Here is a 144,179-nt window from a genome sequence, read left to right as displayed (position 1 = left end):
TGTACGTACCTATAGTCTTGTGTTGTACTCTTCGTATTGTGTATTCCTCAAAGTCAAGGAAATGTTACCTCTTTCTATGGTTTTTGTCTTTGCTGGTAGCCTTTCATTTGTTTTATTTTGTTGCTATTTGGAACACTTGCTGTATTTGAACATATGCAGGCTATTTCTCCTGGGGTGGGCAGTAATACTCATATTTTTTTATATGCTCTGGTCTCCCTTCAAATCCGCGTATTGATCTTTCGCCTTTGGGCCAGGATCTTTCGCGGTGGAGGGAGGCGAAAGGGAGCCGGTCCTTCATTTTTGGAGAAGGGCCCCTTGATAACGCTGTCCGCCCCTGGGTGGGCCGTGTCTTTGAACGCGCGGCCGATAACGAGGTCGTCGGGGCAGTACCGCTTGCGGTGCTGTTCCGGGAAGATCTTTTCCTGATCTTTATTTCTCCTGTTCGTTGCCACAATTATCTGCTTTGAATCAGAAGTACTGAATAAAAACACTGATCAGGAGAAAAGCTCAGTAGATTATTTGTTGTAGTACACCGTACAGTTGTTCAAAACTATTAGTTACGTAAGGATAATGCAGTGTCTCCACTTATCACTACAGGTTTTCCCGTCCATTTTAGTACCAGCGCCATCTGAATTAGTCCAGGTGTCATCTGAAAAAATCCAGATGCTATTCAATTTAATCCGGGTGCCATCTGAATTAATTCATGGTGTTCTTAAGCACTATAGCCATGTGTTCACACGAGGGACGTCTTTGTAGAGTATTTTAGTGGAAGAAAAAGTAAAAAAAAAACTACTAATGGAAGTGAAGTTGTGCCGTGTCTTATGTGGAACATTCGCAAGACGCTGATATATTGGGAGTTGGAGCGGAAGTATAGCAAACGATGGCACTGGTGCTGTCGTCTGCTACAGAATATCTTCTGACGGAACTGTTGGATATTCCACACAGTTAGAAGAGCGCCAAAAAGCCTTAACTCACATAGCAGACGGCACAACTGGTGCTGTCGTCTGCTACAGAATATCTTCTTTCTGGACTGCAGGATATTCCACACGGTTAGAAGAACACGAAAACCACCACTCACATAGCAGACGACACCATTGGTGCTGTCGTCTGCTACAGAATATCTTCTGACCGAACTGCAGGATATTCCGCGAAGTTAGAAGAGCGCGAAAAGGCGTCACTCGCATAGCAGACGACACTACTGGTGCTGTCGCCTGCTACAGAATGTCTTCTGACTGAACTGCAGCATATTCCGTGCGGTTAGCAGAACGCGAAAAGGCATGACGATCATAGCAGACGACACCAGTGTTCCTGTCGTCTGCGAAGGAATAGCTTGTGACTGTGCCGCATGATATTCTCTGCGGTTTGAAGAGCACGGAAAGACATCCCGCAGCTTAGTCACAAGATATTCCGTAGCAGACGACAGGACCAATGGTGTCGCCTGCTATGTGAGTCATGCATTTCGTGCTCTTCTAACCACGTGGAATATCCTGCAGCTCAGTGGGAAGACCGTCTGTAGCAGACGACAGCACCAGTGATGTCGTCTGCTATGGGAGTCATGCCTTTTCGTGCTCTTCTAACCGCGTGGAATATCCTGCAGGTCAGTCAGAAGATATTCTGTAGCAGACGACATGACCAATGGTGTCGTCAGATAAGCTTCCGCTTTAACTCTCGATATCTCGGCGCCGTGCGAATGCTCAACATAAGACGCGGCAGAATTTAAGTCCCATCAGCAGCGTTTTACTTTTCCTTCCACTACATGTCTGTAGAATATTCTGCGGGGATGTCCCTCGTGTGAGTACACGGTTATAGTGTTTAAAAACACCATGGATTAATTCAGATGGCATCCGGATTAAATTAAATAGCATCTGATTTTTTTCAGGTGGCGCCCGGATTAAATTGAATGGCGCTCGGATTATTTCAGGTGGCACCTGGACTAATTCAGATGGCACTTGGACTAAAATGAACGGGAAAACCCGTAGAGTACATGATTTTTATGTCAACATGAAAGAGGCAAACAAGTATCAGCAAAGAAGCCTAAGCAGAAAGAAAATGATATCATCTGAATGTATTAACAGGACTCCACTTCACAGCGAATTATAAGTTGGAAAATACAACCCGAATCGTACATCCCCCGAACTCGAAAAGTTAGGACGCACAGGTGTCCATACACACAGAAGTGTTATCTTTTGTGCACGTACTATGTACAGACTTCAGTACATACAGTACGTCTTGCTGTTTTTGCAGATGCGCCATGACGATGTCATAATTAGACGACGGTTTATTTCTTTAATGACTTAAGTAGTAATCACCCAAGTATTATGGCTACCAAGGATACTGATAACCATCGCTATCCTCCTCGTCTGATATCGGAGGGTATTTGGAGCAGGATACTTTGCGGCAAGGAGGAGCGCGCGCGAAGACCGCACCGCGCGTTTCGTGGCCGCGCGTCGCGTAGAGAGGGGTTTCCTTCTCGCGTTTGAACATGCATCAACATGCAAAATACATCTTGTTCCCTTTCCACATCTTTTATTACATCCTCGAGTGGGGAGTTTCAATCGTCATTTACCAACGATCAACTCATCTATCAAATTTCTACACAAAATGGGAGCTGCATGGAAGCTTTTGACTCGATGTTTTGGAAAGGAATATGCTGAGAGGGAGACGGCGGACGAGGAAAAATGGTGACTTAAAGGTGGTGTCCGCGAAAAAACAAGTTTCTCGGACTTGGTGTCACATTGAATTCAGGAAGCCTTCCATCACGATAAAACAGCAAAAGTTTCGCGAAATACGTTCATGTTTCGTTGCAAAACACGAAAAACGCCACTTCTGAAAGTAGACGTCTACTTCCTGTTCAAACGGCGCTCCCTCGCTTCGCCTTGCTCCTGTCTTCCGGTGACGTCACTGGCTTCTCGTCCGTGGTGGGTGGTGTCGCATTGTGTCACTGGTTCAGCTGCGATCGCGCTGCATCCGAAACTGTCTAAAGCTATGCCGACGGACGTTTCTGTAGGGATTTCATCCAGTCATTGCGAGTTCGATGAGGATGAAATTATTATTTCTCACGGAGAATCGCCGTTTGTGACCGACCCTTTGCCTTTGCCACGCGACGTGAGCGTCAGCGACGCGTCGAGCGACGAATGCGCAGAGGACGCTTCACAGGGCTCCACAGATGGGTAAGAGACGTTTCCAGCTTCCCCTACCCTTTCTGTGCAGTTTAGGCCGTAATAAAGTTTATCACTAGGTGCCTGTGTGGTCGCTGCCGAATGGTCGAAGCAGACGAGTGGCTGTGTTGCCGCTACATTGACCAAACGGCAGTTGTGTGTGACGAAGAAGGCGTCGACTGCGTCATGGACCATTCGCTGTTCGAGCCGATGTGTATGGATAGGCGGCAGCTACAAGTGCATTCGAGGATGCAGAGGTTTTATTGTCCAACATATATGGGAGAATGCAGCGACGAAAACAGGTGCGTACTCGTAGAATGTAGTGAGCGTTACAGATTGCGTTTTCAAATCGTTCCTTGGTTATTTTTCGAACTGGTTCCTTTTTATTCCCTGTATGTACAGTTCACTCAGGTACACAGCCTATAGGATTTTTGTCTGGTGGGTGTGGGGTCACCTTGGACGTGGCAACCGCCAAAACATCCCGGGGTGTGTCCTGCGCAGAATTAGGGACGCCTTCCCATCGCAAAGTTATCGGCTTCATAGAAACAGCTAAGTATGGTTATTATTTTGCCCTATAGAACTTGTCAGCAAGGCAGTGTACTATTGGATTTTGTACCAGATGTTATGAAAAGCTTGGAAAAATTTTACATGAAGAAATACACCCTCCAACAGCATGACAATGTTGCAATGGCTCAGCTGCATTTTGCTTCATTGAAATCTTGTATGCAGAACATTATCAAAAGGGCTTGTGCAAAGAGTCATTCACGGTAAGCAAGTATATGTGATGATGATGATCAATTTTAGAAAGAAGCGTCTCCCGTGCGATATCCCCCAGTTGTACAAAAATATTAAAGTAAGGTAAGCTGGAGTACAAAGTATTGCAGAAACCAGGCTGATGAGTAGCACCACTGCTAGCTTCCAAATGCGGTGCTGGGAAGGGATGCCTATGACATGTTCGTTATAATCTAGTAGGCCGTGGATCAGGCATAAAGTAGTACTATGTATGCTGCAATGAACAGTAATTTCTGCTAGGAAATGCTGTGTAGCACATGCACACATAAGAAAGGGATGATGATGGAAAGATGTAGCGCAACACATTTATTGATGTGTGTATTCAGGATTTTGGATTCAAAGGGGTACAATGTCCCAGTCTTGTACACACAGTCTTCTTTCTGTACAGGTGAACACGCAGCTTCATCTCCGCCATGGTGGTCAAGGCCTACAGTTCCAGCAAGCATTAAAAATAGCACAATGATCTGAAAAGTGGTGTGCTTCACTCACCTGGGGTACCATCCTGCATAGTCAGGCATCCATAATTGATTTATCCACGAGCACACACTGCCTATAGTCGTCACTGTCACCAAGCCGCATTCTTCACAATGTGCCATTTTCTCTTTGTCTGTGATAATGTATAACCATATCAATCTTAGCCTTTGTAATATCTTATAAGGAAGTGTCTAAAGGTCCGTCGGACGGACACGATTGTTTATACATCGGGGTCCATCGGCTCAACATTATGTCGTGTTAGGTTAGTTTATTCTAGTCAGGTTAGTACAAGTTAGCTTCGTGCAGCTCTAGGTTAGGTTAGGAAACAGTCTAGGTCCTCATACCACAGACGATCCGACGGACCCAATTGTTTATACATCTGAGGTTGTCGGGGCAGACCGCTTTCAACATTGTCGTGTTAGATGAAGTTGTTTTAGGTTAGGTTAGTTTGTTCTAGTCAGGTTAGTGCAAGTTAGCTTCGTGCAGCTCTTCCTTACAGACTGCCACAGCATTACTTCTTCTGAAGCTACAAAGTTACACCAGTGTGTTCATCTAGCTTTTCAAGCTGTTCTAAAATATACTTGATGTCAATTCACAATTTGCAACAGTTCAAAAATTAGTCTGCTAATTTCTCTGGAATTCCTCAAGGTGCTCAAACCTTGTGAAGCAGCAGGTTAATTGCGAACCTTATGTCCATAAAAGTGACGTCACTAATAATATGTTGAAAATTTCATGATGTGTGCAAATGTGATACTTATCTTGTGTGGGAAGAAATCCATATTTCATGGAACAGAAGTTCATTCCACTCTTGTCATTCTTTGCATAGATGTGCCATTCTTGCTTCATCTGTGATCACATCCAACTATATCCATGTTTGCTCAGTTTGCCTTCATAATGTACCTGCAACAGATAATTATACCAATGTCACACTGTGTTGTTTCTCAAGTCATTGTAACCTACTATATTTTATATGTTAGGTTGTATATAAGTGTAACACTTATCTTAGGTGAGAAGGCAGCCATAACCAAACAGCACAGGCCATTCTTCGCATTTCACCATTTTGCCTTCTTCTGTGATAACGCATTTTATCAATGTTTGCTCAGTTTGCTTACATAATATATTCAGTGTTATATCGCGTACCAGCGTCCCAAAAGTATCCTACATGGCAACTGCAATCACCTGTTCTCAAGGTGCTACCTTCAGCCATACCTGCAACAGATAATTATACCAATGTCACACTGTGTTGTTTCTCAAGTCATTGTAACCTACTATATTTTATATGTATAAGATTGTATGTACGTGCAATACTTATCTTCAGTGAGAAGGCAGCCACAATTAAAAACAGACCATTCTTCGCATTGCACCATTTTGTCGTCATCTGTGATAATGAATTATACTGACGTTTCCTCAGTTTGCCTACATAACATATGCAATGACATATCACATACTGGCTTCCCAGTGGTATGCTACCTGGCAATCACGGTCATAATTTTCATCTGTTGCCCGTTTTCATCTGTTGTCGTGGTGTGCATGAGCTGTCATATCCCACTTGTCTTGTATCTTGTTACATGCATGTAGGATTAAGGTTCACGTAAGAGGAGATTTTCTAGAAACATCCTATACATGCATATAATTTTGCAGATTACAATGCCTACAATCGAATAAAACCTAACCTGTAGTCCACATTTTGTCACGAGTTTGTCAAGGTCAGTTCAGGAGCACAGACACTACCATCATCACTACAGCTGATCCAGCTCACCTGCTCCAAGCAACCTACAATTATGCGAGTGTCACACATCACAATATAAATGCTAGCTAGTGCGTAAATTAGGGCCTTGTGCTGGGTGTTAGACTTATGAAAATCAGGGTGAAAATTGCATTGATTGCATTATTTTTGTTTCTCTCAGTGCTTTACGTCTAAAAGAGGCACCTTTACCTTTTGTGTGAAGTGTGATACACATCCAAAGCATCAGCTACAAGGGCATTCCTTTCATTCTTCTCTGTGTGCAGTCTCCCTTCAACTGTGATAATGCATGGTCATATCGAATCGCATTACAAGCAACCAGTGATTGCACCAGCGGCCTACCTTGCATACGGATGTATCTATCTTTGGAATCTACTCCAATGATTCTGCCTAACTTCTTCGATGCTTGGCTTCTCTCCATAGGAGCTGCACAGTGTTGGCCGCTGCACACGTGGATTTGCCCTCTCGGCACTTTCATATGTTGGCCACTTGCTCAAACATCTGAAGAGCTCTGCGAATAGCTTGTCCACGTAGCCTGAAATGTATAGTATTTTTTTTTAAACTGTGTGTAGCATGTGACACATACAACATGAAGTGTTTATAAGTGTACTTACCATATGACACATTTTCCTTCAGTGGAATGACAACCCACTGTTTCTTTGGTTTAGACCCTTTCAGGACATACTTGTCAGTTCCGTCGTCATTTTTGAGCACTATCCTGGCACTGTTGAAGTTATAGTGCAGTGCAGCAATCTGGGTCCTAGAGAATATATGTCACCTTCATTATTGTTCAAGGTATACATGCAGTTAGAGGAACATCACTACTCCTGTGAACTCATGAACTGAGCTGATAAAATGAATGAACTCATTAAAGCTGAAATGCTGTAAGATGTCAGAGATTTGCAGCACACGTCAAAGGAACCCCAGATGGTCGAAATTATCCATAGTCCTACACTGCAGCATGTGCAGCATGTCGTCACACATATAGGCTGGCTCACCTTATGTGTAAACCTAATCCCTATTTGAATTTCTTTTTCAATGTTGTAAACTAAGCAGTACCTTGCCAGCATGCCTTCATATGTGTAGCTGTGCGACTTTGGTGCAAAATGGATGAGGAGGCTATGGTAGGCTTCAAGTCCATAGGTCTGGTCGCGTGGAGACAGCTTCGGGATGTCAACTAACAGGTACTTTGACATGAGAATGCTGTGAAGCTTCATGAATGGTTCTGTGCCTACAAAGCATACATAAGAACTCGTCATACCAATGTTTAGTATGTCAGTCATTCACTAATTTGGCAACAAGGAAAACCTGGAATATACTTATGACACCAACAAGGGAAGGCTCGTACACAATTTGCACTGCACTCACCTTCGAGAAGCCACAGCCTTTCTCCGGGGTCATCATGAAAGCATCTTGGGTGCAATGCATTGGGGTGCGTGTGGACATTGATGACATGACGCATGACAGAAGTCCACTTGGCCAGTAGCTCCTCTCCATTGTCGGAACTTGTTTTTGCACACCAGTACAAGTGCCTTATGATGCTCTCACACCACAGGCCTAGTACTTGGTGTGCCTTTGTTTGTGCTGCTGCAGCAATTTTCTTCTTGATGCCTTGAAGTAGAGGGTTCATATATTTAAACTTGGTGTGCGTTACGAAGAAAACATTACAGAATGCCAAATTCTACACTGATGAGGGGATTTCATTGTATTACTTCAATGGCCTTGTTCGCAAACTTGCCTTTAGCTACATGCCACACATCAAAGCGATGTTTAATGGGCTTGGTCTTCATGAGTGCTTTAATCCCAGTATGCCTGTCAGTGATCAGCATGTCAACCGTCATTTCTTGTTGTTCGAGGTGGCCCAAGACCCGCTCAAGGCCAACCTTTTCCATTTGGTTGCTGGAGGATACCTCTGGTGACTGTAATATATGAAACACAGAAGCAAAGTTCATCGCACACATAATTAATCTCTGATGCACTGAATTACCATAATCTGCTCAAAGTGAAGAATCTTATTGACTGATGTCTCCAGGACTGTGTATGTCCCCATTAGTGCGCAATGTCCCGGAGAATCACACCTGGCGTCGCCTGCAAGTGTTAGAGGCGTTTCCTTGAGGGCGCACACCAAGGCTTCTTCCTCCAACTTCCATGCCTTGGAAGAGCAAATTTTTAAAAAATTAGATAAAGGGAGTCCATCATGCTTTCTGTAAATAGAAAATGACTTGTGCTTTACCTCCTTGACTGCGGGAAAAAGGTAGCAATGCTGCATTCTGAAGTACTGGGTCTTCTTTACGCTGGCAAGCTTCATGAACTGGAATAGTCGCAACACCTTTGTAGGGCTACATCCCGAAAAAAGTATGGCGGCGCTCATTATGATGTTTCCAACTGGCTTTCCACCAAGCGAAGGCTGACTGTACCAAACCCTGGTGTGATTGTTTTGGCATGTCACAGTTACACGTAGGCACGAGCCCTTGCAGTTGAGTTCTGTCACAGTTTTTGTCGTCAAACATTCTGGGCAAGTCTTGAGCAGCTGAAGAAGGCAGGTTTCCGAAACCATGTACATTGGCTCTCGGTGTTGGTGAGTGTCGCTGGTTTCGTGCCTGAAATAAGGGATACCAATAACCATAACGTAGCATGACAGAACTGGAAGAAAACAAGAAAGACAAGCACAGAGGGGCAAGATACAAGTGCTGAGTGTTCGTGATGATTCGATACAGCGCTTGTATCGTGTCACTCTGTCCTCTTCTTCTTGCACTGTTTTCTTCCGGTTATTTTGTACCAGCTACCCTATCTCTACACCAGTATCAAGTAGTAGGAGAGCTTCTGAACATAGGTGTACCCGTCATCTTTAGTAGAGTGCTCAGTAACGCTGCTACTTTCTGTGTGGCTGTTGGCGGTATCACAGTGGTCGATGAATGACCTTTCACAGAGGGAGGTATCCTGCGTCCTATTATAAGGATGTGAACAGTGATAAGCTCCTATGCAGGAGCAATACAAAATGAACTGGAGATTAACATACAAGTTTAGGTCACTTTGGTTGGGGTCATACGTAGTGTCGTGAGGATCACGTATCCTGAAATGAACATTGACAACCTCTTAGTGTCCGCAGCAAATAGATGAGCACGTGAAGAATTTTTCTGCTCAGGCGATCATAAACACTCACTCTGTTTCACTGTCACTTTCACTCCACACTTGTGATTCATTTGTTGGTACTGGAGTTGAAGAACGGGGTGCAGGTTCAGATGGAATATACCATGTCTGCGTACCCTTCTGATGTGTGCGCATCTTAGTTTGAACACCTGAAACGTAATCATGAACAAATAATAAAATTAGGTACAACCAAAATATACATCTGCTTGACAGGGGCATACCTGGGAAGAGGAACAATAGTGTGACTACAAATTTAGTAATGTTTAAAGTTGAACACTCACCTGTGCTTCTCTTCTTGGAATCTGTCTGAGTTCCTTTGTCACATCTGTGTACGGGAGATGGTGCTTGTGGGGACTGAGGCATCTGAGGGGATAGACATGTTACTCAACAGAACTCCAAGCAAAACAACGTGACATGTGAAGCATGTTGTGACTGACCTCCGTAAACTGTTCTTGCCAGCTTAGGTCAACAGGCATTGTCACAGAGCAGGATGGCAAAGCTGTCTCACTATCTGTAGAAACGGAGATGTGAAGTGCCTGTGGCTGGATAGCTTCTGTAGGAACATGCAGAAACATATTGGAAACTGCATAATATCGAGCAAATGTTGGGATGCACGCACTAAAAGCAAAAAGCACACGTACTAAACACAAATAGCGTACGTTCGCTTTGTTCGTGCGTTTTTAGCTAAACGACTCAGTCACGGGTCACATATGAAAAATAGTGTAAAAAACGAAATGCATGAAAAATGTTGGGTTCCCTGGAATTCCACGAAGCTATGGAACATTACCTGTTTGAACACACTCTTCGGACATTTCCATGTCAGCGCTGTGCAACTCATACTCCCTCACAGCGTCTTCAACGATCTGCAAACACAGCTGTTGCAGTTTACCAATAAAGAGATATATAATCCTGAAATTACCTCCTTTCGTCGTCGTTTCGTGAGCTCCGCGCATTCGTCTGCTGGCGATAGCTCGTCACAGCCAAGAGGAACAGCCCCACGCTTCAAAGTCCTCCGAGATTTCGCCAGACCGAACTCCAACTTGAAGCGATCAGTTATCTCAAAGCTACAGCTCGAGAAATGCGCGGAACAAACTCTGGCCGCTTTCGCCGGCTTCCAGCCCGGTGGTTTGCCCAAGGCGTCTATCCATGCCTTCCGTAATTCCGGCTCTCCCGGAAAACGAAAAAACGAGAGCGTCGGATCTTTCACTGAAGTCCGCGTACAGTAGTCCGAAGCACAACTCATACCAACCATGATGTAGATCAAAGTGGATGACAACGGATAACGCAGGATAGCTATACGGTCACAATCGTCACGCCAACGTGATCAACAGCAAACTGACATTCCGTCCATGTGCGCGATCATGTGACCAAAACAGACGCCAGTGACGTTGTTACGCACATTGTTGCCCGAGTCCATGGTGCTGCTGGGAGCAGACGGCGCTTTTCTGTTAAATTAAGTTTGCAAATGTTTTTCAGCGTTTCTGAAGAAAATTTTTCGGTGACATTCATTTTAAGCTACCGCGATTCCACACACACCACCAGCTCAACTATGTTTTTGTTCCGGACACCACCTTTAAACAAGAAATATATGAAGCAAAAGCAGAAGCTGTGAGGAGGTTCCTCGCACACGAGCGTCTTATAGAAATGAAGCGTCATTCCGCAAAAAGTCAAGACGATCAAATTGATGGGTATTGGTGAGATGTACAATAAATCCATTTCTCACACCATCACTTATTAATTGTCTCGTTTACTTTTGCATCGTGATGTCTGACGCAGGTCGGTTTGCTTTTATCCACCCTGCAAGGGTTATTATTTGCGGTCCTTCCATGTCGGGTAAAACCTATCTCGTTCGTAACATTCTAAGAAATCTTACAGTATTCACTGTAGTCCCAGAGCAAATCTTTTACGTTAGCAAATATGATGCGACCTGGCAAAATGAATTCGCAACTGAGGTTACATTCCAGAAAGACCTACCAAAGACATGGGATGAGAGCGTGCCTGCTTTGATTATAGTCGACGATCTCATGACTGAAAAGAATGTGATGCAAGAAATGGTTCATCTCTATATGAGAGCATCACATCATAAGAACGCATCCATTATTTTTTTTTTGTCAGTACTTTTTTCACAACGACATCAACTATAGAACATTATCTCACAATAGCACATATATAATATTATTTAATAATTTGAGGTCATGCACGCAACTGGAACTTTTAGGACGCCAGATCTTCGGCAAAGCTCAATTACCGTACTTTATCAGTGCATTTGAGCAGGCAACAGAGAAACCATTTGGTTATCTAGTGATTGACCTACACCCTCTGACGCTGTCTCAATTTCGACTGCGAACAGGCATTACTGGAAACGTTCGCCAGTTTGTTTTCTTGCCAAAATGAAAAGTCTGCGTCATCATTTAACTTTTCTAAAAGTCCTTGCAACGTGCACTCCTAAAGAGCGCGATGAGATTTTAAAGGAGGCGCCACCTCATAGCATAGAAGCTCTTTTTGAAGTCTGTAAGAATATATTGAATGGTAATATTAAGCTACCACCCAGATTGTTCAAAGAGCTGGAAATGTATAAACGATACATTGCATATAATTGCATATAATTGCATGATTCGATACATTGCATATAAAACGCTGCACACACACAAATCACATCACACAAATCACCAAAAAGACTAAGATCCTTCCTCTGTCGTCAGAGGGGAGGATTAGTGCCACTGATCCCCTTATTAATAACTCACGGGATTAACCAGTGTGCTCGGTGGTGTCGCAGGTCGTGCTCTAGCAAAAACGGTAGGTGTCTAAAAAATGGCTACAAAGGTCGAGGTATTGATTCCTATCGAATCAATTCTGGAATCAAACGAAAGCGATGATATTAAAGTAAAACGAATGTTAACTGCTATGTACTACATCAGAAACCGCCTAATGAAACAGAGCCAGCACCCACAGTACAGGAAGAAAAAAAAACATGAGTCACTTCCAATGGGACACTCATTTGATTACAATTCGCTTCCTACTAATGTCAACATTAAAAAAGTAAGACGCATAGTCTCAGTGCTACCTAGGCGCTCGACTTGGAATGATAAGGGATAAATCATTCATAACAACCAAACAATCGCTGGTTCTAATATAAAAGAATTGGTGTTGCATCTGTCCGGACACAAGAAAGGGAAGCCTGCTTGGTACCGAAAAGTGGCAAAGGTCTTGCACCCACACCAAATACATCAGAAGAGGAAAACAAGGGGGGGGGGGGATATGTTTAATGCAAAGTAAGAAGAAGGAAAGGGAAAGGTTAGCCACGGTGTGGGCTTGCTATTTCCTAATGCTTTCAAGCAAACAGAAGAAAACAGCTGGGATACAGAAAATTATCAAAAAATACAGAAGAAACAGCTCCTTCACTAATCGTTGCGCATCAGAGAATGCCCAGGAGTTTAGATTCCCGAAGGAATCGTGTCAGCGCAGACGTGACTTCAGCGTGCTGGGTAGGGCCAAGTAGCACCGCGAGGGAAAGCTCTCGGTAGCCTAGATGAGCAAGGCGGCGCCGGAGACTCGATCGGTGGTCTTCGTACCGCTGGCAGGCAATGAGAATGTGTGGCACATCGGCTTCTACGTTGCACGTTGGGCAAAGAGGTGATGGGTGCTGATTCATCTTAAATAGGAGGAGAGGAGTTCGGGCCACATTCAGCCGCAGCCGATGAAGCAGCGATTCCTCGATGCGCGGGATGCGGCCAGGCACAGCATATGTCATTAAAGGGTCAATGGATTTAAGGAAGGCATTGGTTCGTATAGCTTCTTGCTGAAAGAGCTGTGTGCGGTTGGCAGTGAAGCGGGGGATTTCCAGCTGGCACATAGAGTGCGCAAGGGGAAAGACAGTTGGTTGCTCAGCGTCGTGGGCTTGCCGAGCAAGAGCGTCAGCACGATCATTGCCTGAAATTCCGACATGGCTCGGAATCCATTGGAACACCACTTCGTGTCCCAGTGATACAAGTTCAGAGTGCAGGGCGATGATCGTGGTGTAGGTGTCACTGATGACTGCGGCAGAGTAAGAGGCCAGCGCCTCCAGAGCTACTTTACTGTCGGTGAGGACCGACCAGGCCCTGGGCGCACACGAGGAGACATGTCTCAAAGCGGCCAGTAGTGCGAATGCCTCGGCCTCAGCAGATGACATAAGAGGGAGCTTGAAGCCGTGCTCAGCTCCATCCTCTGGGATGCAGAAGGCAGCAGACGACCCAACTAGAGAGACTGAAGCATCGGTGTATATTTAGGTTCGATGCCGGTGGTGACTGTAGATGTGGAACAAGGTCAGTTGGCAGGCCACAACTGTTGGCACAACCTTCTTTTTCCTAAGGCCCGGAATTGACGTTTGTACAGTGGGGTAGTGAAGTGTCCACATGGGTGGCGCAAAGGAGGTCCGGGCGGAAGTTGAGGGGATGTTGCTTCGTAAACGGCAAATAGCTTGACCGAATGCAGATGCGGGATAACGTTGCGCAATATCACAGAGGTAATGGACTGGATGGCGGACAAGATAACGTGTGTACGCGTGTAAGGCGACACTATCGCGAATAATAAGCACCGATGGCTCGCGTGCCTCCGCCAAAACAGAGAAGGTTTCGGTTGTCTTTGGCACTCCCAAACAGAGACGGAGACTTCTGGCTTGAATATTGAGCAGCTCCTGCTCGTGAGTGTTGGAGAGCCCATAAAGGACAGGCAGGCTATAGCGCATAACGCCAAGCAACAGGGAGCAGTGCACACGATGGAGGTCAGCACAGGACGGGCCCCATGTGGATCCACAGAGGTGCCGGAGCACATTACAGTAGATGCGGGCGCTAGCAGAAAGGGAGTTGATCTGCCGCGACTATGTCAGTCCCCTATCAATGATGATGCCTAGATACCGATAATGCGAGACGTAGTTCAGTCTAGAGCCAGCTAGCAGTAGGGGGTACTTGGTGAAGGAGCGCCGCGTGAATGCCATAGCTACTGTCTTGGCCGGCGAGACCGACAACCCACGGTCAGCAAGATGCGCCACAAGAAGGTCTAAGGCACGTTGCAGACGACGCTGAATGGCGTCACGGCGCGCTGCAGAGGTCCATATGCAAATGTCATCGGCATAGATCGTGATATTGGTATGCTTGGGCAGAAGAGAAGGGAGATGTGCCAGGATGACATTGAACAGAAGCGGGCTGAGGACGCTCCCCTGTGGAACTCCACGATGCACAAAGTAGTTGGCACTGTCACCATCTGCTGTGCGTACAAACAGAGACCTGTCAGAGAGGAAGGCTTGCAACCAGGTAAGGGTACAGCCACCCACACCAGCTTCTTGAAGCGACGCGACTACAACATTATGGAGAACACTGTCGTATGCTTTCGCTACATCCAGGAAGACAGCGGCCGTTAGGAGCCCATCAGACTTTGCTTGCTGGATGGAGGAGACGAGATCGATGACATTGTCAATCGCGGACCGCGCTTGCCGGAAACCAGCCATAGCTTCAGGAAAGAATCGGGTGGTCTCAAAATACCAGTTCAATCGTGCGGATACCATCCGTTCCATAACCTTCCCGACACAGCTGGTGAGGGCAATTGGGCGGAAGGCATCAATGGCGTGTGGAGACTTGCCTGGCTTCAGGAGCGGCACTATCATTGCATTCTTCCATTCTGCTGGGAAAACACCATCCCGCCAACAATTATTGTAGAGCTTAAGGAGTGCGTGTCGGCCATGGAGGGGTAGATTTTGGAGGGTCTTGTACGTAATACAGTCAGGCCCAGGAGAGGTGTGAGGGGGTGATTTCCTTAGGGCAGCCTCCAACTCCATGAAGGAGAACGGGACATCCAGACATTGCTACTGCGAGGATTCCAGGACGACCGGGATGGCACGAGCTGACGATCCCTGCGACATCGAAGCTGACGTTAGACGGGCACAGTATTCATTTGAAACGTCGATTTCCGAGCGTGAGGTTGCTAGCGCGAGTGCTTGAAAAGGGCGCCATTGAGCAACAGGAGTAGAGAGTGCCCTGAGTATGCTCCATATTCTGGAAAGTGGCGTCCGCGGAGACAAAGAGCTCGCAAAGCGCCGCCAGCGGTTTCTTGCAAGGGTGGCCAGGTGTATCTGTATGGCCTTCTGAATGCGTCGTGCTTCAGCGATGTGACACGGGAGACCGGAACGACGAGCCTTCCGTTCAGCCCGACGACGAATAGCACGCAACCGTTCATACTCTGCATCAATAACTGAGAAGGCGATGGGGACACGGCGCGCCGTTGTAGTGTGAGTCACCGCGTCGGTTACGACTTCAGCAAAGGAGGAAGAAGTCAGATGCTCTAGCTGCTGGTCTCTGAAGGCCCACTCAAGGGTGGACCGAAAGGCATTCAAGTCGGAGCTCTTGATGCAGCGTGTAAGTGGGGAGCGCTGCGCACCACGAATGTTAATCAGCACAGGGAGGTGATCGCTGCCAAGGAGTTCTGCACCAACTTGCCACGAGAAGCGCCGCGCTATAGATGAAGACACTGCCGTAAGGTCCAAGCACGAAGACAGGCGCATTGCCTGAATGAATGTTGGTGACACATCATTGAGGAGGCGCAGATCCAAACGCGTAAACAGAGACGCTAACTGCCGGCCCCTCGCATCAGAGCGCGTACTTCCCCAGATAACGTTGTGGGCATTAAAGTCCCCGCAGAGCACGTAGGGAGGAGGAAGAGAGTGAAGTAGTTCTTCGAGACTGTCTGCGTTGAAGGCTGACGCCGGCGGCAAGTAAAGAGACAGAACAGTGACGTCCATAGAGCCCAAACGGACTGTGCAGCTGACGCACTCTCCTCTGCCATTCGTTTGCAAGGGTCTATGTATGACGGGTATGTCAGAGCGAACGAAAAGGGCTGCAGAGCTTTGACCTTCACCAGGCTTGGAGACGTACGTTGTACAGCCAGATAAGCGAAAAGACTCGGATATCCTGCATTCGGAGATGCATATCAAGGGGAACTTGTGCCGCCACACGAACTGGCGGAAATCGGGGAGCTTAGACGGCAAACTCCTCGAATTCCACTGAAAGATGGTAGTTGACTTGTACTCCACTGCAGCTAAGCTAGCAAGGAAAACAAGGAAACGTATACATCGCCCCAAAGAACAAAGCTGCTTTCATCATCATCATCAGATGAATATATCACAGAAGAAGAATGAATTATAGGGATCCAAACGCTGGTTTGGGAGGGGTTGCCCGATACTGCAGAGGCCGAAACATCCCTAAGAAACGGGCAATCGAAGAACTACAGCGAGATGATGTCTACACACTTTACAAAGAAGGAAGATGTAGGTTTAAGAGAAGAAAGACCATCTCACTGCACATTGACGATCTTCATCAAGCAGACCTGATTTCATTCCTGGAGTACACGAAACAAAATACAGGATTTTCCTTCATACTTATTGTGATAGACTGCTTATCAAGACGACTCATGGCTACACCCATTAAGACCAAGCGTGGTGAAGATGTGAAGAAAGGATTGATCAAGTTGTACAGCCAAAAAAGCTATCCCCATCACTTGCAGGTGGATGAAGGGAGAGAGTTCTACAACAAACATGTGAAAACATGGTGTAAACGTCACTTAATACACATGTATAGCTCTAGATCTATTTACAAATGTTCTTTAATCAAACGCGCGTTTAGGACTATTAAAGCTAGACTTTATCGTTATTTCGCCAGTAGAGGTCATCACAAGTACATTGCCATTCCCCCAAAGATCATCGCCAACTACACTTCGTCATATCACTCAACTATCAAGATAGCCCCGAACAACGTCGATAAAAATAACGAGATTGAACTATTCAATAGACTTCACAGTAAAAATGACAACAAACCAAAAAAGCTACTATTGAAAATTGGTGACCAGCTGCGTGTTCTCGTCAATAGATCAATTTTTGACAAGGGGTACATTGGGCACTGGTCCTTAGTTGTCTACACGATCACGCGATAGAAGAACTCGGATCCACCAGTGTTTTACATAGCTGGTCCAGACGGGGTCGAAGACGATACAACTGTGGGGGCCGGGGCTAATGGTTACCCGACATTCTAGCCCCACGTTGGGCGCCAAATTGTGTGAGAGCCTTCGTTCACCACGACCGGAGCCCCAGACTCGCTCGCATCAACCGCGCATGGGAAAAGCCACAAAGGAGGTTTACTTAAGTCAGACCTGATTTATTCCCTGCCATCCTGCAGGCCACGCTCCCAAAGCACACACCGCCAGCATCAAGCCCGCCCCCTTAAATGCTAGCGTGCCAGAACAGCCAGCGCCCCCCACTGGGGCTACAATGTCGGGTAACCATTAGCGCCCCCACACAACTTACTACGCCAATGAATTGCAGCGCGTTGTGAAATCGCAGGACGACCCAATTGAACGCATAGTAAGTCGAAAGAAAATAAACGGTGTCACACATTATAAAGTGAAATAGCTAGGTTATGATGACTCATTTAATTCCTAGGTTCCAGTCCAAGATGTCACGAAGTTCTGATTTTTACATCTATCTCCTATCCAATGATTGCATGGATATGCACCCGAACAACAGCCTCAATGACTTTACAATTTCTCTGAGTGCACCACTACAACTGAATGAAGAATATGAAGTCGGCCTGCATGAACTTTCCATATCTAATGTATTCTACAACGTTCCACGGACTATGCCACTATACATATTACTTCCAGAAGCATATTATTGAGCTGCGTAAGGAAGTTGTTGTGATATCGACTTTGGAATACGCGCTGCAAGATTTTTTAAAAGAATTCAACATCGCATTTGGTTATGTTGATGGAAGGTACACATTCCAACTACCTCAAATAATTCATTTTCTTAAGTTTTTGGACGAAGAACTGCAACAAGCCATGGGTGTGTCCACTATTCAGGGTTTGAAAGTTGTAGGCGCTAAAGTTCCACGTCAGAACACGTACATGGGCGAGGAAGCTATCTCAAGGATGCTTTTAAAGGTGACTATCATTACACAATATGCTCCAATCATATTTACACCAGGTCGCTCTATCAGTGTCACACTAAATCGCTTCTTTAATAGGTATGAAATTGATGCAAAGATACTATTCCAAAACAATACCTACACATTATTGGTCCCACGTCTCTTTGTTATCCCTGAACAACTCAAGAGACTTCTCAAATTAAACTCCAGTACACTTTTAGAAAATACAACACAATACATTGGAGATCCATTTACATTCAGTTTTGGTGTCGTTCTAGAAAAAGTAATACTTGCAACAGAAGAAGTCCAAGTTCCAGCAAATTATTACGAGGCACCGCGTTCGGTTCTACAAGCTATCAGAGATGTGATAGGTAGCAACGCTATACTAACGTACAATGAAGATACACAGCTGTTTACTTTGACGTGAACGGGAACGCATTCCGAAAAAATGTAGTCAGCGGGGGGGTTAGAGGAGTGGATCGGCTGGTGGTTAGCAAGACGGACCATGGTCGCCTTTCACAATGTGGACAATGCTTCGAATCGTGAACGGGATCGCATTCTGAAAACAGCTGGTCAGTGGGGGGTTAGAGGAGTGGATCGGCTTGCAGTTAGCAAAATGGACCATGGTCGCATTTCACTTGGTGGACAATGCTTCGAATCGCGATCGGCGTCGCATTCCGAAAAACAGGTGGCCCAGGTAGGGTTGGGTTGTGAGGACAATGTCAAAGGGTAAGGGGATTGGAGGACAATAATTCCAATCGTGAACGGGATCGCATTCCAAAAAATTTGGTCAGTGGGGGGGGGGTTAAAAATGTGCAGCAGCGTCCAAGCGGGTTAGCGAGACGGGCCATGGTCGCCTTTCACTTGTAGAAAGTGTGGTGGACAATGCTTCGAATCGCGATCGGGCGTCGCATTCCGAAAAACAGGTGGCCCAGGTAGGGTTGTGAGGACAATGTCAAAAGGTAGGTGGGTTGGAAGAAAAAAAGAGTCTTTTTGCTCGGGTAAGGTGCTAACAAATAAAGCTATGAGGAAAGCATTGTGCCTTTTCGTTTGCAAAGATGTCGCAGGTCAACGTTGTACACGCACAGTCCCAGCTGTCTTTGAAGGGGGAGTGTCAGTTATTCAACATACCTCCTACCCAAGTTTCAATAGAATCATGCGAGACGAAAGTTTATTATCCAGTTTCTACAATCAGCGAAGGAGAATCGACTATCGAATGGAACATAACAAATCTCTCAGACTTGTATCTCGATTTATCATCACTGTATTTTAATATAACTATGCAGATATTGAGGTCGGATGGGAGTGAACCAATTACCCGAAGAGCAGACGGTATCACTGAGGACACTGTATTCCCAGTCAACAACTTGGGTGCCGCTTTATTTAAATATGTAACCATTCACTTGAATCAACGTCTTGCGAGCAGTAACTGTTTGAACTCCTATCGATGTATGATTGATACCCTACTTCATACGAATACTCATCTGCAGAAGACTTTAGATGATTGCGCAATGTATACATATGACACCAGGAGAGCATTCAGATCCACTCTCTCGGGATGCAAAGTTGCGCATTGCTAGGACAAGTGGGGGAAAACTATTTGAAATTGTCATGAAAGTTAACAGCAACCTCACAAACCAAGGGAAGGTTTTGTTACCTGGTGAGGGGGTTCGAGTGACTGCTCTAGATAATACGGATAGCTTTAGATTGCTAACTGGCACCAATGAAACTCATAAGCATCAATTGAAAATCCACAGTGCGGCACTTGTAGCACGCAGAGTCAAAGTTAGCAACTCAAGTATTATTGCACACCAGAAAGCCCTTAGATCATCCCCTGCATGTTACATCATGCGTGGACTCAGTCTGCTCGCTTTCGCCGGGCCTTCATGATGCAATCTTTGAAAACTTATTCTCGGATAGAATTCCTGATCAACTTACTGTATGTCTAGTTCGCACCGAGGCTTATCAGGGTGATTACAAGTCGAGCCCCTATTGTTTCGAGCATTTTAACGTTAGTTCTGTAACATATCAGTTGATGGATACAGGAAACAACTATCCTATGACTGGGAAAATGATCTGGCTAGAGCAACCCGTACGAAAATACCGGAATCAAATTGGAATCCGGCCCTGATCCCGGATGGCTGATCCGGTTTGATTCCTAAATTGGGCAGGATCACTGATCAGCATATGATAAAATTTTGATAAAGCTTTATTCAAAATGTTATCAAATGCGGATCAAAATTGTACCGCCTCCTGACTAACCTCTGATCAAGACTTGATTCAGATCACTGATCAGAAACTGATCGGCTCTCAATAAAATTTTGGCACAGATTCATTCAAACTTTGATCATATCTGGATTAGAGGTGTCACAACCCAGATCAAACTTGTATTTTCCCCTGAATAGCTTTTGATCAAAACGTGACCTATTCCTGATCCTTCCGTGTACAGATCCGGACCGATACCGGATAATAACCTGACTCAGTTCGTTTAAACCCCAGCCTCAACCCCAGGGTCAGATCCGTACGCCCAACGTACGTTTCAAAAGAAGTAACAAATGTGCGAGTATATGACATGCATTTATTGAAAACCAGCAGTAAATTCATTTACATTTGTCGGAAACAGCTTCATTCACCATTTCTCTCTGAGCTCACGGAGCCGCGTGCCCGTTGTCTTCACAAGGTGTGGCAATCCTTCCCAGGCGTACGCCAGAAATTTCGCAATGTGGCACTAACATGCTTGACCCAGTGATGAGCTCAGCGACCTGCATGGACGCATGGAAACATTTTGTAGACCAAAATTTTCGTGCCACAATGAATGTGCACATGAATGTGCCGGAATCTGACACGATGAACTGAAAATCCGGTTACAAATAACAGGTACGTACGTCTTCCCGGGTGCCGGCGTACTTGAGTTGTCGTTTGTCAGGCGACATGTTGCACCCACCAGAGCATGATGCGTGTCGGACCGCCATTGCCAATGAGGTAGCCGTCATATCCTGGAAGTCTGCATTCAACCCAGGCAATTTTTGTAGCTTCCGCGCCAGTCTCCTGGCATGGCTCAGCAGATGATCTAGTTCTGTGAACATGTTTTGTACAGAAGAAACACAGGTAGAAATAAATAAAATAAGAGTACTTGTTGAAGGAAGAAAGGAAAAATCGCGGCGCATACTCACTTCTATATGTTTGTGACTTCGAGAACCTTTTTCTTAGTGCGCTGATTTCCTCACGGAGTGCCGTAACTCGGTCGATCAGCTTAATTTCTCCCAGCATCTGACGGGCCTGGTGGGGTTACGTAGCTCGCCTTATCGCACCTTTGCTGTTGAAAAAAAAAAAAAAAAAAGACAGAAAAAAAGGATGAACTTCCAGGATGATTTTCGTTTACAGTTCCAGATAGTATGCGTCTGCGAGCACAGCAATTTTTTCAGCAAAGTACAGTGAGCTAAACAGCTATCGCAACGCAATATACCAAAGCTAGTGAAAACAACAAACCTGTGACGCTTGACCAGGAGGAATCCAAATACCATGGTGAATCGCGCCAAAGCTTGACGTCCTCTTCACGTGGAGCCCGCGGCAGAATGGAAAATCCCGGGCGGGGTGAAACGAAAGTTTTCTAGGTCACCGCGGAGGATAGAGGCTAGAGAATTTGCTAGCCAATGGTCGCACTTCTGTCCGTCATTGTTCACGTTCTGCCAGTGTGACTGAGGATTCTTTTTGGAAAAGCTTGGAGGCTTCTTGAGCAAATGGTTCCAAATGCGATTTCATATGACTTAGGATTGTCGATGTCTGATGCGACATAACGGTGTGACACGTTGTTTTATTATTATTATTGCTGAGCCGAGGAATGTAGGAATGTTTCCGAAGTCGGAACGTCACGGAGGCATTTACGTGAACCACACGCGAATGCGGCGGAATCACCGGAAATACTCAAACGTAGCAGTGCGTGAATATTAATTGATTAACGAAGATGTATGAATTAACAAAATGTTCCTGTGGCAGGCTACCACACGCGCTGCCGGAAACACAAGAAAGAGGTAGAGTGCAGAAACAGTACGGCGTACAAATTCTAAAATGCGTACTGAAATATATGCAGCTTCGAGAAAAGTGAGAGCGCGCACAACATAAAGGGTATTTAATTTCGTGCCTCTGATTTTCGACAAATCGGGCACAAGGCATGGTGTTCAGATTTCACAGTATATGCTGAGTGCACCGTGCAGTTGGAAAAAGGCAAAGTTTCAAAGCAAAGTGCTTCTTTAGTGCAATGTTTTCATTTACTCAAATCTGGTTTTCAAAACTCCATTCAAAACAGGGAGCACATACAATGGGTTCCAAAACAGAATGCCATTAAGTTCCCCAAAAAATAGTTCTTACTTAAGAGAATTATCCGGCTACTTGGAATGCACTCATACAAACTTTTGCCACTGATTAGGGCCGTTTGCATTCGTGTCACACATTAATTAGGCTAATTTTGTTAATTGAACTAGCCCAGCAAACGAAGCATTTTTCTGCATTAATCTGGAAGCGCATCCCACTAGCACAAAAATGCATTCAAAATCGCGCGATTTTTCACAAGGTTTCTACAGAAATTTGGCAGCCACAAATTCGCTATTGGATGAAGGCCGATCGCTGGTATTTACGTTTGCCGAATTGTTGGCTCTGGCTCCGTTCAAATACCCTTCCTCCTGTGCGAAAAAAAAAAAAAAGAAACCACTCCATAATCGCACGTATACCCTTGTCAATGTGTCTGTCCTCAGCCACTAGCCACTAACAATGACGGTGACGAGACCCCCGATCGGAATAAAACTTGTCGCTCTTTCCACTTTGTCGCGATAAAGGGGGAGCCGAGAGTTCCGCAACCACAAATTTCACCGACCATACTTCGCAAAGCAACGTATCTTTGACTGGCAAAGTTCTGTACGAATCTTGTGAAAAGCCCATTGAGTTTGACCGGGATAGTGTGCTGTGGCGACAGGCTTCCAAATCCATGCAGGAAAATGCTACCTTTCCCAGACTAATTCGCGAGTTCAATTAACAAAGTTAGATTAGTTAACGCATGACACGAATTCAAAGAACCTCATTCTGAGGCAAAAGTCTGTATGAATGTATTTCAAGTACTATTTTTGCTTTTATTTTTTGGGTCGGCGCAACCGAAAAACCGAACGGTTAAATGCAGTTAATTCCCAGTGTTGCGTAACAACCACAGAAACCAATAGTGGCACGTTACGAATTTCGAGTTCACGCAAACATTATAGACCCAACATTAGAAAATTTCGGACTGTCGGCAGATAACTCCTTTAATAGGTTTTAAACAGAAAAAAAAAAAGAACGGCCCAAACCCAAGCCACAACCCGGGTCCGGTAGGCCTGGTGTTAACCCGACCCACATCGACCAATGCCAGCTTCGCTTTTGGTCCGCGAACTAAACTTGACTAGCTTGTACTGTCCTGATCAAAATCTGGGTGTTCCGGAATCCGGGACATTCCGGTTTTCTTCAGGCAGGATAAAGGCAGATCCAGCCCGGAACCAACTGGAAGAGACCTGAACAACTCCGGATTTCTCTTGATCCGGCCTGATTAAAACCAGATCCGGGCTGATCAAGTTTGATCCGGAATTTTCGTACGGGAAGCTACTATGAATGAAAAACATGTTGAGTTAAGTTATGAAAAATATAAAACAATCCTTTATCATGCATTGGAACTTGAGTGCTGAGGAAAGTTTTGGTTCCTGCCAGGGTGTCGAACCGCAAAAAATACGGGTTCGGTTCGGGTTCGCGTTGTTTTGATTTCGTTCCGGTTCAGTTCCGGTTCGGCCACGCCAAAAACCGAACCGGTTCGCAAACCGGTTCGCAGCCCCGAACCGGTTCGCGAACCGGTTCAACGCTTCCGTTTTTTATGTTCCCTAAAACTGCTTTTATCAGGAAATGCGTGGCTAATGGCTTACTGCTGTTGTCTGCATTGACGTCTTTAGCGAGAGAAATAAGAAATGGATGAACACTTATTGCAAATAAAGTCCACGCTGATGAAAGTAGCGGGAAGTAGCGGGACAACACCGCAAGTGTTGTCCCGCTATTTTCTGTTCCCAAAATCTCCTTTTCACACGCACAGTGCCAGCAAGATAAACTTAAAGGAAGCCTAATAAGATGGACAGCGTAAGATAGACGACAGTACTTGCCGGCACACTGCCTTCGCAGCGTGAATCGATCTGAAACCGTACTGAAGCATGTCGAAAATAAGCCTGCCAGCCTTACTCTGTCCGAGCTCACAGCAGTGTACTAGTTAATCCACCTCACAAAGGCAATGTATCACGACACAACTGCACTACCAATAAGCAGAACCACATTTACTTTTCAAACCACGACCAATCAAACAGGCACCGTTCTGCGTACGCTCCTTCTCCACTTCTCATGTTTCTGACTTGTTTAATTTTTACTGCTCACGTGTAAAAAGAAATCTTGGGCGCTTATTTGATCACATATTCGTCGTGTAGAGCTACATAACTGGCCTACTCCATTCCTGTTGCATTCGTCCGCGTGGCACCCCGTCTCTGAAGAGTAGACGCCGCATCACCGCATGCGTGGGGCGCCAGCCGCGGCGCTCACAAAGACAACTGCGCTTCAACATGTTAAAAAGATGCTCAAAGTATACTTACTATACGTCGTCGTCTGACTGCTAGGTGAAAATTTCTGAAATCCATGATATAGGCGCGTGATGATCATACCGATGTGTCTTCGTTCGGGGATAGAGAGGAACTCTTGTGCTGACTTTTATGTCCGAACCGTTTTGTTGCGAACTGGTTACCGCTATTATTTTTTATGGTTCTGCTCCGGTTCGGGTTCAGCAGTGTTCTGAAAATTTCGGTTCGGGTTCGGGTTCGGTTCCGGCAAAAATAACGGTTCGGGTACGGTTTTCGGTTCGGGTTCGGGTTCGGTTCGACACCCTGGTTCCTGCATTAATCCATTGCACAAGGGCAGTTTCAGGATTGAAATGGAGTTTGCTAAGCCATTACCTTGCGCAGTGTCGCTTATACTTATTAGTGAAGCACCCAAGATTTTATCAGTCGATGGTGATCTTGTTTTTTGAGTGGACTAAGTATGAATGTGTTTGATCTGGAATTATTGTTTTCTCTGAATCATGAAACTTTGAATCTGTATCGCGGGACCTTCGCAATTGATATGGTACCAAGTTTAACGACAGAAGGGCTTATAGTTATCAATACACACCCACACGATGGTCCCGGAGAACACTGGCTATTGTACATGAGAGACAGGAATGACAAGTACATCTATGTGAACAGCTTTGGTCTACCACCGATTGAAGAAGAGCTGCTAGATCTGCCTGTTGATCAGTATTGTGAGAAATGCATTCAAAGCATTTACAGCTCACACTGTGGACTTTTTGTTTGTTTCTTTGCTTCCCGCCTTTGTAAGAATTACCAACTCAGGAGCATTGTGTCCTTATTTGACAATAACCTTGTACACAATGACCTCAAGATAATAGAAATGATTGAAAGGGAATACCGCATTTAAAGAAAAATGTCTCATTTTATTTCGTCAATGTACAGACCTCTTGAAGATTGTCCTCCAGACTCGACACCTTGCGACAACCATCTTTCTTGTGACCTACGATGTATTCCGAGTGTTGGATGTAAAAGTTTCGAATTATTGGTCGGCATTAAATTGGTCGGCCGAATTAAATTATTGGCCGGCATTAAGTATGGCTGGAGAGATATTGTCACCCTGACAATGCCATCGCAACAAGTCACACTTGATGGCGACTAACCGTTGGAGCCTCCGACTAATCTTTCCTCATTTCGTCCGCATCGGAAACGGGAGAATTTGCATAATGAGACGAAAATCAGCCTCTGGCCCGTTGCAGTTCAGATAGGAGTTTAATTTCATCAAATCATTGTACATCAGCCATTGTACCGTGAAAGCAAATCGTTCAGTGGGCTTCATGGTTGGTCCGAGTTTGGATGGCAACCGAGATAAGGTCGGATGTTATTGAGGTAACTACCACCAAATTAAAAAAATAAAGCGTCGTTGTGGAGAAGAAGAAGAACTTTGCTCCGAACAGCATCTTGACTATCACCTACGCCGATGATGTCACCTTTTTTACCTCGGCACACTCCTTGCACACGCTCTACACTAAGCTCCAGGGACATGTTGATCGTATACTAGCGTGGACTCGTGAAGTCCACCTCTCTCTCAAAGTCCCAAAGTGTGCGGTGCTCCTGATCCCTCCTCCTGGCCATCGCGGCGCGACGCCCCACATTGAGCTGATGATCGGCAACCAGAGCATCGACCAGACTACCACACTACTTAGGTGTATGGTACGACGACCGTTTGACCTGGGGACACCACGTTGATTACATCAGTAAGAGGGCCTCTGTTGCCTTAGGCTGTCTTCAACGGTGCGCTAGCGTCCGTGTGGGTATGCGTCGGAATGCGTTGCTCTATGTATACAAATGTTACGTTCGCCCTATGCTGGAGTATGGATGTGTCATCTTCTCCCATCTTCCCGACTACCGGCTGAGGAAATTGTTTATCTTAGAGAGGAAGGTGATACGCTTATGCTTGGGCCTTCCTAGGTTCACTTCCAACGATGCTCCGTATCTTGAGTCCCATGACCTGCCGCTGAAGGATCGCTTCCGCCTGCTAACCGTGAACACTCTCATTGTTGCAGAATCCCCTTGCTTTAGAGCGTAATGACTCTCTCAAATATATGCGATCCCGGATGTGTAGACGATGGCGGAAATCAAACATCCCTCAACTCCTTGCTCAGCTTCTGCTGACTCCGTTGGACGTCCCGCTTGCAGACATTGCCCCACCTATGCCCCCGCCAGTGCCAATTTCCGTCCAGGTTCTCGATATATTTCGTCCCGGCGCGAAGCACACCTCCTTGAATCATCTGCAGACTGTGTTGAATTGTCATTTTTCTCGGTTCTCCGATCACCTCATCATCGCAACTGATGCATCTGTCTCGGACGAGCGGGCCGGTGTGGGCATTGTCATCCCACAACTTGACGCCCGTTTTCCTATCCGCTTGCCCGACTATACACCTGTTTACGAGAGCGAGTTCCTGGCAATGGTCCTCGCACTACTCAAAGTGCCCCCGCTTTTCTGTAAGGCACTTCTCATATCCGACTCCTCATCTGTGGTGTCGGCCTTGGACTGTCGCGATCGCTCGTTGTTCCCAGTCCTGGCCTCACTCGCCCCCTCTCACATATCACACCTCATTGTAATCTGGGTTCCAGGCCATTGTGGGCTCCCGCTCAACGAGGCTGCTGACACCCTGGCGAAGATGGCCCTGTCCGGCCCCGTGCTTCTTATCCTCCCGCCGGTTGCTGTTGCCCGCGCCCGTTACAGACGCTATCTATCCCTTGCTCGGCCTCCTCCCCGCCTCGGCTATGAACACTTTTCTTTCGCTTGGAACCCGAGCTATTGCCGCTCTCGACGTGCAGAAGTCTGTCTGACACGACTTCGGTGTCTTGCCCTCCCGCTTAACTTTTACCTTCATCGCAGTGGGGTGCAACCTTCCCCATGGTGTCCTGAATGCGGTCACGACGAAACCCTCCAACATTTTGTTATCGACTGTGGTACCTACCGCCGCCTTCGCCTACAGTCCCTCACCCTTCCACTGCTAAGGTTCAGCGTGCCTCTCTGATTATGCGCATTACTCTCGTTCGGTGCGTCCCATACCGGAAAATGGAATCCCGTCATCGCAGATAATCTCATTTCATTCGTTGCTGGCTCCAAACGGTTCTAGCCCTTAGTGTCACTTGTGTCCCGTCAGCCACCCATGCACTGGACCATGTACAGTCACTCTAAAACCGCCCTCCAAGCTCTGCAGTGCACCATGAGCTCGAGCTCCCTCGTTCCACTGGTGTGTGACGTCCTCAGGGAGTATTCGTGTGCTGTCACACAGACACATAACATCACCTTGCGGAGGATCCCAGGTCATTGTGACGTCCCTGGGAATGAGGCTGCCGACCTACTTGCGAGACGGGCTCATGTGGCACGTGGTGTACCGACGCACCCTACGTATTTCACCCAAGCGGACGCGAAACAAGCAATTGCTACTCTTATGAAATGGAACACCACCCAAACTTATTGCAACAAGTAGTGAAAAAATGTGGAACTTTGAGTATGGTAATCTCATTTTCCGTGACACTACTCAATATTTGAATCAATCACTGTCCTGTCTTGTTGACAGTTTAATGGTTTCTGAGGATGTTCAGGCATTCAAGTGTCTGAAGCAGGTACATGGCGAAGATTTTCTTCGTCTGACTCGGAAAGGTGTCTTTCCTCCTACATTAAGAGACACTACTTTCTCCTACATTAAGAGCTTTGATGTGTACAAATAAGAAAGTCTCCCACCCAAGGAAGCTTTTTTAATTATCTAACTAGGACACCTGTGAGCGACGATGACTATGCCTATGTACAGGGTATATTTAATCACTTTTCTTGCAGGACCCTCGACGATTACAACAAGCACATTGTTGTTGATGGATGAAATGCAGCATTTTAGGTTTCTATCCTTGAAGACGTATGGGTTCGAAGTGCTTCGCTTTGTGAGTTTCCCAGGTTTCAGCTGGCAAGCTGCTCTGAAGCACACTTCAGCGGAAATTGAGCTCTTCACTGATGAAGAAATGTACCGTACGATTGAGGGCTCTATTCGTGGAGGTATTTGTCAGCAATCGTAAACGTTATGCTCGAGCTAACAATAGGGAATGCCCTGATTACGATGAAGAAAGACCATCGAGCTATTCGGCCTACTATGATGCCAATTCTTTGTATGGTGGTTGTCTCACAAAGTGCCTTCCAGTTGGAGGGTTCGAATGGGTGAATGAAGAAAAGTTGTCAAGTATCGATGTTGTTAATCCCCCAGGATGCAGCTATCGGTTATATATATGTATGCGATCTAGTATACTCTCCAGAGTTGCATGAGAAGACACGGTATTTCCCGCTGGCGCCGCTCAAGCAGAAGGTGGACTCAAGTTGGCTGTCAACGTACCAACATCAACTAATTGAGCAGCTTAATTACAGGACATCCATCCAGGAGAAGTTGCTTCTCACATGTATGGACAAAACATGGTATGTTGTGCACTATCGCTTGCTGGGGTTGTACTATAGATTGGGCATGAAAGTGAGCAAGATCCCATAAAATACTACAATTCAAGCAGAGCAAGATATTTGAACCATATATCATGATGAACATTGAGCGTCGTAGAGCAGCACAAACAGAGTTTGAGAAGAGCTTGATGAAGCTCTCTATAAATAGTATCTTTGGAAGAAGTCTTCTTAATCCTTCTCGTTTCAGGAACATTAAGGTAGCCTTTAGTCTAGAGGAAGCTGAGCGGTATAGCAGTTCAAATGACTGTGTTCATTTCGAAATTCTCTCTGAGAATTGTGTGCTGTACAAGTTGAAAAAAAGAACTATCAAATGTAACTTCCCTTTGCAGATTGGATTCACTCGATTCACTCAGCACTCGAAGTATGTCATGTATGAGCTCCTCTATTGTACTCTACAGTGCAAGCTCTCCTGTACAGTCATTCTCATGTACACGGACACTGATAGTTTTATTCTAGAGTTGATGACTGACGATTATGAGGGTGAACTGAAGAAAATTGCAGATGAACATCTGGACCTGTCATCATATCCTAGAGATCATGCATTGTACAGTGACAAAAATAAGGGTAAGTTGTTTAGATCAAGTGTGAGACTGGTGGTCGTATAATTGAGGAGGTGATTGTCCTAAAGGCTAAAACGTATTTGATAAAGTTGGTTGGTGACGATCAAATAGCTAGAACAAAAGCATCTTGATTGGTGCCGACCAAATGTGGCAGGTGCTGACTGGAGAAGTTCTAAGGAAGAAGGGTTCAAGAAATCTCGTGGCGTTAAACTCTTTGTTGGGCTGGACAATTCAAGGACCGACCAAGGTTTCATCTGCTGTAGAGTTTCGCCAGGGAACAGTCCTACCTTCACCGTACCTTCAACAGTCAGCAGTAGCGTGTGTCCTACGAGTTCACTCATCGGTGGAGTACGCGATATCGGGAGAAGATGAAACTTCATGGGAGCCAACTCTTGGGTCGTTCTGGGAGATTGACTCCATGGGTATTCTACCAGAAACCGGCATTACCGACACCTCGGCGGTAATGGAGAACTTTTCTAAAATGGTAAAGAAGACAGAGGACAGATATGAAGTGGCTCTACCATGGAAGATTGATCCTGCAGTTGTGTTGAATGACAACTACGACGTCGCTGTCACCCGCCTTAAAAAGCTTGTAGCACGGCTTAGGAGAACGGATGGTATGTTACTTCGGTATGACGGTGTCATCAGAGATTATTTGAATCTAGGTCATGCTGAAGTCGTCGATGAGAGCATAGAACCAAAGAACTTGGTATATTATATGCCTCATTCAGCCGTGATACGAGAAGACCGAGCGACAACTAAAGTACGCGTCGTCTTCGACGCCTCTTCTCATGCGCCAGACAGCATATCTCTAAATCAGTGCCTGGATAAGGGTATCAATTTGAATCCCGATATTTTGCAGCTACTTCTACGATTCAGGAGTTACAAGGTTGCCCTTACCGCTGATATAGAAAAGGCGTTTCTCCAGGTTTTGATTCGGGAAGAGGACCGAGACGTTTTTCGATATCTTTGGTTTCAACATCAACCTGACCAAAAGGCTTCTCATAATGATCTGGATGGGGTACAGGTTCTGCGTATGACGAGAGTTCCGTTTGGAGCGACCTCGAGTCCCTTCCTGCTATCAGCTACCATCCAGCACTATCTTGCTACCATTACCGGCGACCAAGAAACAACAGCAAGAAAATTGAGCCGTTCGTTTTACGTTGACGATTTGGTTACTGGCGCAGACTCAGAGGAAGAGGCCGAAAAGCTCTACCGTGAAGCTCTAGAAATCATGAACACAGCGGGAATGAACCTTCGAAAGTGGACAACCAGTAACGATCGACTACAAGCTTTATTTGATGGACGTGAAAGTCCCGAACACGGAACCAAGGAAAAGCAGCAGTTGTTAAGCCCGCAGAAGATACTGGGAGTGTCATGGGACACAGAGCAGGATAAACTGCAGGTGACGATGAGATCCCTATTCACGTTTCTTTTGGAAACTGCGGATACGAAGCGTTACGTGTTACAAGCCGCTTAGAGAATTTTCGATCCACTTGGAATACTAAGTCCTTTCACCATTCGAGTGAAGAAACTGTTCCAACAACTTTGGATTCATGGAGTAAAGTGGGATGACAAGCTTCCGGAAGAGGCCTTAACCGAGTGGAAGTCTTGGTGCGCAGAGCTTCTAACTTTGCGTCTAGTAAAAGTGTGTCGATACTTCGGACCACTGGATTCCACTACAGGCAGGCATCTAATCCTATATGCCTTTTCCGATGCTAGCATGCATGCTTACGGAGCAGTAGTATACGTCAAGGTGGCAGGTCAAGCAACAACGCACTCGAACATTCGTCTTCTAGTCTCAAAAACAAGGGTGTCTCCACTTAAGTCTAAGCTAACTCTTCCAAGATTGGAACTAATGGGAGCTCTTGTCGCTGCAAGGCTAGTACACTACGTCAGAACAGCCCTATATGACTGTACAGTGGACAGCCACTTCTGGGCAGACTCGACCATAGCTCTTGGATGGATTCGGCAGGACCCATCTCGGTGGAGCACATTCGTAGCAAACAGGGTTGCTGAAATTCGGTCTCTAACCGACCCTGACTTGTGGAGACACTGCACCGGAGACTCTAACCCAGCAGACTTACTGACCAGAGGTGTTTCAGCGCTACGTCTAGTGGCGGAAGAATTGTGGTGGCATGGTCTGCCGTGGCTTAAAAGCGACCCTTCTGAATGGCCAATAGATGCTTGAAGCGGGCAAGACGTCGAAGACGTGGTCCGAAAAGCTCCACCAAAAGGCCAAACAAGTGTCCAGTTGCTTACAAAATCAGCGGAAGACATCATTGATCTTCCGAAGTACAGTTCGTTGGACAAACTTTTGGATGTGACGTCATATATCCTATGGTTTGTCAACAATGTTAAGAACCCAAGACAGAGGATCGCTGGAGCGCTCTCCGCCAGTGAGATACAGGTTGCGAAGTTAAAATGGATACGTAGAGTGCAAGGAGAAGTTTATCAGATCAAAATCGAAAATGGGCACACTACATCCCCGATGCTGAAAGATCTTCAGTCTTTCATCGACGATGAAGGAATTCTCCGAGCGAAAGGTCGTCATCAGCATATAAATGACGAAGAGCGTATCAAGCATCCCATCATCTTACCCAGTGATCATCATTTCACAACGCTCGTAGTAATGAAAGCTCATGACAGGGTTTTACATGGAGGAGTGCTGAGCACTCTCGCTGAACTGCGTGAGGAATTCTGGGTGCAAAGCGGTCGCCAAACAGTGAAGCGCGTTATAAGCAGGTGTGCTCTGTGCGCCAGATACAGAGCTAAGTCAGTCCAGGCTCCTACAGCTCCTCTGCCTGAATTTAGAGTAGCAAAAGGCGATCCCTTTCAGGCTGTTGGAGTGGACTTCGCAGGGCCACTGTATGGAAGAGGCAGGGGCACAATGTACTATATAGTACTCTTCACCTGTGCAACAACGCGTGCTATACATCTTGAGGTCGCCTCAGCGACAACTGCGGACGCCTTCCTAATGTGTTTTAGGAGGTTTGTTGCCAGAAGAGGTGTACCGCCGCTCATATGCTCAGATAACGCGAGAACCTTCAAGAGAGCGGAAAAGGAGTTGCGAGGTCTTTGGCAGTCAACAAGAACATCTGAAGTCAGCAGGTACCTTGGTCATCACAATATCACGTGGAGATACATCGTTCCTGGTGCTCCCTGGTGGGGAGGATGGTGGGAGAGGCTCGTAAGAACCGTCAAATCCTCCCTCCGGAAGGTTCTTGGCAAGGCTTGTTTGGAGATCAAGGCGCTTGAGACCCTGGTTACCGAAGTAGAATCTGTCGTCAACTCTACACTCTTAAACCCGTACCTTTTATTGTAACTTTTAGAAACATGTAACTTCTATATAGACGTAGATTTCGAGATTTCTTATAGGTTACACCACTGTAACGTATATTTAGAGGTTAAAAGCGACCAAGGTCATGTCTTTACAACACGAATAGAAGTTACATCTCGGAAAAAACAAAAACAGCTTGTTGTAACTTATAAATGTACCCTCTACTCCGACACTGTAACTTCTAAGCGAAATCTCCAACGATAATCTCTGTGTTAGTTTCTTATCGTTTCTTTTCCTTTTGTTTTTCAGCATAATGCCGCGTTTCAGTCTCCCATTCGAGACGACAGTTGCGAATCTACGCTGTTATTTTTTATCTGTTTCAGCGTCACCTATACGTCAACTACATGTTATCAATGCTGTATGAACACAGATTATATGTTCGCAGTCTGAAATACTGATAGTATGTTTCTTTCTAAAGGGTGGAAAACAATTGTCAATGCCGCAACCACCAAGATTTCCGATTTCGCTGCGTAGCCGAGCCTGGTCTAGGTGTATCCACACTGAGAGCGGTTTCCTTGAAACGCTTAACGCTCGTCGTCCGTCCGTTAACAAGTGTAATCTGTTTTAATCAGTGGTTTTCCTCGCGTTTGTCATAGTATCGTCAGGAACAACGGAAAAGCTAGATGTCGCTAGCAAACAAGTATATTTTCGGTGTTCTCAGGGGAAAGTGTAGTGAGTGCGAAGATTGCAAAGAATATATAACCGAAAACGAACGTCACCACCGCAGCCCTAATTCACACACTTCATACACTGGGTAAGTGTACATTTTGTGCTAGGTACGTGCGTTATTTTGATAGCAAGAGCTCTTAGCGCAGGTTTGTTGTGATTATGGCAAGCGTTTTGCGGTCCTGCATATGAACGCCACTTACGCTTGCTACTTTTCTGCTCTTACTTGGTCGCCAAGTCAATACACCGGCGTGCATTTTGCGAGCTGCGGATATATGCATCGAGATATATATAATTCGCAGCTTCCTACTTGTTGTATTCTTACGATATTCTAAGACTCAATCGCGGAGTGAACGCCTTCCCGCATTTATGCTGATTTGTACCTTGTGCTTTGTACGGATTTGAATGGTTCCGTAAATGTTACTCTCATTGCCCAAACTTTTGTTCCCAGGATCCCACATGCAGGTTCACATACCGTCACCAGCGCAATGCAGTACCTCACAAACTCGTCCCAGAGCGCCTCCAACGCTGATAACGCAGTAATGTAGTGTCTCCTGCGTTACTGTACACTCATATTCCTCAAGGTTGTGTGCGTTTTATGTAATACTGTATTGCCATTTGCGCTCGCCTCTGCAACACGAATGTGGAATAAAATTTTTTTCTGCTGCAGTTCTCCATTTCGTTGGGTGTGTTCAGCTTAGCAAACATAGGTCAGTTGTTCTGACTCGCTAGCTTCCTCGCACTTTTATGCATTGCTTCTCACTTAGAAGATAGTTCTTTTTTCCACATACATGGTAAAGCGACCATGGTTTCCCCTCACACCAGAATCGCACTTGTGCACAATGTGTCACCTCTCGACAGACTTCTGTTTTTGTAATATACATATGTTCAAGATCTCCTTTTCTGCTGGTTCATTTTGGTACCTTGGTGTGTTCTGTAAATGTCTGTCCATATCCCACGCACAGGGTGTTTGTTTTTATTCGCATCACACCAGCGCTCATTTGACAGGTGGGTTATGTTAATTTTCGCAAATTAACCCATCCGTAGTTACAAACATTTCCGACATTTCCTGACGCATGTGTTTGTAACTACGGATCGACTAATTAGCAAAGATTCACATAACCAACCTGCCAAATGAGCGCTACTCTGTTGCGAATAAAAATGAACATCCTGTATAAAAAGCCGCACGTTGGCGTAACCTTTACGGGCAGGTGCTGGATTGAAGGCCGTAACCTCTAATTAGTGGGTTTCCTTGTAACTTTTATAAAAGGGGTCGCTCAGAGGGTACCTGGTAGCTTCTGAAATAGAGGGTAAAATATTGCGATTTTTTACCCTTTACTAAAGGGTACGGAGTTAAGAGTGTAGGCCAATCACTTTCATAGACAACGATCCAGAGGAGTCAGAAGTCCTCAGCCCTTCACACTTTCTTGTAGGCAAACGGGCCATCGCTTTACCGTCTCCGTCAGAAGACCCTAACACCAGCAGGTACACGCCTTCCAAGGACGCGCTAACACGCAAAATAATGCATCGTGAGGCTATGATGCAGCATTTCTGGGAGCGCTGGAAAAGGCATTACTTGTTGCAGCTCCGAGCAGCGCATCATTTCAAGTCATCGGAGTCGAAGCAGCGGAAAACGAGGGACGTAGTCCTGCTTGAAAGTAAACTTCCTCGGAATATGTGGGATACTGGGAGAATTGTCAGGACATACCCTGGACAAGACGGCTGCGTGAGATCGTGCCTTGTGAAGCACCAAAGCGGGAAAATGACAAAGACGGCTGTGCAACGCCTGTATTATCTCGAGATATAGACGTTATTCGCCGCGGGAGGATGTTGGAAAACGTCCCTGTCAAGAGGAAAAGAAGACGTCTGCTCGCGGATGAGTTGCATGGCGCATGCTTGCTGGTTCATTCCTACAAAAAACATTGCTCGATCAACAGGGCAATAAACATTTTGCTCATCTTAGCCATCAGGGTTCCCATTATTCTACAAGTGTTCTTGTTCTCTACACGCGTAGGATGATGTGATAACAACATATCAACTCGAGCCTAACGGCGCAGCGCCCCCATCGTCTACTTCAATTCATCTAAAAGAACATGCTTCGTTTGTCGACACCAGTGGGCTCGGAACGAGCACTACAACACGGCCGCTGATGCTTTACCGCAACGTTCTTCTGTGGTTCCACGGAGTACTGCTACTGAATTACGCATCTGTCGTCACGTCAACGTGCTCATGGTCTGATGCACGTTTGTTACCAGCCTTGGATGATCGCTTGTGCGGCATCAAACGTGGAACACCGGCACATGCTGGTCTTCTTCGCCCACAAGTTCTTGAGGATGGCGAGTGTTCTTGTTCTCTACACGCGTGGGATGATGTGATAACAACATATCAACTCGAGCCTAACGGCGGAGCACCCCCATCGTCTACTTCGATTCATTTAAAAGAACATGCTCTGTTTGTCGACACCAGTGGGCTCGTAAAGAGCGTTACAACACGACCGCTAATGCTTTACCGCAACGTTCTTCAGTGGTTCCACGGAGTACTGCTACTGAATTACGCACCTGTCGTCACGTCAACGTGCTCGTGGTCTGATGCTCCTTTGTTACCAGTTTTGGATGATCGCTCGTGCGGCATCAAACGTGGAACACCGGCACATAGGAGTCTTCTTCACCCACAAGTTCTCGAGGATGGCGACAGTTCTTGTTCTCTACAGATGTGGGATGATGTGATAACAACGTATCAACTCGAGCCTAACGGCGCAGCGCCCCCATCGTCTACTTCAATTCATGTAAAAGAACATGCTTCGTTTGTCGACACCAGTGGGCTCGGAACGAGCGCTACAACACGGCCGCTAATGCTTTACCGCAACGTTCTTGAGTGGTTCCACGGAGTACTGCTAGTGAATTACGCATTTCCACGGAGTACTGCTACTGAATTACGCATCTGTCGTCACGTCAACGTGCTCGTGGTCTGATGCACCTTTGTTACCAGCCTTGGATGATCGCTCGTGCGGCATCAAACGTGGAACACCGGCACATAGGGGTCTTCTTCACCCACAAGTTCTCGAGGATGGCGACAGTTCTTGTTCTCTACAGATGTGGGATGATGTGATAACAACGTATCAACTCGAGCCTAACGGTGCAGCGCCCCCATCGTCTACTTCAATTCATGTAAAAGAACATGCTTCGTTTGTCGACACCAGTGGGCTCGGAACGAGCGCTACAACACGGCCGCTACTGCTTTACCGCAACGTTCTTGAGTGGTTCCACGGAGTACTGCTAGTGAATTACGCATTTCCACGGAGTACTGATACTGAATTACGCATCTGTCGTCACGTCAACGTGCTCGTGGTCTGATGCACCTTTGTTACCAGCCTTGGATGATCGCTCGTGTGGCATCAAACGTGGAACACCGGCACATAGGGGTCTTCTTCACCCACAAGTTCTCGAGGATGGCGACAGTTCTTGTTCTCTACAGATGTGGGATGATGTGATAACAACGTATCAACTCGAGCCTAACGGCGCAGCGCCCCCATCGTCTACTTCAATTCATGTAAAAGAACATGCTTCGTTTGTCGACACCAGTGGGCTCGGAACGAGCGCTACAACACGGCCGCTAATGCTTTACCGCAACGTTCTTGAGTGGTTCCACGGAGTACTGCTAGTGAATTACGCATTTCCACGGAGTACTGCTACTGAATTACGCATCAGTCGTCACGTCAACGTGCTCGTGGTCTGATGCACCTTTGTTACCAGCCTTGGATGATCGCTCGTGCGGCATCAAACCTGGAACACCGGCACATAGGGGTCTTCTTCACCCACAAGTTCTCGAGGATGGCGACAGTTCTTGTTCTCTACAGATGTGGAATGATGTGATAACAACGTATCAACTCGAGCCTAACGGCGCAGCGCCCCCATCGTCTACTTCAATTCATGTAAAAGAACATGCTTCGTTTGTCGACACCAGTGGGCTCGGAACGAGCGCTACAACACGGCCGCTAATGCTTTACCGCAACGTTCTTGAGTGGTTCCACGGAGTACTGCTAGTGAATTACGCATTTCCACGGAGTACTGCTACTGAATTACGCATCTGTCGTCACGTCAACGTGCTCGTGGTCTGATGCACCTTTGTTACCAGCCTTGGATGATCGCTCGTGCGCATCAAACGTGGAACACCGGCACATAGGGGTCTTCTTCACCCACAAGTTCTCGTGGATGGCGACAGTTCTTGTTCTCTACAGATGTGGGATGATGTGATAACAACGCATCAACTCGAGCCTAACGGCGCAGCGCCCCCATCGTCTACTTCAATTCATGTAAAAGAACATGCTTCGTTTGTTGACACCAGTGGGCTCGGAACGAGCGCTACAACACGGCCGCTAATGCTTTACCGCAACGTTCTTGAGTGGTTCCACGGAGTACTGCTAGTGAATTACGCATTTCCACGGAGTACTGCTACTGAATTACGCACCTGTCGTCACGTCAACGTGCTCGTGGTCTGATGCACCTTTGTTACCAGCCTTGGATGATCGCTCGTGCGGCATCAAACGTGGAACACCGGCACATAGGGGTCTTCTTCACTCACAAGTTCTCGAGGATGGCGAGTGTTCTTGTTCTCTACACGTGTGGGATGATGTGACAACAACATATCAACTCGAGCGTGGTGAGGATATGTAGCCTGCCATGCAAAGTAAAATGGCTGACATCTGTGTGGAGTTCTGCATAGAATTTGACAATTACCGTATTTTCACGCGTATTAGCCGCACCGCAGATAAGCCGCAGGACTCGTTTTTAGACACATTTTGAAAATGTTTTTGCAGATAAGCCGCACTCGCAGATAAGCCGCGGGTAATACGACGCGACTGCTTTGTGCGCTAAACCAGTGATGCACATACAAAATCAACAGAGACGCTCAACGCTCGTCAGCGCCGTACTCCTTGCCAGCTGCCCTGTTCCCGTACTTGTCCGCGAAGTCGACGACTTTAAGTTTGAAGCCGTTGTCGTGGTTGTGCCTCAGCGTTGGAGCCATGCCTCACCTCTAACTGCCGTGCCCGTGTCCACGAATGCTGCTGCTCTCGTCAAATGAGAACTGACGCTTAGCTGACCACGTTTTATCCCGATGACGGGTGTGTGAACCCTTCCTGTGGGTCTGCCGACAAAGGAGGCCGTGGGGAAGGCCATAAACCCTGTCCACTTTCCGGTGTCGGCATGATGTATAACAAAGGAGGTCAGTTCTAGTGTTCTACTAAGATCGGATTGTGCCCTTGTTGCGTGTTTTTCGTGGATTCACGGGTTAGTCCACTCGAATGTGTAGTGGACCCGCCCTTGTTCGGTATTGTTCGTGCACTGGCAGGGCGGTCCTGTTCCGAAAACCATGAGGCACTGTAAGCCCTTTCGTTTAACCCAGGGTATGGGGAAAGTACCAGGGAAAAATAGTCACCAGATAAGCCGCACCCACGGATAAGCCGCAGAGCGTCCGCGAAAAAAAATAAATCGCGCATAAGCCGCGGCTAATACGCGTGAAAATACGGTACCAACAATAGCTGTGCTTATTTTACGCAATGCATACTCATTTCGTTTGAACACAGCCGTATGCACTGCATAGTCCACAACAGCACATGGAAGGTACACGGTGCAGATCATGTAAAACTTTTAATTACGAGCTATTTATTTCGTAAGTAGAAGTTGCTTTAAATGCTTCACATCGCATAATTTGCGTATTACTGTTACAGAAAGCTGCGACGGAACACGACAACGGGTTCTGCTGGGGCCAAATGGCCTCTGTACTGGTGCCTACACAGCTTTCTCGAGTCACTGGCTGTCAATGATGATGGACTGATGGAAGCGAATGTCGAGGTGAGTTGCAAACCTTTATAAAGATGGTAAAATACAGAATATCTCAGCGTAAATATGAACCGAGCAGTTCAGATCATGAGCTGTAGCTCATAAGCCAACTTCTTATCTGTATCTCATATTTCTCTCGTCTGCAGGAGACAGTGACTGAAGTCACACAAATGCCAGAAGGAGCTGAGGTTGTAGCTTCCTGGGATGAGTCAACTGAAAGTCCCCTTTCGGGAAGATACGAAGCCTCGTCCACGCCTGACAGTGACTGCCATGCGAGTTTAGGGAGCACCGACGCAAGTCGCAACAGCTCTGCTGGGACCAACGCTTTCGCCGTAGGTTTTTGGCGCACAAAATGCAGCCACCACCAGCAGCTATACTCCACGGGGCCGAAAGCGTCCAGGAACGACTCTGGTGCAGCAGCTACTTTCGCTGCACAAGGAAGAAGCTGATAGAGCCGCGAAAGCTACAAAGAGGAGCCACAAATTTCAGAAGAAATTGCGGAAACTCCACCAAGAATCCAACGACATGCAGGGTAGCATGATCCGCATTATGGAGAAGTTTGTAGATGCAAGAATTAATAAAGTTTGACATCCACAATTTTGGCAGAGTGTACATTATTTAGTCCAAGACAGCATTGTTCGAGGTACAATAAGATGGGAATACAAATTGTGTACAAAACTACAAATACAAATTGTGCCTTCAGGGTACAATAAGACAGAAATAGAGAATACAATTAAATTCATGATTCAGATGTCTGGTCAGCTTCCAGCAAGGTACTTGGCAATGGCACTCTTCACTGCCACTCCAGATGGCTCCTCCAGATTACTCGAGCACAATGGCTGAGGACGCCCTTGCTCTTCACGCTGTGCCTGCTCAATCCAGCTCGCATCGCAGTGATCAGAGAGTTGCTCGCATACATTGTGAAGAACACAGCATGCCGGGATTACACAGTTCACATTGTCAATGTCGCACTCGAGACCCTTGTGTAAAATGCGAAACCGTGCCTTGAGACGACCAAACCCGTTCTCAACAATGCGCCTTGCAGTCGATGATTAAACACATGCGAAGAAGAACCAGTTCGACCTGGTTGCGGAAATGGTTTCATCAGGTTACACTGTAGTGGGAATGCTTGGTCGGCAAGGATAATCGGGCCTACTTGAACCCCTTCGATTGACTGTACCTATCTTTTGAACAAGTCGCTGGCCAGAAGATTTGGCAGCCGTGACCGCTGGAACACTGCAGCATCATAGCTCCTTCCAGGTGTCTCAACATTTGTGTATATGAATTTATAAGTGTGGTCTGCAACAGCCAGCAAGATGGTGCTATACCAGCCTTTATAGTTATAGTAGTCTGTAGCCTGATCCTTTGGTGGGCAGACTTCTATATAGACGCTTTGCAAATTTCGCCCCGGACCAGCGCCATCTATGTGCAGGTAGCAGAAACTAGCCGCCAGCCGCCATTGTTGATGAGCGTCGCGGCGCGCCAATATCGTCTTGCGTTGTATTTCCTTCGTGGCTCTTCTCACATTTAGCTTTTCTCGGTTGGTCATCATGCCCGTAAACTGTTGTGTGCCACTGTGCACCCAGCATGGCCGACTTGACAGGTCTGGACGAAAGGTAAGAGTTGTTTTTCCCTACAACCACGCTCTTTAATGCACTCATTCGCTATACTTGGACTACAGAACTTATTGCTGTTGAACTGTGACTGAACCGATTATTGTAATTTCCATTGTGCGCGCAGGTGACCTACCACCGATTTCCTAGAGACCCCGAGCTCCGGAAGAAGTGGATCGTTGCCATCAGGCGCGACGAAGGGACATTTTTTACCGTTTTCAATGCCACGAAGGTGTACTCTCATCACTTCCTTGAAACGGACTTTCTTGCGAACGTGGCAAACGGCTACCGGCACCTACACCCCAGGTCTCCTCAGGTTAGCCCTGATATGGCCATCTGTCCTATCAGCTGGGCATAGTACTGGTGGTCTCGTTTTAGCTTTGGTCCGTTTTCATCCACCTCACAACAGAAATTGAGTCCTGGAATGTTGCACACCATGGACCGAAGTGTAACCACGTTTCGTTGACACTGAGATATGCATTTTGCACTTATCTCGTAGCGTGGTATGTTGTCATCTTACTTGTGCAATATTATTACGTTCTCTCTTTGATGACATTTGGTAAAATCTAAAAAATTCGCTCCGCTAGGGCGACAACCACATGATCAGTAGAAACGACCCGACCTGATCCTGATCCCCGCGTGTGGCAGCAGCAAACCGTGTTCGTCCCTAACCGCAATTAATTCTTGTAACCGCGGCTAGGCATAACCTCGGTTAAGACTGCCCGTGTGACAAGGGTATTGGCGAACGGCGGTTATGAGTAACCGCAGTTTGTCTAGCCACGGTTGAGGATGACCGTGTAACAAGGGTATTAATCTCCCTCGAGCTAAACACAAATCTAGAAGCATCGAATTAAGAGACTATAATACAGGCAACTACGATGCCATAAACCGGGAACTCTGTAACTTTCTGGAGCGTTTTTCTGAGGTATGTCACACCCGCTGTGTCGAGGAAAACCGGTCAGCGTTTAAGGCTGTCTTGAACTGCTTAACCGAGCGTTATCTGCCAAAGATTACTGTCCGATCATGTGAAAGTGCTCCGTGGTACACTCGCCAATTAAAGCGCTTAGCAAACAAGAGAAAACGAGTCTATCGAAAAGCTAGGAGGCGCTGTAGTGTAGCTTCTTGGGATGCCTACAGGACAGCTTCAAGCGAATATATGAGAGCTATGAAGGAAGCAAAGGAAACTTTCTTCAAATCCACCCTTCCTGCCCTTCTGAATAGTAACCCCCATGATGACCCCAGTTTGTCCATGACATTCAAATGCCACTTGACAACAGGGGTCGTACAGACGCGTTTTTTTTTTTAATTTTATTTTGCAAAAGCCTTTGACACCGTTCCTCACTCTCGACTTCTATACAAACTTGCGTCACTAAACCTCGACCCCGCGGCCATCAACTCTATCAATGCATTTTTATCACGCAGAAGACAGGCGGTTTTCGCTAATGATACCTTGTCAGAGTCTCTCCTTGTCTCATCAGGCATACCTCAAGGATCCGTCCTAGGACCACTTCTTTTCCTCGTATACATTAATGATCTACCCAAAATCCCTTTCTTGTTCCGTCCGTCTATTTGCTGACGACTGTGTCATTTATCGTCAGATAGAGTCTAGAGCTGATACCGAACTCATTCAAAATTATCTTTATACAATTTCTCAGTGGTGCAAAACATGGATGATGTCACTAAATGTCTCGGAATGTAAAATTATGACTTTTGCATGTTCTGAAACTAGTCTGAACCCATCCTACCCATTAAACAACACACAGCTCTCATGCGTTTCACCACTTTCATCACTTTTGATAATTGGTAATTCGTGGCTTCATCTCACTTTTGCCCGAAAGCCCCTACTTAAGGAGTTCATTAATATATTTTAGGTAATTATAGCACTAGTACATAGGGAAATTAAGTATCACGCTCCCTTCGAAAGCATGCCCGCCTTGCCGTATATAACCCACCTCATCACCACCCGCTCAAATGTTGCCTGCCTGCGTACTGCTGACAATGGCCGAAACAGCTGCCCAGTACTTTCATGGCGACGTTTGAGCACTTACAAACATATTCTTTCCTTGCAGCCAAAGAGCTCCGACTAGTTTTTCTCCTCCCACCTGCAAAAAGTATCTGTTGCTCGCATTAACTTTTTTATTTTAAAAAAAATCATTGTATTCTTTGGCGCACTGCCAAACGCGTACGGGATGGGATAGCAGCAGACGGAGGGCGGTTAACTTCTTCTTAAAGTTACTGTATTCTTTGATGCGCATTTCTAAACGTCTGACCGACTGCAATGGCGTCACATGTTGTCGCACGCTGCTTCTCGGAATTATCGGCGATGCGCCGCTAACGTTCCTCGTTTTCGGCCACCGCATTTTTATCTCCCGCAGCAATGGCGGTACATCTGCGAACTTTATAGTAGCGGGAAGGCTCCGCAGCGTCCATGTTTTCAGACAGCGTAGACGGCATCACGTGTTGACATTTTCCCGCGCGCGACTGCATTTTAGGCAGCTTATTTTCAATCGGGGGACCACGAAACATTTATTTCCAGCAGTTTCTTTTGCAACAGGGATTTATTTCGAGCTACACTCGTTAGTAGCTGCTGTGTCTTGCGTTTTCTTTGTGGTTTTTGTGCTATTCTGCGCCATATATTCAAAATGAACTTTCACCAATTGCCCCGTCTTCATACATTGGTCAAGCGGGATTGTAGCCAGTCACTATTCAAAGTCACTCCCTTTCTTTAAGACCCTGAAGCGAGCACGTACTTTCAGACATTCATCGCGGCTTATGAACGATGTTGTTCATCACCAAACTTCGCGATACAAATGAGCTGAAATGAAAACCCATCCTACCAAGAGGGCCATGAGAGACACGAACAACGCCCGGTGCTTGCCGGAAAGTCGCGTTTTTTTTTTTTTTGATTGCATGTTAGCGTTGCGAAGCAACAGTGGCTATGAGAGACGTACAGATGTGGACAGACGGAGAGAGGACAGCAGGAAGGAGTGGGGGACAGGGGAATTAGTATGCGTCCTGGGCCGACTTCAGGGGGAACTGTGCCGACATTCGTCTGGAAAGCCCAGGGAAAACCTCAGACAGCACAGCCGGAGGTAGGATTCGAACCCACCACCTCCCAGTCTACAGCACGACCTTGGTTACCACCAACGAGCGGACGCCTTAGCCCACTCGGCCAAGCCGCTGGTGGAAAATCGCGTGCTTTAGATCGATAGAGCTGGAGTAAAGGACAAGTTGCCGCTGATCTGCAGGACAGATGAACATTTTGCGGGACATTTCGGGGCCCAGATAAGCTGAGTGCGCAAATGGTCGTGTGCTTCTTGAGTTCTTTGTGCGCTTAGTTTCCGTGCCAGATTAGTTGCTCAGCAAAATCTGGCTACGGGTATCTCAAAGTAGGTGCTTTTTTTTTTCAGGATCTTTAAAGGGACTATCGCATCCGGAGACATGGGTAGGGAATGGTTACGAGAATGCTTGGCATCATTCGACAATTCATTTCAGCAATTATCTTGGCTGGAAAATGTTCCTGTGATAAATAAACGAGTTTTTTCGATCAGCGAAACATCGGATGACGTCATTGTGACGAAGGCTTCAACAGGACCAATGCGAGGTCGGCGCACCGCCGGCGCCGCTTCCCCCATTTCCTCTCGGAGATATCGTCTGCTTTGTACATATGGCGTCGTGCATGTCTCTGTGTATGAAACAACCAATTTCCTCGAAAGTGCTGTGAGTTTCGCTCAGTGGTGAAATTGCAACATGTCTTCGAGTTCGGGAACGCGTTGTAATGTTCCTGGCTGTAAAAAATCGTCTGGTGCGAACCCAGAATTGACATTTCATGGCGCCAAGGACAGGGACACTAAACGAAAGTGGGAAGCAGCAATCGCCGGCAGTCTTCCTGTCGTGGCAGAGGAACTGCACCCTCGGCACGTTTGTTCCTCGCATTTTGCCGACGAGGCGTACGTGGAGTCGGACTTATTGCAATTCCGTATGGGACTGTCAGCCAAACGAAAGAGAGTAAAGCCCGATGCTGTGCCCACATTGTTCGATGAGCAAATGGAAACCACCGACATGCCGGATGAGCAGGTAAGCATTTGTTTTGAATTCATTTCGAATGAAGCCCTACAAAAGTGTGGTGTACTCATATAATAATAGGTCACGAAGTGGCTCCAGGTAGGCGATCGAGATCTAGCTGACTCAATGTAGACACACTACACTCGGAGTGTAATCACGTACAATAAAGGGGAGAGTACATCCTACCAGATGTCGGTTGTGCTGTTCGGCGTATATAACAAAAAATACGTACGGAAGTACCTTTCTTGACGCTCTATCCGCCGATTTCAGCCATTTGTTTCTACAAATGCGCGCCAGAAAAAGTACACATGAAACACCGCGACCGGCAGTGATGTACCAGACACTCCTAGCCCCCACCAGCACCCTACGTATTTTTTTGGCGACATCCCTCTATAACTTGCATTATTCAAATTCACTGTTTCTGCTGTGTCTTTCTTTGCTCATGTAACCCAGCATTTTTGTGAACTAGCAATGTCATTTTTGTGAGCTAGTGAGAGCAAAGTAGGCAGCTTTCCAACAGAATAACAATTAGGCATTACAGTTTTATGCATGTCTCACATCAGGTGCTCAATTTCTGTCACAGGTGGAGAGAAGCAGCTTGATGGAATCTGCTTCAGGTGAGTACAAGAAACTTCCATTAGGAAAGTCCGTGTTGTACGGTTAATGAAATGTGAATTCTGATTTACACTGAATGTTCATGTTGTGAAACCGGCAGCTTATGCAGGAGTATTAGCCTCTACAAGTGATGCAAGTGGGAGTTCAGTTCTGCAGCACATGACAGCCACATCATCAGAGGATGGTATGCTTTCCAGTTCACCTATCACACAGCTCAAACAATAAGACTGTAAATTATGTACCAAAAAAGAACTGTAAAAACAGACATGGTGGTGGCAGAGTTTTGCCTGAGGGTGACACTCTAGCGTCCAATATAGGGTACACATATTTTGAAAGGTGGATGCAAATAGTCCGCCACCCATCTAGCAAGTCACGTTTTGCACTCAGTCCGATGAAAAATGTGCCACACCTGTGTTCTATAAACTTTTGTCCAGCACTAAAGTGTAGCTGAGCCTACAGCTATGCAGCTTGTCTCATGAAAATACAGTAATCAATAATGTATCCATGATTACAATATATAATACAATACATATACTGACAATATATATATACATACTATGTGTTTGCTTATTTTTTTAAGTTCTCGTCGTGGATGAGCTGCCTCTTCAGCCTTTGGTTCCATACCAGACTGTCAGCCAATACGGTTTTTTGTACACTTTGGTGCCACAGAAACAACACTTGAAGGGCGGAAAGACGGCAAATAAGAAAACACAGACAGCTGTTTCCACTGCAACACTTGGTAATTATGCTTCAAAATGTATTGTGCTTCTCAAATATGTTTGTGTTTGTTATGCAGTGCAACAACACGTAATGAATACTTTGGTTGCTTCCGTCATATTGCCTAGCTGGTCAAGTGGAGAATTCCGTCATGAGGATAGGAAGTTATAAGCCAAAACACTGTTGCACTTATTATAAAGAAGCAGTAGTGACATTGCACCAAATTTAACTGCTGTGTAAGCTTTCAAAGAACTTTGTGAGAAACATGAGCTCAACATGCATTCGTTTCATCCTTTTTTAACAATGTATGTTTTTCACATGTGTGTATGCAGCCACTCAAACAGGCATCCTCATGCCAAGCAGGGGAACTCAGACAGTTATAACCTTCCCACCCACTGGTGCACTCTCCCTTACATCCTCACAAGTTGCAGCAGAGTGTCCAGAAAACAGTGGAGACAAAAGCGCAGCTCTTTCTGCAGCAGAGGCTTTGCTGCCACATCATGACGCAGCACAGCTTTGCGTTGTCCCACTGGAGCATTCTAGCCTTTCGACGTCACCGCCTGGTGGCCGTACCTCTACTCCAGTGCCTGTGGACTTGGACACGACGGATGTGTCCACATCGTATGGGCAGTATTTTCCTTTTCAACATGTATTCAGCTTTGTTGTTATTTCTGGGAACTTCGTTTGGATTGGTGTACATAAAAATGACAATGTGGCATTGTTTCAGTAGAGATGAAAAGCACTTGTGATGAAGGCAAATTAATCTGTTTCTCTTGTGCGTACAGCCCACCCGACCCAAAGGATGTGACATCTCAGTTGTCTGAAACTGCAGAAAGCTCAGACACTGAAGAGTAAGCTTGAGATCATGAGGTAAATAGAAACTCTGAGAATTTGTTTTCTTTTCTTGCAACGATGGAGACAAGATGTTGCAACCACTAGGGCTTTCAAAATCTCGTAGGCATAAAATGTAAGTGAAATATTTTGAAATATTTCACAAAGCTTGTTCAAGATGCTGGGTGCATAATAATGTAAGAATTAAAAATCTTGGTTGGCTTTCCAGACCAAATCCAGATGAGCGATTTTTCCTGGTGGCAGAATCCAGTTTGCAAGAGCTGCTATCCCAGTGCCCCTACTGTGGGAACGATGATGTTGACATCAACATCACAACAAGGGGGACATGCTTGAAAGCTGTCATGCGCATTGCAAGTGTGGGAGGGAACGGTCTTGGCACAGCCAACCTTGGCTGGGGGGCCGACCACTGGGGAACGTCCTGGTGTGCTCTGCAATCCTCTTCTCAGCTGTGAACATCTCAAAAGCTTTTAGGATGTTTGAGCTTATGAAGATGGCTGCATACACTTTTCTGAACTGTGTTGCTGATTCAAATGAACTGCTTTTTTTGTAATTCCTTCTGTGGCTATTAATAGCACCTGATGAACCATATGCGCACCTGTGTGACTTTTATTGGCATTCCAGTTACAGTTTTAGCGCACAGAGGACACACTAAGGATTCAAGAATATGGTGGTATCGGGCTCCGATATGCATATGATGGTAAGTTTTTTTATCTTTGTCTTAAATTTTTGGTTTTACTTTTTTCAGCACATTGAGCTCGCACTGTTCGTATGGAAGAAAAGAACCTGTTACCACCTTGTCAACATGAACCATAATGCCAGCTCCCTACATGCCAACTGAAAATATAGCAAGAATGAGGAAATAAAATGTACTAAATATAACCAGTTCTTGTTTGAAATGTTTAATATATGTATCAGGTTCAGAAAGCTTCCATATATACAAAACTGTGGCAATACACACACCGGCAATAACTCTACCCTCCATTTAGAAATAAAGCATAAATCCAGGCTAAAGGAAAAAAGAATAAGTTGTTTTATTCTTTTTTTTTCGTTTTTTTTTCTATAATCAAACTCAAACTCAATAAGTTTTTTTTCTTTGTAAATATAGGTGAAAAACATCGTACAAAAGAAACCTCGCTATGGTGAAGCTGAATAGACTATTCAAAATGTGTATTGCACCAGTACTTGTCCTCATTGTGGTTTGTACTTCCAAATGATTCTCAATGAAAATTGTTTACACATTCCAGTATGCGACCTAAGTCTGTACACTGCTCTTGAAGTGAAACAAAGGGTCCAAACCTTCGGAACTGTGCATGCACATATATGACGTACAGTATGACCTGCTCAATAATTTGTGACTTTGCTATGCAACGTTTCTTCACCATATGTGGTTATGGAAAGCAAACATCATGGAGGTGAAAGATGGAAGTCACTGAAAAGGTTAGCCAGCTGTAGGACTCAAACCCACATCTTCTGGATTACTGTGACTGGTTTGTCCCTTCAGATGACGCACCCTGGAAGTCGCTGAGAAGGCGTGTTAGCTTAGCTCAATTGGTAGAGCCCTGGACCGGTAATCCAGAAGATGTGGGTTCGAGTCCTACAGCTGGCTAACCTTTTCAGTGACTTCCATCTTTCATCGTTAATTTCTTAGGCAACTTGAGGCTTTGTATGTGATTGTCCCTTCCATGTTGTTCCAGCCTCAGAACATCAGTTCTCTCTTGATCATGGAGGTTCTGATTGTGTACACAGTTACATCTTCTAATAGCAAAGCACCTTACATGCGCAAACAACAATGACATTGATGAGTCCTAAAATGCAAGCGTATATAATGAAAGCTCTAACGTGTCCAGAAATTATATTTAAAGCGAGCGATAAAAGAGAAACGAGCGCTACTTTTCAGATACTTCACTAAGAAACAGGTAATGCTTCACTAGTACCACTATCAGCTCCAGTTTCTTAGTGAGGCAGCTGAAAAGTAGCACTCGTTTTAGACAAAACATCTGGACACGTTAGAGCAAACACCTTGCCGCACGAGTTGAATTTGAAAGGTGTTATGAAAAGTGAAGTATGTTACAATATATGCCACATGGGAGATATGCCTGGTGTTACTTGTAGTATCCTGTATATGAAATTGACGGGAACAACGTCCTGGTTCTTCGCACAGCACATCCTGGAATCTGCCTTCGGTTTCTTATCCCATGGTATCCATGAATGCAGGTTGTGAACGAGCAATACGCGGTGTATCGGAGTCGTCTGTGTGAAACAATAATAAAGGAGACAAAATATTGATTTGCTTGACTAAGAGCAGCAAACTTTTAGTAACACGCATCCATTTGCTCGAAACGAAAGTGGTACGAAATCACGACATGTACGACGTACATGAGAAATTTTAGACACAGTACCTATTGTCAGATGGCTCGAGAACACGCATGCGACGGTCATCACGGCAAAACACTGGTGCATAAACAACCAGGAGCTCCCTCCGCAGACAAATGTCATTGAAGAGTGGGTGATCGGTGATACAATTGACCCCGGCACCCTCACAGACAGCCGACACCCGATCAACAGAACAGCAGCACCGGCGTTCATCGGGTTCCACTGGACTGCAGCGAGTGCAGACTGCAGAGGCATCTGTCATTTCCAAGTGGGCAAATGTCAAAATGCTTAACAGTGCACAATCATCATGAGATATGATATGATCGGGATATGGCGTACCTGAAAGTGTCGTCGCTATCGGACGGCTCGTTTTCACTGGCTGCACCTTCACCTGCAGCACGACCTGCAGCAGGGTCAAGTGGTAGAGTGTCTGTGGAATAAGGGTCGTCATCGAGCACAATTTCTTCGGAGCTGTAGTCCTCAGAATCGCTTGGAAGCGACGCGACGTCACTTTCGTATTCCGACGATTCCGACATTACTCTTGGTGTCTGCTGGCCGCCTCGCATCCAGATGCCCCGCGGCCCCACCGATCAGCTGTGCGGGGAGAAGCGCTCTCATTGGCGCTGTTGAGCGTGACGTTATCAAGGCGTTGTGGAGAGACGGTGGAGAGGGACCTCATTATGCGTCGTCTGCTCTCTCGATGTATTTCATTAGATTGCTCAGCATATACGCGACCTATTCACTTGGGGTTTTCGCTGCCCTTGTCAGAGGTCACTGAGAAATATTGTGGTACTGAAGTTTCAGAATCGACCGAGATGGATGCGATAGTCCCTTTAAAAACGCGGGTGGCCATAAAAAAATGTCTGGACTCCAATTCTGCCATCTCACATTTCCCGGAAACCTGTAATTAAAAACCTAGTTAGTTTATTTTATGTATTTATTCATCTTGCAGTTACGGAATGCTTAATACGGAGTGCTCTAATAAATAAGCAAATTATTGAATTTTCTGTCATTACTCATCTTGTAGTTACATATTCTCCAAGGTACCTAATTTACCCTGTACTCACGGGATGTCCGCCTGGCCGCATAACCCGCAAAAATGCATCTGAATAATACGCGGTTGGGTAGAGGCGAGAATAGGTTGTTTGATAGAATAATAATAATAAAGATGTCTTTATTAGTCAATTTTAGGGTTCTCAATCCGGCGCTGTTTTTACAATTTCGGGATTTTTTTCTTTTTTTTTTTTTTTGCAACTGTCCTCGCAATGTGGTATAGGATTGCGTGTGATATAGGATCCACGTGCATGTACATGCTAACACAAATTGCGACAGCGTTTGCAAGCGCGCTTCCTGTCATCTACACGGAACATTCTAGTGGAAGAAAACGAAAAAAAAGAAAAAGCTGATCACGCGGCAAAAGTTTTGCTGCGTATTATATTGAGCATTCGCACCGTTCCGGAATATCGACTTTGCGTTGGAATGCCTCTCTTCTTGCCGTCTGCTGCGGAATATACCGCGGCTGCGCCCCACGATATTTCCCGCGGTTAACACGTATATTTCTGTTGCTTGTAAAATCAATGACGTTTTCCGCATCTTCCGCTGGAGTATTCCGGAGATTGTCGCTTATGTGAATACATAGGGAATTGTGCGTTTTACTCTTCTCCCCTTTTATTCATCAACAGTAGCTGTTGGGTAGTTTCATTTATAATCGACCAAGGGGCGCCGGTGACATTCTTACTTTCTTATTTGGCGCGCTGGATCCTCCGAACGGCTCCTTTCTTCTGTAAGCATTTTTTTTCACTGGCAGAATGGGTGGTGAAGATTTGCTTAAGACAATTAAATTTGGTGGCAAATCCCGAAAACATTTCGAAAAAAAAATCGCGAAAACGCCTCTGAGGATGTTCGTAGCGCAACTTTGCCAATTTCTTAGGTGGTCCCTAATTTTCGAATATGACGAAACGTATATGAGATGAAAGGTCTTTTTTTTACTCTTTCGTTTAGTATATAGCGCGTTATCATACCTTCAGACATCCGTCCACAGTGACGCAGTAATCGCGAAAGGGTGCCAGAAAATCGCTGTTTTCAGGACCGTTTTTCTTTTTCTCAAAAAGGCCATCTTCAATTTGGTTTATATTTTGTGGAGACATGCCTTGAACATCGCTCTTTGATATTATAAAATAAAATTTCTGCTTCGTTTATTTCTTCAGGGCGCGCAAATTCTTTTTCCGCACCCTGGTCGCTTTTAACCCTAAGTGCCGGAGAATGGTATTCACAATGGTGCTCTTTTTTTCTTCTTCTTGCTGAATGGTATGACATTACGGGCTTATAAGATTGGTTAACGTGCACCCAAGTATCGATCAAGGATAGTAACTGGAAACATATACTTATTGTTGCACTCTTACAGTGAAAGCCCCAGCACCAACCGCTTACAATAAACACCAGTCCCAGGCGACACTGAATGTTTTTTTTTTATTGAATCTGTCCCAAAAGACTGCCGCAATTAGAGCTGTTCGCAACGCACGACACCACCAACTCTTGCCCTGGTGTATGAAGATCGCAGTCTGGGAACAGGACGCACAGCGGACCACTCGCTCTCCTTTTTCGCTTCTCTGAACACTTCGGCATCCTCACGTGGCAGTGCAGTGAAGCATGATGCTTGACCACTCCGCTGACCCCGTCGCAGGCATTCTTCCCGTGGCCAGGCGCGCTGAACAGCCATTTGATGACATGGGGGCTTCTCTGCAGCTCGTGAAACTGGTATCTATTTGGACTGGTATCTATTGGACCGTCCAATTTTCGCGCATAGTCAAAGTGGAGGACAGCCCTTTTAGTATCTGAGAATGTCTTCTCACGCATTCTGTTGAACGTTGCGCACGTAGTCATGAGTTACGTAGCGGGCTAGCCACTTTCTCAGAAGATGGATAAATTGATCAATGTTGAGGACTAACTTCTGAAATGTGCTTGATTCCCATATGACGACCTCGACCTCCTCGGCATCGGCGCACATCTCCAAAGGTTCCACCGTCAATGCACTCTCACCTGGACACGGTGTGCACCTACCCAGTTTGCACCCTCTTGTTTGCGTTGGGCACAAGCACAATGATTTGAGGTCCTCAAGCGTAAAACACTTGTCCGAGACAAGATTCAGTGCATTCAGACATAAGTCGTAGTTGGCACAGTAAGTGCAAACGCACTCTTCCCTATAGGGGCTCATAAGAGACATGTGACGGACGAAGGGAATAGAACTTTGTCAGGCTCATTTTGACTTCGGGATGCGCCTCCCGAAACTTGTGGTATGTCTCCAGAATTGTTCGTGACATATAGCGCTTTGCCACTAAGTTGTCGGCATCTGCTCCCCGAATTTTCACAACATCTCGAGGCCTTGGGCTCTGAATTGTACAGTCCAATTCATCGTTCAGGTAATACTCGAGGGCCAACTTCACATTCTCGGGGTCGATAACATTCCTGCCAGAGTATTGATCAGGCGTTGCCCATACTCCGCCGTTTTCCCGGAGCCTTTGGCTCTTCTTGATCATGTACGGGCTCTAGTCCCCAGGTGGAACAGCTACGTGCTTGCCGTAGAAGAGCTGAGCGAAGAGCTCGACGCACAGGTTTACTTTCCGATATTGTCGCAGCGCGTCATTCACTTAGAGCTGTGCAACACAGGTTGAGAGCCCTTGATCGACAGCGTTGGCGCCGGTTTTGTGAGACGCTGTCGCCCTTCAGCAGACCCGCCAGAATTTGGCAAGTTCCGCGTAGCCTGCGCGATGGCCTTCCACGCACCAATCCACTGGGGTCACTTGCTCTGATCCTCAACAAGTCTGAGGTCGACGTAGCTCTGGACTTCTGCGGAACTGTGGCGGCGGCTGCGGAAGCTGCGGGAACTGCAACGTTTCATACCTACATGGTTGAACTTCGCAAGGATCTTGATGGCATAACGCTCCCGTCGAACGCACAGCTGGATGCGGATTTTTCTCTGCCAGAGCTTAAAACTGCCCTTCGTTTGTCCCGACCCAAATCGTCCCCTGGTGTAGACGGGATCACCTATTCAGCTCTTCGAAATCTTGGCGCTGGGGGCCTTCGAACTTTGCTGTTTATATGCAACAGCTCATGGAGATCTGGCCAGGTACCCGCAAGCTGGAAGGAAGCCATGGTGGTCCCATTGCTGAAGCCTGGCAAGCATCCGTCGCACCTGTCCTCTTTCCGTCCAGTTAGCCTTACCAGTTGTGTCGGTAAGGTGATGGAGCGGATGGTTCTACACAGGCTGGAATGGTGGTTGGAAAGGAATCACGTTTTCCCTGATGAGATGGCGGGCTTCCGTCGGCACCGTAGCTCAGTTGACTCCCTTATGGACCTTGTGACTGCTGTTGAAGTCGCCAAGAGCTGCAAGAGGATTGTCGAGGCTGTTTTCCTTGATGTCAAACGTGCTTATGATACGGTCAGTCACACTTATGTATTGCACACCCTCCTCCGGGCTAGAGTGTCTCACAGGCATTTTGTCTGGGTGGCTGACTTCTTGTCCAACAGAACCATTTTCGTCCGCACTCGGGATGGGGACACGCAAAAAACAGTTTTGACCCAAGGCGTTCCTCAAGGGAGTGTATTAAGCCCCATCCTCTTCAATTTGGTTATGGCGGATATCAAGCGTTGCGTTCATCGCAAAGTTCAGCTCTCTGTATACGCAGACGATGTGTGCGTTTGGACCACAGGTAAATCAAGGCCAGCGATTCAACGACGCCTTCAACACTCGTTGGATGCTGTTCAGCATTACTTCACCAAGGCTGGCATGGACATCTCGGCTGAGAAGACAGTTGTGCTCCCGTTCACGCGGAAACGCATGCGCGCCTTCCCTCTTTCGCTAGGCAATAATACACTCAGCCAAGTGAAGTGCCACAAATTCCTGGGTGTTATCTTGGATGCCAATCTCTCGTGGAGCGCCCATATCAGGTACCTGGAAGCGAAAGTTCAACGCTGGACCAATGTCATTTCTCACTTCGCTGGCGCTGCATGGGGGATTGATCAGGAAGCGCTCCTATCGATTCATGGGGCATTGGTTCGGGGAACCATTCTCTACAGCCTCCCGGTCTTACATGGCATCTCAAGAACATCTGAACAGAGACTTCGATGTATGTTGGCCAGAAGCTTGAGGATCTGCCTCGGTGTACCCCGCGCCGCTGAAACGCGCATGGTGGTGGCAGAGGCCCGCGAGCTGCCAGTAGAGGTCTTACGTCTCAGAGAAACTGTGCGCCATTATCTACGTCTCGTCGCGGAACACCGTCGTCACCCCTTGGTTTCGAAGCTCAACAGGCGGAGGCAGAGCAACATTTCTCACTGCATCGCTGCTGTAAAGCTCTTGCTACCAGCTTTTGTTGGAAGCGCAGTCGTCCCCAGGTCCCCTCCGTGGGTCTTTTCGATACCTTCGATCTCCATTACCATTCCTGGGCTCAAGAGCAAGAGGGATCACGTTGCAGCACCCGTGTTGAAACAACTTGCGTTAGACATGATGCAGTGCCGTTATCCTTCGCACACTGCAGTATTCACAGATGGGTCGACCAACTTACACGGCTCCACTGCTGCCTTTACCATCCCGACTATGTCGTCGTGCCACGCACACCGCCTCTCGCACCGCACCTCATCTACGTCTGCGGAGTTGCATGCCATTTTGTTCTTCCTCAAGCACATTGCATCAGCCGCTATCAGCAGCTGGGTGATATACTGCGACTCCAAGGCAGCTCTCCAGTGTATAGCGAACATGGGTATTCGTGGAGCACTTGCGCCTGTGGTGGTGGACATACTGGAGGAACTAAGCCGTCTTGAGATCAGCGGGCACTCTATCTACCTCCAGTGGGTTCCTGCCCACTGCGGCATCCGCGGCAATGAAGAGGCTGACGAGGCGGCAGCAGCTGCGTACCATTCCCGATCAAGCGTGCGGATTACCCTCCCCAAAGGCGACAGGCGAACCTTCCTAAATGATGTGGTGGGGCCTCTCGCACATGCGCAATGGTCTCGAGACGTTCCATCAAGAGTTCTGATGCGTGAAGTGGACCCTGACTTTGGCTTCACCATGCCTTCTCGTGTGCCTCGCCATTTTGCGTCGCTGATACACAGGCTTCGTCTTGGGGTTGCATTCACCCCCCATTTCAAGCATCTGATCGGCCGCTCTGACTCGATGCTCTGCTCTCGCTGTGCTGTTTTGGCGGACACCAAGCATGTGCTCCTCGACTGCCATCTATACACCTCCCAAAGAGCAGCTCTACAGTGTCGCCTGCAGTCGATCACGGCCGCACCACTCACATTGGCAACCATTCTCGGCCCTGGGTCTAACCAGACTGACCATCGTCAAGTTCTTGAGTATTTGAAGATGTTTCTCCGGGACACTGGTCTCCTTTCTACCCTATAATCTGCCTGCGTACCTGTGTGCTGTGTGTGTATTTTTGTGTGCTGTGGTTTTGCCTACCGTTGTGATGTCATCCTGTCTCCACTGACTATCCCTATTTAGCATCGTTCATCACCTCATCATCAGCACACATCACATCCTGCCCCATTGTGCCTTGGGGTAGTGGGCCGCACCTTAAGTGGCGAATTTCCCCATTCATTATCATTAACTTATTTGTTGTTGTTGTTGTTGATCATGTAGGTTGTAGCTTCGGGAATACCTTGATGTATTTCAGCCTGGGTGAATGACAAGGGGAGTAAAGTCAAGAGTTGACATCTTTCCTGCATGGTGTTGCTTGCAACATACGCCTTGTGCAAGTTTTACATACGCCTTGTCAAGCAATTCGTCGCGCTGCCTCTTTTCCACAGTTTCTTCCTCCACAGGGATGTCCACACCGTAAGCGCTACTCAGCTGGCGACGAGATGACTTTGGCACGGCACTTGCAATTTCTTTCTGCTTTCGTTTTACGTACGGCACGGCGTCTCTAACTTCCCTCGGCGGCTTTAATGGGCTGACCCCAGTGTCGTCTTCAGGAATTATCTTGTTCACATTTTGCACGATTGCAGTCGGATCACAAAATTCTGAATCATCGGAGCTAGGAGGTGAAGGATCTTGTTGGCTTGAGGGTCCAGACTCACCGAGCTGCAATCGGAATGCGTTATAGCAGTTCACACATATTTCATCCGTATCATCAACACGGTCGGCTTGAGACGCAGGCAAAACAGTCTTTAACAAAGTCGCACCGATCAGTGACACAGCCCTGAAGTTCTTATTCCACAGTATCTTCTTCGTGTGTCACACACTGTAATCCGGGCAGAACAACGGCTTCTTGTTGTAGAGACTCGTTGCCATTGACGTGCTAGAAGAGCATGCTGTGCCGGCAGCCGAAGGAACTAAACACGTAACTGCGATACAAGCGTGCAAGACCCCAGTGTGGAGAGCAATGGGCGTGGAGAGCTGAAGTCACTAAAACCGTTTGACTCGCTGTTCCCACGAAAAGGCCGTGGTTTCTTCGGTGAAGGACATATGAAATGGACAACTGGGAAATAAATAACAACCCGTGAGGACCAAACGGAATTAGGTGCTTTTGTGTGTCGGCAATAGTCGTGCCCTTGGTATTCCTACTTTTCAATGCTTCGACACTGCGCTTATTTCGAACCAGAAAGCAAAGTAGCCAATAAGGCTTCCCAGACTTGCTTACATAAAGCACCGAGCTCGGAAACAAATGGACGCCGCAAAGCGCTTCTGAAGAGACTTCCATGCGAGACTTCCTGTTCTCACGTACAGCTTCACATTGAAGTGGCTTATCTCCAAAGGAGTAAACCTAACGGGAGAGGTGGGTGGGCTACAGAGTGTACCTTTGTTTCAGTTACAGTCATAATAGGTCGAGGTTCGTCTTGGTTTTGTCAGCCTCTAATGACGTAGCCTTCACCAGAAGGTAAAGGGGAAAAAAACGCCATTCTCTGACTCATAGAATCTAAAAGCAACCAAGGCGCGGGAAAAGAATTTGCGCGCCCTGAAGAAATAAAATAAGCAGAAATTTTATTTTACAATGTCAAAGAACGGTGTCCAACGGTGTGGATTTGCCACCGAATTTAATTGTCTTAAGCAAATCTTCACCACCCATTCTGCCAGTGAAAAAAATTGCTTTCAGAAGAAAGCAGCCGTTCGGAGGATCCAGCGCGCCAAATTTGGAAAAGCTGGAACTGCCAAAATCGCGCTCATTTACTTGGAGCCTCGCCGACCGAGAACGAAATATCGCAGAGACCTGCGACTAGGCTTGTTTTGTTTCTTTTTGGATTAGGAATAACATATATTTCTTCTTTAAGAAAATAAAAATGTCACCGGCGCCCCTTGGTCGATTATAAATGAAACTACCCTGTTGTGTTCTGTCTAGGGCAGCCGATTATTCTTTTCTGAAAAGGCTGTCTCGATTTTCTCTTTTCATTTTCCAAAAATACGTATTCATGATGATCAGAAGCACAAAAATTCTGCAGATATATATATGTATATAAATATTCTGCAAGTTTTCTGTAGCCTTCTGGATCGGAAGACTCCTTCTGATTCCGTACTAGGTTTATTGCTACTTGAGGGCTATTCTCGGCTATGCTTTGCGTATTTCACAGGAATCAGCAGATGGAAGGGGGAGGGGCAAAGCGTGCAAACCCTTTCCCCCTTTTCCTGGAGACGGACTCAGAAGACTGTGTGAGTGTTCAGAGTTTCATACTGTTATCAAAGGTAAAACAATCACGACGTCCTGTGAATAGAAATTGCACAATTTTCACAAGTGACAATGAAGCTCCAGGGGGGGGGGGGGGGTCTTTGTGAGGAGTCGTGAACGACGAGGTTGGTTCGATTTCGGATTTGGAATTGAATTCGGGGAAGGGACACATGAAACCAAAAGTCGGTACACACCGTTCTTTGTTTTCCACTCGTACCATCGAGCGTCCGTTGTCAAGAAAGCCGAAATATGTTATTCCTAAATCCCGTGATTTCTCCTCGCTAAATCCCGGGATCCGAACCTTAGTCATTCTATTCGATAGCACGTAATTCGAGTGTAATTCAAGTAAACGTGATCTCCATGTATATGTACGTAATTTTGGAAGTAAGTAAAACGTACTATAGTGTTTGCGGCTCTTACTGTTGGAGGGCCCAAAAACCGTACGTGTGTAGTGGCCAGCATGTACGTCTTAATTGCTGCGTTTGGATGCGCTTATAGGTAGTGCACAGTGCTGCAACGTATCGTAAGAAATCAAAGAGCCGTCGAAGCACGTAGCATACCTAAGAAATAAAGAAGCAGTCTTTTATACTATTCAACTTTCTTTTTGTTCAATCGAATATTTCAACGGCATCACGAAACCCACTCCCGACGTTTTTATGATAGCTATCTCGTTAAATTCATAGTGAATGCCTTTTGAACAGCCGACGCGACCAGTTGTAGTCGTGAACACAATACCACGATGTCATTGTACGGTGGAGCCGTATTAAAGTTGCGTCTTTGAAAACGAAGCGGGCTATTTTCATACTTGTCATTCGTACGATGACGAGAGGTACCGTTAAAGGAAGTTTCTGCATGAACGCGTCGCCATGGCATCGCCTGGGATTCTGCGTATTTCTCGTCCTCTTCCTTTCTAATTACAACTTGCAGTCATGCGGTGAGTGGAAAACCGGCGTACACGTGGGGCGTGTTTTGCTCAATGCAGGTTTACTATTGGACGGCTGAGTAGCCCTTGAAGGCAATATAGGAGCGGCACAAACACAAATCTTCAAGTTTACGTCACGTGTGCTGTGCTGTCGTGCTTGTGTTTTCGAACTCAGCTTTCTTAGTTCTTGACGTCCAGGTTGACAACGCAGTAATATACGTCGAAATAATAATAATAAAACACACATATGCAGTGCTAACAGAATAAGCGAGTAAAGTGGTTCCTGTTGGTGGGAAGGTAGCCTTTCGGACTCAAACGTCTTGCAGATAAACGGCAGCCCACCATCTTGAGTAGCGAAGTAACGTGAATGCTAAAATCAAACGGTCGGATCGCTCAGAAATTACGAAACTTCAGGTGCCGCTATATTCAGCCCTTCAGCAACAACAACAAGAATGGATGATGACTCGTCACGATGACCCGTTGTAAGATTGGATGGTTTCCCTTTATGGTGTGTGGTGGGGATGGTGGATGGTTTCCCTTTAGTTTTCACGCATTTTATGGTGTACGAATTTGTGAATTTATGCGGTTTAGACATGAATTGCCTCTACGCGTGACGAGTTAATGGATTCGATTCATTATGTTTCGTTCAGTAATGTCTGTGGATTTGGCGAAATATTTTGTTTCCTTGTTCCCTCGGACGGTTTTGAGAAAATCAGCCTTATGTAGGAACATGTGTTCACCGCTGTACAAAAGTGGGCTTTCATGATCAATCACTTGGGAAAATTAGAGTGGGGCTTAAGTTTTGCACTCAGCCAGTTTTTCCGGTCACTTTCGCATATTTTGAATTGCATTTGTAATACTTCCCGTGTTCTTTCACTTTGTTCATGCGCAATTTAGAATTAAAAATGACTTTCTTTTTTTTTTTTTTTCATAACCACCTTGCACGGGTCGTGCACATTGCATATACACTCTTAAAAATGAACTTCACCGCATAGCACGCTCCTAGCCAACCATTATCTAGTACGGGAGGCGTACGCCTTTTCTGTGACAATTATGAACAGCATAAGTGTCACAGAAAAGGCGTACGCCTCCAGTTTTCAACAAATCAGGGCAGATAACGATATCATTCGAGGTGATGGTTGGCTAAGAGCGTGCCATGTGGTGAAGTTCATTTTTTAGAGTGTACGTCTGAAACAAAGGGAACGGTGCTATTTGTTGCTATGCTACGATATCCCGCCGTTCCCACAGCAACTAAAGCAACTAATTTTATGAGAAGCTGGATGCACAGGTAGGGAAGGTTCTGATATTTCGCGTCGCTCCACCTGTTGCGAGCGATCTGTTGCCACCTGTTCCTGTTCACCCTAAAAACTGAACTTCACCGCATAGCACGCTCTGCGTCAATCATTACCACGAATGATAGGGTTATCGCTTCTGATTCAAGGAGAGAGGGAGGTGTACGCCTTTTTGTGTTAATTATCATGCATCCAAATTGACACAAAAGGGGGCGTACGCCTCCCTCTATCTTCGAATCAGAAGCGATAACCCTATCATTCGTGTCAATGGTTGGCGCAGAGCGGCTATGCGGTGAAGTTCACTTTTAGAGCGTCGAATAGCGTAATGAGAACTGCTCTCACTCTGCCTGTACCACACATTACGATGATCACAAGCACATTCGACTTCAATAATACACTTGCAGGATGAAACTGTTTATTTCGTAGTACGTCAGTTTATTTCGATACAGTGCATCCCTCGTAGAGATAGCTTCTCTATCATGCACAATTATCGCTACCCGTTCTTGGTACTTCCAGCTCACGTGGCTTCGTTGCTACCATGATGGCATTACTCGCCGAGACTGGAAGGTGGCCTAGGATCGAATCCGGGTGCCAGCTGTGTTGTTTGGGTGCGTTCCCTGGGTTCCTCAGACCGCTTTAAGATAAATGTCGGCACATGAAGTCCGTCATAGGGCGTATGATCACCCCGAGCGACATACCGCCACACCAACAGGCACACCGATCGGAAATAGCATTCCACTACCACCACCGTTCTTGGTGCATTCTGTATGCAGATATTTGCACGATGTGGTCTTTGAAGCCCGTATTAATCACCGCTGGAGAGTTGTTCTCGCCACACTTCTCCGCTTGTGTGAAAGGATTTGGTGAGGCGACTACTCACGTTGTCGCTTTTGTCGCGGATGTTTTGTGGCAAATGTTGGATAACCAAAAACTCGTTTGATTGTCCGCTGCAGTTGATATGGATGCTGAATATCAATCGATTGCCGTACATAAGACTTTCTTCGGACGTCATTGCTGAGCGAAGGGACGGAAGTAAGAGCATGCTTGTGCAACATACCCAAAAAGTATTCGAGTTAAGTTACTGAGTACCAGACACAAAAGCTGTGTTGTACATATCGGCGCTACTAGCAGCGCTGCTACCGCATTCGCCACGTTTTTCAGTTGCGGAGTACCGATCCCGCTATATTTCCGCTACAAATATGGGTGGCGGCGTACTCTTTCTCCGCTACCGCTACGAATAATATGGAAGACGTAAAACACACGGCGGAAAAAAGCAGATAATGGCGAACGAGGTCTTTTTCCTTTTTATTCATTTCAGTTACTTGTTATCGTGAAAGACTGATGTGACCAAATTCCTCAATTCCACTAACTCTCATAAGCCAAGCGCAATCGAATATTTAAGGATACAATTTATGTTATTGTGTGCCTTTTTCATCTTCGTAGTTCCCACTTGACACACAAACAGGTATATATAACATAATGCATGATATGTAGTACGAAGCTAGTTTCCGTCATAAAATCAGTTGCAAAACCAGTAAATTAGCGTGAGCGTGTTGATAGCACATTTCAAACTGTGTTTTGCAGCTATATTCTTCGGAGCAGACAGACAAAGCGCTCTTTGGAACAGGAATATAAAGCTATTTGGGAAATGCAACGAGATATCGCATTAGTCATTGCTCTCCAAATGTACCGCCGACTTTGCTCTAAAGGGCCACTCAGGTGACCTCAACTTTTCTTTTATTTTTTTCGCTGCGGAGTGTTCCGCAAGCTCCTGCATCGGAGAACGAGGAAAAGAACGTGATGTAAAGTAATCCCCGGGCACGTGATTCGTGACGTAGAGCGGCATAACTCGGGCAGGAGTAAGCGGCGCGTTAAATGATGAGATGAAATAAACAAAGAAAGAAGGGCACGGGAGATTATCTACGCAACGCGAGGATCGTGTCGGTCGTCCGCGTCTGCTTTCTTCGACTATTTTTGCAAATTTGATTGCGCAGTCACGGTACACCGCACGGCGACAGCTTGACAGATGAGACAGGGTTCCGAGCTACGTAAAATGTCACCTCATTGCTCCTTTAAAGTGTTTGTGCCGCAGGTGAAGCATTTCTGCCAAGATAGAAGTTCCTTTGCGTGTGCAGGTTACCGAACACGATCTAGTTATTTTCACACATCAAACACGTTACACTGTAGTTATGTGAGCCACATAAAAGGGAGAAATAATAACATTATTCGGGAGTCAGTGTATGTCAACATGCTTATTAATGCTCCTTGCACTTTGCTCTTTACACACATAGAAATACATCAATAAAATGATAATAATTTGTGGCTTTACGACGGGAGACAAATACACCACCAAAATAATAATTATTCGTGGCGTTACGCGGCGAGAAAAATGCATAATTAAAAAAAAATAATAATAATTCGTGGCTTTACGTCGTGAGACAAATACACCAGTAATGTAATAATAATTCGTTGGTTTACGTCGCGAGGAAAATACACCATTAAAATTGTAGTAATGATTCGTGTCTTTACGTTGCGAGACGAATACACCATTAAAATAATAATAATTGGTTGCTTTACGTCGCGCGACAACTACAGCATCGAGACAAACATTGAGCACACTATTAACACCAGTAATGTTTAATACTTAGTCCTTATTTAGTTATCACTACAGTTGTGCACAATTTCATGAGCCTGATGACTTCCGTTGGGCAGATATCAACAGTACAATAGTAATTATACTGGTTATTTATATATGTGCACGATATGTATACAATATTTACAAACACACGCTTTGTCAGTGCGAACGCGCACAGCGCAGTCAGAAAAGTACGGCACGGTTATCAGTACCCGAGAAGTGTAGCGGCGCCCAGAAGAACTAGCTGAGCGTGGCGCAAGAGAGGTCTCCTATGTTGCGGTCGTGTAGTCATACAGTAGGTCGTGGTTTTAACTAACTCTCTTGGTTTGGCATCGTCATCTTGGCTTACCTAATTTGGTCGAGTCATCTTTGATGGTCTTCGGGGCTTCGGAGGAATAATGCGTGATTATCACATATCCGAATTGACACAAAAAGGCGTACGCCTCCTCTCTCTTTTCGAATCAGAAGCGATAACCCTATCGTTGGTGACATCGAGACAAACATTGAGCACATACACATATAAGGAGACGATGATCAGATGGGGCTGATGCCGGTCAGCAGAACACTGGGCACACTATCAACACTAGTATTTAATACTTAGTCACTATTGAATAATCACCGCAGTTGTGCAATACTTCATCAGCCTGAATGCTTACGTTGGACACACACACACACACATAAGTGGTGGTGGTGGTGGTGGCGGTGGATATGGTGGGTCATTCTCCACCGTTATGCCGGTACACTGCCTCATTGCGCTCGTGGAAGGGATGAGAAAGTGATGACGATGGAAAGGTGTCCTATTAGAGTTCGTCCATTAGTCCAGTGCTGGATAGAAACTCAGCAACAGGTCGTAGGCCTTGCATCAGATGTGAGGGGTTCGACCATGGCCAGAGAATTTTGGCTAAGTCGAACTGGCGTTGATCGACGCGTTGGAGAGCAGTTTCCGTGAGGGGTTGGACAGATATCAACAGTAGTTCAATAGTAAGCACACGCACACATAAAGAGACGATGATGATATGGGCTGATGCCGGCCAGCACAACATTGAGCGCTCTATTAACACTAGTAATTAGTACTAAGTCATCATTGAATTATCACCGCAGTTGTGCAATATTTCGTGAGTCTGATGGCTTACGTTGTACAGATATCAATAGTAGTTCAATAGTAAGCTCCCCAAGCAACACAATGTACTGAAAGTCGAGTGCAATAGGGGCGGACGGGTAGGTGGAAGGCCTTGAACAGACTCTTGAACCTAAGGAACATTGATAAGACACATACCGTCCACCCCTATTGCACTCGACTTTCAGTACATTGTGCTGCTTGGGTCGCTAGTTATTTAGATATGTATACAATATTTACAAACACACGCTTTGTCAGTGTGAACGCGCACAGCGTGGTCAGAAAAGTATGGCACGTTATCAGCAGAAGATAAGTGTAGCGACGCCCAGAAGAACTTGCTGAGTTGGTGATAATGTAGCGACATGAACTAGCTGAGTGCGGCGCAAGAGAGGTCTCGTATGTTATGGTCGTGTAGTTATACAGCAAGTCGTGGTTTTAACTAACGCACTTGGCCTGGCATGGTCATCTTTGCTTAGCTTCTTTGGTCGAGTTATCCTCTGTGGACTTCGGAGCTTCGGAGGAATGATGCGTGATTATCACATACCTGAAGTGACACAAAAAGGCGTACGCCCCCTGTCTCTCTCTTCGAATCAGAAGCGATAACCCTATCATTGGTGGCAACGGTTGGCGCAGAGCGTGGCATACGGTGCAGCTCACGCAGAGGGAAGATAATCAGGCAACGCGCTCTATTCAGGAACTGTATATACTTGTACACACAAGAACAGCAACTAACCCATGTTTTCCTATGACGATATCCCCCTTTGGAACTTTGATTGTTCAGTCTGTTATTGGTGTTTTACATGACTCCATTCTCGAGATATGTGAACATTTCTCATGCTGTGCGGTTTGGTAATTTTGTAGCTGTACTGTACCGAAATACAGAAAATTAATGTCGAGTCTGTATTTGGATATATAGTTTGTAAATTACTTTGTTTGCTGACACTTATATCTACACCAGTTCCCAACATTATCTGATTGATAGAAAATGTAAATAAACAGAAGTTTAGTTGCTGGCCAAAGAATACATTCTTTGAAATGAACTTCACCGCATAGCACGCTCCTAGTGAACCATCATCCCGAATGATATCGTTATCTGCCCTGATTTGTTGAAAACGGGAGGCGTACGCCTTTTTTGTGACACTTATCCTGTTCGTAATTGTCACAAAAAGGCGTACGCCTCCCGTTTTCAACAAATCAGGGGGCTTAATCACTTCCATCGTTCGCGAGCCAACGGGGGGCGGAGCTCTCGTTAACACGAACACGTGACACGTTTCACGTGACGCGTGATGCGCTTTTTTCGTTAACGGGACGAAGGCGTTCACGTGACGCGAAACGATTAAGCCCCCAGGGCAGACGACGATATCATTCGACATGATATGGTTGGCCAGGATCGTGTTATGCGGTGAAGTTCATTAAGAGTGTACGCGTGTATCTTCTTCGTTATTACGCATTCCCTGTTCACAAAAATAAAAATTGCAAAGTTGATGTGGGACACCATAGTGATACAGCCTGTTATCTTTTTTGCCATTTTGGATATTCTTCAGTAAAACATCGTTTTGGGCTTGTTGGTACATAACTTCCATAGGGCTAAGAGCGCTAAAACCACAAATACGAGACAAGACGTATAAACACAACACAGAGCGCTTCCTGTCAACAGTTTATTTCCTGATACACATACATACATTTTTAATTGTGCTGAAGATATTCCCTCTCCCTGTCAGTCCCTGTCAGTCAACGACGCACTGTCAGAGCTAACACACTGACAGGGGTTGGGAATGGCTTCAGTACAATTAAAAAGCTATGTAGTACGTCTCGTCTCCTGTTCGTAGTTTTAGCACTCTTAGCCCTATCAAAGTGAAGGAGACAAGACAACCTTCATGGTGCGAGAATTAACGAGAACTGATTTAATGAAGTCTGATCTGGACGAAGACTCTGCAGCTCGCGTCAGGTGAAGAAGATCGTGGGGACGATGGCGACGGGCCGCTACAGGTGCCCCCCCCCCCCCTAGCGAATGGGCGAAGACCATGAGTGACGATGACAGAGGTTAGGCGCCCATGACACCCTCAGACGGCACTTGGCGGGCTGCCAAGGGAGTTGGGCAGAGGAGAAATCCTCGGTCGCCAGAACGTTGATGTCGGTGGCTGGCGGCGACTCGGTGTAGGCCAGCTTGACACTGTCGATGGCGATCTCCTCTGTTTTCACGTTGATGCGGACCGTAAAATGCTTCGGAGAGCGAGCGAGTGATGACGAGGTAGGGCCCGTAGTAGGGGGGCTGTAACGGCTTCCGAACCGAGTCGACGCACACAAATACGTGTGTGCATGTGGCGAGGTCCGGGTGGACGTACACCTTGGCGGTTGAGCCAAGACGCGTGGGTGCGGGACGCAGATCAGTGAAGACGTCGCGAAGGTGGGAGACATAGTCGGTGGGATCAGGGATGGTCCTGGTGAGGGTTGGTGCGAAGAATTCGCCAGGAAGCCGCAAGGTCGTTCCATAGACAAGCTGGGCCGAGGTGCAACCCAAGTCAGGTTTGAAAACTGACCGGAGTCCGAGGTATCACCGGCAAGGCTTCCGTCCAGGCGGTGGGGTTGACGTGAGCCTTCAATGCAGCCTTGAGGTGACGGTGGAATCTCTCCACGAGGCCGTTGGACGACGGATGGTAGGCGGTCGTGCGGAAACGTTGCGCGCCGAGAAGAGTAGTGAGGGCGGCGAAAAGAGATGACTCGAATTGCCTTCCACGGTCTGTTGTTATGGTGAAGGGTACTCCGAAACGTGAAATCCAGGTGGTCACGAATGCCGCCGCCACAGTGGCTGCGGTGATGTCCGGGATGGGTGTTGCTTCCGGCCATCGGATAAAACGGTCGATGACTGTTAAGAGATAACGTTGGCCTTGAGAAGGTGGTAAGGGGCCGACGATGTCAATATGAATTTTGTCGAACCGTGAGTCGGGCGGGAGGAAGGTGCCCACAGGTATGTAGGTATGACGATGTATTTTAGCTCATGTGCATTGGAGACAGCATCGTGTCCATTGCTTGATGTGGGTGTGCATGCTTGGCCACACGTAGCGGGCCGCGATGAGCTTCTGTGTGGCCCGGACTCCAGGATGAGACAATGCGTGGAACATGTCAAAAACTTGTCGACGTAGGGTGACTGGAACAAAAGAAATGCCTATTCTTACTGCTGTCCGTGTGCATAGAGAAGGATGCGTACAACTAAGAAGGTACACCATATGTATAACATGATTTCGTATGCAGCCACGTATGCATCAGGAGTTCGAATGATTCACTGCATAATGGATGTCCAGGCATATATAATTGTATTTCATGTATGATGCTTACGCTAAAGTTACACGGACCCCGTACGACCGGCTTTGGTAACATGTCTCCCACTGATACAAGCTATGTCAAGCGTCAGAGGCAGTCGAGGATGCTACAGACATGGTTGCATCTTACACATTGCATATCATGTTCTACATGATGAACATTAAATACTACTTAGAGCAGTGCGCAGACATTTTTGTGAGCAGAACTAATCAACTGGGTGATCACTGATGTCATTCACGACAACAGCCGCGTAAATGGCCTGCAATACTTCTATTTATTTATTTATTTATTTATTTATTTATTTAACAACAACAACTTTATTTTCGACCTTGGAGAGTGGGGAGTTTCATCGCCACAGGCGATACTCTACCCCATTGCTGGATGGAATGGGGGGAATAAAATAACGAGCCCCTTCACAATAACGATCGAAGTCCGATGGTGTCCAGAAATGTCAGAAGAGCTTTGAGCGCAGAGCGTTGCTGGGCTGAATTGGACCAGGGACCAAGCAATTTCGATAGCGAGAAAGGGCGAGAGTCCAGGTGACGAAGGGACTCGGAGAGTGTGGTTCGGGAAGGTTCGTAGTGAGGGCAATGAAGAAGAATATGCTCCAGATCCTCAAGAGCACCACAGTGGCAGCAGGTGGGAGAGTCAACTTGTCTCAAGCTGTAACGCCACTGAGCTGTAAAGGCCACATCGAGGCGCATTCGGTGGATTAATGCAGCATCTTGACGAGAGGTGTTTCGTGGCATGCGGAAAGCGAGCGTGGGATCAACTATGTTCATCATAGATGGGGGAAAGAATGTCGGTTGTCCGTTGGCGGGAAGCCAGGGGTGTCACTAGGCGTCGCAGAATTGAACGGCGGCTCCTCTCAGCAGAATAATACGGGTCCGTTTCCGATACGAGAGTGCTGCTTCTGCGGCGCTGTCGGCCTGCTCGTTCCCCACGACTTCTTCATTTCAGAGGGGAGTGGGTACTACGCTGAAAATAGGCATACACAGATATTATTTTAAAAAAAGAACAAGAAATGCAGTTGATTTAAATGCAGGTTTCGTGGACAAATAAGCGTATGGTATGGAACAAAGCACATGTATCAAAGCAGGTATAATCAAATACAATACTCACTAAGTGCATTGTTGAAATGTGTGATAGAGCTAATGTTGCAAACAGAAGAAGGAAGTTGGTTCCACCTACGTGCTGTGTGCGGAATAAACGAATCTGCCAGTGTGTTAGTTGCAGCTATGGGAACAAACACATTGTGAGAATGATATACTCGCAAGGATATATGCCGTGCAGAAGAAAGAAGTTCGTTTTTTAGCGACGTGTTGTGATAAATAATTTTATGAAACAGAGAAATGCTAGAAAAGTCGCGTCGGGACTGTAATGACCGTAATGATAATTAAATGCGTCTTCATTAGTGTCACGCTGGATATTCGATGGTAGTTGCAGAGAATGAATCGCGCGGCTCGGTTCTGCACTTGCTCTAATGCGTTAATCAGGCTACGATTACTAGGACTTTAGTACAGGGTAGGGGTACAGCTGATGCGTACTCAAGATGGGGTCTAATCAGCGACTTGTACAAGTTCAGTTTAAAGGTACTGTAAAGCAGCACCGATCAAATGTCATTTAGTGTGGCTATTCGATAGTCCAAGCCACCTGGACAAAAACTGCGCAAGTATCATTCCAATCGACGGTGCAATTAATTATAAAATTACAATTAAAGATTACGGGCAACACTGTACTAGGTATTCGAAATGACCGTACTCCTGCCACATATACGGCGGCAACCACATTGCATGCGTATAACACTGGGTAAGACATAACAATCCACCACAATCCACCGTAAAATCCGCCCTTGCAATCCACACAACGATCCACATCTGAGGATAAACGGATAAGCGAACTGAAATGAAATGCTGAGCCGTTGAAAAAAAAATGTGTCAGACGTTCAAGAAGCCAGACAGCGTCGGGACTTGTTTGTTCACAGAGGTTCGCAGAGAGAGAGTTTGTTCGTTGGAAAGAGACCGCGAACAGAAGGAGCGTGCAGGCGCAGCAGAGAAGTAGGGAGAGCCTCCATCGAACATCGGCCAGCGCAGGGTTACTTCGCAAAAAACACTGTTAACAGGGGTTTCAAAATGCATAGGTAAACAGGGAAACTAGTAATATGGTTACTAAAATAACGAAGTTCCGATGTAATAGTGTGTAATACCAATTTTCAGTGTTGCCCGCTGTACAGAGGGTTGCTTGACACCAGGCGTCACACCGCTCCACTACGCCAGATTTTTCATGGCAAATTAAAAATATTGATAGCGCGTTGTCGGTCGTATGGTTCCGCATATGGTATTTAGAAGCAACCAAGTCTCTACTCACATCACCGGCATACCATGCTTGTCTACTGCTTTACAGTACCTTTAAGGTTACTAGGGACACGAGAGAAGTTACGGTTAAGGTATCCGAGCGTACGATTGCCCTTATTTATAATGTAGCTAACATGTGGTTTCCATGAGAGGTTTGTAGACAGGATTACATCTAAATACTTATAAGAAGATACCTGCTCAAGTGGCGCGTTACCAATGCAGTATGGCTCTGCTGGCGACAGTTTACGGGTTATTCTCATGTACCGTAATTTCACGCGTATTAGCCGCGGCTTATGCGCGATTTTTTTTTCTCGCGGGCGCTCTGCGGCTTATCCACCGGTGCGGCTTATCTGATGACTACTTTTTCCTGGTATTTTATCCCCATGCGCCGACTTTAACGAAAGGGCCGACAGTGTGCCTGGAACAGCACTGCCCTGCCGATGCACGAACAGTGCGTAACAGGGACGGGTCCACATTCGAGTAGATTGATCTTCCTGGTGCATTCCCCCAAGCAGCTTTAACGAAAGTGGTGACAGTGATTCACGTCTTCTGGAAGACCACTGATTCATCAATCCATGAAAAGCGCCCAACAAGGGCACAATCCGATCTTGGTAGAACTCTAGAGCTGACCTCCTTTGCTGTACACTATGCCGACCCTGTAGTATGGACCACAAGGTTTATGGCCTTCTCTATGGTCTCCTTTGTCTCACAAATCAGTCGTCTCGTATGGTAGTAGCTCATAAGCACCAAATGCTCATAACCTCCAAACGCTCAAAACCTCCAAACGCTCATATGCACCGAAAAAAAGTTGGTGGTTTTGAGCGTTTGGTGCAAATGAGCAGGAGGGGAGAACCTGCTCATAAGTACCAAACGTCCAGAACACCCGAATGCTCATATGCACCGAAAAGCGGGCGACCACAAAGGCCGGGTCTTCCTCTCCCGCACTTGGAAGAAGGGCTTAGGGTGAGAGAGGTGGAATGAATGGCGGCTATACCAAGGCCGCTTAATGTGTCAGTTTGAGGTTTATGTAACTCGATCCTGCTTGTATGTGGTATGTATTCATTTCCACAAGCTGTTAGGCAGCCTGGGACAAAATGCTTGATTCTAGCTTGAAAGGTCCTCGGCTCCTGCAATATGGTCAATATTGTACAAAAAAAAAAGTCAAAAGTCCACGGTCAGAAAATACAGATAAATCAGGAATTACTCATTTCGTTGGGACTTCATGCTGTATACACAATGTAATATATACTCAACATTGTCAAAGAAGCAGTGTCGGTGCATGGGCTCAATCACTGGGGCGCGGACTGTTGCTCCCCACGGAACCACTCAAGCAGGACAATTGTTCACCACCTTACCACCTATATCGCGATTTTATTTCGCATTTTTATGTGATGTGATTTTATTTTGCCTTTATGGCGCCCATATACTTGCCTTTTTTTTTTTCGAACGTCGTTTGCTCGAAAGCCGTTTGATCGAACGCGGGACATTTGGTCGAACACCGTTTGATCGAAACGGCAGCGGTCGTTTGATCGATTACTTTATTGGTTCGCTTGGAGTGTTGATGAAACATAAAACAAAAAGAAAACAGCAAAAGAAAGCTTCAGTTCTAAATGCTGTTATCCTAAGGAACGTTTGACTCTGTGTAATCCGCTTGCTTATAAACACATTCCTCATCCTAATTCACTTTTTCGCATCCACAAGGCGATCCGATGGCCTGGGTTGTTCACCCTATCCCCGTTCGACAGCTAGATAGGTTCTTGCTCTCTGACAGATAGTGACTAAATATGGCATACATGCCTTTCACCCCGAGTCCCCCCAACACTTTGTCAAATAATAACTGATGTCACTTGTCGAATAATCAACATTTTTGGCAAATAAATAAATAAATAAATGATATTTTGAATAACGTATTCACGTCGAACGTGGGCAAATTTTAAAAATGCATTATTAATGTTTGTAGTTAACTGACCATTGGTTTCGAGAAAGAACAGTTTTAGTTTATTTACTACATCACCATTACTTATTTGTTGTGGTTTAGTTTATTTACTTTGCGCCTACGTGCAAGTGAATCTAAATTTGGCTCTTCCAACATACATGTAACCGAAGAAGTCCTTAGAAACCTAGAAAATATAAGCCGGGGAGCAGATCTTTGTACTTTGTCTTTTTTTTTTTTTCATGGCGTGGATGTGTAGGTATCTCAGACTGCAGATGCATACTCTAAACAAGGTTGAACTAGGGTTTTATATGGCTTTTAATATAATATCTTTATTTTATACTATGGCGAAATTTCCTTCTTAGCATTCCCAGACTTTGAGTGCTCTTTCGCGCACATATCACTGTTCCCTTTAAATTTGTCGCCCGCTATGAAAAGAGTGCCCAGAAGAAGCACAGACTATTGGCTCCTCCCAACTTGAGGCCATTTTCTTCAATATGTGTCCTACTGGTTCGCGGGAGACTTCCTCATTGTTCTATTCAATTCAATTTAATTCAATTCAATAGTATTTTCCTTTCGGATGGGAGAGAGTAAAAAGCCAGAAGGCTGTGCTGTTCGTGGATGTCAAAGGTCTGCAAATAACCAGTGGTCTCCCCTCTTTAGCTGAAAAAAAAAAGAGCAAGAAACAAACAAACAAACAAAAAGCAGAGGACACTGATTGCCTGCTCCGTATGCTCGAGCCACAAGTTACAGAAAAAGTGTGATGCCCCAGCGGGAGCCCGTAACCCATTCCACAGGATTTCACACCACTTCACCTTGGATAACCCAAATGTGACGTAAACTTCAAACTGACATATTAAGTGGCCTTGGTAGCCGCCATTCTTTCCACCTCTCTCACCATAAGTCCTTCTTCCAAATGCGGGAGAGGAAGACCCGGCCTTTGTGGTCGCCCGCCTTTCGGTGCATATGAGCATTCGGGTGTTCTGGACGTTTGGTGCTTATGAGCAGGTTCTCCCCTCCTGCTCATTTGCACCAAACGCTCAAAACCACCAACTTTTTTTCGGTGCATATGAGCGTTTGGAGGTTTTGAGCGTTTGGAGGTTATGAGCATTTGGTGCATATGAGGCACAACCGTCTCGTATTGCCCGCGGCCTATCTGCGAGTGCGGTTTATCTGCCAGAAAAATTTCAAAACGTTCCTAAAAACGCGTCCTGCGGCTTATCTGCGGTGCGGCTTATACACGTGAAATCACGGTATTTACATTTTGCGATGTTTAATTCCATTTACCATTTCTGACACCATAGTGAGACCGCTGTTAAGTCGGCCTGAAGGTGTTCAATGTCATCGGTTGTTTTGATTTCGCGATACACAACGCAGTCGTCGGCGTACAATCTGAGGGACGATTTGACAAAGCCAGGTAGATCGTTAATATACAGGGTGTCCCAGAAAACATGTCATGGAATTATAATAAAAAAACTACGCCACCTAGAATCATGCGGTCAACGGCATTTGTTCTTATTAGGTTTTTGCCACCTTGTAAAGTTAATGTCATGTACCCCAAGTTTAATTATGCAAATATTTCCGAACTGAACTCGGAAATTTGCCAAGGCAAGGTCACTTTATTACTTAAAACTTCAGACTGGGCCTGTTGGTAAGGCATGTCAGAATAAAAGCGCTAAAAAGACGAGGACAACGGACACACAGTTAGCGCACTAACAACATTTATTTTTCAACAACACCGTTCCTTAAAAGGGCTCACGAATTCCCTTTCCTTCGTTGTCAAACCAATGGAAGCGCTGCTGACGCACTTGTCACCCCCCTCTGCTATCAAAAAAGCTTCCCAGATTTCCCGTTCCCTGCTATCAGAGAACCTGCCATTTATCTGAGTGTCACCAAACAAAGGTAGACACCCACAATCCCTCATATGCGCTAACTGTGTGTCCGTTGTCCTCGTCTTTTTAGCGCTTTTATTCTGACACTTTATTACCCCACCAATATGAAGAGCGTAACGAATTCACTCAAATTCATGATAATTGACAGTGATATTCACGAGCTATCCAATGGGAAAAAATTGCCGAATATCATGCTTTTCGGAGCACCGGACCATAGCGCGCGATGACTTTTTGAGCGCAATCACTCTCAGTGCGACGAAAGGAGGTTCCAAAGCCAGCCCACAGAGTGATAGTAGAAAAAGTAACAGTTCCTAAAATTGGGAGAGGGAAAGCATTATCCCAGCGTCGGAAAGTCGGACGTGATAAGCCATGTCTGCGCAACCTCCTTTCGTCGGACTGACAAAGATTGCGCTGAAAAATTCATCGTGCGCTATTCTGTGCGACCTCCGCAGAGCATAATGTTCGGCTATTTTTTCCGAAGGTATAGCTCCTGAATATCCCTGTCAATTATCATTAATTTTAGTAAATTAGACACGCTCTTCACATTGGTGGGGTAAAAAAGTGACCTTTACTAGGCAAATTTTCGATTTAAGCTCGCAAAAATTTACATAATTAAACTTACTTTACACGACATTCACATGAGGAGGTGGCAAAAACCCAGTAAGAACAAATGCCGTTGACCGCATGACTCTAGGTGGTGTCGTTTTTTTATTATAATTCAATGACACGTTTTCTGGGACACCCTGTAGATTAGGAATAACAAAGGACCAAGTACAGAACCCTGCGGCACGCCAGAGGTAACCGGTAGGCAAGATGAATCATGATTATTGATACATACAAATTGAACGCGGCAGGAAAGAAACTGTTCTATCCATACAAAGATTTTCTTATCAATGCTAAGTTTGCTTAGTTTGTACAGGAACAGAGAATGAGAAACCTTATCAAATGCTTTAGCGAAATCCAAAAAGACGCAGTCTACCTGGGAGCTGTGGTCAAGGATAAGGGCAAGGTCATGAGTCAGTGAAACTAGTTGCGTAGCACATAAAAATAATTTACGAAATCCATGCTGGTGAGGACAAAAAAATGAGTGAAAATCCAAGTGATTGACTTAGTGTGAAAATAAAACATGTTCGAGAATTTTACATGGTACACTGGTCAACGATATGGGCACCGTGCACTAGCTAGAGGACGCTGCGGTCGCTTGATCGGCAGCGCCACCCGTGGCGATTTCGCGCGTAACGGTCTGGTACTGACGCCGTATCGGCGCCTTCGCGTATGTAGCTTTGGTGCGTACGGGTGTTTAAACGAATTTTATATGTCGGCTTTGGGACTTTGGACTCATTAACCCGTGAGACTACATGTGTGGAAGTGGTTTGTCACGTAAAATGTATGCGATGGGGAAGCCTTTTGCACGTGGAACATTATGTGTCTATGCACAATGTGTGAAACAGTGTGTAGCGCAGACAAGCGTGTAGTATTCGTGGCCCGTATTTACGTGAAGTTAAGTGCGTATTTATCCGCAAGGGACTACCAATTATAGACTACACATCAGAGACTAGCTACGTCCAGTACCTGCGCTATGAGGACGAAATCTCTCACTGAAGAATTCACATGAATAATACAGTCAACAACAAATTGGAATATACATTACGAAGATAGCGGGAAAAAACGTTCTCGTTTCTTTCTTATGCATAATCCGTTAACGTGATGATGCACTGTAAGGATAAGTTTCTTAGTCAAATAATTCCCAATCTTGCATCGCTCAAGGCGGGGGATTCACTTTTAGCCCTATGTACCTGCATTTCATGCACAGTCATAGTAATAAAAATCAATCAGTCAATCAAGATTGTTCCAGGATATAAATAAGGCGTGTTTTTGTTTGAAACTGGATATGCAATGCTAATAATGTTTTATTAGTGCTAAACAACGACCACAGCGGCCTTAGTATAGGTGAACATAGCGCATCAGACACATTGTCGCAAATTGCAACATAGAAGCAGCCAGAAATATCACGCAAAAGAAACACAAAACAAACTATGCTAAAAAATAAAAAAAATGACAATAATTAAGAAGAAACAGTGAGGTTGCTGTTCGACAAACGCACGATTACTTTTGTGTGTGTGTGTGCGGACGAATAGGAAGGAGCAAAGAACCACTTGTAAACCGAGATCGCAAGATTTGGCAACGAAAATAAGATCATAGGGACAGAATGCACCTACATAAAATGATGACGGCTTGCGAAACGCAGCTCTGGGAGGACAAATAATTCCCTGTGTTCGCATGCAAGCTTTATATTGAATGAAGACGAGGTCCAAATCCAGTCTTCGCCGACACGCCGCAGAATTAGGGTCCGAGTAAAAGAGATAAATACTGTACGACATATGGCAGACACTAATTTTAGCCAAGCTCCACGATGTTCATTGGTCATTCATTGGTGTATTTCGCAACTTTTTCACGTCAGTTGCTGTGCTATAAGTCCGCATCGTGACGCTCAACTGGTCATTGACAAATATACTAAATGCAAGGAATGAGTTATAAGTTTGAAACAACGGATTTGAGCGGCACGTTAGGTGGATTGCCGTGAAAGCGCTCTCTCAAATACGTGATCGGCGGGACGATACAGCGAGAAGGACGAAAACTTTACGGCAAGTTGCCTCTCTTTCACAATAACTTGGTTGTCGTGGCAGATTACTACATAGAATTAATTTTCATTTTGTCTTCTCCTTTGACTTTCTATGCAGGCAGCTTCGAATCGCTCTTTTCGAACGGTGAAACTAGCACAGCACTGCTAGACGCTGCTGGCTGGTACCAGGCCATTACGCCGCGTTTCCCCTCGAGGGGCTGCTGCCGTCGAAAGAAAACTCTAGAGCACGGTGCCCATAGGCCTGTAACTCAGGGGTGAACTTCTATCTCCGGATTTGTACAGCGGAATCACCTTCCCAACCTTCCAATCGGATGGAACACAACCTTCTTCAAGTGACTGTTGAAAAAATGTGAAAGTACAGCGGCTGATGAAAGTGGAGTTGCTTTAAGAATTTTGCTATTGATTCCATCAACGCCTGCAGACGATGACAGCTTTAACGAGTCAATCGCCTTCATAATCCCAACGACGTCAAACACTAGGGGATCCATTAACAAATAAATAAATAAATAAATCAGACCCCCTGAGGGAACATTTCTAAGCGGCAATTTGTGCCGTGGTATTTCTTTTTAGCCTGCGTTGTACGCAGCGACGTGGCTTTTGAAGCGTAAACGTTGATAAATCGTACGTAACCACGGTGGAACTTTTTTGGAAGTGGAACCACTTCCAAGTGGTTCCACTTCTGTAACCCACCTACAGTCAGTCATAGACGTATATTTAACACCATAACATTTGCATTTCTGATTTTTGCACTTGTAGCTGGTTTTCAAGCAATATAAATCAGTACTGGAGTACAAAGACTGAATGAGACACAAAATGAGTTGCCAATGTGATGTGGGCAAGTTTTCGCTTGACCCATCCTACGGTTGGCAATACGATTGCCTATCAAACGGTAAATTAAGGATGGAAGATGTGCTCACTAAACCTGTGACTCATCTAATCAGTCAACAATACAATCAAACGGTGGTCGGGGCAGCATCCCTTGCGGAGCTGTGTCCGGGAAGATTCTTCCGGGCAAGCTTACGCTTGTCCCATCCTACAGTTGGGAATACGAAGATTTTTTTTCCCTAAAATGAGTTTCCCTAAAATGCATCGCAAGCTGTCACTGATAAATGCAGTTATTTGCACCAAAGTGGTCCAGTATTCAAAGTTCTACAGCAAAGGCGGTAATAGACACACAGAACACTGACCTCAAGAATATCAAAGCTCGTGAAGTTCCAATATTCACAGCTACAACCTTAAATAAGGTTGTAGCTGTGAATATCGGAACTTCAGTGAACAGCGGTAGTTCACACAAAAGCGAACGGGCAGAACTACCATGGCACGGATGTCGCGCACCTTCATGGTATACCTTGTTCGATATTCGGACGGGTCGCGGTGGCGGTATCAGTCAGCAGCGTCGTATCACGTCGTAAGGGCATTGTATCACACACGGTAAGTATTTCTACGAGTGAGGAAGTGTGAGAGAGGTCACATGCTTACAGACTACCAATGGTAGTGACCGGAGCTCTGATGTCAGAGCCGGACGGGTACATGTATTCAAGGGCTTAATCTCGCCAAGAATGATACGTAGAAAAACATTTTTCCCTCAATACTCTAGTGCGCAATACAGTTTGTGCATGAAGCCATGAACCACGTCCATCACAATGCCACAACCCTTTAACATGATATGTCACCACAAATCTTTCAAGTAAACTTAACAAGTGAAATTATTCGTGAAACGCTTCTAATAGAGTACGTGGTGGTAACCTATAAAAGTGCATGATTTACTTCGTGCACATGCATATTTGTTGCATAGACATGTATTATTAAGTCACTTATAGCGTAGTAAAGTTTGAAGTGAAGTATGTTTAGAGCACGGTTTAGAGTAAACGAGCTCTGTAAAACACACACACACACACACATAAATGGGATGATGATGTGGTGGGTCATTCTCCGCCGTTATGGTGGTACACTGCCCCATTGGTGCCCCATTGCGCTTGTGAAAGGGATGAGAAAGTGATGATGACGGAAAAGTGTCCTATTAGAGTTCGTCCATTAGCCCAGTGCTGGATAGAAACTCAGCAACAGCTCGTAGGCCTTGCATCAGATGTGAGGGCTCCGACCATGGCCCGAGAATTTTGGCTAAGTCTAACTGGCGTTGATCGACGCGTTGGAGAGCAGTTTCCATGAGGGCGCGCTTGCGCTCGTACTGTCCGCAGACCATGAGGACGTGATGGAAGTCACCGCGCACACCACATGTGGAACAGAGACTGGACGCGCCGACACCGATGAGGTGTTTGAAAGCCGGTGTAAAAGCTCATAAAGTCTCATGCGGTGGAAGACTGTGGTAAAGGAACACGGCATTCGGCGGGGGAGAGTAATAAGACAATGTGACCCCACATAAGACAATGTGGGGTCAACGGAGTAAAGCAGAGAGTGGGTGGTGATGTCACGTTGCCATTGAGGCTGCATCATGGGGCCAGTGAGGCTTGAGGCGAGGTAACGGATCCCCCCCGAGACGAGATGATGGGGACACGCCTGGTGTACTGGTGAGCGCCTGCGGCTGTTCGATCTGCGTCCTCGATTCTGCTGACGCCCACATGACCCGGGATCCACTGGAAGACGATAGAGTGGCCCTGTGCGCTTGCTTTCTTGTATACTTGCAGAAAGCTCCGTAAAAAAAATTACCTGCGCTCAGTAATTGTTGGGCACTGCATACCAACACAGTGTACGCTTTTATTCGTCGCCTCCGGCGGATCAGCTTATGACTTAGCTTGCCCACGGAAACAAGAATGTTCCTTGCAACAAAGTTCAACCGTTACAAAGTTTAATAAACCTGGTACACCAAATAATGGAGCTTTCACATCTGGTTAACTGCCCTTGTGATATCTGTCTTCCTTCTGGCAATCATTTTGTTGTTGAGGCCAGCCCACAGTACCTTAGGCTTTCTGTGGAGGCAACAGGGCAGCAAGAGAAAATTATTTCAGAACTGAATGTTTACTAACTTCGGTCTTCTTCTTTACTAACTTCCTACTTAACTACTATTACTAACTTCGGTAAAAACATGCGCCGGAAGCTTCCATAGACGCAATGGCCAAAGGAAAATGTCCGGCGCCCAAACCACGTGATCTCCAGGAGCCACTCACAGCGGTCAAGATCAGCAGCGCGGGAGAAAAAAAAAACTAGGGTCAAGTGTGATTGCGCAGGCCGACCTCCTTTCCCAACAGCCTTTCCCAACCACCTTTCCCTTCACTCCTCCAGTTTTTCGTCTCTCCCTTCTTATCCCCCACCCCAGCCCCAGTTTTTCTTTTTTTGGGGGGTGGGGGTGGGGGGAGGGGGGCTTGCTCTAGGGTAGCGTACGTGTTGTCCCAAAGCAGAGAAACAAAAAGCGATGGCGGTTGATAAAGCAAGTTCATTTGCCCTCGCGAACTGTTTCGAAAAAGTTACTGTACATATCTTTTCACGTCCTGTAACAGGCTTCACTGGAGCTTTAGGTGCATCGACACCGAAGAGCAGTCCAAAAGCCAATCGCAGTTCGCACACCCAGTATGTACAGGTGTACAGTTTCCGAAAACAGCTGGGGAAGGTGTGTCGTTGTTGCCGACGGCTGTGGGGGCACTAACAAATAAAATAAAATAAAAGCAATTTATTGATGATGCGTAACTCTGAACGAAAATCACTGTTATGAATGAATGTTATGAATCGGTGTTGATTTCGTATTTGAACCCCAAAGCACACGTGTCACAAACATTTTCCCCCTCCACCTCTAGCGCGCGCCGCTTGTCTGTCAAGGTCACTCTAGTTTTCGCGCGCTTTTGCATCGATAGTTATCCGCAGGCTGTTTCTTCGTTTAATCTCGTTACATACATATTCATTTCTTCAAAACACAGAACCACAGAACAAGCATCCGAATAAAGGATGATTTTCGCGTTGCGAATATGTGCATATGGATCAATATGTAAGCCCATTCATACCCATCCGCGTCTCTTTTTCTTGTCTTTTCCTTCTATTGTTCACACCCACAAATGTCTACAAGGTACATTCCCGCAATAAGTACCAACATTCCCCCCCCTCCAAGACAGGTTCCTCAAACAATGCGTATTTTAAGCAATTATTCTACCTGTGACGGAAGGTAGATTACTCTTGCTAAACAACTGCATTAACTGAACGGAGTTCGTTCACCGAGCGACAATTTTGAGACAGCAGAATCTTTTGCATTTTCAATGACAGCGACCTTTGAACTTAGCATGCGACTCGGCAATACCCGAGGTAAGCTAACATCATCATGTAAGTGAAATAAGTATTAGAGTTTACAACTATTTTTCTTTTACGGGACACATGATCACCTGCGTACGACGATTCCTAATGCTGTTGTTGTTGCTTTTTATGTTTATTTATTTTTTTCATTTATTTATTTTTTTTCATTTATTTATTTTTTAAATGCTTCATTCCGAGAATCCGAGAATCCTGGCGAAACTGGTGTCGGATAACAGAGTTTTTCATCCATCAGCTGGATACCGACAGGATCCGGTCCGTGGGACAGGCTTTTGTCTTATTATTGGGCCGTTTCCTTTATTTTTTTTTACGTAACAGTAGGTACGCTATTGTAACTTTTCCACACTTATTGTCACAGGAAGCAGCAGCATTTTTTTCTGTGAAGACATTTTCCTGGCCAAGACACCTCAGTGAAGCCTAACCACCCGATTCTCTCCCGCTTTCTCGGTTTTTACATCGATTTTGCAAAGCCGCTGGAGCATGGATTAATAAGAAGGGGTATGCTATACCATTAAGGTATTTTCAGTACGAGCAGTATAATTTTGGAAGGTAAAGAATTTGGCGTAGCAAAACCGAAACTGTCCGCCTCTGTGAGACATATATGCCGCTTTTCGAGTCATTTTGATAAATAACATCACTTTTCAATGACTTCAGATCTATTTAATGACTCTTACGTCTACCAGAGCATACGGAGTGCTCATTTCGACATTAAAGATTACCGATGAACTAGGTTAGTTACGTTTGACAGCAAAAATCGTCCACTTCAATCAGAATACTACATTATTCGTCTATAACATCACAGCACTACATCATTTTTCGAAAATGCTGCCTGTGTGTTCGTAACACCAAAGTCAATGACGTCAAGTTGTCCTATTTATTAAATATAATTTTTCAAAGGTAACTACCTTATTCAGTTCTAAAACAATTCAGAACATGTTTTCTAGACAACTATGGGGTATGCACAGGAGATGACACACACACACACACATGTTATCCCTCCAGACTTTTCTCGGTGTTTGTGAAGGCGCGTGGTCGCTGGTCTTCCATTTTTGAGCGTCATATCTGCGGCCCAAGATACAGTTTGCTACAAACAATGAACGATCGGCCACAGAAACAAGAAAAAAAAGTTCATCATGACGCTGGATTTATATTTTCTCCTAGTACTTTTCTAAAAATGCGAACGGAGAAGTTAAAAGTTCGGTACAGCGGCGCGCCGACCCACTGAGCCGACGGCGGCGAGCACAAATTGACCGGCGGCGGCGGCGCTGCGCGCACCTCTACTGCAGCAACGTACAATGGTTCAAAAAGACACGGATTGGTCGGATTGCCCTCCTTTTGCGGCTGTCGCTATCGATGCCGATGCCGCCAGACAGCGATACTCCCACTTTCAGCAAGGTTGTCCAGTCTCCGTACACTTCCAGTTTCTTTGAGATTTCTAAGTGGTTTCAGTGTTCCTCAATTCAGACCCCAAGTAGTCCCTTCTAACCCACTCTAACTCTCAAAGAGGTCCGACTTCAGTAGATTATGACTTCCAAGTGGTTCCAGTGTAACCCGAAACGGTTCTACCTAAACCCACTTGGACGTCTAAATGGACAAACACTGACCACAAAATGGTTCTATGTCAAGCCACTTTGCTTTCAAATCGGTTCCACTTTGACCCACTTTGCTGATCAAGTGGTTCCACTATATCCCACTTGAGATTCCGCTTTGTTTTTCCACATGAAAAGACATGTCCCGTAGCGTTATATCATTTCTCATACATATATTATTTTCCAATAAAAACATATTTCATTTTCCATTATTCCATTTCCGTGTAGCACATTCTTTTCCAATAAAAATAAAACAGTGTCGGCATTTCGTTGCTGGCCATGAAACTCACCATTGTTGTTGTCTGTTGCTGATGGCACCCCTGGCGCCAGAATGCAAAACGTCGTATTTTAACCCCAAATGAGCTAGGGGCGCTTTTCGGACTGGCACGTCGCGTGGTAAAGTAGCGAGAGATGATTGCAAGAATAATGCGGAAAGAGTGAAAGCTTATTGTACCGATTACGAGTACAAAGCGCCGTCAAGTGCCGGCCTCGAACGCCTGCGCAACCTTGACAGACATTATCTACCCCGAAGCATAACACAGCACCGTGGTGAGCATGCGCATATACTTACGCGGAAAAGGTCCATTTCCTCCTATATTTGACCCCACACGGTAACTGCAGTAAAGGTACTCACGCAGACGCGAGTTCATTCAAACTTTTCGAGCTCACAAAACACAAATATCCAGTCGCAGTCACAATATCACATTGAGTCTAGTTTACCGATGTGTTTGCACCTGTCACACTGTTTACACACGCCTCAGAAACTCCTAGTATACTGTCCGCCGCTATCTTCACGCATCAGGACGTGAAGCCACGAAAAGCTCTAGCTGTAATCCTTACAAGTAATGCGCCAAAACGTTGTTTAAATTGTTATCAGTTATTTATTTTTTTATTTATTTAGGCAATACTATCGGCCAATAGGGCCACAATAGGAGTGGTTACACAGGCATCAAGAACTGAAGACATTTGCACAAAAGACCAGGTCTACAGAAGATGCAACTCTAAGCTGACATAAAAGAATGAATATTGGAAGAACCAATGACACTCAAAGGCAATTGGTTACACTCACGAATAGTGCGAGGGAAAAACGAAAACTTGAAACAATCTGCGTAAAATCTGAATTCAGTGAAAAGTCTGTCATGGGTAGATCGCAAAGCACAACTTGAATAAGGTATCAAATACTTCGATTTATCTATCTGAAATAAGCTTTTATCAATATAATATAAAAATTTTAATCGATCCATGTCAAATATTTTACCCACGGTAGAAAAACCTGCCAAGGAGCGTAGAGAAGAAACAGACACAGTTGAGCTATACTCATTATAGATAAAACGAAGAGCCTTATCTTGCAGCATTCCAACTTCAACATGGCAGATTTTGTATACGGATGCCACACAGGGCTTGCATATACCCGATAACAGGTAGGCTAGGTTAATATAGGATGCAGGATAGGTTATAGGTAGAGTGATACGGTTAAAACCAGTACATGACCCAAATTAACACAAGTATTTCGTTATCATAAAATATATTTTGCTTAAAACTACAGAGCATTGAAACCACCGGCGTCTCTATAGAACTTGTAGGCTCTGCTGAAGGGTAAAACAGCATAATCACCCAGCAACACGCGCGGATTTAGGAAGGGGGGGGGGGATCCGGATGTCCTGACCCCCCTCTCAATTTCAGTCGGTACATAGAGTTTCAAATGACCTTGGTGGTGTAATAGTATGCTGTCCGAGGCAGGACCCCCCTCAGAAAAATCCTGGATCCGCCTCTGCCCAGCAATAGGGCTGGGTGAAGCGGTAGATGATTTCGATAAAACTCAGCTTATAGAAAACTCATATTCTTCATAGGAAGGGAGTTGCCTCAGGACAGAAGCCGCCGATATTTCGAACAGAGACTGTTCTTCTTCTGGGTTAGGTGTGACGTGTTTAAAGGTTCATGCGAATTGTGGGTCAACAGCCCCCAGGGGAGAAAGGGTCCGTACGACCTTCTACGGCCGGAGTGAATGGCCGCTTTGTTAGAGTGTGGAGGGGATTATGTGAATGTAGTGATCTAGGCTCCAAACCGGTTACCGAAAAATGGGAGGCTCACGGACACGTGGACGAAACGGGACAACAGGCAAGAATTTGCAAGCATAGCGAAAGATAAGGAGGACAGTGGTTACGTGGGGAAAATTCCAGAACGAGCAAAGTTTTTTTTTTTTTTTAATATTAGTAATACAAAGTTGTGGCATGCAATAAAGAAAGCAGAAAGCAGTGGCCATGCAGAACATAAGAGATGATAATGGAGATAGAAGGGAAAAGCATATTTTATTTGTGAAGTGTTTCTAGGGTGCCTTGTGATTTGTTGACACCGGACGGGTGAAGAGCGTTGAACTTGTATATGAGAAGACTCCCTATGACGTCTGTCGCGTGTGGATCTAAACCCGGTTTCTAGAATATATAGTTTAATGTTGTCAAAATTGTGACCAGGAACAAAGTGTTCGGCGACTGCTTTGGGGAGTTTGTTGAACGTTCCGGTTGTGTGTCCGGTAAGGCGGTTGTTCATTTGTTGGCCGGTTTCACCGATGTATTGCATAGAACATTCACCGCATTCAATGCAGTATATGACATTGGAGCTTGTGCATGTGAATGCGTGGTTAACGGGGTGGGTGTAATTGCTCGCAGTGCTTTTCATGGAGTTAGCGTGTTGAACGTGCTTGCATGTTTTGCAGCGCGGGAGGTTGCAAGGTCGTGTTCCCGTGTACGGGGTGCTCGTTTTGCTGATTTTGGCATTGACCAAGAAGTCTGCTAGGTTTTTTGCGCGTCGGTATGGTCACCTGTATGGGATGGGTGAATATATTGCTAAGTGGGTCACTGCTTTGGAGGAGAGGATCGTGCTTCTGTAGAATGGCTTTGATGTTTGGAAGTGCGTTGGAATATCTTGTGATGAAGCTTGTTTGGCACGCGTCAGGATTTTTTCGGTTTTCCAGAACCTCGTTTCGATCGAGTGTGAGTGCCTTGCGACGAAATTCGGTTAGGAAGGGGTCTGGGTGGTCCCTTTGGGCAAGTGTACTGCAGAGTTCGCCAAGCTTCTCAGTGTAATCTGTGTCGTTTGAACAAACTCTGCGTAGTCTTACACCATTAGGAATTCCATCCTTACAGTGACGCGGGTGGTGACTCTTGAAGTGAAGGTATTGTTGTTTGTCAGTTGGCTTTTTGTACAGGGTTGTGGTGAGGTTGCCGTTGTCTAGTGATATTGTGGTGTCGAGGAAGTTAATTAAGTGGGTTGACTGTTGTGCTGTGAACTTTATGTTGCTATGCACGGTGTTCAGTAGAACAACGAACTTTTGAAATTTATGTTCCCCGTGTTCCCATATAATCAGTATATCATCGATGTATCGAAGGTACACAGTGGGTTTTAATGAGAGGGCGCTGAGAACTTTGTTTTCTAAGAACCCCATGAAGATATTTGCGTATGTGGGTGCAACGGGTGTGCCCACACTTGTACCGTGTACTTGTAGGTAGTGTTCGCCATTGAACTCGAAGTAGTTCAGTTTAAGGACCAAGTCCATTAGAGCGAGTATGGTTTCCGTGTCTTTTCTGGTGTTTGTTGTAGAAAGGGTATTGCAGAGGGCTGTGATTCCGTCGTTGTGTGGGATGTTAGTATACAGTGATGTCACATCCAGCGTGGCTAGTATTGTGTCCCTACCAAATGTACGCGTGTTGTTTATATCTCTCATTATTCGGAGGAGGTGGAGGGTGTCTTGTACATGCGATGGCAGTGTTGTCGGAATATGGTTTAAATAGTGGTCCAGGAATTTCGAGAATATTTCTGTTGGTGTGTTGTTATTAGATACAATTGGCCTGGCGGGGATGTCAGCATTATAGAGCTCGTTGGCGTGTACCTTGTGGATTTTGGGCAGTAAGTAGAAACGACCTGCGCCTGTGTTTGATGGGGTGAGATATCTGAGGTCATCACGTGTGATGAGCTTTCGTTCGTGGAGGTCCTGTATGGTATGGGCAGGGGGATGAACGTGTAGTATATTTCTATTGTCGGGGAAAACTCACGTGACCTCTAGCGAGGGGCCAATCGTTGGACGACGGTTGAGTAACTTTTCTGCTTTGCTTTTTTCTGTCTCCCTTGGTTACCTGTGACGCTGGCGGTGCTTTACCCTTTCCCTCTCTCATCTGTTCTCTACCCTCTCCCCCCCTTTGGCGGTTCTGGGTGGTTGTGGATTCTCGTTCGCGTCGAGTGAAATAAATAACAAAATGCGGCAGGCGTTGGCTGTTTCTGTTACACAAACTGTTTTATTTTTCGAGATAGATATTTCCAAATCACAAAGTGCAATCTGCTGCAGCTGTGCAAAACACGAACATGATATGAACATTGTTTCTGAAGTTCTAATTTATTTATTTATTTATTTATTTACACTACCCTACTGCTCCACCTAAGTGGCATTGTGTAGGGGAGAGGAGACAACTTAACAACACAATCACAAAAAAATTCAATTACTCTAACACGTACATGCATAACTTTTCACCAAAAGTGGCACTTGGGGAAGAAACAAGATCTCGTGGAAGTCTATTCCATTCCTCAACTGTTTTAGGAAAAAAAGAATTTCTAAAAATGGACATATGAAAACGATAGGGTTCAACCTTATACTCATGGTCTACACGTTCTGAAATGTAACTCGGTGGGAAAAGATAATGCCCTCGAGGCCTAATGATATGCCGAAGCAACTTTGCATTCACTGATAGCCGATGTCTCACTTGGAAGATTTCACAGTAGAACAACAGTATATTGGCCGCACAGGCAAACACAGTCAGAGATCCGGCATGACAGAGAACATGTCCATATCCCTTTGCTGCTTGTGTAGGCGCCTGGTTGACCCGCCACTAAGGAACTTGTGCAGCTGCTATGCCGAAAGATGATCCTCCAACCACTTTGAGTGGCTTATCCGTTCTACTTTATCCATGCAGATGCTATTCTGAAGCTGATATGGGTTGAGTGCTTATACCTGAACAAGAAAGATAGAGATCAGAAACGTGAAAACCAAAAATTCTACCTGTCAAACTGCTGCGTATATGCCACAGGTGTGGCGCTATGCTATGCTAAGCGGCAGAATGAAATAGGAACTGACTTACCTGTCATCGGTAGCGGAAAAACACAGTATTCGTCCTTCTTGAATCGTTGTCGCACCAAGCAATGCGAAGCAGACCTGCCTTCCACTTATCTATCACTGAATTCACTTGCAGAAGTATCCATGAGGCACCGAGCTTTTCAGTGTCGGTATCGACAACATGTTAGGACACTAAAAAGCATCCAAAGCGGTACCGGCATAGATGCTTTGCTTGCGTCCCTGCTGCAGCCAACACATTTCGAAACTTTGCTGCGAATTGCACCGCGGCACCGCCGACACGACACGGTGTCGCCGGCTTGAGCGCTTCAAGGAAAGTTCATAATTTGAAACCAACCAATGAGCGCTCGCATACCGGGGGAGCGGCCTCAGGAGCCAATGGGCTCGTGACGGTTGAGAACTCGCGCTTCGACGTGAAAATTCTGGCGTTTCATGACGTTTGATGACGTAAAAAGCTCGCAGCGCCTCACTTTAGTCCGCAAGTGAACTCGCGAGTTTCATCCCCTTGGTATGGGTTATTAGCGCCGTGTACTCCTTTGTTGGGTCATGGTGCAGTTTGAGGTAGTGTTGCGTATACGCATGTACAAGACGTATCGCATGTACAAGACACCCCCCCCCCTCCTCAGAACAATCAAAAATATAAACAACACTCGATCGTACATTTGGTAGGGAGACAATACTAGCCACGCTGGATGTGACATCACTGTATACTAACATCCCACACAACGACGGAATCACAGCCCTCTGCAATACCCTTTCTACAACAAACATCAGAAAAGACACGGAAACCATACTCGCTCTAATGGACTTGGTCCTTAAACTGAACTACTTCGAGTTCAATGGCGGATACTACCTACAAGTACACGGTACAAGTGTGGGCACACCTGTTGCACCCACATACGCAAATATCTTCATGGGGTTCTTAGAAAACAAAGTTCTCACAGCGCCCTCTCATTAAAACCCACTGTGTACTTTCGATACATCGATGATATACTGATAATATGGGAACACGGGGAACATAAATTTCAAAAGTTCGTTGTTCTACTGAACACCGCGCATGGCAACATAAAGTTCACATCACAACACTCAACCCACTTAATTAACTTCCTCGACACCACATTATCACTAGACAACGGCAACCTCACCACAACCCTGTACAAAAAGCCAACTGACAAACAACAATACCTTCACTTCAAGAGTCACCACCCGCGTCACTGTAAGGTTGGAATTGTTACTGGGCAGAGTGTAAGACTACGCAGAGTTTGTTCAAACTACACTGATTACGCTGAGAAGCTTGACGAACTCGCAGTACACTTGCAGTACACTTGCCCAAAGGGACTATCCAGACCCGCTCCTAACCGAATTCCGTCGCAAGGCACTCTCACTCGATCGAAAGGAGGTTCTGGGAAACCGAAAAAATCCTGACGCGTGCCAAATAAGCTTCACCACAAGATATTCCAACTCACTTCCAAACATCAAAGACATTCTACAGAAGCAGGAGCCCCTCCTCCAAAGCAGTGACCGACTTAGCAATATATTCACCCATCCCTGCATTATGCTGCATTATACAGGTCAGTTACAGTTCTTGCTTGCGCAGTGACAATAGGTTCTTGATAGTTGTGCCGTGCCCACGTACTTGCTTGAGTATTGCCTATGACTGTTTTCATTCATGCCAATTGCTTATGTGCGGCGACGTTGAATTGAACCCAGGTCCTTCCGTAGAGGAGATGTTTCAAACTTTAGTAGAGGGGCAGCAGGCTATCAGAGATGACATTGCAGGCCTGAAGTCGCGCTTAGACATCACCGAAAAGACTATTTCTAGTTTTGGTGGCCGACTAGCCGACTTGGAGACAAATTTGAGACAGGTTCAGCTTAAATCTTTGTCGCTAGACAAGTTGTCTTCCACTGTAACCAGAATTGATGACGCGGTCAAATTACAGCAGGACAAACTGGTTGATTTGGAGAATCGAAGCAGGAGGTCGAATTTGATAGTTTTTGGTATTGAAGGTAGCGAAAACGAAACAGAAGAAGACTTACGTACAAAAGTTGTTAAAGAAGTCTTCGACGATAAGCTTGGTGTGACATGTACTTCTGTTGCACGCATTCACAGACTTGGGAAACCCTCTCTATCTAGACCAGTAATAATTTTTTTTCAAGATTATAGGGAAAAAGAAGCTATTTTAAGGAATGCCAATAAATTGAAAGGATCACGTATCTATGTTCAAAACGATTATTGCACTGACACGCTACGTAAACGCAAGCTCTTGTGGAACACTGCCAAGGCTGATAAAGATAATGGTAAGAGGGTCTCCCTGGTGCGTGATAGACTGCGTATTGATAATGATATGTACATGTGGGACGATGCGGCAGGTTGTAGGCGACTGATCACTAGAGGTGATTCGTCGCTTATGCAGTGCTAGCGATTAAAGACTCACCAGCTCCGGTTATTATCACTGAACGCAAGAAGCATTGTTAATAAAATAAATGAACTTGAGTATCTTTTGTTGTCGTATGACCCACATATTTGTGTTATCACGGAAACGTGGCTGCATGAGGGTGTCGGTGACGACGAAATTGTACCCCCGGGTTATCGGATGTATAGACGTGATAGGAGGTCCCGTGGTGGAGGAGTAGCCGTTATAACAAAACATATAGTTGATTCTGTTATTGTGGATCAGATTACCTCCCATGAAAGTTTGTTCCTGAAAGTATCTGTCTGGGGAGTTTCGTTTTACCTTGGTGCCATTTATCGTGCTCCTGATGTGAACGATGCTTTTATGTGTAGATTGTACGATTACATGTTGCCGTTGTCCGGTAAAAATATAATAATTACGGGAGATTTTAATTTACCTTCTATTGACTGGAGTAATTTAAGTTATGGAATATCCTCGTCTAGCGATGTCCTCTTGGATATGATGCTGTCCCTAAACCTGACACAGTTAGTTAATTGTAATACTCGTGGGAACTCCATTCTGGATCTTTTGTTGGTGAGCGAAAAATTCACTTCTGGACCCGTGGCTGTGGAGCGTGGTATTTCTGACCATCAGTTGATAGTTTATACCCCTATTCTTAGAGAACGTGTGGATTTATGTTCCCAAGGAGTAACTGTGGTGAAGGACTTTGCGAAAGCGAATGATGTTGCTATAATAGACTTTCTAAACGAGCGACTTGATTTAGTACACACCAGTGTAGAGGCCTCTTGGAGGCACTTTTGTGACGCTGTAAAGTGTTGTATTGATGATTTTGTGCCGGCTAGAAAGGTGCACAAGAATAAACCGTACCCTTGGATGAGTCGAGAAATTATCCACATTAAGCGAAAAATTAAAAAATTAAGAAAACAGCGTAAAACGTCATTGCCGGAGTTCGGTATGCTCAAATATAGTTTAAATACAAAGATAAAAAAAGCGAGAGAGAACTTCTTTGGTCATAGACTGCAGGAGTTTGTAAAGAAAGACCCGCAAAAGTTTTGGCGTTATTTGAATCGAACGAAACAAGATGTTCAAAAAATAAAAGTTGATAACGAGATGGTTACTGACCCACGTTCCATTGCTGAAAATTTTAACGATTATTTTCATAGTGTTTTCGCCGATCGTGAGGGTTACTTCCAAATATCGGTAGCAGATCCTCGAATGGAATTCTCAGTGTCTAGGGAAGGTGTATTGAACATGCTGCTTAATATCAATACAAAAAAATCCACGGGACCTGATGGTATCCCGAATGAATTTTTAAAAAGGTATTCTGTGCAAATTGTTGATTTTCTGACGGAACTTTTTAATACGTCAATTAAGACGGGTGAGATCCCAGAGGATTGGCGTGTAGGTCGTGTTGTCCCAATTTATAAGAAAGGGGACGCATTGTTAGTCAGCAATTATCGCCCGGTGTCCATTACTAATACTTGTTGTAAAATGTTAGAGCATGCAATATCAAGCCATGTGCGAAATATTTTAAATGATAAGGGGTTCATTACTGTTCACCAACACGGTTTCAGGGGATCTCTGTCTACTGTAACCCAATTGGTGTCTGTTGCACATGACTTATTTAATGTTCTGGACAGTACCGGACAAACTGATGTTTTATTTTTTGACCTTTGTAAAGCCTTTGACAAAGTCCCTCATATAAAATTATTGCGTAAGCTGGAAAGTATAGGGCTCCCATACTGTATTGTTCGCTGGATTGCCGCCTACTTGAATGACCGACGGCAGTTTGTGGAAGTCAAAAACGGTCGTTCAGATGTTTGTGATGTGACATCTGGTGTCCCGCAGGGTAGTGTACTGGGGCCCATATTATTTTTAATTTACATAAACGATCTAGTTAGTATAATTCCGGAAGGTGTTTCTGTAAAATTATTTGCAGATGATTGCATAATATACAAAGAAATTAAGACCACGGCCGATCATATTTTATTACAGAACACTATTGAAGCAATTTCTCTCTGGTGCCGAGATTGGGGAATGGTAATTAATAACAACAAGACGGTTGTCTTACGGGTAACAAGGAAGAGGTCACCCAGTATATTTTCATATTTTTTAAATAACTGTACAGTATCATGCGTTGAAAAATATAAATATTTGGGGGTTACATTTACTAGTGATCTTAGTTGGACATCTCACATAGCAGATATTTGTTCTTCAGCGTTAAGGAAATTATGGACTATGAGAAGGAAGCTTAAAAACGCACCAGCGAGTACCAAAATTTTAGTTTACAATACTTGTGTCAGGTCTAAGTTAGAGTACGCGGCAATTGTTTGGGACCCCGGAACCAAGAAAGATATTAACCGTCTCGAGCAAGTTCAAAGGAAGGCAGTGAGGTATATTTTTGGCAAATATCGAAGAACTGACTCACCAACTCTCTTAATGAAACAGAATAACATCCCCTCCCTACAAGCACGAAGAAAAATAGCACGATTAACGTTCCTACATAATTGTTTGTCTGGAAAATTCAAATTGAAATTACCAGACTGTATAAAACCGCTGACGGCAAGGCGGACCCGACATAGACAGAGCGATCGTTTACTGTCCCCAATATTTGCTAAAACGAATTGTTTTAAACGGAGTTTCTTCCCCAGAACAGTTGAGGACTGGAATTCTCTCCCACCCGATGCTTTCCAGTCTCCAAACTTTGTCAAAGAGCTGGAAAGAATTATTTCTTGATGTTATGTGTTGTTACGGTTTTGTTTCCGTGTTCTCTATAGTAGTTGTGCGCTCTTGTAGATCACACATATTTGTTGAAAGAGCCCCTCCTGCTAGGGCTTCTATGCTCGCAGTATGTTAAAAAAATAAAATCCCATACAGGTGACCCCCCCCCCCCCCATACCGACGCGCAAAAAACCTAGCAGACTCCTTGGTCAATGCCAAAATCAGCAAAACGAGCACCCCATACACGGGAACACGACCCTGCAACCTCCCGCGCTGCAAAACATGCAAGCACGTTCAACACGCTAACTCCATCAAAAGCACTGCGAGCAATTACACCCACCCCGTTAACCACGCATTCACACGCATAAGCTCCAATGTCACATATACTGCATTGAATGCGGTGACTGCTCTATAGAATACATCGGTGAAACCGGCCAACAAATGAACAACCGCCTTGCCGGACACACAACCGGCACGTCCAACAAACTCCCCAAAGCAGTCGCCGAACACTTTAACGTTCCTGGTCACAATTTTGACAACATTAAACTATATATTCTAGAAACCGGGTTTAGATCCACACGTGACAGACGTCATAGGGAGTCTTCTCATATACAAGTTCAACGCTCTTCACCCGTCCGGTATCAACAAATCACAAGGCACCCTAGAAACACTTCAGAAATAAAATATGCTTTTCCCTTATACCTCCATTATCATCTGTTATGTTCTGCATGGCCACTGCTTTCTGCTTTCTTTATTGCATGCCACAACTTTGTATTACTAATATTTAAAAAAAACCTTTGCGCGTTCTGGAATTTTCCCCACGTAACCACTGTCCTCCTTATCTTTCGCTATGCTTGCAAATTCTTGCCTTTTGTCCCGTTTCGTCCACGTGTCCGTGAACCTCCCATTTTTCTGTAACCGGTCTGGAGCCTAGATCACTACATTCACATAATCCCCTCCACACTCTAACAAAGCGGCCATTCAAGCCCGTACGGACCCTTTCTTCCCTCGGGGCTGTTGACCCACAATTCGCGTGAACCTTTAAACACGTCACACCTAACCCTTTAAATACCATGCCAATGATGAGGACGGTGCCCAGAAGAAGAACTGTCTCTGTTCGAAATATCGGCGGCTTCTGTCCTGAGGCAACTCCCTTCCTACATCTCTACCGGTTCGCTGGATTTCTACCCATCATATTCTTCATGTAGTTTCTTATTTACTTCAACGATCAATTGGTTTCTCTGTGCTTCCCCCATTCATGCTTCTCACTTTCTTCTTTCTTTAAGAACCCGTGCGCTCGAGTCGTGGTGGGATACCTATCAATCCCTCTGATCCTACATGTTTACAAATAATTTCAGGCTTAAGAATGCCTTTGTCATCAATGGGCGAAATCCGAAACCTGCTCCGTTACACCGTGTGGAACCTCCTGACCTTCTCTCGCCACTTGCGACCGTTCTCAGTGACCAACATAACACACGTATACCGACTGCACATGCTGCCGAACGGCAGTGAATACAGCATCAACACGATGGCAGGTTACGTTGATGGGCTGTACAGGCTGGAATTCGACAACGACCACATCGAGCTCAACAATGCGAACACCACCTACACCTACAAGGTAAGGCGTTTAGGCACCAGTAGGAATCGAATGTCCGGATAATTTTTTGCGTTATGGCTGTTATTTTGCATCTAGGGTCCCTACACCGTCTTCAAAAGCGGGTTGTGACACCTCGCCCTATGTTACGCGGAGTAAATGTAAAAGGCGGTAACACATACACCGGTGTGAAACGTCATTCAAAATTCCACATCGAAAGGGCGTGATACACGATTAAACAATCGGCACCGCGAATACCGAAGCTGGTCGGGCTCTGTCATCACTGAAGGCATCCCTGCCAGTAAGGTGGCAGCGGGCGAAGTCACGTGCTTTCGAGAGTCACTGGGAATGGCCGAGGCTCCCACGACGTCAGAGCCTGACGAGGAACTTTGCTCGAGGGTTTCTACCTTGCCGGCTACTACGCTTCGACAATGATTTTTTTTTCTTGGTTACTCTGGCGAATGCTTTAGTCGTTGCTTCGTTACTAAGTATTCATTACCTTGTTACGCCTACATCAATGCAGCCGGCCTCGGTGGCTCAGTCGATAGCGTGTCCCCTACTCATCCCAAGATCCCGGGTTCAAACCTGGCCTAGGAGGGTGGCGACTTTGTGGAAGGGCACAAGTTGCTCAGACACGCCGTCTTCCGCGAGGAACGTTCCATGTGGTGTGCCGTGTGTCGAGATTTCAACGCACGTTAAAGAACCCCCAGGTGGGCAAAATTAATCCACAGACCCGACCGCTGTGGCGTCGCTGATGATCACAGTTGTCTCGCGACGTAAAGCCCCGAATTATTCATTCCTACATCAATGCATGCATGATGGGATTAGCCGCAAATATCAATGTCTCACAACCCCTTTAAGGCCGTGGCAGTGGCCGTCATCGCATGCCAATAAGGTATGAGTGAGTGATGTCGAAAACCGATGTGAGTTGCTCACGGGGTTCTGCCCTAATAATGTTAGTCCACGTCGGCAATGACAGATATAGTTTCATGATATTTATAGCGATTGTTTCACCTCCATGTGAGTATGTGAGGGAAACAGAACGTTAGGGAGTAGTGCTGTGCGAATATTCGAAACTTCCGAATATCGAATCGAATAGTGTGCTATTCGATTCGGTCTTCGAATCGAATAGCAGTATTCGAAAGATATTCGAAAATTCGAATATTTTTTTCGAATATCGCTGCGGAGAGCGCTGCACGAGAATGAAAAAAAAATGGCGCGATCTAGCGGCATTTAAACGCTTGTTGTGGCAACATTGGTACTAGGTCACGTGCCACCAGCCAGGCACGAACGCGGTGAAGCGTTATCACAGTGCGCCGGTCGATCAGTTTCCAAGTTGTGCGGTTTTACACTGACTGATTTACCTTTTGTGCCATGGACGCCAACGAGCACGACTTGGTTGATCTGAGCCCTGGAACGAACCCGCGCAAACGGCGGAGTGTTTTATGGGACTTCTTCGAGCGTACAGCGTCAGGAGACGCTAAGCGTGCGGCATGTGGGACTGTGCTAAAAACACCCACGGGAACAACAACCCCTCTCCTCAATCATATAAAACGTCACCCCGGCGTTTACAAGTGCTATGAGGAGAATGTGTCAGCTACCGAGGCCGAGAAACCTAAAAAGAAATGTGAAAAAACTAAGCAGGAGTCAATGGCCGCCTACCTGAAACCAAAACTGAAGAGCACTGATCGGCGCGCTAAGCTGCTCACAAAAAAAGGTCGCGCATTTTATTGCGAAAGGTCTTCATTCGTACTCTATCGTCGAAGAAAACGGATTTCTGGATCTCATCGCGGCTGCAGCTCCCGAGTACGTCGTCCCAAGCAGAACAACATTTTCCCGATCCGTAATTCCGATCTTGTACGAAGAGGAAGTGCGACGAGTAAAATATGAACTGAAGAGTCATTTCAACGGTGGGACCGAATGTTATTCAATCACCACAGACGGCTGGACGTCCCGCAGTGGGGACAGGTACCTGTCACTGACATGTCATATCCTGGACGGTAACTTCGCAATTCGCAACTACACCTTTTGCATGCGGGTGCATGCCCCTCGGTCACAGTGCTGACAACATACGGAACTTCCTAAAGGACGTCATTGCGCAGTGGGATTTGCCAGAGAGTGTGCCCGTTTTCGTGCTAACCGACAATGCGCGAAACTTTGTTGCCGCCGTCGCACAATGTGGATCGTGGACCAGCATACCTTGTTTTGCCCACACTCTGCAACTCAGCATCGAGGACGCGAAAAAACAAACGGCTGGCTTCAACGATATGTGCGGCAAGGCCAGATCTCTGGTTGGCCATTACAAGCGTAGTGCACAGGCACGACACCGCTTGCAACAAGCACTAAGGCACTGGAGGTGATGCAGGATGTTCCAACAAGGTGGAACAGTGAGTACAAAATGATTTCCCGCCTACTAGAGCTACGCTCTGCAATTTCTTTGGAGCTCTCAGAAAGCAGTACAGTAGAGAACCTCAGCTGCACTCAGTGGCACCAAATGCAGTCTGTGGTTGGGGTGCTGAAGTGCATTGATGAAGCAACTATTGAGGCGTGCACTGAGAGGCCCACTCTGTCTCTTGTGATCCCTTTAGTTCACTGCATACAGATTCTGCTTTCAAGGAAATCCAAGGAAGGTATCATGGGATCAGACTTTGCTTCGAACCTACTGCATAGCGTCAAGTCTAGGTTTGTGGATACCAGAATGAAGGACACTTTTGCACTTGCCACCATGTTCGATCCCAGATTTAAGCATGTCTGTTACACGGGTCACTCTGAAAAACTGTGGACAAAGGGCCTGCTGGAAAGGACCATAGAGAGGTATGCTTCAGCAGAAGAGAGTGAAGCCACAGTGTCATTTGAGGAAGCCCCTACTACCTCATCCGCTGTCTGGAATGTGTTTGGTGAATTAGCATCAGCATCTGGTGTCACCTCCCAGAACGTACTGAAACTGCCAAGGCTACAGGTTGAGGAATACCTTTGCACCCCCGTCGTACCCCGTTCAGAAGATCCGCTGGTTGGTGGCACTGCCAAGGCAAAGGACAATACCCTGCACTGGCGAAAGCTGCTCAGTTGTACTTATCAATCCCTGCGACGCAAGTGTCAAGCGAAAGACTCTTTTCTGTCTGTGGCCTCACTGTTTCTGCAAGGCGGGAAGCTCTTTCTACTCAACTTGTCGAGCAGCTAGTCTTCCTTCATGATAACATGATGTAAGGAGCGGTTTGTACTAACAAGAACTCGTCTTTTTTTTTTCGACTTTCATAATTGTTAGGAATACCATGACTGTGTTGCTTGGTGCTCAAAACTGTACCTACTTCATACTGTTCATGTAATTGAAATTATACTGGTAGAAGTGCATTGAGAACGTGTCGTGTTGTCTTTTTCTGTTCCGTGTCTCTGGTTTTATCGTCGTTTTTGAAATTATACTGTCATGCTGGCACGAGAAGTCTTTTTTCTACACTGGAACCACATACAGAAGTAGGAAGGATGTGACAGTTCATTTCCTAGGGCTATTCGAAAAGTATTCGGAAAGTATTCGAAATCGATGCGATTCGGTTCGATGTAGGCGTTATTCGATTCGTATTCGATTCGAACCAAAAAACCACTATTCGCACAGCACTATTAGGGAGTCAGCCTCCCGTGTCTAAAACTGTGCACATATGACCACTTAATATGATATTGTAGTGCAACACATAGACATAGAGAGGCGACATAGGTAAACACGGTCCGTGAGCTGTGCCAGACAGAGCAGAACTAGGGCACGTGCAGATATTCACCCGGCACTGAGCATGCCACCGGAGGCAATACGCCCCCCCCCCCCCCGAGATCGGAGCTGGGTTTGCGACGGTCGATCAGGAGTTTGACCAACCAGGTGACACGCTGTGAGAGCCACGGTCACCGCGAAAGTGCCGTTGGGACATCTAGTAGCGTGGAAGGCGAGATGCGAGAGGCGACATAGGTAAACACGGTCCGTGACATGTGCCAGCCAGAGAACAATTAGGGCACGTGCATTTATTCACCCGGCATCTGAGCATGCCACCGGAGGCAATACAGCCCGTCCCCCCCCCCCCCTCCCGCACTGAGATCGGAGCAGGGTTTGCGACGGTCGATCCGGAGTTTGACCAGGTGACGCGCTGTGAGAGCCACGGTGACTGTGAAAGTGCCGTCGGGACATCTAGTAGCGTGGAAGGCGAGATGCGAGAGGCGACATAGGCAAACACGGTCCGTGACCTGTGCCAGCTAGAGAACAACTAGGGCACGTGCATTTATTCACCCGGCATCTGAGCATGCCACCGGAGGCAATACAGCCACCCACCCGAACCGAGATCGGAGCAGGGTTTGCGACGGTCGATCCGGAGTTTGACCAGGTGTCGCGCCGTGAGAGCCACGGTGACTGCGAAAGTTCCGTTGGGACATGTAGAAGAGTGGAAGGCGAGAGGCGACATAGGCAAACACGGTCCGTGACCTGTGCCAGCCAGAGCAGAACTAGGGCACGTGGATTTATTCACCCGTCATCTGAGCATGCCACCAGAGGCAATATAGACGCCCCCGCCCCCCCTTCGAGATCGGAGCAGGGTTTGCGACGGTCGATCCGGAGTTTGACCAGGTGACGCGCTGTCAGAGCCACGGTGACCGCGGAAGTGCCCTTGGGACATCTAGTAGTGTGGAAGGCGAGATGCGAGAGGCGACATAGGCAAACACGGTCCGTGACCTGTGCCAGCCAGAGCAGAACTAGGGCACGTGGATTTATTCACCCGGCATCTGAGCATGCCACCAGAGGCAATATAGACGCCCCCCCCCCTTCGAGATCGGAGCAGGGTTTGCGACGGTCGATCCGGAGTTTGACCAGGTGACGCGCTGTCAGAGCCACGGTGACCGCGGAAGTGCCCTTGGGACATCTAGTAGTGTGGAAGGCGAGATGCGAGAGGCGACATAGGCAAACACGGTCCGTGACCTGTGCCAGCCAGAGCAGAACTAGGGCACGTGGATTTATTCACCCGGCATCTGAGCATGCCACCAGAGGCAATATAGACGCCCCCCCCCCCCTTCGAGATCGGAGCAGGGTTAGCGACGGTCGATCCGGAGTTTGACCAGGTGACGCGCTGTCAGAGCCACGGTGACCGCGGAAGTGCCCTTGGGACATCTAGTAGTGTGGAAGGCGAGATGCGAGAGGCGACATTGGCAAACACGGTCCGTGACCTGTGCCAGTCAGAGCAGAACTAGGGCACGTGGATTTATTCACCCGGCATCTGAGCATGCCACCGGAGGCAATACAGCCCTCACCCCCCTCGATATTGGAGAAGGGTTTGCGACGGTCGATCCGGAGTTTGACCAGGTGACGCGCTGTCAGAGCCACGGTGACTGCGAAAGTGCCGTTGGGACATCTAGTAGCGTGGGGGGCGAGAGGCGCGAGGCGACATCGGCAAACACGGTCCGTGACCTGTGCCAGCCAGAGCAGAACTAGGGCACGTCCATTTATTTACCCGGCATCTGAGCATTCCACCGCAGGCAATACAGCCCCCCTCCCCCCAAGATCGGAGCAGGGTTTGCGACGGTCGATCCGGAGTTTGACCAGGTGACGTGCTGTGAGAGCCGCGGTGACCTTGAAAGTGCCGTTGTGACATCTAGTAGCGTGGAAATGCGAGATCCGAGAGCCGACATAGGCAAACACGATCCGAGACCTGTGCCAGCCGGAGCAGAACTAGGGCACGTGCATTTGTTCACCCGGCAAGGCAATACAGCCCCCCCCCCCCACACTGAGATCGGAACAGGGTTTGCGGCGGTCGATCCGGAGTTTGACCACATGACGCGCTGTGAGAGCAACGGTGACAGCGAAAGTGCCGCTGGGACATCTAGTAGCGTGGGGGGCGAGAGGCGGGAGGCGACATAGGCAAACACAGTCCGTGACCTGTGTCAGCCAGAGCAGAACTAAGGCAAGTGCATTTATACACCCGGCATCTGAGCATGCCACCAGAGGCAATACAGACCCCCCCCCCCCAAAAGATGGGAGCAGGGTTTGCGACGGTCGATCCGGAGTTTGATCAGGTGACGCGCTGTGAGAGCCACGGTGACTGCGAAAGTGCTATTGGGATATCTACAGCTTTTTCCGGCGTTATTAATCCTCTTGTCGTACATTTTAATCCTTTCGCCATCGGAATTAATCCTCCTTTCATTATTTTTAATCCTCATTTCACATACTTTAATCCGTATCTCATGCAATTTAATTCAAGTGACAATGTGTGGGCTACATGACTTTTTTGTGTCTGTTTTGGGACAATTCCTATGTGTACGCATATTGCACATGCTTTTCACTAATATTGTGGGCTTCTGCACCATAATGGGATACTGCGGGACTGTCAATCTGGATTACGGTGTTGTGGGACTATAACCATGTCTACGAGTATTACCCATCGTTTTCATTAAAAACGTGGGTTTTTGCATTGTAATGGGATACTCTCAGACTCTGTATATGGATTACGATACTGTGGGACTATTTCCATGTGTAGGTGTTACCCATGCTTTTCATTAGATAGATTAGCGCTTTTCTACCATGCTGTATCCTTACCAACTAGCCCAACGGTGTTTGTTGTTGCAGACTATTTCATTAGATATGCGGGTTTCTGCATTGTAATGGGAAAATGTGAGACGCTTATTCCCAGTGCTTTCCATTAGAAACGCGTTTTTTTGCACTGTAATGGGATTTTGTTTGACCGTCAATCTTAATTACGATATTGTGGGACAATTGCCATGTCTATGGGTATTACTCATGCTTTTCATTCAAATGCAGGTTCCTGGAGTACAACGGGACAGTGTGGGAATGTCTCTATGGTTTAGGATATTGTGGAACTATTCCCATGTGTGCGGGTATTACCCAGGCTTTTCGTTAAATATGTGGGTTTCTGCACTGTCATTGGATACTGTGGGACTATTCCCTTGTGTGCGGGTATTACCCACGCTTTTCGTTAAATATGTGAGATTCTGCACCGTCATGGGATACTGTGGGACTATTCCCAAGTACCGGGTTTTACCCATGCTTTTTGTTAAATATGTGGGTTTCTGCACTGTGATGGGATACTGTGGGACAATTTTTATGTGTGCGGGTATTACCTATGCTTTCTGTTACATATGTGGGATTCTCCACTTCAATGGGATACAGTGGGTCTATTCCCATGTGTGCGGGTAGTACCCATGCTTTCTGTTAAATATGTGGGATTCTGCACTGTAATGGGATACTGTGGGACTATTCCCAAGTACCGGGTATTACCCATGCTTTTTGTTAAATATGTGGGTTTCTGCACTGTGATGGGATACTGTGGGACTATTCCCATGTGTGCGGGTGTTACCCATGCTTTTTGTGTAATATGTGGGATTCTGCACTGTAATGGGACACTGTGGGACTATTCCCATGTGTGCGGGTATTACCCATGCTTTCTGTTAAATATGTGGGATTCTGCACTGTAATGAGATACTGCAGGACAATTCCCATGTGTGTGGGTATTACCCATTCTTTTTATTAAATATGTGGGATTCTGCACTGTGATGGGATACTGTGGGTCTATTTCCATGTGTGCGGCTATTACCCATGCTTTTTGTTAAGTACGTGGGATTCTGCACTGTAATGAAATACTGTGGGACTATTCCCATGTATGCGGGTACTACCCATGCTTTTTGTTAAACATGTGGGATTCTGCACTGTAATGAGATACTGCGGGACAATTCCCATGTGCGCGGGTGTTACCCATGCTTTTCATCAAATATGTGCGTTTCTACACCGTAATGGGATACTGTGGGACTGGCAATATTGATTACGATATCCTGGGACTATAAGCATGTCTATGGGTATTCCCCTTGCTTTTCATTAAAATCGCAGGTTTTTGCACTTATGGGATACTGTGGGACTGTCAATCTAGGTAGCGGTATTGTGGGACCATTCCCTGTCTACGGATTAAAAATGTGGGTTTCTGCACTGTAATGTGATTATCTGGGACTGTCAATCCTGATTACGATACTGTTGGGCTATTCCCACGTCTACGGGTATTCCCCGTGCTTTTAATTACAAACGCGGGTTTTTGCGCTGTGATAGGACACTGTGGGACTATCAATTTGGATCACAATATTGTGGGACTATTTCCATGTCTACGGTTATTACTCACGCTTTTAACTCAAAATGAGGGTTTCTGCACTGTAATGGGATACTATGGGACTGTCTATCTGGATCACAGTATCCCATTACAGTCCAGAAATCCGCATAAATAATCAAAAGCGTGGGTAATACTTTCACACATGGGAGTAGTCTCACAATATCCTAAACCAGATAGACAGTCCCACAGTATCCCTTTATACTGCAGAAACCCGCATTTTGAATGAAAAGCACGGGTAATACCCATAGACGCTGAAATAGTCCAACGATATCATAATCCAGATTGACAGACCCACAGTATCCCATTACAGTGCAAATAACCACGTTTTTAATTGAAAGCAGAGGGAATACCCATAGACATGCATATAGTCCCAGGATATCGTAATCAAGATCGACAGTCCCACAGTATCCCATTAAGGTGTAGAAACCCGCATATCTAATAAAAAGCATGGGTAATACCAGCACACATGTGAGTAGTCCCACAATATCGTAAGCAAGGTTGACGGTCCCACTGTAACCTATTACGGTACAGAAACCCGTATTTTTAATCAAAACCATGGGTCAAGTACGTAGACATGGGAATAGTCCCACGATACCGCAATCTAGGTGGACCGTCCCACAGTATCTCATTATGGTGAGGAAACCCGCATTATTAATGAAAAGCAAATACCCGTAGAGATGGGAGTTGTTTCAAAATACCGTAATCAAGATTGACAGCCCCGCAGTATCCCATTAGTGCAAAAACCCGCGTTCTTATTCAAAAGCAGGGGAATACCCATAGACACGCTTATAGTTCCAGGATATCGTAATCAAGGTTGTCAGTCCCACAGCATCCCATTACTGTGCAGAATCCTACATATTTAACGAAAAGCATGGGTAATACCCGCACACATGGGAATAGTCTCCCAGTGTCCCATTGCAGTGCAGAATCCCACATATTTAACAAAAAGCATGGGTAATACCTGCACACATGTGAATAGCTCCACAGTATTACATTACAGTGCAGAATCCCACATATTTAATAAAAAGCATGGGTAATACCCACACGCATGGGAATAGTCCCACAGTATCCCATTACAGTGCAGAATCCCACATATTTAACAGAAAGCATGGGTACTACCCGCACACATGGGAATAGACCCACTGTATCCCATTGCAGTGCAGAATCCCATATATTTCACAAAAAGCATGGGTAATATACCCAGGCACATGGGAATAGTCCCACATCATCCCGTTACAGTGCAGAATCCCACATATTTCACAAAAAGCATGGGTAATACCCGCACACATGGGAATAGTCCCACACTATCCCATCACAGTGCAGAAACCCACATATTTAACAAAAAGCATGGGTAATACCCGGTACTTGGGAATAGTCCCACAGTATCCCATTACAGTGCAGAATCTCACATATTTAACAGAAAGCATGGGTACTACCCGCACACATGGGAATAGACCCACTGTATCCCATTGAAGTGCAGAATCCCATATATGTAACAGAAAGCATAGGTAATACCCGCACACATGGAAATTGTCCCACAGTATCCCATTACAGTGCAGAATCCCACATATGTAACAGAAAGCATGGGTAATACCCGCACACATGGGAATAGTCCTACAGTATCCCATCACAGTGCAGAAACCCACATATTTAACAAAAAGCATGGGTAATACCCGGTACTTGGGAATAGTCCCACAGTATCCCATGACGGTGCAGAATCTCACATATTTAACGAAAAGCGTGGGTATTACCCGCACACATGGGAATAGTCCCACAGTATCCTAAACCAGAGAGACATTCCCACATTGTCCCGTTATACTCCAGGAACCTGCATTTGAATGAAAAGCATGGGTAATACCCATAGACATGGAAATTGTCCCACAATATCGTAATTAAGATTGACGGTCAAACAATATCCCATTACAGTGCAAAAAAAACGCGTTTCTAATGGAAAGCACTGGGAATAACCGTAGACTTGCTTATAGTCCCAGGATATTGCAATGAAGATCGACAGTCTCACATTTTCCCATTACAATGCAGAAACCCGCATATCTAATGAAAAGCATGGATAACACCGTACACATGGAAATAGTCCCACAGTATCGTAATCCATATACAGAGTCCGAGAGTATCCCATTACAATGCACAAACCCACGTTTTTAATGAAAACGATGGGTAATACTCGTAGACATGGTTATAGTCCCACAACACCGTAATCCAGATTGACAGTCCCGCAGTATCCCATTATGGTGCAGAAACCCACAATATTAGTGAAAAGCATATGCAATATGCGTACACATAGGAATTGTCCCAAAATAGACACAAAAAAGTCATGTAGCCCACACATAGTCACTTGGATTAAATTGCATGAGAAACGGATTAAATTATGTGAAATGGGGATTAAAAATAATGAAAGGAGGATTAATTCCGATGGCAAAAGGATTAAATGTCATGGCGTAAGGATTAAAATGTACGACAAGAGGATTAATAACGCCGGAAAAAGCTGTAGTAGCGTGGAAGGCGAGATGCGAGAGGCGACATAGGCAAACACGGTCCGTGACCTGTGCAAGCTAGAGAACAACTAGGGCACGTGCATTTATTCACCCGGCATCTGAGCATGCCACCGGAGGCAATACAGCCACCCACCATCCTCACCGAGATCTAGGGCACGTGCATTTATTTACCCGGCATCTGAGCATTCCACCGGAGGCAATACAGCCACCCACCCGCACCGAGATCGGAGCAGGGTTTGCGACGGTCGATCCGGAGTTTGACCAGGTGACGCGCTATGAGAGCCACGGTGACTGCGAAAGTTGGGACATCTAGTAGCGTGGAAGGCGAGAGGCGATATAGACAAACACTGTCCGTGACCTGTGCCAGGCAGAGCAGAACTAGGGCACGTGCATTTCTTCACCCGGCATCTGAGCATGCCACTGGAGGCAATACAGCCACCCACCCCCACCCGCACCGAGATCGGAGCAGGGTTTGCGACGGTCGATCCGGAGTTTGACCAGGTGACGCGCTGTGAGAGCCACGGTGACTGCGAAAGTTCCGTTGGGACATCTAGTAGAGTGGAAGGCGAGAGGCGATATAGGCAAACACGGTCCGTGACCTGTGTCAGGCAGAGCAGAACTAGGGCACGTGCATTTCTTCACCCGGCATCTGAGCATGCCACCGGAGGCAATACAGCCAACCCCTCACCCGCACCGAGATCGGAGCAGGGTTTGCGACGGTCGATCCGGAGTTTGACCAGGTGACGCGCTGCGAGAGCCACGGTGACCGCGAAAGTGCCGTTGTGACATCTAGTTGGGTGGAAATGTTAGATGAGAGAGCCGACATAGGCAAACACGATCCGAGACCTGTGCTGGCCTTGCTTATTGGTCGTGACGTCATCCCATTGTCTCATTGTTTTTTTAAATTAACTGCTAGGTACAAGGACCACCTGAAACAATGGAGCCACGGCAGGCATGCAGCTGCATGGCTCAAGGACGCGTACTGCTGCGCTCTAGACAGGAGACCTCTTATTTATTGAATCATTATCCCAGAATTGTTTCCTTTCTCCTGCTATAATGATTGCATAAAAGAAAATCTATTGCAGAAAATCGCAAAACACCATGCATGAAAGCTGATCGTAGCAGTTAAGCATTTTTATCCCAGACTTACTAAATCGGACTTACCAAAATCAAGAAAGAACAAAATATCCTAACGAGGAACACAATGAATAACAATTAGCGAGGACTAGGTACACAACAAATCAACCCAGAGCATTGGCAACGAGGAGAACAGTGAGGCACGTCCATTACATCCGAGAGCGAGGCAGAGATCTAAATAATGGTGCTTTTTTCCTTTTGAATAAGGCTACGCATCTATTCCCCTACCGGTTAATTTCTGAACTAATTTAATCGCAAAAATATTAAAGATCCTGCCAGCGCTACTCCCGTCCAGATCAAGGGTGTGGCAGCACTATCGTTATCATCAAGACACTGCTTCAACAATAATCTTTCTTGTCAAAAAAGGAAAAATACCAAACTACATGTGTCAACAAAACGAAAGCATGCATCACAAGGCGGAACAGGCCTGGGCACGTCAGGGCATTGCTGAACGAGCACTGTCACACGAGGAAAAATCGCACGACTGCTAGACGTCAAAGGAAAGCAAGCACAGAGAAACATTTGAACAAAGTGGAAAACAAACTCTCCAATATCAAACTATTTCTAAACATATGCACACACACCACTTATTCAAAAACAGTCCTAATCGTAAATCCGCTCGTCACAAAATCCATGAAAACGCGCAACCATCGACCAGTGAGAACAAGTGAGGCTACACTTTTTCTCCACTAAGGGTCAACGAAAGGCTACAGACACCTGAAACAATGGAGCCGCTGCATGACGTCATCACATCCTGTCTGAGGACGCGTAGTGCGACGCTAGACAGCGGCAAAGAGTTTATACACCTATCGCCACTTCCGGCGACCACTAGTGAGAAGTAATACGTCCGTACCTGCGAGAGGGTAAGACAGAAGTGAATCGGTCGATCGTGTTCGCCGAATACAACGAAACTACTCAGTGGGAGTGGGTCGTCCGTACGAAATCGCGCTCACCACGACTCGCTCAACAATTCGTAATGTGCATGCACAACACTCAAACAGGTCGTATTATTCAAGTGAAAACGACTCGCTAACACTCCCTAGTTTCCGTCATGGTAAATACTAGAGCTGTGCGAATAGCAAAATTTCCATTGCGAATAGTTTACGAATATTTCACTTACACTGCGAATCGAATCGAACGATTTCTTCAGATGACGAATCGAACAATTTCTTCAGATGACGAATCGAACAATTTCTTCAGATGACGAATCGAATTCAAATAATCAGAAAAGGCCCAATTCGAATAATTTGGAATACCTCATGGTGAAATATTTTGTGGTGTTATGCTCATTAGATGATGTTCTACTCCAAGCACGTAAGCCTTTTCACCCAGCATAACATATCGTGAGAAAAGGGCCCCTCTGTGTTGTGCATCCCAGATTGCATTACTGGGATGAACTGCATTGAGAGTTAGTCAACATATTCCATGCAGCCTGCTTTGTGTGCATCTCCTCATTTCTATGTTTACATTATAGTTTCCTGTACTTTTTTTTAGAAACTGCACATATTTCCATCTGTTACTGAACATAACTCTGGAAGTTGGGGTACATTTACTGAAACCTTCAATGTCCAGGGTAAAGTAAACACCATGAGCTCACAAAATTGAAAGACTATCGTGACAGAAAATTGTAAACAGTGTAAAGCAAGGTTCACCAAACGCTCCAGTGTAATGAGGTCAAGCCGACTTGCAGAATGGAGCCGCACACCAAAAGAACAATGGCGGTAATGTGAAGTAACCTTCACATAACTCTTTGATGTAATGAATTGAAGCTGACTAGCAGAATGGCGATAACTATACTTAGCTTCAGTACTATTCGAAAAATATTGGAAAATTTCGAATACTGAATATAGGTTGCAAATATCATTGAAATAGCATCAGATATTTCGAATATTCCCACACCTCTAGTAAATACGAGAAACAAAGCGGATCAACAGAAAATAAAACGTCTGGTGGCAGTCTCAGAGGTTAAAAAATGGCAGAAAGAAAAATGCTGATTCTTCTACTCAAAAATGTATGCTGACTTCTAAACAAAAAAGTGGCAACATTCCTTGCAGCTACATGTAGCACCCCAGGGAGTTCCTGCTTGCGTCCGTAGCTCCTGATTTCGTTCATAGTTCCGTAGACAGTTCGAATTTCTTTATCCTACGGATATCCATATCTTCGTGAAAGTGTATTCGATGGATATCCGTAGGATATAATTTTTTGTACTGGTGATGTCCCACAAAGCCACCAATGTCCCGCCAATGTCCAGAAGATATATCGCGTTGGATATTTGGATATCCACTGGAGTTTCGTGAGGATCCAAGTTACATCCAGTGGTTATCCAGGGAGTAGCACTTTCACAATTTTGTTTGGTCTCCAGCTGGTCTATAGGAATTTCACGGATATCTAGATATGTGCTGGACATGTTAGCACCCTAGCATTTTAATGAATATTCACTTATTCTTATGAGATATATCAATATGTATTATTTGTCACTCTATATTATCGCTAGGTTTGTTGCAGTACAAGATGCGTCGCAAGATCTATTACAGTACAGCAACACTGTGTAACCAGCATATAAATGGCGTATCCCGCCGGGCCGCCTCACTTGGGGACTGTGGAGGAGGAGGAGAACCCTTGGAATCCCACTGTAGCTTGTATTAGGGACCTGAGTGGGGCGTATACAAAAAAGCAAATTTTTTGGGGCACGTTCAGTAAGTATAGCGGGGCATAAAACGTCCGTAACGGTGACGTAGGTGGATGCGTTTTCGCGATTTCCGTGCATCTGCATCAAATCAAAGTATACCGAACAGCATTCCTGGGATCCTTTGCTATCGAATACTGTGCTTTAATTCAGGTTATCGTCTCGAATTGATTACCTGCTCAGTAGCCCTATAAAACCAATACGTTTCCTCTGTCGCTTGAAGTACGCTACGCAAATAGTACTTTGCACCAGGGTTCGCCGAGTGGACCTAGTTTTAAAAAAACCACCCGGGTTTTTTTGGGTCTACCCAAGTCAAATCACCCAATAAAACCCGTAGCGTAGCATAACGTAGAAAAACATGGCAGCATTAAAAACAAACTTCTAAAAGCCACAATACGTAGTTAAATGAATTTTATTAGCATCTAAATAGCAAGCACGCTCGTTATATATTGGACACTTCTTCAGTGTTTACAAAGTATTAACTACAGAACAGCATAAACCAAACGTTCGCGGACTTAGTTGGACTTCAGGTCTCGGTACACTTGGACAAGCTTCTTTGCTTTTTCAGTTCCAAGGCGATTTCGCAACTTTGACCATACAAGCCCAAACGACGAAAATATCCTCTCTAATGGCGCTGTGCTTGCTGGTATGGAGTGCAGCTTCTCAAGAAAGCTGCAGTACCAGCCGGGATGTTTCCAGTCTTCTGCGTCTTTTGTCCAGCGATATTCCACCACTTTGATGCGGAAAAGCTTGTCGCAACTGAGTCGTGGAACACCACTTTAGGATACATATTTTCTTCTTTTATCTTCAACGCGAAAAGGGCTGGGAGGTGCTGCGGATAATTATCCATGACCCACGCTTCTGCTGCATCCTCGTGGGCTGGATGAAGTCTTTTGCCGTTTAGTTTTGGATCTGTCATGTTGGCAACGAAGTGAAATGGTTTCATAGCTTGCTGGAACCTTTTCAGAAAAGCTTCACGATACGGCTCCAGTTCCTTTGCCTCAATCATGTCGTACCAAACCTCTACAACCTCAGCGAGATTGGTTTTCTTTCTGCAGCTTATCCAGTGCTGCGTGAACAAGCGATAACTGCTTCAAAAGAGAAGTCGCTCCTCTGTACGTAACTTTGTCGAGGATGTTGGCAATGTTTCTTTCCACGGCCTTTTCCAAACGTATCGCAACGTAAATGTGGTAGTTGGATACGAAGGTACGAACACACTCCGCATGGGAGCCCCATCGTGTATCGTTGGGGAGTTGGGGTACAAGTCCGTTCTTCTCTTGCAGCCAGCCATGGGCCTGGTGGACGTTACGAAAGTATTTGTGCACTGCAACGATGTCTGCGAGAGCACTTTTGGGACTCACTTCTTTTTCGACTAGACTCATGTAGTGGGCGGAGCATCCATACGTCTGAAGACCCGGGCGGCGGATTTTAACATTCATCTTTTTTTCATCTTTCTCATTTTATCTTCGTTGTCAGTTACCAATGCGAACACGTCAGAATTCAAATGTTCCTTGCAGAAAGTTACTGCTTCTTCAGCGATTTCTACACAGTACTCTGCTGTCTTCTTTTGGGAACCGGATTCCTTAGCACCAAGCAGGAAAGCGTTTGAACCTGTGTGCACGCACGTCGCAATAATCGCGTCATTGCGCAAGCTTGACCAGCCGTCAAGCATTACGGTCAGAGTTCCACTTCCAACTTGCATTTTGAGCTCATTCTGTGCTTCCTCTGCAGCACGGTCCAGTAAGGGTCCGCTAATAACTTTAGATGTGAGTCCGGTGTACCCAGGCCGAAGTGATGATACCATTTCACGATAATGTACGTTATCAGCTACATTGAAAGCAATGTTATTCGCAGAGAAGAACCTCGCGATTTTTGCATCAAGAGCATCTTCCTGAGAAGTAGTCGTCTTAACAATAAAGTCCGCCATGGAGGACTGTAGTTTCCGCTTTTGGCCTTTCGAAGTCAAGTGTGACGTGTCTTCTTCCAAGGCTTGCAGTGCAAAGTTAGCGTTGCTCGTACATGGTTCGGCAAACTGTACTGTTGTCCAGACGCCTTATCTTGCTGACACAAATGGTGCTCATCCGTCACGCAACGTGTACGGTAAGCCCGCGATGGAGATTTGTCGAGATGGTTTCTGCTGCGCTCTATCTTTGCACTGATATCAGTATTGCCATGAACGCACACCACTTTTGATGAAACGTTCTCGTAACGCTTCACCTCTTTCCATTCAGGAGCTAGTCTCCGTCCGCTGTCAGGAGCCATGATGTCACACAGAATACACGCACACCGGCACACAAACACCACCGCAAACATCGGATGACATAGACCTCGATAGCAATGGGCTTCCCCTTTGTTTTTGCTCCCAATGTTTGCTGACCACGAAATGTAATCTCTCAAACCCAGCATTTGTGTCAGTTTTACTTCGCTGCAGAGGTCATATCGCTCCCCTCCAACACGGTTATCGTCTGTTATCGTGCACGTTGATAGTTTTGGGCTTTTGGCACAACTTCGTTGCGTGACTGATCTCTCCATTATCATCGACGCGAAGGCAGAATACGGTTCTAGCCTTCGGTTACATAAAAGAAGTGACGAAGTACGAAATACCCACTATGTCTAGAAAAAAAAGCTATTGGAGATCGATTTTCTCCGGGTGGGAAAACGGTTTCGCTTTCTGATTCACAAATTCAGTACCAAACCGACGGTTTATGGGCAGTTTAATGTTGAAACCACCCCAAACGCCCCGCCTCCGGCCCTTATGCTGCCAAACAAGTTTACAATATTATACCCCTGACAAAAAAAACACACACACACAAAAAAACGTGTACCCAATAAAGCCCGAAATAACCAAAAAAAACAGGTTTTTTTTAAACAAAAGCGGGATTTTTTTCGAACCCTGCTTTGCACAGACAGCAGCACACGAACGTTCTTATATTGTTCAGCCTATATGTCTTACACTCACAGACGATATCTTTGCTTGCTCCTAGTATTATCGAAACATTGCTACTAAATTGACAGAGCAAGATTTCATAAACGTCCCACACACACGTATGTCTCTAGTCTACATGGTGACGTCTCTGAGACTTTCAATGAGTGCTTACATCCTGGTCTCTTGGATGTTCTACAAACGTCCCCGAGACCTGCAAACTGCTTTATACATGATAATTCAAACATCTAGAGCGCGATATTCTTGAGATGTACCTAGGACATCTGTTGTTTAGTGGGCAAAATCACAACGCAAATGTCGCTCTGGCATATCCTACGCATATATTATGGGTGTCCGGATATTCAGGACGTTCGCGACCATGCAGGGATATCCCAGGGGTATTAATGCCAAGGGGTTTGCTGGGTAGGTTTTGTGAATGCTGCTCCCAAAGTGTACATTGGTTTAAACACGGCCTTAATACCTGATGGGCACAGTGCCCTCCGAATGGCGTACGAAACACCTTATATGAAAGGAACACACTTCTTGAATGGCTTCTTCTATGTTAACCCTACTGTCCCGCATAAATCGCCGCTTATCTTCACTAAATACCGTTGGATAACCTCGTTTGTTTAGCGGGTTGGCTATATTAGTGAGTTTTAGTATACCGTTGATAAAGTTATCGTGCCTATCGGAACCAATCGCAGTCGTATGTGACTCAGAATCTTATCCACTGATTGGTTCCGGTTGATACGGTTCGACGCAAGCCACGTTATCAACGGTCGGCTAAAACTCTCTATTGGTTAGCTCCCTATAGACCGGAAGTGTTCGTTGGAAGCCCCGCAGGGGCCACTGGCTTTGGCTGGTGTTTGGTGAGTGGCGCCACCACGGACCCCAGCCCCCACTCCCAAGGTGTTACCTACCGTGCCGAGGGGATGACAGGTGAAGGGAGAGGAACCACGAACGGAGGCGGTTAGGGTTTTGGTCAAGCCCCGGCCGATGGGTTTTCAGTAACTCCGGGACCTTCCCACATGTATGGACGTGAAGTGTGGGAGACAGTTTGGATCGTCCAGCACTAAATACCTCATGGGAAAAAAAATCTTCTTCTAAATCTTTGATCGGGGGCGGTAAGCGCCCTCGCACCGATGGCTTACAAACTGTGCTATTGAGCACGCCAAACAACACACCAAAGTTCATTGTCTTGACTAGTGCTGGCCCTGAGCCCACTCCTTTAGGTAAAGTGTCGCCCTTTTTCATCGAAAAAGCGGTTGCATCACTTTCAAAAAATGTGAAAGAGATCAAACGCATGAGGTCTGGCGACTTACTGCTCAAACGTGTATCCGAAAGGGATAGCAACACTATTCTGAACGCGACAGAGATGATGGGGCACAAAATCTCCGCGTCTCTACATAAGACCCTGAATACATGCCGAGGCGTCATTTCCCTGTCTGAACTGATCGATGTGCCAGCTTTGAACACGCTGCAGGTGCATGTACAGGCCGCCCCTGCTGCGCACGTTGTGGGCAGGAGGGACACGAAACCAAGGAATATGATCGGGCCGAACATTGTGTCAATTGTTCTGAGTACCACCCCTCTTATTCTCGGTCTTGTCCAAAATGGAAAGCCGAAAAAGAGTTACATTGAGGCTAGAAAAAGGGTATCACCATTTTTGTTCGGAAACAAATCTTATGCAGACAAGGCTAAGGAGAAACCAAGAATGATAACACGCGCGACACAAACACAGGTACAATCCACCCAAACACAAACTGACATCACACCCACTGTCTTACCAACTACATCCATGACGCCACCTGAAGCTGTGGTGTCACAACTGTCATCGTCCTCCGTGGAGAAAATCTGTATGGATTGTGACGATGACTCGAGCTCGGAACGCTCATTCGTGAGCACGAAACAGAAGCCACAGCCAAAAACAGAAAAAGACTGTCAAGGGTTTGTCTGTGAGTGGTTCGCTCCCAGACATCTCTGACAAGGAACTGGCAGAGGCCAGGAAGAAAACCCCTCGAGAGAAAATAACTGCGCCAAAAAAGTAGGAAATGAAAGCACAGTCCTCTGATTCGAGGTACTTAGATTTAATCTTTTTTCTCTTTCTTTCGTACATTATGGGCCAAACAATCCTCCACTGGAACTGTCGGGGTCTTATTGCAAATGTCGATGACATAAAAGACCTCTTCGAGGAACATAGGGCGGTTTGTTTTTGCTTACAGGAGACAAATTTACACCCACAAAGCATAAACCCCTTTCGAAGATACACCGTGTTCAGAACGGATCGTTTAGGGTGCGCGCGCGCATCGGGAGGTGTGGCTGTCGTTGTCCTGCAGTCTGTACCTGCAAGGGCCGTACCCCTGGTAACGAACCTAGAGGCTGTTGCCGCTCAAGTATGTCTCGAATTGGTAATTACTGTCTGCTCTCTATACTTACCGCCAGCAGAAAACGTAGACCAAGCAGAGTTTGAACAGTTATGTGATCAGCTTCCTCAGCCCTTCATGATTCTCGGGGACCTTAGCGCCCATAATCCGCTGTGGGGCTGCTCAAGGCTCGACAGTCGTGGCAAGTTAATTGAAAGGGTTTTACTTTCAAAGCAGCTCTGCCTTTTGAACACTGGTCCCCAACGTACATAAATTCTGCCACTCAGACATTTTCACCCCTAGATATTTCTTTGTGCAGCCCCTCTCTGTATTATAATGTCAATTGGGATGTGCAAGCAAACCCTCGCGGTAGCGACCATTTTCCAGTTGTACTTAGATTTCCTGGTCCAACAAGTAGCTTAAGAACACGACCGCCTCGGTGGAACCTTTCCCGCGCGGATTGGAGTAATTTTAAGAAAACAGCGGATTTGTCATCTCTGTCTCTTCAGAGAGGAGATATTGAAGAAGCAAACAGAGTGGTGACTGATGCGATCATAAATGCAGCTGTTCTATCCATTCCACAAACGTCTGGGAACCTGCCAAATTGCTCCAAGCCTTGGTGGAACACCGACTGCAAGGATACGCGGAAGGAGCAAAATCGGGCATGGAGTACATTTCGCAAATATCCAACCACAACAAACCTAATCCGATTTAAAAAGGCTAGGGCTAAAGCCCGTTGGACACGGCGCCAAGCCAAAAAAGCGTCGTGGAAGGATTTTGTCTCAAGATGAATAACAACACACCTTCAAAGGTAATTTGGGACAGGCTCCGAAAAGTAAAGACCGATTATGCTAGTTTTTCTGTTCCTCTACTACAAGTAAATGGCGTTGTGTGCCAAAACGTGCAAGAACAGGCAGACGCCCTTAGAGAACACTTTCAGAACATATCGAGCTCTTCACATTATAGCGCTGACTTCATTAAAATCAAGGAACAGTCAGAGAAGCAGACCATCCCCCCTGGATCTGGCAATGGGTACACTTACAACTCCTTATTTACAATGTCAGAACTGCTGAGGGCCCTATCACGCAGAAAGGTTACTGCACCAGGTACAGATCGTGTGACATACAGCATGCTAGAAAACCTATCCAATTCCTCGTTAGAATGTGTTTTAGATTTCTTCAACACCGTATGGCGAGAAGGATCACCCCCTTCTGGTTGGAAAGTAGCGACCATAATCCCGCTGTTGAAGCCAGGAAAGGATTCATCAGATCCATCCTGCTATAGGCCCATAGCGCTCACAAGTTGTTTGGGAAAAACTTTTGAACGCATGGTCAACAACCGCCTCATATATTTTTTTAGAGGACAATAACTGCTTGGATCGATACCAATGTGGCTTTAGGGCTGCACGGTCGACAACGGACCAGCTTTTGCGCCTTGAAACAACAATTAGGGAGGCTTTTGTAAGAAGTAGGCATTGTGTCAGTGTATTTTTTGATCTGCACAAGGCCTATGACACGACTTGGCGGTACGGTATTGTTCAAGACTTGTATGCAATGGGACTTCGCGGTCGCATGCTGCGCTGTATTTTGAACTTCCTCGAAGGGAGAACCTTCGGAGTCCAGGTGGGAACAACACTGTCCCGACCATTTGTACAGGAGAATGGTGTCCCACAGGGGTCAGTTCTAAGTGTCACGCTCTTTATCGTGAAAATGAACTCAATAGCAAAAGTAATTCCTCCTTCAATTAAGTACTCGTTGTACGTTGATGACGTGCAGATTTCCTATTGCTCTTCAAATGTGTCTGCATGCGAGCGCCAGCTCCAGCTGGTAATCAACAGGTTAGTCAAGTTGTCAAATGAAAATGGCTTCCAGTTCTCTCCTGAAAAGACTGTCTGTGTCCACTTTTCGAGGCTTCGGGGAGTTTTCCCTGAGCCAGCTTTGAAGTTGCGCAGCCACCCAATTAATGTACAGCCTGAGCACAAATTTCTCGGGCTCATCTTTGACAGAAAACTGACATTTCTGCCACACATGAAACAACTCAAGAATAAATGCATTAAATCCCTTAGCATTCTAAAGGTACTTTCACACCGGTCCTGGGGAGCAGATCGCGAAGTACTGAACCGCATCTACATCTCCACTGTCCTTTCTAGATTGGACTATGGATGTGCTGTTTATGGGTCGGCTCGACCAACTGCTTTGAAGATACTCGATCCGATACATCACCAGGGACTACGCTTAGTCCTTGGTGCATTCAGAACATCGCCAGTGGAGAGTTTGTATGTTGAGTCGAACCACTGGTCACTCGAAAGACGGAGGTTGTTTCTTAGCGCAACATATGCACTTAGGGTTCGGTGTTATCCCCAACATCCAGCGCTCGAATGTGTGCAGGACACTCAATACAAGCAACAATTTTTTAATAAACCGTCACAATCACTTCCTTTTTGCATGCGCATCTCACTGGAAGTTAAACAATGCAACTTTGCTGAGTACGATTGCAAGGTCATGGAATTTAACCAAAGGCTGCCTCCATAGCAACCACCTCCAAGTTTCAACAAGTCACTAACAAAATCCAAGAAATCTGACACTTCACAGGCTGTTTTGTTACAAGAATTCCTTCACCTTAGAGAAAGCTTCAGCAAGCACACTGAGTTTTACACTGACGGCTCAAAAACCAGCACAGGGGTTTCGTGTGCCATGGTTACGGGTTCACACACGAGCTCACACCGTCTCAGAACCAGCATGACCATTTTTACCCCAGAAATGTATGCGATAATTTTAGCACTCAAGTACATATTGCACAATGAAATTACATCACCTGTAGTATATACAGATTCTCTGAGCTCACTGCAAGCTATTTGCAACTTGCACCCAACTAAGGACTTGCTTGTTCACCATGCGAGGTGTTTAGCGAGTATAATCTCGGAGAGGTCTTACAATCTGATGTTCTGCTGGGTACCCAGCCATTCGGGATACCTGTTAATGAGAGAGCTGATAGTGCTGCTACAAGTGCACTAACTGAAGATATAACCCCTCTTGAGGCCCCGATCCAGGATATTAGACGGGCATTAAGAAACGTCATCAATGATCAGTGGCAGATATTTTGGGACACGCAGGATAAAAATAAGTTACATTCTGTCAAGCCTAATCTCGGGAGAAACTCATCTCCATTTCCAAACCGTCTGCATGAGGTGGTACATTGTCGGCTAAGGTTGGGTCATACATTCCTTACTCACGGGTACTTGTTGCGGCGTGAGGACGCCCCGGAGTGTGACCACTGCGGGGGGAGGGGGGCGCTTTCTGTTATGCACATCCTCATTACATGTCCATCCTATGATGTTCGTCGACGTCAATTCTATCGATTTTACAGATATTGTTTACCGTTTCACCCGGCCCTTTTGCTGGGTGATGAGGCTGAAGTACCTCCTTTTACAGCTGTGTATGAATATTTCAAGGACATCCAGCTAATTGGTCTCTTGTGATCTCATACTATTATTTTGGTCATTTTATCATATGTGGTAACTGTCTCCGGTAGTTCTTAAATAATCATCTCTGATTTTACTTTTGCCATCGCACATACCATTGCTTGGCGCTCTATAGCCTTGGTAGCTTTTGCGCCAATAAACCCTAATTATCATCATCATGTTCGTTGGAAGACAGCGCATCACATCGCGACAAGAAAGTACGCGCCACTGATCGTTTGTGTTCCGTATGGTGATGAGACTGATAGCACAACACACCGTTATCGCAAGGTTTGTGATAAATCGCAACACCAAAACCGCGCACCAAAACACCAAAAACGACACCAAAAGAAGCGCAAACGTAACATTGACAGGTAAAGGTTGACATCGTACAGGATGGTATGGGTATAAGTTGCATCACCGGCAACGCACGACTGCGAGATGTACGTTGGTGAATGGTGTGCAGTGGTTATTATTACTTCCCACGAAGAACTCGCAGCGTAGGAAAGTGAGGTCATTGAGCTGTTTAATGCACATTTGCACGAGAGCTTCGTCGCGCGCGTTTCAACCAGCCGCTTCGTGTGCAGAATGCTTAGGAAAACGGGAGCTCTTTGTCGTAATGCATCCGCTAGGATAGAGTTAGATTTCGCGTGCCACCATACACAAATTCTATACCAATGTGTCAGAACGCACTTTCTGCCACAGGTTTGTACACGTGGTACAGAATTCAGTACATGTACTCCTGTTTAAGAAAGCGATCCCGAGGACGATTTTCATCTTGGTGTCTCGTGGGGGTGTGAAACCCATATCTACTGGATCAGGGGCTATTTTGGGCTTTTCTGGCAGGTATCTTGGGGGTGTTGCAATGTTGAGAACGTGTCGTGTCGTCCCTCCTCTGTCCCTTTCTCGGGTTCCTGTTTTTTCACTATGTACCAGCTGGCCTGCACCCTTGCCCTTTTGCCAATAGTGTTGCAATATTGTTTTTCCTTTTTTGGGCGGGGGGTACCGGATAAAATAATTGGTTTAACGTTTTGAGTAGCATGCTTGTGCTGAAGTAACATGACAATGTTAAGCATGAAACTGAAAATCAAAGCGATAGTGTATATTGTAGAAGTACAATATCAAGTACAAGAATCACAAGTACAAGAAGTACAAGAATCAGTGTTGTTTAAGATGTCAGTGTTGGTCAACACACACAGAGTAGATCACGACTGTCTTTTCAGTTCCCAAAACTGTAGCATGGCGATCGGCATGCATGACAAGAAATAAGAAACTAAGTGTCACTAAAACGTCGCTATTAAGCTAACTGGCACTCATTCAGGATAATAGCCCCAGAACCTTCGGAACTTCATCGTGTCCATCCAGCGCAGAGCGTCCCGCCCCTCATAGCACTCGCATACACGTTTCTTGCTTGACACGTGTGCAGATAAAGCTCTCTCAGCCCCAGCTTTTGCGATACCCAAGGTAGCGTGCGGCGACTTTCGGTTACAGAGCTTCAAATATACCCTCCCCTTCATACCCTTCAAATGTGGCTTTTCAGCAAAACCTGTGTTTCCTTTAGGGTAACTTCCGCTTATGACACGAAAACGAGGCAACAGAAACTGCAAAAAAGGACTGTAGCTGACCAGAAAATATTAATTTATTACTGGAGACATTGTGTTCATGTTTATCAAGCAAACACTCTTTTTGAACGCTTTTTAGTAGAGTATTTGAACACAAACGGCGCATTACTGGGCAGCAGATTTCGTGTAGCTAGTGCCGGAGGGAACGTGAGCGCTGCGGCGTGGTCAAGAATTGATTCGAGAAATTTGGACATCATTCTCCATCGGAGTTCGGTCTCCTTACTTCTCTTCCGTGATGGTACCTCGATTGTGTCCGCCGTTGTCCTCGCTTCTAGGTTCGCCTTCCTGCTGCTTACTCTTGTAGGGTGGCGCTCGCAGCATTACAGACACACTACACCAGGGGCGTCAGAAGGTGGGAGCAGCGGTGGCGGTCGCCCCCCCCCCCCCTCAACTTTCGCTCACATGGTCCTGTCACCCCATTTTTCATCTGTGTCATCTGAGACAGACTGGCTGTGCTACCGCGCAGCGTGAAAACAAACACCCATTTAAAAAGTAGAAAACTAAATTCACCCGATAGGTACCATCCACCCAATTACCCTGCGTAATACTGTATGAGCGGACCTGCTGCGCGATGAGCGGCGACACGCCATTCAGTAGCCTTACTTAGACAGGAAAGCGCAGATTTCGCTTCACCAAATGGCGTCGACTTATTTTTGAGCAACGTGGGGACCATTCGAGGATAGAAAGGGAAACCCTTATCCTGCAATGAGGACCTTACCATGAGGACTTTAACCAGGTGTGCTTGATGACACGTTTAGCGTACCAGCTGTCTTTGTCTGAGCCATGGCGGGAAAACTCGGCATAGCCTTTTTAGTGCAACAATAATGACACCCTTTACAGACGGCACCATTGCGCTTTTGACGAAAACAAAAATAGAAGATAAAAACACATCACCGCTCGCTGACTTCTATGTCTTATTGCACTTAATGAGACAATCAACCAATATTTCAATTTGTGCAGCTGAAACGCCAATGTGTTTTTGACCTCAAGGTAATCAAGAATGTGAGGTGACCTTCCCATACCCGTTACGCCCACGACCTACTATATACTGACACGACCATAACACTCGCGTTCCTCCCCACCGCCGCGGAAATTGTTTTGCCGAGTTACCGCTGCGCGTTTGGGGCGCTCCGTAGTGGCCCCTGAGCAGACGACGGATCACATGTCGACAGCGTGGTTCCGCATGGTGGAGTGTACTTGCCCTGGAGAATATCTGAAGTCAAACTTCACTGTGTCTTCGTTCCTGTGTTATGGTGTATTATACCGTCCCTCTTTGCAAGTCAAAGAAGGGGCATTGCGCCCCAGTAATTTCCTTTGATGAGTATCCGTCGGACGCTGCTTGAAGAAATGACTGAATAGTGTCTCTAGGGGTCCAGATGCAGGTGAGCACAAAAATCATTTCTTGGTTCTTCCGCGGCATCGTGCCCTTTGAGTTACAAACGGCTAAATACTGCTCGTGGTCATATAATCCTTGCCTTTATATTTATTTACGCACCAATGAACCATTGCAAACTACGGGCTTTCTTGCCATAAGCTTTCGGCACTTCCCAGCCGACGACGTCGTCGTAGGTGCCACAGGAGTACTTCAGCTTTTTGTACTACTTCCTTACATGGGAAGCGACAGCACCTGCGAAGCTCACCTTCCTAACTGACATTACGTACGAAGCCCTAAAGACCACAGTTATGTCTACTGTTCTGTGCTCTTGCCACCTCCTAGACAGAGAATACCATTGTTAGCTCCGAAAATTGCAGCATGATAATGGTTGCTTCTGAATAATGGGACTGGTCGTTAATTCTCTTCACGTTTCCAGACTTGTGCTTCCTCGTGTGACAGCCAATCCCGTGTTCAGCTGCAGCAAATATGCCAGCGACACAGCAAAGCTAGCTACTCTAGTCCTAACAAAGTTTATGAGGTCATGCATATCGCATAAATGTAAATAAAACACGAAAACGCAAGCACCACAACGCGCTGTTTGTGAAACGCCTTCGTCACGCAAAGTATTAAAAGTGACGACTGTAGCCTAATAGTGCGCCAATAAAAGCCACGTCGTCCTGGTCAACAACATTTCTAACATTATTTACGTTGTTTAGGGTTCAAACCTTGCCTGGCCAAGACCATTTATGCAGCTGCTGAAAGTATGTTTGTGTTTACGTCTTTTACATAACACAGAAGGAAACATCGTCCTCCAGCAGTTGTTACTCCCGTCGGTACTCACATACATACATACATACATACATGCTTTTTCTTTCTTTCTTTTTTCACGCAGACCTCTCACGCAGACCTCACGTTCTTTATTCGCACCTATTTTGCACAAATCATGCTGTAGTCTGTTGTACTAATCGTCTTTCTTATGTCTGTTACTTTGCGGGAAAGCATTGGAATAGTCTTCCGTCACAGGTACGAGAAGTATCTAGTTTCGAGATGTTTAAACGGCTGTTGTCGCATCTGTTGTGATTGACTTCTTCTATTTATTCCTCCTTTGTAACGCTTATTGTTGTTTATGTATTTACGCTGAAACTGTCTTGGCAAAGTTATTTCTGATCTTTTTTTAATGTTTCCATTGTCTTGCAAAAACTGTTGTGCTTTTTCTAGGCGTATCAGATTAGTAGTCATCACTGTAATTTTTACGGGGATCCCATTACAGGCGTGCCTAGCGGTCCTGCCTTATAATTTGTAATGTATAGAATGTCTAAATAAATCACTTATCTATCTATCTATCTACCTACCACAAAACATGGCAATAAAATAGAGTAAGTGTTGCTACTCAGCGACACGAATCTACGTCATACACCTACATGATTGAGCCGAGGCGATGGGGCCTGTACTAAGCGCCGCCATACTGGCGCACTGCGCCTAATGCGTCATTTCCGCTCGCCGAGCCGCGGATGGAAGTTCCATAGGGAAATCGTCGAGTGTTATGGTCGTGTCAGTATATAGTAGGTCGTGGTTACGCCCTACACTGTCATCGGATTGCATGTACGAGTCGTTTGTAATAAGTACATCAAAGGCTGTTCTAGCTTAGGATAGGTTGGGTTGGGCTGGGCTAGGTTAGGGCTCGCCCAGCCTGCCATGAGGGACTTCTGACGCCTCTGCAGCACACTGTTCAAACGCAACAATATCATATACTCTTTACACTTCAGTTGTAAGTGCCAAGAAAGGGAGGTTATCCAGACCTACCAGTATGGAGAACCTAAAACTAAACTAGTCACTAAAGAGCTTCGCATACAGTATCGACACGCTTTCCCCCCATTCACTACGTCACCGATACCGTTCCTTGAGTAAAGGGGGTTACATGGTCCGCAGCATGGCGTGAGCAAACCCGTTGGCGCTACCATATTGTGGCTCTGGTTACGCCGCGTGTACGCCACGGCGTGGTACGCGGGCATATTTGCATTTCTCTCGAGAACCGTTTTGCGTCCAGAAATCGCATGACGTCCGAGCAGCTTTCTGGAAAACCCTTATGAATGCACTAAGGCAGATGCTCTCACTAAATTTTCATAAGCACAGTCTAGTCGGTCTAATAATAACATGGCCCAACTTAACTGGCTAAAACGCAATGGTATAGGATTAAATTACAAGATTTATTCTCGCGGTCCCTTTATGTACTGAAATAAGCAGTCGTTAGATACGCGCTAAAACATGCACCAATGCCGCCTCTCTCCTTTTGTGTGAATAAACATATACCCCCCCCCCCCCCCGCCTTCCATTAAATCAAATCCTACAGGCGATAGCTGCGCACATAATGCCTCCATGGTGTGAGGAAAGCTTCCATTGCTTTCATCTCTGGAACGTGGACTGCTTTATTTTGTCCTCTGGACGTCCTAGTTTTGCTTTTGAAATTATATATATTTTCACAATATAAAATGCTATTCTATTTCTATTCACGATTTCTGGAGTACCCTGACCCGGCTTTGTCGGGTCTCACATCTCTATATTTGTAGAGCACAGCTCTTTGGTGTCCGTTTCTGGGTTGAGTGGCGGCGGCGTTCTAACCGGCAGAACGAACGAGGAGCGAAGCGAAGGATGAAAGTACGTGAAACCGTGAGGAGGAAAGCAGTGGGAAGCGTACGGCGAGTGTGAAGAGGGCGAGAGGAGGAAAGCGAAGAAGGAGGGCACTAAAATGCAAAGAAGGGCGAGGAGGAAAGTGAAGGAGGAGGGTGCTACGAGAGCAGTCGAATGAGCTACGCTCGCTCTGCGGCTTCTGCCTACATAAGCGCAATAAAGCACGCTCATGATCATCATAACAATCAACCACTGGGATAGGAGTGCTACCTTGGGAAAGTACTATGTGTGGAAAATAGAAACAGTGGTGTATAACTCAACCTCCACAGCTGCGCTCAAATTTCTCATTATCGACTATCGTATCCGTCCAGTGATTTTTATATCTCAATGAATCAATCAAAACGCTACATTTGTATGATCATCCATTTCACTTGATTTTGTAGACTGTCTTTATTTGTTAGCGACCTAGGCTCACATACGGCGACCTAGGCGACTACGTTGTGTTGTTTTATGTCTTTGTGTCGCCCCAAATATGAAATGCCAACAACCAGCCCAGCATTTTCCTTCAGTCACATACTCTTTAGTGTGCCCGTCCGAATTCTAAGGTTACGTCAATTTATGGAGCGAGCTTCCTCCCCGCGTGATCGACGATGTATAATGGGAAGTGCCGGCCATAATATAATAGAGAGCACCGGAGTGCGTACTTCTCCTTGCGAGGCTGTATGCGACCTAGTTATACACGCTATCTTAGAAGATAGCTTCATTCATGCCTCAAACGATCCAACCAGCAGGCGAATTCAGTCGACCCAGCCTCTCCGACAGTCGTTCGAGGCGAATGAACGGTTCGCAGCTAATGGTTCCTTCCCGACCTGTCGCAGACGACGTGCTCATCCAGGGCTCTTCAAGAAAGGCGGACCAACCGTTCACCGCAGTTCCCCATTCGATTGTACAGCCCTCCAGTACGCCCACAGTGTTCTTTGTGTCAAAGCTGATTCATTCAGAACTACTCATACAGAGGCGAACGAACCGTTCACTTGTTTAGTCCTTTAGTCCGCGTGCGGTATTCTTTCACGAACAGTCGAAGCCGACGTATTCATTCTGAACTGCTCCCAAACAGTCAGAGTCAGAGGCGAATTTACTGTTCACTGCAGATCCACTCGTTTATATGCACTGTGCGGCATACGTCGCATGCCGGATATCCTTGCTACTGGAACAAAGCACCAAGTGTTCAGTACGCGCTGTGTTCTTTCACGAACTGTCGAAGCCGACGTCTTCATTCTGAGCTTCTCCCAGAGAGGCCAATGAACCGATCACCGCAGTTCACCGTTCGCCCTTTCATTCGGCGCGCCGTGTTCCTTCACTAACTGTCGATGTCGACGTGTTGATTCAGAACTGCTGCCGGAGAGGCGAATGAACCGATCGCCGCAGTTCACCGTTCACCCCTTCAGCCCTTCACTCGGCGCGCCGTGTTCCTTCACTATCTGTCGATATTGACGGTTTCCCGGCAACAATTCGACACATTACAGAAGACTGTAGCCAGTACGTATGCGAGCAACGGGCCTTTAAATGTCAACTTGAAATTCTCGATCAGAGGACATTCAACATCTGCAAAGTTCTCGGCCCATGGAGTAACCCTGCACATCAGTGCCGTGCACTTGGCGCTTTTCTTTCCTTTCTGAGGGCCACCGGCCTCCTTCAGGAACTGTAGGGATTCCCTTCCCTCGTCATCCTTTCATGTGAACCTTTTTGGAATGGAGTAGGGTCCTGCACTCAACGCAGGGAAACATCTCACATCATCATCATCATCCATTCATCTATGTTGTTGTTGTTGTTCCCAGATCTCAATGTGGCGGGTGCTAGCCACGAGGGAAGCTCGCAGCGCTGGCGAAAACCGTTCTTGGCGTGTACGGCAGCTGCGGCTCGTAGAAAGCACCTAGAAGTGTGCGGTTTTCTTTTGCGTATAGAGGAAACCATGTTCTACACAGCGTCGCAAATCGTGGTTTTCACGCTGTAATCGGTGTTTAGTACTTTTTTTTTTTTTTTTGTAACAGAGGGTATTACGGCCACAGTGACCCGCACGTTGCATATATTCGGTGGGGTGCTCTATATTTGTTTCTTGTGCTCCTGTTGTAAGTCGCTTTATTCCCAATTTTTTGCTGGTCTGGTTGAACTTCAATGTGCAAGCACTATGCTGTGGCACAGAATTCTGCAAGGTTACCACAGTCTTTTCTTGTGTAGCATAACGCGCATATTGCAATCCTCGGTAGCTAAGTTTATGGCACTGTTGCCGGTGTGCACTGTGCCGGCGACGGAGATTGGGGATTAGCAGTGATGGTCAGGTCTAAGCAATACTTTATGTCGTGTGAGCTAAAGTCGTGCGCGAATGAGCTTTTTGACATCCGCATCGGACCGGCAAAATCCGCGTCTCCCACGGCACGCAGCGATGGTTCAGTCTCTGGGCTCGGTATCTAGACAATTTTCCAGGAAATAAACGTTATGTCCCGTCAGCACAAAACAGCACAGAAAAAAGACTAACAAAAACCGCTGTCACTGAACTTCATCGACACGGGCGACTTCCTCTCTCATGTTCTGACAGTGAAAACATCGGAGTGGCATACACTCTAAAATCGGTACCTTATAACGTACCTTATATCGAGCTGTACCTGGTAAATATCAGGTACATCAGTGCTTTTTCGCAGTTGCTTTAAGAGGTACTGGGCGAGACAAAGGATCTCGATTTGTATGTATGAGGTACAAGAATATTTATGGGGTACACGGTCAGTTTATGAGGTACCGTATAAAGCAGTACCTCTTGCGTAAAATCTTATTGTGCTTTCCACTGCTTTCACCACTTCTTGCGTTCAAGTAACGCCCCAAAGGGTTCGATGCAGTCAGATAATGCATGTACATCGCACGGACTTGGAGATAAAGATTGACTTACAACTATGATTGTTTCATTCACGGCAGATGATAAAACGTTCCTGTCTGTATCGTCAGCTAAAGAGCCTCAACCACGGTACTTTTGTTTAAATTGTCTGCGTCTGTTTCAAGTATATTAGGAACACAGGCTAGACAGTGAGGAAGGAAAATGCCGTTCTGTATAGGCGCGGTTTATTGCTTATTGGGTATTTAAATCGATAAAACAGAAAAAGATTGAACTCTCTCCGTGTGTTCGTGAAGGAAGCAGGTTTTCTTTTGGCCAACATGAAAACTAAAAGAAAAAACATTCCGGAACAGATAAGCTGTCGACGAACCGACAAACCACACCTTCCAGTGGTTTCATGAGGTCAGGCGGGTCAGTTTCTTATTTTTTCTTTATCTTGCCTCATATTTAGCGAATCGAACTCTTGATACCTACGGAAGAAACATACGTTATAAGTGCAGCCGCGTCCGCGTTTGAAGGTTATTTGTGATCAGGAAGACGCCGTCTTCGCACGGTTAAGTTGACCGGTTAAGGGACATGGAGAGGCCGTGAAGGTGCACCTGATGGTAAGTTGCTCTTTAACGTTGTTCATTTTCGCTACAACTACGTGCATATGGGGTGAGCTTTGTGAACGCGAGCTTGCCAGAGTGCGTATGCGATTGCATTGGGGGTTCTAACAACCTAGAAGCGTTCCACGTCAGTGAATTATTTCAGGCTTGTCTAGCGCTGCAGGGTATCGTCCCAGTTGTAGCTCTGAAATATTTTCCGATGTAGATACAGTGGCGCGTACACTTGCCACCAGCGGAGCGCGTGTCATCGGACGCTGATGGACATCTGGAAACGAGATCAGGATGATCTACAATCCCGTTGAAGGGAGGGTCGGTACGCACAACGGAGATGCCGAAACGCGACCTCATCCGCTGTGCGTATCGACCTCCCTTCAAGGGGATAGTAGATCATCCCAACCTCGCTTCCAGCTGCGTCTTAGCGTCCAATGACACGCGCTCCACTGGTTAAGACAAGTCTGCGCGCCAGTGTACCTCCCGTCAGTATAACGAACACTACTACCCCGTGGCATGGCCACCTCCAATGAATCCTTTCGAATCCAGCTCCCCGAGTAAGGAAAAATTATAATACTATACTGGAGGGAAATCTGATCACCTTTATACATTCCTTTGCTGGAAGGTCAGGCACCAGCAAGAGTAGCCAGTCAGCAGAACACCCATGGGTCAGAATGACGTCTTCACTTAACGGCGTAGCGATGTGGTTTGTCAACACTAATTATTCATACGATCGAAATAAATCAAGCGAAGTGATCGGTTTTACTATTCTGTTACAGCTCAAGCCGACAGTGTAGTTTTATCTCTAATATCTAAACTACATTTGTTTCTCAGCTGATACTGGAATTCGACGTCAGATTCCGCAAAAGCTTTGATCAAGCTATGGTGGTGATGACGAACATCCTGGCGGCTTTTTCAGCCATGAAGGAAAAGAATCATCGACGTTCGTCGATGTGGACGTATTCTTACGTCCAAAAAGAATCGAAGTATGACCTGATATCAACGGTATGTGAACTGCTTCCTTTGTTTGAGACAAACCTTTTGGAAGGCACAAACACGAACTAATTGCGGCGTTCCTCTCCAGACCGTCCCCGAAGAGGTGGTCTCTCCGGGACCGAAACTCTTTTTCGGGCAGGAGAGCCTTGTTTGGTGTAGTGGCGGAGAGGCTGTGCAGCTGGAACCATCGGACATGCTTATATGAGTTTGTGCTGCTGTGCTGCTTGAGAGTTTACTACATAAAAAACTTGACATACCCAACTGCTTTTGGCCAGTTGTTAGGCCTGCTGCAAATATATGTCGTAGGCGACAACGAATTCCCGAAGCCGTACAGAAAGACACGACTTTCGCAGCTACTGAAATCGCTGAAGGTCAAATAAAGAGCGAATCAGTATTCAGATCGCCTTTTGTCTTTGTTCCGCATGTGCTTGCAACACGTTAGTCAATTTCGCGTATGTTACAGATGCACACTTCTGCGAGTGTGTATTACCACGACCGATACCAAAGCATAAGCGCACAGTACATGATGGGCGTCGTGCGTTTTACTGTGCGTGCCATACGTCACGTGCGGATTATGTCACCACAACTTGAGGCCTTGTATGTGATTGTCCCTTCTATGTTGTTCCAGCCTCAGAACATCAGTTCTCTCATGTTCCTCTCTGTTGTGTGCGGACTGTATACTTCTTAGACAACTGTACCCCTTAGACGGGCGTACCTGTTAGACGGGCTTACCTCTTAGATGGTTGTACCTCTTAGACGTATGTACCTCTTAAACGGACGTACCTGTTAGACGGCAGTACCTCTTAGACGGGCGTACCTGTTAGACGGTAGTACCTCTTAGACGGTTGTACCCTTTAGACGACGGTGCCTCTAAAATGGCTGTACCTCTTAGACGGCTGTACCTCTTATACGGGTGTACCTGTTAGACGGCATACCTTAAAAGTGCTGTACCTTTTAGGTGATTTCGTACCGCAGAAAATAAAGGGTACATTTTTGCAAAAATGTACCTTATAAAAGGGGTTTTTAAGAGGTACAGATTTTAGAGTGTAGCTTTTGTAGAGAGGACAGGCCCTGAGCGTCCATGATGCCATCAGAGGATACACGGCACCAAGCACAGCAACACATTTTGCAACAAATGGAATCTGTAGAGTTTATTGCAAATGCAACGCAAGATCGGCGTCGAGCGCGCACCTCGACTCGAGACGCCAGAGATATCTCCTAGTCGCGGGAGCGGCTTGCGTTCACCTTGTACCCTGTTTTCGGTAGCTAGTGCGAAAAAAATTGGCGGCGCAATCTCGCGGCTTATCTGCATCCGTTCCGCTCCTGATTCGGCGCCATTCGCGTCCGGTCCGCAGATCATAACAAGCTTCCGCGGATATCCCCAAAGCGTATATCCGCGGATATACGCTTCCATCCGCAGATGGTGAAGGGCTTTAGCTGTGAGCCTCACTGGGACCTAGTACAGCATGGACGAAGGACCACCACCGTAAGATTCCGTCGCTTTCCAGTAGTTCTGCCATGTAAATGACGCTTTGGATGTTCGTCTTTTCCTACAACGTTACATTTTTAAGACTTTTCGTGATTAGTATTTTTTTCTGAATTGTTCAGCATTTAAATGTGACAGTTAAAGGGAACTTTGATCAACTGAACATGTATTTACACGCCTAATGTTCATACTGGTGTATTGGAACTCCACAGCGCTCAAATAAAGCCATGTTCCTTTGGTCCGGATGGTTCTCATATTGAAAACCAACCAGAAAAAAAAAACAAAATAAAGATAATTATAACAGGAGCCGAAGAAAAAAATATAGGGCGCCCCACCAAATATATCCAACGTGGGTAACTGTGGCCGTAATACCCCCCACTACAAAGAAAAAAAACATTTTCTCTTGTATACGAAAAATCACCCTCGAGATTTTTTAATATGTTGTACAAGAAGGCTCGTTCTATCAAACTGCATTGGTTTCAGACGTCTCTTCTGAACTCTTCATTTCGTCTTTTACGCTCGATTGTAGCGAATTTTTGAAAAAGCGCATACTTCTCCTATTTTTCCTGAAATGACTACTAGAGTTACGGGTCTTGCGATTTTTCCTGTTGAAGTATTCCATGAGACGTTGGAAGAAAAAATATTCATTAAAATTCATTGGTTTCATTTTCCCCAAAAAATCGCGAAATAGGAGGAAAATTGCGAAACTTCCAGCCTGTGTATACCAGTACCGATTACAGCGTAACAACCGGGATTTCGACGTTATGTAGAGAATGGCTTCCTCTATACGCAAAAGGAAACCTCACATTTCTATGTGCTTTCTATGAGCCGTAGCTGCCGTTTATGCCAGGTTTGGTTTTCGCCAGCGCTGTGAGCATCGCTCGTGTCTAGCACCGGCAACATTGAGATCTGCGAAGAAATGTTTGGTGTTATGTCGTTTTGCACTATTAGGGACTGCTCAAAATTTTTCGTAAAAATTCGCGATAGTTTTGTGAGGGCTGAGCAGGGCCGCCGGATCATTTTGCGTGGGATCGCCCCCCTTCATTCCTTGCGTCGTGTTTCTTCACCAACTGTCGAAGCCGACGTGTTGCTACAGAACTGCTGCCAGAGAGGCAAACGAACCGTTCACCATAGTTCACCGTTCAGTCCTTCAGTCGGCGCGCCGTCTTCCTTCACGAGCTGTTTAACCTGACGTATTCATTCAGAGCTGCTCCCAGAGAGGCGAACGAACCGTTCACCGCAGTTCACCATTCACTCGTTCAGTGCTTCAGTCCGCGCTCCGTGTTCCTTCACGAAATGTTGAGGTCGCCGTATTCATTCAGAACTGCTCCCAGAGAGCCGAAAGAACCGTTCACCGCGCTTCACCGTTCACTCGTTCAGCCCTTCAGTCCGCGCTCCGTGTTCCTTCACGAAGTGTCGAAGTCAACATGTTTTTTTTTTTTTTTTTATAAATGAGACAAGCGAACTGTTGAGCGCAGTATTTATTCACGAACTGTCGGAGCCTCGGTATTCATTCCGAAATGCTCCCAGAGAGGCGAACGAATCTTTCACCGTTCGCCCGTTTAGTCCTTCACTCGGGCACCGTGTTCCTTCACGAACCGTCGAAGCCGACGTCTTCATTCTGAACTGCTCCCCCAGAGGCGAATGAATTGTTTACCGCAGATGACCGTTCACCCCTTCAGTCCTTCATCCCGCGCACTCGGTTCACGAACTGTCGAAGCCGATTGATTCACAACTGCTGCAAGAGAGACGAACGGACTGTTCACCGCAGCTCACCGTTCACTCGTTCAGTCCTTCAGTTGGCGCCGTTTCCCTTCACGAACTGTTGATGCCGACGTATTCATTCAGAATTGCTCCCAGAGAGGCGAATGGACATTTCACTGTTCACTCGTTTAGTCCTTCAGTCCGCGACCCGTGCTCCTTCACGAACTTTCAAAGCCGACGTATTCATTCTGAACTGCCCCCAGAGAGGCGAACGAACCGATCACCGCAGTTCACCGTTCACTCGTTCAGCCCTTCAGTCTGCGCGCCGTGTTCCTTCACGAATTGTCGAAGCCGACGTATTCATTCAGAACTGCTGCAAGAGAGGCGAACAAACTGTTCACTGCAGTTCAAGGTTCACTCGTTCAGTCCTTCGGTTGGCGCGCCGTTTTCCTTCACGAACTGTTGATGCCCACATATTCAGTCAGAACTGATCCCAGAGAGGTGAATGGACCGTTTACCGCAGCTCACAGTTCACTTATTCAGCCCTTCAGTCTGTGTTCTTTCACGAACTGTAGGAGTCAACGGATTTATTCGTAACTGCTCCCACAGAACGAACGAACCGTTCAGACCATGCAATTCACGCGTCACTCGTTTAGTCCTTCAGTCCGCGCGCCGTGTTCCTTCACGAACTGTCGAAGCCTCTGTATTCATTCAGAAATGCTCCCAGAGAGGCGAACAAACCGTTCACTCGTTCGGTCCTTCAGTCAGCACACCGTGTTCCTTCACGAACTGTTACAACCGACGTATTCATTCAGAACTGATCCTAGAAACACGAACAGACAGTTCACAGCAGTTCACCGTTCGCTCGCTCAGCCCTTCAGGCCGCGCACCATGTTCCTTCCCGAGCTGTCGAAGCCAACGTATTGATTCAGAACTGCTGTAAGAGAGGCGAACGAACTGTTCACCGCAGTTCACCGTTCACTCGTCCAGTCCTCCAGTTGGCGCGCCGTTTTCCTTCACGAACTGTTGATGCCGACGTATTAAGTCAGAACTGCTCCTAGAGAGACGAACGAACCGCTCACCATTCACTAGTTCAGTCCTTCAGTACGCGCGCCGTGTTCCTTCACGAACTGTCGAAGCCGAAGTATTCATTCAGAACTCCTCCCAGAGAGGCGAATGAACATTTCGTTGTTCACTCGTTTAGTCCTTCAGTCCGCGACCTCTGCTCGTTCACGGACTTTCAAGGCCGACGTATTCATTGAATTGCACTGCTGAACTGCTCATAGAGAGGCGAACGAACCGATCACCGCAGCTCACCGTTCATTCGCTCAGTCCTTCAGTGTGCGCGCAGTGTTCCTTCACAAATTATCGAAGCCGATGTATTCATTCAGAACTGCTGCAATAGAGACGAACGAACTGTTCACCGCAGTTCCCCGTTCACTCGTCCAGTCCTTCAGTTGGCGTGCCGTTTTCCTTCACGAACTGTTGATGTCGACATATTCATTCCCAGATGCCGACATATTCAGTCAGAACTGATTCCAGAGAGGCGAACGAACCTTTCACTGTTCATTGGTTTAGTCCTTCAGTCCGCGACCCGTGCTCCTTCACGAATTGTCGAAGCCGACGTATTCATTCAGAACTGCTCGCAGAGAGGCGAACGAACCGTTCACCGCGCTTCACCGTTCACTTGTTTAGTCCTTCACTGCGAGCACCGTGTTCCTTCACGAACCGTCGAAGCCGACGTCATCCTTCTGGATTGCTCCCAGCGAGGCGAATGAACCGATCACCACAGATCACCCCTCCAGCTTTTCATTCCGCGCGTTCACGAACTGTCGAAGCCGACATAGTGATTCAGAACTGCTCGCAGAGAGGCGAACGAACCGATCACTGCAGTTCATCGTTCATTCGCTCAGCCCTTCAGTCTGCGCGCCGTGTTCCTTCACGAATTGTCGAAGCCGTCGTATTCAGTCAGAACTGCTCCCATGCAGAGACGAACGAACCGTTCACCATTCACTCGTTCAGTCCTTCAGTTAGCGCGCCGTGTTCTTTCACGAACTGTCCAAGCCGACGTATTCATTCAGAACTGCTCCCAGAGAGGCGAATGAATCGATTACCGCAGATGACCGTTCACCCCTTCAGTCCTTCATCCCGCGCACTCTGTTCACGAACTGTCGAAGCCGACTGCTGCAAGAGAGGCGAACGGACTACTCACCGTTCACTCGTTCAGTCCTTCAGTTGGCGCCGTTTCCCTTCACGAACTGTTGATGCCGACGTATTCATTCAGAACTGCTCCCAGAGAGGCGAACGGACGAAAAAAAAAACGATGAAAGATGAAAGTCACTGAAAAGGTTAGCCAGCTGTAGGACTCGAACCCACATCTTCTGGATTACCCTTCTATATTGTTACCCTTCTTGTCCCTTCTATGTTGTTCTAGCCTCAGAACATCAGTTCTCTCAGGCGAACGGACATTTCACTGTTCACTCGTTTAGTCCTTCAGTCCGCGACCCGTGCTCCTTCACGAACTTTCAAAACCGACGTATTCATTCAGAAATGCTCCCAGAGAGGCGAACAAACCGTTCACTCGTTCGGTCCTTCAGCCAGCACACCGTGTTCCTTCACGAACTGTTACAACCGATGTATTCATTCAGAACTGATCCTAGACACACGAACAGACCGTTCACCGCAGTTCACCGTTCGCTCGCTCAGCCCTTCAGGCCGCGCACCATGTTCCTTCCCGAACTGTCGAAGCCAACGTATTGATTCAGAACTGCTGTAAGAGAGGCGAACGAACTGTTCACCGCAGTTCACCGTTCACTCGTCCAGTCCTCCAGTTGGCGCGCCGTTTTCCTTCACGAACTGTTGATGCCGACGTATTAAGTCAGAACTGCTCCTAGAGAGACGAACGAACCGCTCACCATTCACTAGTTCAGTCCTTCAGTACGCGCGCCGTGTTCCTTCACGAACTGTCGAAGCCGAAGTATTCATTCAGAACTGCTCCCAGAGAGGCGAATGAACCTTTCGTTGTTCACTCGTTTAGTCCTTCAGTCCGCGACTCTGCTCCTTCACGGACTTTCAAGGCCGACGTATTCATTGAATTGCGCTGCTGAACTGCTCATAGAGAGGCGAACGAACCGATCACCGCAGCTCACTGTTCATTCGCTCAGTCCTTCAGTGTGCGCGCAGTGTTCCTTCACAAATTATCGAAGCCGACATATTCATTCAGAACTGCTGCAACAGAGACGAACGAACTGTCCACCGCAGTTCACCGTTCACTCGTCCAGTCCTTCAGTTGGCGTGCTTTTTCTTTCACGAACTGTTGATGCCGACATATTCATTCCCAGATGCCGATATATTCAGTCAGAACTGATTCCAGAGAGGCGAACGAACCTTTCACTGTTCACTGGTTTAGTCCTTCAGTCCGCGACCCGTGCTCCTTCACGAATTGTCAAAGCCGACGTATTCATTCAGAACTGCTCGCAGAGAGGCGAACGAACCGATCACCACAGTTCATCGTTCATTCGCCCAGCCCTTCAGCCTGCGCGCCCTGTTCCTTCACGAATTGTCGAAGCCGACGTATTCATTCAGAACTCCTCGCAGAGAGGCGAACAAACCGTTCACCGCACTTCACCGTTCACTTGTTTAGTCCTTCACTGCGAGCACCGTGTTCCTTCACGAACCGTCGAAGCCGACGTCATCATTCTGGATTGCTCCCAGCGAGGCGAATCAACCGATCACCACAGATCACCCCTCCAGCCTTTCATTCCGCGCGTTCACGAACTGTTGAAGCCGACGTAGTGACTCAGAACTGCTCGCAGAGAGGCGAACGAACCGATCACTGCAGTTCATCGTTCATTCGCTCAGCCCTTCAGTCTGCGCGCCGTGTTCCTTCACGAATTGTCGAAGCCGACGTATTCAGTCAGAACTGCTCCCATGCAGAGACGAACGAACCGTTCACCATTCACTCGTTCAGTCCTTCACTTCGCGCGCCGTGTTCTTTCACGAACTGTCCAAGCCGACGTATTCATTCAGAACTCCTCCCAGTGAGGCTAACGAACCTTTTACTGTTCACTCATTTAGTCCTTCAGACCGCGACCCGTGCTCCTTCACGAATTGTCAAAGCCGACGTATTCATTCAGAACTGCTCGCAGAGTAGCGAACGAACCGATCACCAGAGTTCATCGTTCATTCGCTCAGCCCTTCAGCCTGCGCGCCCTGTTCCTTCACGAATTGTCGAAGCCGACGTATTCATTCAGAACTGCTGCAACAGAGGCGAACAAACTGTCCCCCCCCTCCACCGCAGTTCACCGTTCACTCCTTCAGTTGGCACGCCGTTTTTTTTTCTTTGTTTTTTTTTTCACGAACTGTTGATGCCGACGTATTCAGTCAGGACCGCTCCCAAAGAGACGAACGAACCGATCACCATTCACTCGTTCAGTCCTTCAGTCCGCGCGACGTGTTCCTTCACGAACTTTCGAAGTGAACGTATTCATTCTTAACTGCTCCCAGAGAGGCGAACCAGCCGATCACCGCAGTTCACCGTTCACTCGTTCAGCCCTTCAACGCGAAGCAGACGAACTCGGGAGATAATCCATTTGTGTGCCTGGCTAGTCTGGCCTACATCATCGTGATGTTACTATCGCTGGCGTTTCCTTAGCTGTAGAGACGGTGAACTCGTCTACTTAATATGAAAGCTGTTCTCGGAAGAGAAATTTCCCCAAGTAGAATGTAAAGCGATGCCTAACATAACTCTATCGGTCTCATGCAATGTTTGCGGATGCGGTTCCGGATTCTCTTAACGAGGATTGTTTCCATTGTGCTATCTCACTTTTGCCTGATACCCCAAATTAAAGGTTTAATTAATTAGTTTGGGGGTGACTAGTTATCCAGTAGCTGATAATCTCTGAAAGAATGTCCCTCTGGCCGTGTATCCCCTATGAAAAGACAGTATCTATGCTGCTCTCATAGCTTTTTGCTTTTTTTTTAATCTGGACCCGCTAAAAAAAACACACTGGATCCCCGAAGCAATTGACCTCTCCCTGTTTGTAAACAAATGACGTCATAGTGTTCGAGAGCACCACCAATTTGGTAGAGTTGAACTACGCTCGAAGCTAGAGGCGAACAAGGTCGTGCCCGAAAGCCAGGGTCTTGAGGGGATTACGGTAGTCCCTGAAAGGGACACGACATTCGATCCTACTTTTCTTTCAATAAGTGGCAAAATTCTGCACTTACATGGTGAAGTGTTGTTCCTCTGGGGGTCTATCTTTTCTCTCCACATAGGAGACACGTCTACCTCAAGGGTGAGAAATATGGCTCCATCTTGAGCCTAAATGTTTTACCTTTCCCAGAAGGCTGTTCTACCGTCAGTAGAACTGTTCACCTTTATGGTACATCCATACTTAAGAACCCTGAGCACGGAGACACGAAAGAAAACACGGCACAACACCAGACGACTCCATCGTTTCATCCTTCAGACTGCAGAGCGCTTGCATGGTCACTATGACTTGCATGAACTGTCTTGGACATAAATTCAACATCCATTCACCACAACAACGCCATGGGGATAACTTCTGAGGGCTGAACGCTTCACACTGCTGTGTCACTTTAAAGACACACCAGTATCCGTTCGGTATGTAATATCTGCCCGGAAGAACACATGGCAGGATGGATAAGCTACCAATCCCCCTGAAATGTAAATGACATCAATAGAGCTGTTAAAAACATAAGCGACAACTAATAACGAGGGTACATGTTTCACTCCTTAGAAATAGGTATACAAAAGCAAGGCCGTCTATTCTGGCTGTGCACACAAGACAATAATAATGACATAGAGAGCGTTGAAAAAACAACACTCGAGCCATGAGTGCCTTCTCTCATCAAACAGTGGGCACGCCGTATGTCATGTCATTTCTTCATTTTCGAGGTGGATCATACAATCACCTCAGAAGGGCGCTGGTAAGGTGTCGTGGCAAAGTCGTCATGGTGGCCTGCGTGTATTACACAAATACATTTCGTGATATTGCATTTTCATAAGACGCCGAAAAAGTGTCAAACGACAACCCGAGAACGCACTGAGAAAAACACATCTGATTTGTGCGTATGCACACACTCGGCAAGAAAAATGTGAATATCAAGATTACTCACATGGTTCTGCGTGTCTCCACCTTGCTTATGCTGTATATCATTGCAGCTGAACCGATAACTCGCACGCATGGCCTTCTGTGCAGCAGTGTCCATGTGCAAACCTACAGTCTGTCAGTCTCGGCTTTCGTCTCTATACTGACCCCTGTTACACAATCAGCGATTCTGCGCAAGTGCAGACACTCCGTATTTGGTCGCACTGGCTAATCTCTTGAACGGTGATATGAATATGCACTTGAACTCGTGTGACATATGTAGTAATGTAGTGTATGTATGTAGTAATGTAGTGAATGTATATATGTAGTGATGATAAAATTCTCACAGTGGTTCTACCGTAGGGGGGAGAGAGTTGAGTAAAAGGGCAGAAACAGCATCAACGCCACCTGCAGTCGGTAGAGGGAATGTTGCGCTTCTACCCGTTTTCAACCTTTTTTTCTTAGAGTGTATAACCGAACCGTAAACACACAGAGCATATAATAGGTACTCGGAGTAGATTTACACGTAAGGTGTGTCAGCCTATTTGTGCGGCGACATGGTGCACGCGCCGCACAGTAGGATTCGGAATAATTGCGATCACCTGGGGTTCTTTTGGCGTGCGCCGAAAATCTCCGACACACGGTGCTGGAAGCAATGTTTACCTCCCCCACATTGCCACTGTCCTCGACCCGCAGTAAACCCACGATTTTGAACTCAGCAAGCCAACACGTTACCGACTGAGCTACTGAGGCCAGCATTTATCGATTTGTGCTCATTCGAATCTTCGTATAAAGCAGCACTCACTGTTTTCTCTTCCTGCGTTTCTGGGCTTATGAGTGCAGCTTCGGAACCATTCGAACGTTCTGAGTTTAGAAGAGACATCGATTCGATTCGAAATTTGAATATCTAATTCTATATTTAATTCGGACTAGGAATCGGATATACAATTACTATTCGCTTCAATGTTCGAAAGATCCGAATATTCGCGCAGCCTAAAAAATTTGATATGCATTTCTCAAGTCAGACCTTGCAGATGTTTCTGTAGCGACCTCATTAGCTACAAATCGGGTTTTTACTGTTTACAATGCGAGAAAAGAGCCGCATATTTTTCGGTGTTTTCTGATAAACCATGTATTTCTGTTAAGGTTGCAGCGTCTAGCTCGCAAACCCGATGTCAGTCGACGAATTTAAAGGGGCGGTCCAATCTGTCCCAGTCGATTTCGAAACTATAGTGTACTTTTATTCCACATAGATCACTAACCACGGTATCGAAAATCCCCCGCGAAATAGTGGCGCAGTTTGACTGTTACTCGATGGGATGCATGACAAGAGCAGACGCCGGATGTTGAGAGTATTCCGCAATTCCCTGTGTTGAAAAATGTGAAAACGTCACTCTCTAAGAAGGAAAGAGGGCGCGACCCTGAAAAAAAGGAATGCCGCGGCCGCGTGGGCAAATCATAGAGTTATAGGGCGTCAGGACGGCGCCTTTCCTTCCCTGAGCACCGCGCTGTCACCCCTCCGCTTAGGGAGTGACGTCACGCCGCCGCAGCTTCTGCGGCCGCGGAAGCAGAGCCGTTTATAGGGAGAGTTTGACCATTAGGAGGAGCCTAACTTGAAGCGCGTCATGCGACGTCACGGCTAAGCGACCTCCCTCGCCGTGCTTTATTGTTATCCCGTCGTCAGCCGGTCGCCGACGCCATATTGATGCTGATCGTTTACGATGCAAGGAGGGAAGACACGTGCCTACATCGTCCTTCGAAAGCCCTTCGTCCTTGAACTCTTTCAGTTTGGCAACAAAGCCCCCCTTATCACAGGCGGCTGTGGGTCCTAAGCCGGTTATTCCCGTAGATTACATTTAGTGGGACAACAAAGCTGTCGACCAGCTGGCGCACAGAATCAATTTGGCGCGCACCAGATGGCTGATAAGTGGATTCTGCTTGGATTTAGGCTTTTTGGGCGGCGCAACGACGACTCTGACGTCAAAATAGGCTCCACCCATCAGGCGGCAAAAGAAAAACTCTCCCTATAAATGGCTCTGTGCGGAAGCAGCACTGATCTTAAAATCTAAACACTCTTCTGACGAAAAATTAGCCGGGTACACTGTCGGCTGACGCCGGCATCGGTTTCATAGATGGGTTTCTTCCGGATGTGACTGTCCCTTTAGATTGCCACACAAACAATTACAATTATTCAAAATCATCTCCTTTCGCACACTGAGGGAAATAGTACTGCACAAGGGAAAAGGGGAACTATGCTCTTCATGCTGCAAAGGTCTACAATTGTCACTACGCGAGAACAAGCGTGTAAAACACTAGAGGAAGCTTTTCGTAATGCCCCTCCCTGCCCTGTCAACACACAGCAGTCCTTAATGAAATATGCCGGGGAGACGATACATATTTACTGTTACAATTGGAACGTGGAGAACTTGAATATTTGGGAATGGAGGATAAAGTGATACGGATATCTGATGGTTACGCGCAATCGGCGGTGTGCTTATTTTTCTTTCTTGTTAAAAATCAAAGTTTTGGCGCCGCATGCTCATCGGCTTTGCCTCGGCTTCAATTGCAAAACCGAAACTGGAAACGCGGATGCCTATCTATATAACCCAAAATGTATATCGTGATGAGGGACGTAACATTATCGTGTAGCTGTAACATTCTGATATCATTCTCATGCAGGTTGTATTTCGAGCCAATGCACCGACGTACCACTCAGCTGTAGCTCCGTACGACCCCAAGAACGGAACTTACGTCTACAGGAACCAAACCACGTACTACAATGATATCGTCATGGTCCTATGGATGAAAATCGACAGGCTCTCGGGCACAGGGAACTTATCTTACGTGGACCTATCCAACGCTAATTTTCTCTACGCCAATCCTGGTACCATAGGGCCTGAAAGCTTCACTGGCCGCTGGTTTCAGGACGCAATGAAAGAAATTGCAACCCTTCGAGTTTTCCGTTTCAATGATGTCCGCGATGTGTATGCTAAAATGTTGGACAACCAACGCTATCTGTAGCCTGTCCCTTATGCGTGCTTCTCTGCTGCAAGATATTTGTGAAAACACTGCACAATACAAATTGGTTCATGTAAGGTACCGGATGCCCGAAAATGCCGAGAAATGTGTGTTGCTCTTTTCAAATTGCTCTGGCGATGTCAATGCACCCTGCATTAATATACTGGTCATATTTACCGATCGTGTCAGTTGCTGTTAGTTAACTGGGTCACTAATCCACATTGGTGAACTGGTAAAAACACCTATGTAGACTTCAACCTCGCTCAATATAAGTCTTCTATGACCGGAGGTCGATCTCCCTTCTCCCTACATAAGCTCTGTCAATGTCGGATAAAAGATGACTGATTATAACAACAATCTTAGTGTATCGTTAACGGAAGCTGTTCCTCCTCCTTGCCAAGTGGGTCACTTCTCAAAAGGAATCGCACTTCTAACAAGACATTCACCAGCTTTCCATGTACAGAATAAACAACTTCCAAGACTCGTATTGTGCTCTCTGTTTGCAAACTATGATTGTCATATTACTTCACAAAACTACTGCTCGACTGTCATTTCGTCTCGCTGACGTAAAGCCATACCGACGGGAGTAACCTATGCATCTGCAGAGGCTTCGGAAGTACTTCACCGGAGGGGGTGGGGGCGAGCGCTAACCCAATCCAACCTAACCTAACCTAGAGGAGAGCACTACGGTGCATGGAGTTCTACATAGATTGAGAAGTGTGGCAAATACGAAAATGGGAGCCATTCACGCGCTCATTAGCAATGACTCGTGCAAGCAATCCGATGACGGTGGAAGTTGTAATCCAGATAGGGAAGACCATCACGCGTTCTTGATTACCATGAGGCGGAAAAGAAATTGGCATTAGAGCAGCAGAAACTGAAATACTTGTTATGGTTTCACTGAGTGCGGAAAATCAAATGTACGAAGGTATAAGCGGTCGTGTATCTCATTATTTTTTATTTTTGTTCTCGTCGAAACTACAATGATTTCATCTGCAAATGGTCATTATTGCTGCACTACACAGGCTCTGTTGATTGTTCTAGCCATGCCTCAGGCAAAAACAGCAACATATGCCTAATGAGCATAAAAAGTACGACCAAACTCCTTGCTGCAGGATAAGAGCTCCGAATACTTCCCTGACTTGATAAAAAACAAGGCGGTGCCCTTTGCTGAAGAGCTAATCTGCGTTTTCTTATACCGTCTAAGCAAGGCCAGTGAATGGTGTGCCGCTGCTTTCCGCAGCGTAAGTGTAATTTGTATCCTGCTGGCAAGTGATCTGGTCTGACAAAAACGTCATACAAAGCTTTATCCACTGCTGAACGCAAGCTCGGTCTTGCCCCACATGTGTTTTAAACAATGCACGGACTCAACAGGCAGAATCAAGGTCTGAACCATCACTCACAGCTATTCTGCTGGAAATACGTAGTAACGGTGCGAAAGTGCCAACTGTTCTTGAAAAGATGGCAAACTTGGAGTCCAAGATCGCAGCGTTATCAGCTAAACAAAATGAAATCGATACTCGTGTAGATAACAACACGCGAGTAGTATAGAAGTGTGTCCTATAGCCAAGAGTGTTCTCTAATCCAATTCCAATCCAATTCGAATCCAATTCTGAGCCATAATCCAGTTATAATCCAACACAATCCAGTTCTAATCCAACACAAGCCAAATCCAAAGCCATCTGATTGGCCGCCATTAGCTCCGCCCACTTCACGTTGATTGGCCCATGCTAAGCTTACTGATCATTGATTGGTTGACTGTAGCTCCGCCCCTTTATGCTAATTTCTCGGCTCCGCCCACTTCACGCTGATTGGTGCATGCATATCGCTGAGCACAGCTCCGCCCCTTTATGCTAATTAACCGGCTCCGCTGATTGGTCCATTCTAAGCCTACTGATCACTCTCCCAAACTTTCTAAGCCATCTGATTGGCCCGTTTAAGCCCACTGATTGGCCAGCTCCTTATTGGTTCTAGTTGGTCACAGCTCCCTCATAGGCTCCAACTCCGATTGGTCCATCTAACAGCAAGTGGTCACTCACCCACTCCTATGGATCCATTGAACTGCAAGCCACTCATTGCTCACTCACACTCATCTCTAGATGAGATAAATTTAACTGTGGGAGATTGTAACTTTTCCCATAAGATAAGTTTAGCGGGGGTCATACGCTGGTAGGCTCCAACTGCTATTGGCCCGTGCTAACCGCATGCCTCCATCCTGCTGCTCATTGGTTCACAACGTTTCTGCGCATGCTCTGACGGCGCCGAAGAAGGTTTCCTACACATTTAATAGAAATTATGCCATTGGTCCAATTGCGTCATAGGGCACGGTTTGGTTCTGCTGTGGCTCGCCCTGATTGGTCCATGCTACTTACCTCGTGGCGCAACTCTTTAATGGCTCTACCCACTTCGCGTTGATTGGTCCATTCTAAGCCTACTGACTTCTAAGCCAGTCCACGCTAAGCCTACTGATCACTCTACCAGACTTTCTAAACACTCTAATTGGCTGCTACCGATTGGCCTTCACTGGCCCATTCTAAGCCCACTGACACCAGATGGCGCAACTCTTCACTAGCTCTGCCTACTTCATGCTGATTGGTCCATTCTAAGCCTACTGACTTCTAAGCCGAAGCACGTTAAGCCTACTGATTGTCCCTTCACACCGAAGCCTACCGATGTCGTGCGCTGACTGGTCCACGCTAAGCCTACTGAACAGTGATTGGCTAGCCTGTCGCTCCTAAACCACAATGCAGCAGCTTCAGACGAGACACACGACAATTGTTGATTTCAACCTTTATTTGGTACAACAGCCTCCTGGTCCAGCTGTGGGTTGCTTCAGCTGCATCAGAGAGATCCCGGTCATCTCTTGTGCTCATTGGTCACTGAGCTCCCTTGGTAGATGCCACCTGGCTCATCTCACTGCAAGTGCTCATTGGCCCATCTGACTACAAGCCTCTCATTGGTCACTTATGTGTAGAGCGCCCTAACAGGCTCGAATTGGTCACTTCCACTCCTCACTAGACTCGACTGCTACTCCCTCTAATCTCTAGATGAGATAATATAAGTTTAACTGTGGGATATTGGAACTTTTACCATAAGATAGGTTTAGCCGGGGGGGCTGGTAAGCTCCTACTTCTATCGGCCCATGCCTCCATCCGCGGCTTCTCACTGGTTCACAATGAAACTCTTTCACATGCTCTGACGGCGCCAAAGAAGGTTCCCTACACATACAATAGATGGCGCCGGTTGTATACCGTCTTTCCAAAGATGGACAGCTGCGAAGCGGGTGTTGATTACGTCCGTTCTAACTGCATTGGTCCAGCTGTGGGTTGGTTCAGCTGCATCAGAGAGATCCCGGTCATCTCTTGCGCTCATTGGTCACTCAGCTCCCTCGATAGACACCAACTGCTATTGGTTCATCTAACTGCAAGTGGTCTGCTCATTGGCCCATCTGACTACAAGCCTCTCATTGGTCACTTATGTCTAGAGCTCCCTAACAGGCTCCAACTGCACTTCCACTCATCGGTAGACCCAACTGCTACTCCCTCTAATCTCTAGATGAGATAATATAAGTATAACTGTGGGATATTGAAACTTTTACCATAAGATAGGTTTAGCCTGGGGCTGGTAGGCTCCAACTGCTATTGGCCCATGCCTCTATCCGCGGCTGCTCACTGGTTCACAATGAAACTTTTTCACATGCTCTGCCCTACACATACAAGAGATGGCGCCGCTTGTGATTACCTTCTTTGCAAAGATGGACAGCTGCCATTGCATTGGTGACTCATTTCCAACTGGTTCATACTTCTAGAGAGCCAGCGTTAGAAGGCTGAACAGCTTACATGCCGCCGCCTCTCGCTGTTCACATACACAAAGTTGGAAATGGAAAAAAAAAACATTTTCAGGTACACATCTCAAAACACGCTCTACACAAGTAAAGTTGGCTTCCCCCGATTGCATGCGTGCGTTACGTGAAGCCCACCCCATCTGGTTGCTCACTGGTTCAAAATGAAACTTTTTCACATGCTCTGCCCTACACATAGAAGAGATG

General features: G+C 46.2%; 3 protein-coding genes across 3 annotated transcripts; 2 read left to right on the top strand and 1 right to left on the bottom strand.

Annotated features, from left to right (window-relative positions):
• Positions 1–4,229: 4,229 nt before the first annotated feature.
• LOC135396490 (uncharacterized) lies at positions 4,230–10,155 on the bottom strand. Its single transcript, XM_064627492.1, has 16 exons — positions 10,106–10,155; positions 9,756–9,871; positions 9,600–9,681; positions 9,332–9,467; positions 9,188–9,241; positions 9,008–9,115; positions 8,402–8,768; positions 8,156–8,320; positions 7,537–8,087; positions 7,228–7,399; positions 6,783–6,928; positions 6,511–6,703; positions 6,098–6,445; positions 5,565–5,984; positions 4,440–5,494; positions 4,230–4,377 (listed from the first exon to the last, which is right to left on the bottom strand). The coding sequence occupies exons 1-9, from the start codon at positions 10,134–10,136 to the stop codon at positions 7,869–7,871; spliced, it is 1,278 nt and encodes a 425-aa protein (XP_064483562.1). The 5' UTR covers positions 10,137–10,155; the 3' UTR covers positions 4,230–4,377; positions 4,440–5,494; positions 5,565–5,984; positions 6,098–6,445; positions 6,511–6,703; positions 6,783–6,928; positions 7,228–7,399; positions 7,537–7,868.
• A 19,943-nt stretch (positions 10,156–30,098) lies between these two features.
• Positions 30,099–31,433, top strand: LOC135398415 (uncharacterized). Its single transcript, XM_064629825.1, has one exon. It carries the CDS (start codon positions 30,099–30,101, stop codon positions 31,431–31,433), a length of 1,335 nt encoding a protein of 444 aa, XP_064485895.1.
• A 28,013-nt stretch (positions 31,434–59,446) lies between these two features.
• On the top strand, positions 59,447–140,616 carry LOC135397774 (uncharacterized). Its single transcript, XM_064629352.1, has 3 exons — positions 59,447–59,625; positions 94,257–94,516; positions 139,793–140,616. The coding sequence occupies exons 1-3, from the start codon at positions 59,511–59,513 to the stop codon at positions 140,132–140,134; spliced, it is 717 nt and encodes a 238-aa protein (XP_064485422.1). The 5' UTR covers positions 59,447–59,510; the 3' UTR covers positions 140,135–140,616.
• The last annotated feature ends 3,563 nt before the right edge of the window (positions 140,617–144,179 follow it).

This window comes from Ornithodoros turicata, chromosome 6 (genome assembly GCF_037126465.1).
Source record: "Ornithodoros turicata isolate Travis chromosome 6, ASM3712646v1, whole genome shotgun sequence".
Lineage (NCBI taxonomy): Eukaryota > Metazoa > Arthropoda > Arachnida > Ixodida > Argasidae > Ornithodoros > Ornithodoros turicata.
Note: the sequence above shows the minus strand (reverse complement) of the source record. Positions and strands in the feature narration are given on the sequence as shown.

Coding starts and splice junctions, on each gene's coding strand:
- LOC135396490 (XM_064627492.1), bottom strand. CDS start 10,136: ATGGAAATGTCCGAAGAGTGTGTTCAAACAG. Junction 9,682..9,755: donor GGCAAGAACAGTTTACGGAG/GTCAGTCACAAC, acceptor CTATCCCCTCAG/ATGCCTCAGTCCCCACAAGC. Junction 9,116..9,187: donor AACCAAAGTGACCTAAACTT/GTATGTTAATCT, acceptor TCCTTATAATAG/GACGCAGGATACCTCCCTCT.
- LOC135398415 (XM_064629825.1), top strand. CDS start 30,099: ATGTGGCAGGTGCTGACTGGAGAAGTTCTAAGGAAGAAGGGTTCAAGA.
- LOC135397774 (XM_064629352.1), top strand. CDS start 59,511: ATGACGAGAGGTACCGTTAAAGGAAGTTTCTGCATGAACGCGTCGCCA. Junction 59,626..94,256: donor TTACAACTTGCAGTCATGCG/GTGAGTGGAAAA, acceptor AAATAATTTCAG/GCTTAAGAATGCCTTTGTCA. Junction 94,517..139,792: donor ACACCACCTACACCTACAAG/GTAAGGCGTTTA, acceptor ATTCTCATGCAG/GTTGTATTTCGAGCCAATGC.